The 143,561-nt window shown below is 44.1% G+C and overlaps 2 protein-coding genes across 6 annotated transcripts; one reads left to right on the plus strand and one right to left on the minus strand.

Moving 5' to 3' along the window:
- The first annotated feature begins 2,196 nt into the window (after positions 1–2,196).
- Positions 2,197–74,696, plus strand: ABCB4 (ATP binding cassette subfamily B member 4). Of its 3 annotated transcripts, XM_062179163.1 has the most exons (28): positions 2,214–2,346; positions 2,468–2,553; positions 4,938–4,992; positions 7,988–8,138; positions 14,762–14,819; positions 15,748–15,939; positions 17,275–17,446; positions 18,484–18,608; positions 21,007–21,178; positions 23,160–23,273; positions 24,394–24,504; positions 24,697–24,822; positions 27,175–27,378; positions 27,719–27,889; positions 36,199–36,360; positions 41,976–42,152; positions 46,789–46,935; positions 48,401–48,505; positions 51,229–51,306; positions 52,832–52,915; positions 53,570–53,773; positions 57,853–57,953; positions 60,112–60,252; positions 63,253–63,409; positions 64,435–64,632; positions 65,945–66,151; positions 73,412–73,558; positions 74,049–74,696. In XM_062179163.1, exons 2-28 carry the CDS (start codon positions 2,474–2,476, stop codon positions 74,250–74,252), a joined length of 3,843 nt encoding a protein of 1,280 aa, XP_062035147.1. In that variant the 5' UTR covers positions 2,214–2,346; positions 2,468–2,473; the 3' UTR covers positions 74,253–74,696. The 3 variants fall into 3 exon arrangements, 2 of the variants coding, with proteins under 2 accessions (XP_062035147.1, XP_062035148.1); XM_062179164.1 differs by lacking the exons at positions 2,214–2,346; positions 2,468–2,553; positions 4,938–4,992; positions 7,988–8,138; positions 14,762–14,819 and having other exon boundaries at positions 15,850–15,939; positions 17,352–17,446; positions 74,049–74,693; XR_009864619.1 differs by lacking the exons at positions 60,112–60,252; positions 63,253–63,409; positions 64,435–64,632; ... (1 more) ...; positions 73,412–73,558; positions 74,049–74,696 and having other exon boundaries at positions 2,197–2,346; positions 52,832–52,919; positions 57,853–57,942.
- A 1,520-nt stretch (positions 74,697–76,216) lies between these two features.
- CROT (carnitine O-octanoyltransferase) lies at positions 76,217–118,044 on the minus strand. Of its 3 annotated transcripts, none has more exons than XM_062179166.1 (18): positions 117,963–118,044; positions 117,328–117,421; positions 115,011–115,141; positions 111,730–111,854; positions 108,439–108,620; positions 108,157–108,281; positions 100,191–100,299; positions 93,146–93,239; positions 92,906–93,031; positions 90,542–90,643; positions 87,630–87,713; positions 87,444–87,551; positions 87,091–87,221; positions 81,185–81,308; positions 80,361–80,439; positions 80,180–80,273; positions 79,941–80,060; positions 76,219–77,155 (listed from the first exon to the last, which is right to left on the minus strand). In XM_062179166.1, the coding sequence occupies exons 3-18, from the start codon at positions 115,123–115,125 to the stop codon at positions 77,035–77,037; spliced, it is 1,839 nt and encodes a 612-aa protein (XP_062035150.1). In that variant the 5' UTR covers positions 115,126–115,141; positions 117,328–117,421; positions 117,963–118,044; the 3' UTR covers positions 76,219–77,034. The 3 variants fall into 3 exon arrangements, with proteins under 3 accessions (XP_062035152.1, XP_062035150.1, XP_062035151.1); XM_062179167.1 differs by having other exon boundaries at positions 117,328–117,420; positions 117,871–117,999; XM_062179168.1 differs by lacking the exons at positions 108,439–108,620; positions 117,328–117,421; positions 117,963–118,044 and having other exon boundaries at positions 76,217–77,155; positions 115,011–115,101.
- Between the last annotated feature and the right edge of the window lie 25,517 nt (positions 118,045–143,561).

A 143,561-nucleotide genomic window follows, 5' to 3' on the forward strand; every position in this document is an offset into this window, starting at 1 on the left:
TGTAAGACCTGAAATTATGAGACTATTAGAGGAAAACACAGGGGAAACACAACAGGACATTGGAATGGGCAAAGACTTTTTGGGTAAGGCTCCCCAAAAAGCACAGGAAACAAGAACAAAAATAGACAAATGGGATCACATCAAGCTCAAGAGCTTCTGAACAACCAAGAAACATCAATAGAAGAGGCAACTTACAGAATGGGGGAAAATACTTGCAAACTAACTGTCTGGCAAGGTGTTAATGGCCAAAATAACAGCATCATAATAATAATAGCATTTAGCATTAGCAAAATAATAGCATTAATAGCATAAAACATTCCAATTTTTAAAAGCCAATAGATGCAGACATTTTTTGAAGGAAAACATAAAAATGGCCAAAAGGCACATGAAAAAATGCTCAATACTACCAGTCATCAGAGACATTCAAATCAAAAACCACAATGATATTATTCAGATTAGATTGACTACTATCAAAAAGGCAAAAGATAACAGGTGCTGGTGAGGATGTGGAGCAAAAGAAACTCTTGCACACTGTCGGTGGGAACGTAATTTAGTACAGCCATTGTGGAAATCAGTTCGCAGGTTCTTCAGAAAATTAAAAATAGAACCATCATATAATCCAGCTCCTCCCCACCTCCCCGCCACTAGGTATAAGAATAGACTTCAAAAAGTTCATGGCAAATGGAATTTTCTTTCTTTCTTTCTTTTTTTAAGATTTATTTATTTATTTGAAAGTCAGAGTTACACAGAGAGAGAAGGAGAGGCAGAAAGAGAGAGGTCTTCTATCACTGGTTCATTCCCCAGTTGGCCACATTGGCCGGAGCTGCACTGATCCAAAGCCAGGAGCTTCTTCCGAGTCTCCCACGCAGGTGCAGGGGCCCAAGGACTTGGGTCATCTTCTACTGCTTTCCCAGGCAGTAGCAGAGAGCAGGATCAGAATTGGCGCAGCCAGGACTCGAACTCGAGGCTTTACCCACTACGCCACAGTGCCAGCCCCTGGAATTTTCAAAAGGCAAGTTTGTTTCACTGCAAAAAAGAAGTGACATCTATGATGGCACTTTCATAATACACATTTTACATCATCTTTTTGAAGACCCCAAATATACCCAAAGGAAATGGAGTCTGCCAAAGACGCTTCTGCCTTAAGATTCTCTAGGAACCCGAGAAAACTCCGAGCAGCCCTTGCGTTAACAAGACACAGAAGCAGCGGGGACGGCAGGTGATCCCGCTACCTGATTAGCAAGAGGGAGAGCAGTGCTTGTTGACTGTGCCGTATTTGACGCTCTGTACTAGGTACTTTTACCTAGGGGAGTCCTCCCTTGATATTCCAGGGGGATTAACTGGCACCTTTACTTCCAGGACTCCCCAAAAGATAGCAACAATCTGCGGGTGCTCAAATCCCTTATATAACACTGGTGCCGTATTTGCATGAAGTCTGCTGAATACTTAATTCTCCCCTAGATGACTTATACTATTTACTACATTGTACTTCGTTGTTGAGCTATACTGTTTAGCGAATAATGACAAGGGAAAAAAAATAAAGTCTGCACATATTCGGTGCAGGGGTCTCCTTTAAGAAAAAATACTTTCCATGTGTGGGCGGTTGGCTGAATGCAAGGATCCGGTTCATTTACGCCTCGCTATCACCTGGGAAGCGAAATGCTTGCATGCACATTTCATCTGTGAGCAAAGTGAGGCCTAGAACCCAAAGCCACACAGTGGGCGAGGGGCGACGGCCTGAGGTTGAGGCCTGGCCGCTCCTGTTAGGAACCTGGAGGTGCCAGGGCGTGGACAAGTGCGGGGTGGGAGCAGGGCGCCCCGCTGGGTTGTTAACGACGCTGTCACCAAAGTCTCTCGCAACCCCAGCTTTCTGCTCCTCTGACTACCACAGGGCACCGCCAAGGAGCCTGATGCGGTGGCGCCGGCCCTGGACGAGGCCTTCGGATGCCACGCACAAGAGGGAGGCCAGCGGGGTGCGGGTGCTGGGCGTCCGGAAACTGGCGCGGCGTGGGGTTACAAAAAGACCAAATGAGCGCCCAGGAGCCGCTGCGCGCGAGGCCCGGGCCCCGCGGGCTTATCGGCAGCAGCTGGCGCGGCCCGGCCGGGGCTGGCGGCTCGCCCGGGTGGGCGGCAGCGAGCGCGGGCGCCGGGGCCCTAGCGCGGCGGCGGGCGGCGGGAGCTGCTCCTGGGGGCCCGGGCCCTCGCCCCCGCAGCGGCGGGAGGTGTCGCTGGGGCCGGACGCGTGCGGGGAGCGGGGCGGGGACGGAGCCGCGGCGGGCAAAGTCCAGAGCCCACGGCCGCCGCAGCCGTGCGCCCGGCGGCTCGCAGAGACGCTCGAGGTCCGAGGTGAGGGAGGCGGCGCGCGGGTCCCCGGGGCGCGGGCGCGGGGTGCAGGGGGGCTGCTTGCCCCGCGGGGCCTGGCGGGGGTCGGGGGCGGTCCTGGGACTGAGGCGTGGTCTCTCCCCAGGCCGAGATGGAGCTGGAGGCTGTGCGGAACGGCAGCGCCCGGCGCCCCTGGACAGCCGAGGGCGACTTCGGAGTGGGCGGCAGCAGGTAACGTCGCCGGCTGCCTTTGCCTTACTGGCGGATTGGCCAGGACAAGTTCTGCCCCGAAAAGCGGTCGAGGCGTTTGGCCTTCTTCGGAGGGTCTTGTGTGAGGCGCGAACCTTGGAGTGCTGGCAGCGGGGGAGACCCCGGGGTGCTGAGGGGCGCGCCCCCAGGACCTAACTCCACGCGGCCACCAGCAGCCTTCCTCCCCGCCGTCCCCCGTTTTCAGCTTAAGGGGGGGCCTTCGCCTCTAGAGTGGTGCGCCCTGGGCCACGGCGGTGGAGCCCTGTCCGCTCGCGTCCCCTCCTCCTCCTCCTCCTTCTCGCCCTTCCCCGCCTCCCACGGCCAGCCTGGGTTCCCCATTTCTTCTCTGGGGTTTCGGGCACCGGAGCCTTGGGGAGCCTGTCTTCCCAAGCCGTGCTTGCAAACCACCTCTTGTTCAAGAGCCAGGGGGCGGTCCCTTGGCTTGGGACCCCTCTCCCAGGCCTGGGCCTAGGCCTGGATCTGGGTCCCCCTGGCCCCAGGAGGCACCCTTGACGGGGAGGGGGGGTGGGGGCAGATTCCTCCAGTCGGTGTGTATTTCTGCTCCTCTCTCACTGTGGGAGTAGTGAATCATTTTCGCCCTTAGCCTCAAATAGTTTATGAGGCTATTATGGTCTGGGAGTTCACTCTAGGCCACTGAGAACCAATGGTCCTGTGTCATCCAGAGATCACCCAGGGGGACACGTTTATCAGGCTCTGAGCTGGACCTCCAGCTGCAAGGGGCCTGATTAGCTAACTGAAAACGTGCCTATCGGATGCGTAAACGGTAGCATCTTGGAGTCTGTTAACTAGCGTGCACAGAGACACTGCCTCACTGCTTCTTAGAACCTTGGTATTAATTCATAGAAACTGTAATTTTGCCAGGTAGAATTGGAAAACTGATGGTTTCATTTCTGGAAGAAAAATGGGGTTCTCATCAGCTGGCGAGTTAGGCTGGCACTGACTGGGCAGCCTATTAATAGCTGGTGTTTTCCTGAAGAAGGCTGCTTGTGCATTGCACTGGCTGGACATCTGATGATGTCCCTGCAAAAGATGTAGTGACACTGAAGTCCCCGACCTGAGACTCACAGAGTTGAGACTGTATGATTATGACGTTAATATAATAAGGCTGACTTTTGTAATTGCAACCCCAAGAGGCTGCTGCCAAGGAGGCCACGCCCACACCAGTTACTGGGGCTTACTGAGTTAGCTGTGTGCGTGACCTGGTCTTGCTGCTGTGGCCAGTGGCACATTGTTTTGAGTAGAGATAGTGGTAGATGTTTTCCCAGTGATTTTCCTAAATCCATAAGGGTCAAGTGCTATGAAGACAACTTTATCACCTACATGGATAACTGCATCTTAGGTAAGAAAGAGAAATCTCCGTCCCCATGGAGTTTGCTACTGTGTGGGAGACAGACGTAAGTAGTTTACATCCTAAGTCAGCTGAGCTACCGTTAGGGAAAGCATTTGTCAAAGTTAAGGGAAACGGTGCAAGGGGGAAGAACTTGGCCATTGTAATCGGAGTGCTGAGGGCAGCTTTTATTCTGGAAGCGATGTTTGGACAAAGACCTGGAAGCAGGGAGAGGAGAGTTGTCTGTGAGTATCTAAGCAGGGGTGGCTGACCATGCTGAAGCACCGAGGGAGAACAAGTCTGTGTGTTCACAAAGCAGCAGGGAGGCCTGGGTGGCTAGAGAAGAGGAAGCAGGGGCAAGGAATTAATGATACAGATCACATGGGACTTTGGGGCCAACCTAAGGACTTTGGCTTTTATTCTGTGGAAAAATGGGAGCCACGGTAGGTGTGTGAGCAGAGACGTAACACGACATGATTTGCTATACAAACGATTGCTCTGGTGCTGGTTGAGGATGGACTGGAGTGGGGGGAGGGAGAGAGGGAGGGGGAGGGGGAGAGGCCAGGCAGTAGGCTGATCTGCTGTAGGGACTGGCCAAAACCCTGAGACTTGGAGTTGAATTCCAGATGTATTCTGAATGTAGAACTAACAGGATTCTTGACACCACTCTGCACAGAGTGGCCTGTACTAATTTTAGCTCAACATGCATTTTTTTAAGCAAAAGAATTTAATTGACTTGGCAGACATTTTGTTAACATATTCATCTTGCCTCCATGCGTGAGTTCTGTAGTGCAGGTGGCCATTCTTGCTTACCCAGATGTCCTTGCAGGACCTTGGACAGTTACCTCTGTTCTTGGTGGCTGTCTTGCCTTGGTAAGCCCGATAGTCTGACCGTTGGTGGACATCACTCAATATTTGAAAATATTGCAGTAGTTGAATATCCCATCTACTAACATTTATGTTCAGTGACTGTGAAACATTTAGTAATCATTTTAAATGCAAGCAATTTTATTTACAGCAACCAAGACAGGAAGAAAATGAAGAAAGTGAATTTGATTGGACCGTTAACGTTGGTAAGTCATGAGACACTAAATGACATTAATCTTATGCTTCATTCAAGTTTGGGACCTTGAATTGAGTCATAGACTAAGATTGTGTGACGTTAGTCCTCCTGTGCTATCTTAGGGTTGGCTTTTCAGAGTCCAGGGCCCACGCTGTCAACATAAAAGAGGTAGGCAGGATGGCCCTAGTCCTTCAGCCCTGCTTGCGTGGGAGACCAGGAGAAGCACCTGGCTCCTGGCTTCGGATCAGTGCGGTGCGCCGGCCGCAGTGGCCATTGGAGGGTGAACCAACAGTAAAGGAGGACCTTTCTCTCTCTCTCTCTCTCTCTCACTGTCCACTCTGCCTGTCAAAAAAAAAAAAAAAGTAGGCACAGGCTAGCTGTGACACGTGGCAGAGCTAACTGGTGTATAGGGAAATTGAAAACAGGAGATGTGTTAGAGTCACTTGAAACCTACCAATTTCAAGAAAATACATCTCTGCATTTGCTTTATGAAAAGTCACCCAAGTTAGCTTTAAAAAGCTTGCATGTGAAGAAGGTTATTGTTAACTGAAAACATTAAAGCAATTAAGAAGTCTGTTCACCTTTAGCTTCTAGGAATATTGGTTAACATGAGGCAGCTGGTAGGAATTCTGATTATGCATAAGCGAGTTTTTAGTGCTTTTCTATTGGTACAAGGTAAGCTCAGTATTTTTGGAAGAAGTCTAGTCTGTTTTTCAATTTTAGCCTGTCTCCGAGAAGCAGCCCAAAAAAGTGTGTGCCCAGTTTTGGTAAATGCGATGTGTTTCAAAGTCTGATAGCCACTATTGATAGCAAAGAAATTAGAATTAAGTTGTGTGTCAGCTTAGTAAATAATTGGATGAAAAGGCATCAAAACACCCACCCTCTCCACTCTGGCTACACAGTTCTCACTCACCACAAAGCCCATATTCATTCTCCCCTTCCTTGTCCTCTTTGTTCATTCGTTTAAAAAATCTGAGTAAGAGTTTTAAAATGTGTTAATTTAGTGCTTGGGGAAGATTGTTTAATGCATACGCTTTGACTCTGTCCCCTATAATTGATAAAAATAGAACAAACCTTATTGTAAAGCATAAAATTTCATTTCAACGTTGAAGTTTTACTTTAAATTTTCTTTACATTTAGTCTTTATTCTGCCTCTGAATAGATTTTTATTTATTTTTGTTCTGAAAGAGGTCGGGACAAAAGTTTGCTCTAACAGGAATTAAAAACAGGTTTTTTTGTTGTTGAAAATCATTGAAAACAAATTTACTTGGTTTACTTGAGCTATTGCTGTTAAATTCTCTTAATTTTAAATTAAGCTTGGAGTCTATAAAAGTATATCCAGTTAATATGAGGAGCATTGCAAGGTTCCCGAGTGTCATGTAAACATTTAAACAAACTGAAGGGATCCCTGCATGACCGCCTCTCCCTGTGCTCTTGTCTGTGGTTGATAGATGCAAATTCTCTGTCTTCCTAAGGCTTCTAAAAATGAATGCTGGGGACATTGGTCCCATCTGTGCTATTTTAGGAGCCTTTCCCCATGTACTCTTGGCTTTCCCTGCTCCTTTGTTTCACTCCACACTGCTTAGCTTTGGGCCTTCGTCTCTTGCTGTAAGTTTGCTTTCCTAGTGTGTTTGATGGTTGGATTTGTCCCCTACCACGGGACCCCAGCTAAACTTCTAGAACTCGTTGAGAATGGTTTGTGTGCACTTACACGTGCATGCGCACACACACACACCCACACACCCCTGTCCATACCATGTGCTCCAACCTCAGACTCACATGGGTACTGACCCATTCTGCACTTGATCTGACCCACTCTGACTCAGCCTTGGCTTTCAAAGGCCACACCTGACTCATCAGCCAATCCCCCATAACTGTTTCTTATCCCCAGAAGAGGGTGGTGCGGGGGGAAGTGGGCAGAGGGCAAAGTTTAAAGAGAGGAGTCGCTGTCGAGATGGAAGCATGAGAGGAGGAAGTTGTCTGGAAGGCAGAAGAGGAAGGAATAAACAGTGAGCCAAGGAAGGGTCAGTTGGAAACAGGGAGCAAAAGAGCAAGCAGAGCCACAAAGCTGGCTGAAGTTTGCAGGCTTATCTGCAAGTTAGTCCCTAGGGCTGCGACTCCTGGTGGCGCCCCTTCTCTCCGTAGGTGGTGAAGGTCCTTGGTGCAGCCCACCAGGCATTCGGTGCCTCCCTTTACATCCTCTCCCACGCTTAGTAATGTGACCCTCAAAGGGTTCTTAGCGCTTCTGCAGCTCCTGGTTGCTTTGCTAACTGAACTTCAGCATCCCCTACTTCCTCTGTACTCCTTGCTTGCTCTCCGGGTAACTGCCCTGATCTTCAGGATTCTGCATGAGTGCCATCTCCATGAACGAGACTTCCCTCAAATACACACTTAGACACTCAGTGTTATTTGTTACACTTCCCAACAGGGCTGCCTTTTAAATGCTAGCTATTTTCACTTGGTTTCTTGCACACTGTGTTTCTGTACTGAACCATAATACTATCCCCCACTGAAATGTGCAAAATTAAAACTAGAAATATTTTTAAAGCTTACTTGAATAGTGGGCTCTTATCCTCAAAACTCGGAGGATCTGTTTCTCTGTGGTTTTGAGTCTCCCTCTGACTGTTCTGGATGCTGTGTGGGAGGGTATGACATGTGTGCACATGTGTGTGCACTTCATGTCTGCCTTGCTGTCCTTAACTCACTACCTCGGGGATCCTGGAGGAGCCAACAACGTTTCTTAATGGAACCAAACCTTTGTCTCTTCTGATTGTGTTGTACTCATTCACCCAAATCAGATACCAAGGAAATAGAATTAGATTAATTTCCTTTAGGAATGCAAAACAAATAGAATCACAAATCAGTCATGTTAGTGATTTGGCCTGGAATTATCCCTTTTCTTCTCTGCACTTATTTGCAACTATTAAGCAGCATTGACTGTTAGCAGAAATCCACACAGCACCTCACTGTTAGAAACAAGCTAAGTATTTCCCTTTTCTCCCCAGTTTCGATACTCTGATTGGCAGGATAAATTGTTTATGTTGCTGGGCACCATCATGGCCATAGCTCATGGATCAGGTCTTCCCCTCATGATGATCGTGTTTGGCGAAATGACTGATAAATTTGTTAACACTGCAGAAAACTTCTCCTTTCCAGGTAAGCATTTCTCAACTTTTTTTTTTCCAATCTGTAGTGTTCCTTTAGCTGGGTAAAAATGTGGAAATGTGTGTTTCTGTTCATCATGTTGTCTAATAATTGGAGCATTGTATCTCTCCAGACATCATAGAAGGAGCTGTGAAGTTCTTAGAAAATTCCTCAGATATTCATTTTAATGTCAAGATATACAAGTATGGTGAATGACTTATAATTCAGGCTAAGGAAAGAGTAAGCTTTGCATCTAAATAAAGTGGAGACATACCTCTGCTTGACTACTGTGTAGCCATAGAGTCTGTCTATGTAGTGTCATCCTACTGGGATTACTGGTGGGGTTCTGAATGTAGCAGACAGCATGGGAGTTCTTGTGGTTATGCTCAGCTTGTGGCTCCGCTTCAGGGTTTTATGTTTCTCTCCTATTCCCCTTTTTAAAAAAGTATACCCAGTTTGTGAGTCTAATTTTGGTGGTGCTGGTAGGGGGAAGTCAACCAGGTAGAGTACTTCATGAAAATGTGAATGGATTCAGTATGAGCGTGATATGCCTCGGAACTCACTTGAAGCCTTGTAATTATTGCCACGCCAAAGGAATCCCATGAGTTAGTGTCTTCCAGAGGAGGGGCCCTGGCAGGAGCACTGGGGTGGACTTCCCATGGACATAGTCCTTTTCTTATTATCAGAATTCCACGTGGAAAGGGAGATTTCCATGCTTGTGACCAAGCCCAAAGACTCTAGTCCTGCAAGGGCCTTGTGGGCACCAAACTGGAGAAGGGTGGGTGAAGTTTTATTGGTACACAGATGGCATAATAATAAAAACTGAGCATGTAAAGGTAGCTTTCATAGCAAAGATAGCAGAAAAAGAGTATGTCATATCAGTAGCATTCAGCAAGAGTTTTCTGTGTTCATGGATCAAGAACTGCATATTTAGTGGGGACTTGAGTGTGATTACCCAAGAGAATATGATTGCTTAATGAATACAATAAGATGCTTACATGGATGTTGATAAATGTTAGTGCCATTTAGGAATCTACTGAAAGTGTTCTTTGAATGGTCAAAGCAAGCTCCTACAGAAACAGTTTACTTATTCTCAAGTGCTTTTGTCTCTGCAAAAACCTCTGTGTAAAATGAACCCAACAGTAATAGTGATTACTCATTATATTTATCACTGCACTTATGCTGTCTCACAAAAGAACAGTCCTACAGAGTAAGGTTAACATTATTCTCCATGATAGATGAAGAATCAATGTCTTGGAGAGAGTAAGTAACTTGTCCATAGTTTTACTAATGATGAGTGTGAGGACAAAATTCAAACCCAGGTCTTTCTGCCATCAAAACTGTAATCATGACCATATATGTATATTTCTCCAAACCATAGGGAAAAATAAATGTTTGGATTGTATATGTCTGGCCAGTGGCAAAAAACTTAATGTAAACACCAGTTAGAGTAGGACAGGATAATTTAAAAAGTCTTTAAGGAAGTTGGGGAGGTAGGAATTTTTTATTTGTTTCCCTTCTTGGAATACATCAATCAAAAATAGATTCCTATTCAGAATTTTTAAAAATTCGATCGGGTGAGTGTTTGGCCTAGCACCTGTTAGGGTATCCACACTCCCTGTTGGATTGCTTGCGGATGAATACCTGGTCCAACTCCTGATTACAGCTTCCTGTAACCCTGGGAGGCAGCAGGTAGTGGCTCAAGTAGTTGAGTCCCTGCCATTCACATGAGCCATTTGGATGGAGTTCCTGACTCCCAGCTTAATACCCTCTCTCACCTGCCCCCTCTATTGCAGGCATTTGGAGAGTTAAGCAGTGGGTGGAAGCTCTTTCTCTGTCTTGCATTCTCTCTCAAGTAAATTTTTAAAAATTAGAATAACAGATGAATGAATAATCAAAATGTGGTTTATATATATAATGGAATATTATTTAGCCCTCAAATGAGAGGAACTTCTGACACATTCTACAGTATTGGTGAACTGTGAAAACATAATTCTAAATGAAATAAGCCAATCAAAAAGACAAATATTGTATATGTCCTCTTACATGAGATTTCTGGAGTGGACAAATTCCTAGAAGTAGAAAATAGAATGGTGGTTACAAGGCTGGGGAGAGGGAAATGGGGACATAGGATTTCAGTTGTACAAGATGAAAGTGTCAAGAGATCATTGTACAACAATGCAAATATACTTAACACTACTCAACACTTAGAAATAGTTCATATGGTTTCATTTGTATGTATTTTTCATAATTTTTTTAAACTCTAGCAAAATAGTGCAGCTCACTAACATTTGACAAAATTTTTTTAAGATTTATTTGAAAGTCAGAATTACACAGAGAAGAAAAGGCAGAGAGAGAGAGGTCTTCCATCCGCTGGTTCACCCCCCAACTGGCCACAACAGCTGGAGCTGTGCCCATTTGAAGCCAGAAGCCAGGAGCTTCTTCTGGGTCTCCCACATGGGTGCAGGGGCCCAAGGACCTGGGCCATCTTCCATTGCTTTCCCAGGCCATAACAGAGAGCTGGATAGGAAGTGGAGCAGCCGGGACCAGAACTGGCGCCCACATGGGATGCCAGCACTGCAGGTGGCGGCTTCACCTGATACGCCACAGTGCCAGCCCCTGGACCAAATTTTTTAGTGTTGTTTTTACTGACACCAGAATAATTCTACACCGTTCTTATCTGCAGCGCTTTGCTTGTTTTTTCACTTGTTACTAATTGTGCAACTGAATGGCTTTGAAACTGGATGTGCCTGACAGTTGCTGTGTCCTGTGCCCAGGGTCCAGTTCAGGATCTGGGGAACGGCACAAGCGATTGACTTACAGATCTGTGACTGCTGAAGTGTTAAACTCGGGGGAGCTGCCAACCCTGCCTCAGTAGTCTCCAAGTTATAAGCACTCCTCTTTATGACCCTTGGCCCTCTGTAGCCACGTTTGTTATTAGTGCTATTAGCTGTTTGGAGGATTTGGAAGGGGAAGTTCCTCAGATGTTAGGACTCTCCATTGCCTGCCCTTGATAGTTGGTAAAAATAATATTTTCGTACCTTTGGAGAAAAGGAACTCTTTAAAGGATACTGGGTGTCAGGGATATGTTTAGAGTTGTAGAGTCTAGCAGAATCATGGGAGTTGGGAGCAGACAGGCAGGCACTTAGCTGAGGTCCTGGGTCATCTCATAGAGATGTTGCTTGTTTAGAGTCTATTCTTTAGAATTGTTGGGTTTTTGGACAACTAGATTTCATGGGAGCCAAATGAGAAGAGAACATTAGTAGGATAAAAGGTCTCAATTACAAGAGGATCTGACAATGACTGACTGTGAACAGAGCTCCATCCTGTCAACACAATGAAGCTACTTCTTTCAGGGTGATTCCCTAACAATGATTCCGTTGTACAGAAACTACGCACTGAACATTTCACATGCAAAACCTTAAGGACAGTTTTTCTGCAGTATATTAAGAACTTAATATCTTTGATGCCTACCCTATGTGATTACAATAATCTAGGAAATGCAAACCCTTGCATTTCCTTGGGGTTGAGGGGAAAAGGCATTTTTGAGTCCTGAGTAAGCGTAGTTGACTGCCCTTTTTGCCTGAGCTGTGTGGGAAAACCCCAACTCTTTGTTCTGCACTGAATAGTTCTGTATGGTGAAAGAAGTACCCGGAAGAATCAAGAAAGGCGGACATTGAGTTGCGATACAGAAGTGACATTTCCCCATCATCCTCCATGTATACCTTATTACTCAGATCCTTCACTCACTAGCTCATTGACCACTGGCAAGTCACTTAGTCTCTGCACTCCTTATCTTCTCATCTTTGATAGAAGATAATCATAGATTTGCTGATAGAATTAAGAGAATTTAAGTAAAGTGTCTGGATCATAGTCAGTGATCAGTAAATACTGGGGAAAACTGAGAACTTGGAAGTTAAACCACCCTTCCATGATTGTTTCTCCATCCATAGGATGGATGGGTTATATGGGAGGTTTCTGAAACAGGCAGCTTCGAGAGTTACCCATTTCCTTGTTGTGGGAGGCGTTCTGGGGTCTGGAGTGGGAGTTGCCAGCTTGGTATGTTAGAAGCGACTGCGGTGTTTTCTCAAGGTCCCCATGTGATTATAACAGAGTGTAGGTGTTGAGAACTGCCAACATTGGACAAGGCCAGATCCCCAGGTCTCTTCTGAGGGTGCACCAGCCACATTGACCTCCCCGTTGTCTCCACATTGCAGGAACTTGATCTCCTGGGGGACTTTTGGTTACCAACCCAGAATTAGATGGCTATTCTTGGCCTGGGACCCTGAGAGGAAGCAGGTCAAATCTGGGATGCTGTTTCCTAGGAGGGAGAGAGTTTGAGTTACGGATTCTTAGCAAGAGAAGCTTGAGGGAAGAGCTCAAGAAGAGGAAGACTTAGGTGAGATTTCACCTGATTTCCAAGTTCAAGGGGAGAAACAGTCCACAGTGGTTTCTCCAGATAGCACAGGTTTAGAATTCTTGTCTGCCTGTGGTTCCAACACAGTTCCAGTTTCCTGGACCTGGGACTCCCTGCAATTGTTTAGGCAACCTGAGCTTCTCTGTGTGTTCAGCAGAGTTTCTGCTTTCTTAGAAAGAAGGAAGTGAGCGTACAGGACTGAACCAATGAGAAGCAGAACAGGGTATGATTGCTCCAGGGCCCCAGAGCTGAGGAAGAGCTGGATTCAGAACCAGAAAACCACCACCATGAGCATCCCTGGGAGTTACGATCCTGACGGCCAAATTAAGTCACAGTCTGGGTCATTACCGCTAATGGTAGTTCAAGTTTGGAAGAAATGGGAACCTTATCTCCCTTTGGAAAAAGATAAGGAGGATACACAAGGCCCAGAGAACATGACCCCTGCGCTGTTTACACATGATAAAGGAACAAAGAGATGGGCTTGTGTCCTGGCCCAATGCAGCAACTGCTGTGCTGCTGTTTTCCGCTGTTATTTTGTGAATGCAGTAGATACAGGTTGTTTCCTTTTTATTTTGTCACTTTTTTTTTTTAAATAAAGTGAAACCAAATAATTTCCCCACTGGTCATTCTGTAGAGGATGGCCAGAACACCGGGGCTGACTTTTCCCTCTGCCACTGCTGGCTGTGTGCCTTTGTGCCTCATTTTCCTCTTCTGTATAATGGCGGTGCATACAAACCAGTCCAGGGGCAGGTGTCTGGTGCAGCGGCTGAAGTTGCCATCGCAACGTCCACCTCCCATGTCAGAGTGCCTGGCGCGGGTCCTGGCTACTCTATTGCCAGTCCAGCTTCCTGCTGATGTGTATCCTGGGCAGCAGCAAGTACGTGATGGCTCAGCTCCCTGGGTCCCTGCCACCCATGTGGGAGACTTGGATGAGGTCCCTGCTCCATTCTCTGTCTGCCTTTCAAATAAAAAAATTTAAACCTTTAAAAAAATAGACCTACTTCATAATGTTAGGAAAAGCAAATGAATTGATACGCACAGAGTGCTCAGAGCAGTGCCTGACATGTGGACTGTGCTTTGAGAATACCCGTCAGCAGCGTGTGCAGTAATTGCCGGTGCCCACCGACCCGTCTTCCCTCTCTCTGGTTTTCCTCCTTCACGGCGGATGTAATTCAGCTTTTGCCCTTATTACGTCCTTAGGACACAGGTAAGACAAAAACAGATGCAAAAACTGTTTACAGAAGCAAGTGGCTGTAAAGTTCTTTGAGCCACCCAAAAAACAGAGTGCCCCCAAAGCCCTGTGTTGCCATGTGAATCATTGTTTTTGTCTCTTCTGCCTCCTGTGTGCTTTGTGCCCCTGGCCTGGCTCTGTACATCTGTGTGTCCTCGGAACCTGCCCCGCTGAAGGACCTGAGACTGCCAGGTGGGGAAGAGCCTGGGAGGGCTCATCTGCACCATCTGGGGCTGTGGGGTCCCATACCTAAGCCCCTGAGCTACCTAAGTAGAGAGTCCATGAGAGTATGAAGAGTGATTCTTAGCTACAGCACCTTTGATAGGCATTTATTTTTACATTTCTTTGATTTGAGAGGCAGAGATATAGAGAGACACAAAGCTTCTATCCACAAGTTTAGTCCCCAAATGCTGAAACCAGGGACTGGGAAATATAATCCAAGTCTCCTTTGTGGGTGGCAAGAGCCCAGGTACGTGAGCCATCACGACTACCTTCCAAGGTCTGCATGAACGGGAAATTACATTCAGGAGCCAGAGCCTGGAAAGCAACTCGGACGCTCTGATAGGAGGTGCAGGCATTTTTACGAAAAGATTTATGTGTGTACATGTGTGTGTATTGAAAGGAAGAGTTATAGGGAAAGAGAAGAGCAGGGAAGAGGTATCTTTTGTCCACTGATTGACTCCCTAAGTGCCTGCCAAGCTGAAACCAGGAGGCTGAAACTCCGTCCAGGCCTCCCATGTGGGAGACAGGTGCCCAAGTACTCGGGCCATCAATCACTGCTCTCCCAGGCACAACTGGGAGCCGAATCTGAAGCGGAGCAGGTAGTACTGGAACCAGCACTCTGATGTGGGGCATCTTAACCACTAGGCTAGACATCTGCCTTTCTGTGTGTTTCATGTGCTTACATTCTTGTTAGATTTTAAGCATCTGGCAATGCCTATTAATAGTACACCCTTTAAAAATACTTTTTGTTTTGTTTTTATTTAGTGAATTTTTCATTGTCGCTGCTAAATCCAGGCAGAATTCTGGAAGAAGAAATGACTAGGTAATTTATGTATGCATTTGTGGTGTACTTTTTTAATGTTTCATTTGAAAATGCTTTCAGACTGCAGAGTTGTAAAAATGCACAGAGACTCCTGGGCTCCTCTCCCAGGTGCTCTGCTGTCATTTCTGCACCACCCCGCAGTTTGAAGTCAGTTGCATAAAACATAGCCCTTTTTTTCAGCATAGTTCCTAAGGATAAGAGTATTTCCTTATGTGTCTGTATTACAGTTACCAATTTCTATAAATTTAATATTGATAAGACGTTTACCTGATGTACCATCTACATAATGATTGTGTGGTACATATCGGTTAATGTTGCTGACTAAAGTGATTGCCATCTGTATGCGGAAGGTTTCTGTCTAGACATAGCTTGTGAAATTAGATAAAAAATCCATTTGGAAGTGTTGAAACTGCCTTTGTTATTTTAAAGTATATCCTTACTGATTTAGCTAAGTTTTCCCTCCAAATTAGAATTCATGACATTTTATCACTTAAAATATTTTCAACTTCTGTCAAATAGAAGATGTTTTTGGTTCTTTGTATAAACAATATGGATAAACTCTAAGAGCCATGTCACATACTCAGTCTGTTTGTTCCTGTATTTGCAATATGCATGTAGAAGTGAGTTTTTCCAGTACAGCAGAATATGCATGCGTATAACACCGTGAGGAAAGACAAGTTAAGTTGTGTCTATAAATTGTCAGTATCAGTGAAAGATGAATCATTAACAAGCTTGTTTTTACAGCTAAGTGTAAACACCTGTTTTCTTTGGCCAATAGTTCACGCAGGTAGACTTGCCATCATGGAGTTCATGATCATCTCATAATTTGAGACAAAACTTTACTGTGTGTTTGTTGTAATATCCTTTATAGTCTTTCCTGAAAGAACTGAATACAATACTTAAAAGAGCCTTTCTGATTATTTTCCAGATATGCGTACTACTACTCAGGATTAGGTGCCGGAGTTCTCCTCGCTGCCTATATACAAGTTTCGTTTTGGACTTTGGCAGCTGGCCGACAGATTAAAAAAATTAGGCAAAAATTTTTTCATGCTATTCTACGACAGGAAATAGGCTGGTTTGACATCAATGACACCGCTGAACTCAACACACGGCTAACAGAGTAAGTGTGTCTGTGATGTCACACTTTCATAAAGGATTTTCCACTGACTGTGAAAGTTTGTCAGGAAGGTTTGTTAATGATAAAATATGTCTAGGTGAGCATTTGCCCTGTGCTGAGACCGGCCCTTGTGATGGCTGTGTCCTGCTGTATATATAGCCTGTGAAGCATACTTTGCATAACTTTTAGCACCTCCTCCCCCATGGTGTAGTTGGTGCACTCGAGGACAGAGCACACTTCTCGTCTCGTTCTTGCTTACATCTCCTAGAGCTTTCTGTAAGCCTGACAAGGGCTACGCCCTCAGTAAAGGCAGTTGAATGAGTGAATAAATGACAAATTAGTTAATTCACAGAGAGACTTGCTTTACCAAGTGTTGAGTCTCCACTCATTCAACAAATATTTGAGGACCTATGGGTTGCCAAGCACCATTCTAGGTGTTTGTGATGTGTCCATGAACAAAGCAAAGGTCTTTGTCCCTTTGGTGCTGATGTCCCAGGAGGGGGTTAGGAGGTCAGTCTTTCATGATGGCAGCACTGGCAAGAGCTCAGTGAGCAGATGAGGTCAGGAGAGGAGGGAAGATCAAGGCGTTCTTAGCTAAGAGCGTCAGAGTTCACCCTTGGTGAAGCAGCAACCGTTGGAAGGGTTTGAACTGACAAGCAGCATGGCCAGACTTCGATTTTCAAAGAACTGCCTGCTCTGGGTTGAGAATAGGGGCAAGGGTGGAAGCAAGCACTTTATGTAGTTTGAGTATCCCTTGTTGGAAATGTTGGGACCAGAAGGGTTTCAGATTTTGGAGTGTGTGTGGGTTTTTTTTTTTTTTTTTTTTTTTTTTGGAATATTTTCATGGATTTTACTGGTTGAGCATCCTTAGTCTGAAAATCTAAATTCCAAAATGCCCGAAAAGCTGAATGCTTTTGAGCATCCTATCCACACTCAAAAAGTTTCTGACTTTGGAGCTCTTGAGTTTGGATTTTCAGATAAGGGACGCTGAAATAATACTTTGTGTAACTGTCCCCTCATACTATTGAACAGCCTTCCTAACTCCTGCTTTTGAACAGATAGACCCCTGTGTTCAAAATGTGAAGACTTCTCTAAAAGAATTGACTCATTGCGTAGTGTCAGCTTTAACACTACTAACTTCTCAGAAGCCTGAACTAATCCTGAATTTCTTCCTCTGTACAGTATTCAGAGGGGGCAAATGTTGTTGAAGAGGCTAAGACCCTGAGAGAGGCTTGCAGTAGTGTGGAAATGTTTGACCTGTGTGTTTGTGAAATGTCTGCATCACCTTCCTAACTGAAGACCTCCTGCCTGTAACCACCTAGGTGTGATCTTTTTTAGTGACATCTCCAGAATCAGTGAAGGAATTGGTGACAAGGTTGGAATGTTCTTTCAAGCAGTAGCCACGTTTTTTGCAGGATTCATAGTGGGGTTCATCAGAGGCTGGAAGCTCACCCTTGTGATAATGGCCATCAGCCCCATCCTGGGGCTCTCTGCAGCTGTTTGGGCAAAGGTGTGTGAGTGGTGGGCATTGTCATATGTGTTAACCCACGATGGTAGGGTTGATTTTTAATATCTGGGGTTCTGGTACTTGCAGTTGTGCAAATTTGTGCTAAATGTCAGTTGAAACCACATCCAGAAAAAGATTGTTACTATGGAGTTTTAATTAGATTAATTTCTAATGTGACTCAGAATTTCACAGTTCTGACTTAAGTTACAGTTTTTTTACACTGTTACATCATTTCTTTGAGTAAATCTTCTGACATAATAGTTTAAGTGTCCTATACTGACACGATTATGTCCTTGTTTAGGAAACACTTTTAAAATAAAACATTGCTCCAAGCTATTACATGCATATAAAAATTTCAAATGTCGTTTGGATTGTTTTATTTATTATTACTTGTCAGTTGTGACAGTTAAGGGGTATTCTGCCAGTTTTGCCTTGCAATGAAATACACATAATCTGCTCTACTTTAGTCAACATTTCAGAGTTGAGAAATTTTACTGGCATTGTTTTTTTCTCATTCTGGGGTTGATGATTTACTTCCTGAACTGCTTGCGTCTCTTTGGTTTGGATTCTTCTTTTACTGCTCTCCTGAAACATCTTGTTTAGCCTTCCTGTTACTCAGTTGGATGCCCATGAATAGGTCTGAGAGTGTTATTTTCTTGGTTTTTATAAATCATGACACAGTAAAGGGCAAGATGGTGAAGTCTTTCACAGCAGTAAGGTTTTGTTGTATTTTACCTTACAATTAACAGAGAAGAACGTAGGTATGAAACTTGACACTGTTCCCCAAAACCCCAGTCAGAGAACTATGTATGGATTTCCTCTTCCTGACTGCTCTGGGGAGCCTGTTACTGGGTGGACCAGATCCGACCCTTGTAGCAGGTGGAAGCAGCCCTTGTCCGGTTCCAGGCCATTTGCTGCATGATGTTGACGTTTTGATAAAGGGTGGGCTCTGGGAAGAAAAATGCAGGTTAAAGAACGGACCAGAGTGCTGTTTGACCTTCTCCCCACACGGACGTCACAGCTGTTTGTCTCCTTTGCAGATACTGTCGGCCTTCAGTGACAAAGAACTAGCTGCCTATGCAAAAGCAGGTGCCGTGGCAGAGGAGGCTCTGGGCGCCATCAGGACCGTGATAGCTTTCGGGGGCCAAAACAAAGAGCTGGAAAGGTCAGGAAGGTTCTTTGTGTACAGCTTTTGCGTCTCATAGCTCATTCTTTGGAGTCTCTGCTTAGTCCCATCCCTTCCCTTGTACTAACTACTCCATAGACTCTTAGCACCTTCCGGGGATTGATGGCTGGAGTGCGACGGCCGGCTTTCCCCCACTTAACTGTGTTCTGGGACCTCCTTGGCAGGCTGATGGGGCTAGGAGCTCCCTTCTTGGAGGACTGTTTTTAAATGCATAAGACAAAACCTGCGGGGTTATCAGGAAAACCAATGATGTAGAGCTACGATTCTCAAAATATTTTTATTTTACTGCCGTTTTATCTCCCGTAATGACCCTGAAGAGGGATGTAGAAGACAAACCTGAGCAGATTGGGCCTCCCGGTCACAGGCTGGGATTCTCCATAGGATGGGGCTTCCTGCCCTGGCCCTGGCTTTCAGCTGTCACAGTCAAGTCAGGCTACCACACTTGCTGGCTCTGCTGTGTGGCCCTGGGCTTGAGAGCCTGAACAGTTGCCTTAAAGACAAGCAAACGTGCTCCTGAGTACGACTGACATACACAAGTTGTCTCAGTGTGACCGTCACAGAGAGTTTGTGTACCTCTAACTTGAATATAAATGATTTAATATTTTCTTTAGTTTATTTCCCCAAAATAGTTGACGTATGATTCCAGGTGAACTATTTTCTTATACCATTCTGTGGGACCTCTGATACCCACGACTCCTTGAAATAAAAATTCTCCCAGAATCTCCAGTGTTAAAAGTAGTTTCCTGAATCCCCTCTGTTTCATTTTCTCCTCTTCGCTTCCTTAATCCTTTCTCAAAACCGCGTGTCTGGTTTTCTAACCTCTTCGTTTTTTCCCTCTCTTGCGCTGCTTCCTGTGTACAGTAATCCCCACAGGGCCCACTAACCCTCAGTTGGACCCCAGGATGTCAGTGTTATCAGTGCCGCTCTGTTAGCTGCGGTGAGGGAGCCACCCAGGAGAAGGTAATTACGGCATGTCCACTGCTGTCACCGGAGCCATGGGTCACGGCGGGGCAGACAGAAATCTTGCATGCACCAGGAGGCACCCGTACTGGGCGTGGTGTGCTGGCTGTCTCCCCAGGGTCACAGCCCTGCTGACGGAACGTTGCACCCAGGAGCAGGAAAGTTCTCTTAAGAGTTGGGTGCTTTAAGTAATTGGAAAGACTTTTTGGTCACAACATACATTTTTCTAAAAACTAGTAAATTCTCGCATCTCATTTGGCTGAACTAAAACAGTGGGGTTTTGTTGTTAAAAAGAGAAGCACCCTCATTTGTGGTATTTTTCTCCAGAGCTTCATTATATACCCAATGGAGTATTTTCCCCCTGGTTTCAGGAAGCCAAAATGAAACTTTCCACACTCTATGGAACTAGAATGGAGAAGCAGGTTACTTTAATTTGATGTAAAACACTATAATTTTACAGAGCCATTCTAGACATTTGTACCTTTATATCAAATCTTAGATGCCAGTGGTATGAATTTGAATTACTATTAAAAATAAGATAGCCATAAAATGAGCAAAATTCAGGAAGATATGAAATCTCAACACAATTATAAATAGTAATAATCAGAATTGGGATTTTCATGTTTTCCACCCTGGAAGTAACCTATCAGCTTCGTAGTTATCTTACAGAATGAATGCTATTAACTTCATGTTGGAGATCATGAAAACAATCTAGAAAACTTGAGTAAGAACCCATATTCCATACACTGACCACTTTATCACTTTGTACCTAGCTTGACAGTTGAAGGTCAGCCTAATTAATATATATATGTTATGAAAATATTTAATATTGTAAAATGTATACTAAGGATAAAATATATATTGTATATATTATATATGTATATATCTCAGAATATATATGTGTATATATATATTTCAAATAGAGAAGCCCAGATTTATTACAAGAGCAAGAAACATCTCTTTCCCTTGCCCAGTGGGGCAATAGAGGGAGGATTCTCTTTGCTTTAGAGAAGAGAAATGGACCTCATTGAGAATCTGCTTAAGAGCCTGGAGTAGTGTTTACATCTTGGTGGGTTTAGGTTCTCTCTTCCACTTTAACCCTGACTTGTGATGCTGGCTAGGAAGGTGACAAAAAAGTTCGTTCATGTCCCAGAGGTGAGACAGTTCTGAAACAGCCACAGGGATATTGGTGGGCTTGGTGGGGATGAGGGGAAATGGGTCCAGGCCAAGAAGCAAGGCTCAGATCTGTTCTTGTCCTGGTTGATCCTGAATTGGGTCAGTTCCTGGGAAGCTGGGTCTCCCCAGGATGTCATCTTGATGACTCTGTTCCTTCAACCTCCAGCTGTATGGGCGGTGACTGTGGCTCAGATTGGGGATTGTCACTCACTATGACATAACCCCCCTCTTTTTCTGGTAGGTATCAGAAACATTTGGAAAATGCCAAAAAGATTGGAATTAAGAAAGCCATTTCAGCAAACATTTCCATGGGCATTGCCTTCCTGTTGATCTATGCCTCGTACGCACTAGCCTTCTGGTATGGATCTACTCTAGTTATATCCAAAGAATACACCATTGGAAATGCAATGACAGTGAGTATCTTTCCTACTGTTTATGAAGAATCTGAAAATAGGATGTCTTCATCTACCTTCTGGTTTTTTTATATCCCTCCTTTTCAAAGCTCAAGCCTTGGTTACAGGTTTTTGTCTTTTGGCCAAGCTTTGCTGTCCTGCGGGCAGAGTTGGCTTTCTAGAATATAGAAGTCACAGTCATGAGTTGGATCAGGAGAATAGCATGCGGCTAGGCCATTTGAGAAACAACGTATAAAAGGGGATAAAAATGGAATAGATTTGAGAATATGAAAATAGGGAATGGAAGCAAACGACTTCAAAAACATCAGCTGGGGCTGTCACTGTGAGAAAGATCCTCCATCCACTGGTTCACTTCCCAGATGGCCACAATGGCTGGAGTTGCACTGATCCGAAGCCAGGAGCCTCCTCCGGGTCTTCCACATGGGTGCAGGGGCCCAAGCATCTGGGCCATCCTCCACTGCTTTCCCTGGCCACAGCAGTGAGCTGGATCAGAAGTGGAGCCTTTGGGACTCAAACTGAGGCCCATACGGGATGCTGGCACTGCAGGCAACGGCTCTACCTGCTACACCAGAGCGTGGGCCCCTAAAGATTTATTTTATTTATCTGGAAATTACAATGAGAGGTAGAGCCAGAAAGAGAGAGGGGTCTTCCATATGCTGGTTCACTCCGTAAATGGATGCAAAGGCCAGGGCTGAGCTGATCAGGAGCCAGGAGCTGCTTCTGGGTCTCCCACATGGGTGTAGGGACCCAAGGACTTGGACCATCTTCTACTGCTTTCCCAGGTCATATCAGAGAGCTGGATCAGAAGTGGATTAGCCGGGACTGGAACTGGCAGCCATAGGGGATTCCGGTGCTTAAGGCCAGGGCTTTCACCTGCTGTGTCACAGTGCCGGCCCAGTAGAAACCTTTTAAAACCTGCATTGTCCTGTCTTCCTGCGTGGAGGATCCTCGACATGATTTTGCTCTTTGATGATATAATTTTCATATTTAGGAAAATCAGTGTTTTCAAGGTGCTTGACATAGTAGTGTCTTCAGACTTCATTGAGGGCTTGAAGCGGACTTGGCCAGCTGAGCTTTCTGGTTTTTCTCATTTCCATCTCCTCTCTGGCTGTCTGGAAGTTTGCTGTCTTTCTGTACTTCCTCCTTTACTGAAATGGTGTGAGGAAGGGAGGTTGAGTACTGGTGTAGCCGTTAGCCTTTTGGGATGAGTTTGCCCTCTTGGTTCCTCATTGATAGGATGTGGGCAATGACGCCTAACCCATAGGCCCAGAGTGGTGTCCACAGAGAAGGGAGCCCAAGCAGAGCCCTGTGCATGGAGACTGGGGACTTGGTTGTGTTGACTTTATAACTTCTACTTCGGTGGAGATATTTTTCTTTCTTACTGATTGTTATCTCTGTTATGAATAATGGGTAGATATTTGATATGTGGATTTTAAGTACAAAAGTGTAACTATCTACAAATTTACCACACAGAAGGCAGTGTTTGTCGTCTTGTGTATTTTTCCCACTTATGTTACGCTTTTGAGCTGTAACATGTTATGTGTGTGAACATGTAAAGCACAGCTATTCCAAGGACTGTTCTGTAGAGCCCGTTGAATGCTGTGTGAATTCACTTTGAGCATTCTGTACAATTCCATGCGTGGTTAGAGTAAGTCACATGCGAATGATTAACACTGATGGCAAGTGTTTCTATCTGGTGACATCAGCTTCAGAGTCAACCAAATACTCTCCAAAGTTTTCTGACTTTATATGTTCAGGAGAAGGACAGCAGATGGTTGGCAAATGAGACAAAAACCTTATTTTTGAGTTTGGAAAAACTCATTCAGGCAATGAAATGTTATATTAACTTTTGTAAAATTTGGTTTACTAAATTTTTTAAAAGGATAAGCATTTGTGTAGTGTATTTTACACAAATCATATTTTAGATAACAATGAATGCCAGAAAATAACCCACAACTTGTTCTCATGTTGTTTTGCTCAGGTCTTTTTTTCGATCCTAATTGGAGCTTTTAGTGTTGGTCAGGCTGCCCCGTGTATCGATGCTTTTGCCAATGCGAGAGGAGCAGCATATGCGATCTTCAATGTTATTGACAGCGTGAGTCACTTCTGGTTTACATGCTGGAAAGGTCTTTGAGACTTGGGTAGTTAAACCTGGCTTTAGATGACAGTTTTGAGTCAACTATATTCAATAAAATATATTGAATATTATATATTACATATAATATATAGTCAATAAAATATATTGAATACCATGAAATTTAATTGTGAAATAAATGACCTCTTGGTAATGAGTGAAACAAAATACATCTTCTTAATTTTCTGGAAGTTTATCTTTAGATAATATAATAACATTGATCTGATCGCACTTTTTAGATTGACAACTGGTCTGTATTTTTTATTATTCTGGTATATTATTTTTATTATTATTCAGAGAAAAGATGTTTCTTTTCCTAGGTTTTCTCTTTCATGTTGCAGCTAAGCTGAGAATATTATGGTTCCTATATAGCATGGGTGGGAGGTCCATTACACTATTGGTGGAACCCAATTGGCAGTGTGTTTGCTGTAGTTTGTCCCCTCCCAAAGTTATCCCTGTATGTTTGATGTGATAAATTGAACTGGCTACAGGGAAAAAGAAAATAGTTTAGACATACTAAAGCATTTTACAGTGACTATGCTGATGAAATGAAAGATAACTGAATAATTTTCAATTTAATGTTCCTGTTTCATTGACCAAGTCATGAAAAAATTGTTCAGCTTCCCAGTATGTTGAAAGTTCACATTATTTCTAAATAATTTGCTGTAACTAGTCATTTAGTCAGTCTTCTCCAGGCAATCTCTTATATCTGTTGTTTAGGATATTCAGTAAATGCTGAACTACTTGGCTGTATCAATTAGAGTATATTTCTATAATTATTGCAGTTGTATAAATATGTGTACTTGACTGTTTGGAAAGCTTATGAGGTTATACAAAGGCTTACAATGAAATATTCTATGAAATTAAATGAATATTCCCTATGTACTTTCCAGGAAAAGACTGTTTTCTGAAAAGTAATGTTTTCTTAATGCACACATGCACATACAGTCTTGGGTTCAGTCTTCTGTGAGGGAGATTGTGCTATTCCAAATCCTGTTTTTGGAATTTGATGAATCATATTCCTTAAAAATGTGATTGTTTATCCTATGATGAAATAGTCATTGAATTTTGTTTTATTTAGAATCCTAAAATTGACAGTTTTTCAGAGAGAGGACACAAACCAGACAGCATCAAAGGGAATTTGGAGTTCAATGATGTTCATTTTTCTTATCCATCTCGAGCTAATGTCAAGGTACTGTGATATTTATAGGAATTCCTAATTCTGGTTGATCGATTAATCACCTTATAGAATAAAGTTGCTATTATTTTGATATTTATGTGCTTTTTCCAGTGGGGATTATGTTCTCTTACTTGATTTTAAAAATTTCAATTTGAGTAGATTTGCTCTCCCTTTTTATAGGAGTGCTTTTCTCCTTCCTTGCAGATCTTGAAGGGCCTCAACCTGAAGGTGCAGAGCGGGCAGACGGTGGCCCTGGTGGGGAGCAGCGGCTGTGGGAAGAGCACGACCGTCCAGCTGATGCAGAGGCTCTACGACCCCACAGAGGGTACGGTAAGTGGGGAGAACGCAGGCCTCCACAGTGAGAAGTGGGTTCAGATTGGTTTTTTGAAATAGGTTTCTCATATGAATCCAGTTTTGGCAAAGGGGCTACAGAATTGCCACGCCTCCGGGTGATGCCTGTTCCCCTGGGCTGGTTTCACAAATATGCCAGTAAAATCCCCAGGAGGTAGCCACTGTTCTGTTACAACCAAAGTTTTCATCACTCACTAAACTCCTGGAAAACAGTCATCCAGACCACCAAGGGGACTGCTTCCCATGAGTTACTGGGTTTGGTCAAACATCGTGTGTAGCAATGGCTGACATCCTGATAATCAGGGTCATCAGATATCTTAGAACAGCAATTATATGCATCAAAGACAAAGTGGGATGGTCTCAGGAAACTTCTGGAGACCTGGGGAACAGTCCTGATAGCTTCAGGTATATTTTGTGTTTTGGCTTTTTAAAAATTTCCTTGTAAATTTGGACTTTCAGAAAATGGCAGGCAGGGAACACACATTTACCTTCACTTGAATTTGCTGTTGGTTTACATTTTGACCCCTTGCTTTATTACCCTGTTTCTTAACGACCTACACACCTTGACCCCAGCATTATTTTCTGAGAACGCCACTTACTACACCACAAAACAGTGATCAAAATCAGTACATTTGACATTAATGCAGCACTAGTCCATCAGTCTGTATTCAGAATTTCTTCAGTTGTCCTGACTTCAGTGTACTGAGTTATCCTGATGTGAAAATGTATTGTAACCCAACAGTTGGGAAAAGAGATTATAAAGAAAAGAAAGCCAAAAACATAAAAAAAAAAAAGGTATTGGGATATAACAAATTATTCCAAAAGCGTGAACGAATACAAAGTTTTCTAGGATATATTAAATGATTTGTTTAGCTAGTTTGATAAAATAAAAATAAGTAACCTTGGGAAAATCTGATGTTACTTTTGTTACCCTCCTTTCAGGGGACTCCAAAGTTGGGTCCTTTGTTCACTATCGAGAAGTCAGTTACAAAACCTAAGCTGATCATCAATAGCACAGACCAAAAACTGGAGAAGCTGCAACTTTGCAGAAGGTTTCCAGAGAGTAGGGCTTCACTTATTAACATATGCAAATGAAAGCAGATAGAAACTGTCACTTCACACTTACTACAGATGGATAATATAATTAAAACAATTAAAATGATTAAATCTGGTACTAGAAAGTGGCAATGAACCAGATAACTTACATATACCTAACAGCATTTTAAATTGCTAAAAGAATTTTTTAAAAGATTTATTTATTTGTTTGGAAGTCAGAGCCACGGGGAGAGAGGGAGAGAGAGAGAACTTCAATCCATTGGTTGAGTCCCCAAATGACTGCAACAGCAGGAGGCTGTGCCAGGCCAAAGCCAGGAGCATGGAACTTGATCCAAGTCTCCCATGTGGGTGTCAGTGGCCCAAGCACTTGGGCCCACTTCATTGCTTTTACAGGTTTATTAGCTGGGAGCTGGACTGGAAATGGAGCAGCTGGGACTTGAACCAGCTCATATGGGATGCCGGCATCATAGGTAGCAGCTTAACACACTGCACCATGACACTGGCCCCAAATTACTAAAATGTTTTTAAAGAGTTGTGTATTCAATCTTTATTCAACAAGCAATAAATGGCCAGCAAACACCAGTCATTTTACAGGTAAGCAATTGGTATCAAAGGAGATAAAATAAATTACGTACTTCAGTTTGGTAATTCTCTACTTTTATAATGACTTAATGATTCAAGCCAAATATCTAAGATATGGGAAATGCCTAATTATATATTAAATATCAAAACACTGTAATGCCATCAAAATGGTAGACTAGGTAGACAAGTATAGCCTTTTATTCAAATTTAATACTGGTAATTAAAAATAATGGCCTGTTAAAAACAGGTACTTCAAAAATTTCATGGAAAATGGAGTTAAAGAATATTTATTTTGGTGCAAAAATGTTTAAAACCCAGGTATTTGAGGGCTCTTCAAAAAGTTGCAAGGTGTTCAAAAAGTTCATGGAAAATTCACATTATGAGAAAGCTGCATGGATTTCAAAATTTTTTGCACTAAAATAAATTTATCTTAATTCCATTTTCCATGCACTTTTTGAAGTATCCTTGTATCACTCAAAATAGCTTATAGAGAAAAAACTATCCATGAAAAAATTTTGCCTAGGAAAATAAACATTTGAGAAGAGAACACAAACTTTTTTTTTTATTCTTGCATGTTGCTGTTTATTTCTGATTGTTATTCCTAACTGCTGAAATACTAGCTAAGACCCTTTTTTTTATGACAAATTAGATATCAGGTGGTTTAAAGTGTTTAATGGGAAATATTTCTTTCAGATTAACATCGACGGGCAGGATATTAGGACCTTAAACGTGAGGTATCTGAGGGAAATTATTGGAGTGGTGAGTCAGGAGCCAGTGCTATTTTCTACCACAATTGCTGAAAATATTCGTTACGGCCGTGGGAATGTCACCATGGATGAGATCAAGCAAGCTGTCAAAGAAGCCAATGCCTATGAATTCATCATGAAATTGCCACAGGTAAAGGCTCTGTTAATGTGCTTGTCTTCAAAAATAGAATTCACCCTCCTGGGGCTGAATTAATTCTTCAGAGTTCTGAAGTACGAGGTCATCCAAGGTTGCCAAGCAAGTCCCTGTAAGCGTTCAGCCAGGGGTGTAGGGAGTAGTAGCCTGCTATTTGAATAATATAGAACTTTACACAGAGTATGTGTCAGTAGTTCTTTATAACTTAGTGTCCGTTTCTTTACAATTTCTAATCAGTAGTCAAAATGAAGATGCCTTGTCTTCACTCATTTCTACATGCTCCCTAGTCTTGTTTTCATAAACTACTTCACGTGCTCTTTCGTGTTTTGTGTTGTAGAAATTCGACACGCTGGTTGGAGAGAGAGGGGCCCAGCTGAGCGGTGGGCAGAAACAGAGGATCGCCATTGCCCGTGCCCTGGTTCGCAACCCCAAGATCCTCCTGCTGGACGAGGCCACCTCAGCCTTGGACACAGAAAGTGAAGCAGAGGTTCAGGCGGCTCTGGATAAGGTGTGTGCCCTCTACACCTGAGGGGCTGGCAGCTGGACACTTGATTGGAAATGCTTGCCAGTGCTTCGAGAGTTGGGATTGAGAATCAGAAACACAAGGGCGCATGAAGCTCTCTCGTCCATCTCTTCGGATTTCTTCTTCCTCTCAGGCTGGGTTGTCTGCAGAGATGGGTAGATGGCTTGCTTTGACCATGGTGCAGTGAGCCTGGATCCAGGCCTGTGCAGCAGCCAGTTAGGGTTTTTTTTCTTGCATGTGAACAGTTGCTTTGGTCAAAAGTGGTTGTGTTGAAATATACAAAGAAAGCTCTGGATATGTAGATACTGGTTCAACTGAAAAGCAGTTTGGGAAACTTTTTTTTTTTTTTTTTTTCCACGAAAGTGAATGCTCTTTGGGGAATAGGGCTCAACTTGTGTGTTTGTTTAAGCATACAAACAATTCATTTTTTTTCCTCATTTGAGAAATAGGTGGGGAGACTGCAAGCGAGTGAGTGAGCTAGCTCTGCCATCTGCTAGTTCATTCCCCAAATGCTTACAGCAGTAGGGCAGGGGCCAGAGCCGGGAGCTGGAAGCAAGGCAGGTCTTCCAAATGGATGACAGGGACCCAGCTGCTTGAGCCATTGTCTCTGCCCTTCAGGGTCGGCATTAGCAGGAAGCAGGAGTCAGGAGTCAGAGTTGGGAAGCAAACCCAGGCCCTCCAAGTGTTGGACATGGGCACACTAACTTCTAGGCTAAAAGCTCATTCAACAACACACTTGAAGGACACTGAGCTCATGTGCCTGCCCCAGATATTTCTAAATTTCTCACTAGCATCTCTACTAAGTGGAAGCTTCATAAGGCGAACCTACCTTAGTATACTTTTAGACTTAATACTAACCCTAACCCTGGTGCAGCTACGAGCTACAGTGTGCTGCCTCCCAGGGTGCAAATTAGCTAGAAGCTGGACTTGGATGTGGAGCTAGGACACAAACCCAGCACTCCATTGAGGGATATGGCATCCCAACTGGCCAGACACATGCCCCTCATTTTAGACCTTTTAGAGTAAAATCAGGTAGGATAAGAGAGATGTTTACCAAACAAGTAAGTCGATGAAAAGTCTCATGGTTCTCTTTGGTCAAGGTCTCCCCTCTTTTGGCTTTTACCTTTCCTCAGAGGTCTTTCCTTTTCTGGAAGACTTGGCCGTGTTGCCACTGAGTAACTCAGCAGGCGTTGTGCCTGTAGAAATACAGGGCCCTTTTCATTTTGAATTTTTTCAGTGTCGTTAGCGCAAGCTGAGCGACTCCCTTGAAGACTGAGTTTGTTTCTGGGGCCTAAGAGCTACACCCTTAGTGTTCTTCAGGCCAGGCCTCTCTACTTGGGGCTCCAGTGGAAGCTACCTTCTCTCTCTAGCCAGTGTTGTAGCTGGGCCTGCCTGCGAGGCTCTGCCAGGAATCTCTCAGGGATTTTAGCTAAAAATCTTAGTCCAGCTGAGGTCCCCCAGTTCTGTGGTGACAGTAATTTAAGGAGGCCACACTCACAGCTCTATGAGACCTTCTGCCCCCATGTTAGGGGAAGGTGGGCATCCTCATTGGCATCCCAGCCAGTGAGCTGGCATTTATTTCCCCAGCAGTAGCTGGGCCAGACACTCCTCACCCCAGGTGAGGTTTGGGGACCTTTCCTGTGCTCTGTGCCACCATCCCTGAGGAGAGCCAGGTGTGGGATGGGGGCTGTTGAGGGCTTTGCTAGCCCTGGGTTTTCAGTTCTCTGTGGGGAATGGTTGGGGTTATTCACCCAGTTGTTCCCAGGATGAACCTGGGCTCTCTAATTGGACCTGGCAGCTGGTGGGAGGAGCCTGACAGCCTGTGTGGGCTAAGAAAGGTGTGGCTACCTCAGTACCACCTCCCCATTCGGCCATCTTGTTGTCCTTTGAGGCTGGGAGTTGCAAGAGGGTCAGGAGAATTCCTGGACCTCGATTCTGTCTTGGCTGCGTCACTTGGGGGAGGGAGGCCTTCGTTGTTCGTTATGTGGGGGTCCTAGGTGCTGGGCTGCACCCCTACAAGCAGGTGGTGGCTTCCACAGTCTTAATCTTGAATGTCTTTTGGGAGGTGTCTCTTGGCCCTGTGTCCAGGCCCTGTAGCAGCACAGTCATCCTTGGAAGAGGCACTTTATGTTCTGGACATAGTCTTTCCCCTCAGAACCGACCCAGCACTGTTCAAAACTGGCTGCTTCCCGGCTGCACTCTGCCTACCAAGATGCCATCGGGGCCTTGCCCTCTGCTGTACCCCGGGCCTCCCTGTCTCAGGAGTGGTGGCTGCATGTCTCTCAGCCCTCTGAGGCCCAGGTCGCCGCTGTGCCTGCCTTTGCTCAGCTTGCCCAGGGCTCCAGGCAGGATGGGGGCTGCCTCTCCTGCAGGTGGGACTTCAGAGGTTTTATCCAAGCTGGATGGGGAAGAGGACGGTGGTCTGGGCCGTGAGGACTGTGGCATAGACATGGTTCTGAGGGACTTGGCAGCAAGTGGATGTGTGTGGACTGTGTGTTTCTAGAATCTTCCTGTGAGCTGTACGTGGCTTCTAGAACCTTCCTATGACTTCTAAGGTGCTTCTAGAACATTCCTGTGACCTGTACATGGCCTACAGCATCTTCTTGTGACTCAGTGTCTGGATCCTTGTGACTGTAAACTGCTTATAGAACCTTCCTGTGGCTTGTAAGTGGTTTCTACAGTCTGGGCACAGAGCTCCAAGGCTGTTTCTGTCAGGGACCAGTGTTTGAGAAGGTTCAGAGAGTGTGCTGGAGGCAGCTGGGTTTTGAGAGTTGTGTGTTTGTACATTTTCTTTGATCATTGTATCTTATTTCATTCCATCTTATTTCATTCCTTTTATTTTTCCAGTTTCACTCTTGCATTTTTTTTTTCTTGGCAAACACATCCTTTTATTCTTGGCATGTAAAATTCTGGTTTCTCAGGGGTTTGTCAGAAGCATGGGGCACCACACCTAAACTCAAGTAAAACAAACAAAAAATTAAAACTTAAAAAAAGGTTTAAACTATTCTCTATCTTTGGCTGGGTCCAGCCTGTCACACCTGGATGTGGCAGTGTGGCTTGTAAGTTTCAGGTTTGGACTTTTATACTTTTTAAAATTTCTTTCCATTTTATTTCAGAGGCGAGAATCTTCTGTCTGCTGCTTGACTCCCCAGATGCCCTCAGGGGCTGGGCCAAGGGGAAACCAGGAGCCAGAAACTACCCAGGTCTCCATGTGGGTGACAGGAACCCAAGTCCTTGAGCCATCTGTCACCCCTACCTCCCAGGGTGCACATTAGCAGGAAGCTAGAATTGGAGTGGGAGCCAGGACTCACACTCAGGCAGTCTAACGTGGGATACAGCTATCCCAAGAGTGTCAGAACTGCTACGCCAAATGCCTTCCCCACAATTTCAGGTTTTGTAGCACACCAGGTATTAAAGGGGAAAAGGGAAAAAACAAAAAAAAATAGTATGAGTTTGAAAATCAATAACCCTGGAAGTCTATATGTATGGTATCATCCTTATGCAGCTTATATTTAACTTTCTGACGTATTTAAGGTGATTGTGTCCTTGTTGGGCTAATAAGGCATTAAAACACTTCTGAGTGCTGATGTCTGGGGTCGCCTCTACCATTGCACGCGTTCTTCAGATAACACCCATTTCCCCAAGGTTACACAATGCAGCTCACCTGTGCTAGAAGCCGCTGGTAGAAAGTTCCTGACTCTCCTTCCAGTTTCCACTCAGAATGTCCTCACCTCCTTTCCAGCCGTAGCCGACAGCCATTGCCTACAGCAGTGTCACACATTTTAGGTTTTTGTTAAAATGGCAGCACAGTCTGATGACTGATTTGCATTTCAGTTGTTCTAAGATGAAAGTGATTCAAAACGCAATGTGTATTTCTCATAAACCTGTGGGTTGTCAGGGTAGTCCACCTATTGGTTTTGCTTGGCTTCTCTTCAGCTTATGGGCAGCCTGTCTGAAAAGTTGAAGGTGGCTTCCTACTGTGGCTGGAGTTGCTTATGGCTGCTTTCTCTTTTCTAGAAAGAGTAAACCCACTAAGAGGCAAAATTAATAATGGTTCATACTTGTATCTCTGTAACACTTAGTGCCTTGCACATAGTAAAGGCTAAATAAATACTCACTGAATTGAATACGATGTCTTACTCATTGAGAAAATAGGAGTGCATGTATGTTTTAAAAATTTAAGGGACTGACTCTGTGGCATAGTGGGTAAAGCTACCACCTGCAGTGCTGACATGCCATATGGGTGCCATTTCAAGTCCAGGCTTCTCTACTTCTGATCCAGCTCCCTGCTAATGTGCCTGGGAAAGCAGTAGAAGACGGCCCAAGTCCTTGGGCCCCTCTACCCATGTGGGAGACCCAGAGGAAGCTCCTAGCTTCAGATCAGCACAGCTCCAGCCATTGCAGCCATTTGGGGAGTGAACCAAAGGATGGAAGATCTCTCTCTCTCTCTCTCTCTGCCTCTCTGTAACTCTCCCTTTCAAATAAATAAATAAATAAATCTTTTAAAAAATGTTAATTACTGCATTAGCTTTTGATGAATAGATAGCAGCTGCTTGTCTCAAAATGAGTCGTGAGTAAGTTGTTTCATGTAAGATCTTACAGAAGAATCAGTAGTAGATTTGGTATTTTGATCTTTTTTTAAAAAGATTTTTTAAAAATTTGAGAGGTAGAGTTACAGACAGTGAGAGGGAGAGACAGAGAGAAAGGTCTTCCATCCGCTGGTTCACTCCCCAAATGGCTGCAATGACTAGAGCTGCGCCAATCCGGAGCCAGGAGCTTCTTCCAGGTCTCCCATGTGAGTGCAAGGGCCCAAGGACTTGGGCCATCTTCTACTGGTTTCCTAGGCCATAGCAGAGAGCTGGATGGGAAGAGGATCAGCCAGGACTAGAACTGGCACCCATATGGGATGCTGGCGCCACAGGCGGAGGATTAACCTGCGCCACAGTGCCGGCCCTGGTATTTTGATCTTTTTAGAGAAAGCCATTAATTTCAAAGATTGATACCAACATACACATATGTTCACAGTGTTACCATTCTACAGGGATAAGAAAAGAAGCAAGGGGTAGGTATTGTTTCTCAGTGGGTTAAGCCGCTTGGGATACCTGCATCCATATGGGTGCCAGGACTCACTACTCCGCTTCTGATCTAGCTTCCTGCTAACGCATTTGAGAAGGCAGTGGATAATGGCTTAAGTAGTTAGGATTCTGCCACTCAAGTAGGAGAACTAGATGGAGTTCTCACTCCTGACTGCTGCTTGGTCCAGACCAGGCTGTTATGGGCATCTGGGGAGTGATAGACGTTTTTGTTCCTCTTTCTGTCTTTCACTTTCAAAAAAAAAGTTTTAACAAACTACAGGATAGCTTCCATGGTTATTTACACAAAGACACAGAAGGTTTCATTTTTCTGCTGTCTCACCAAAGTTCTAGAAAGGCTAATGGGTTCATACTCCCTTTGTGTAAGTCTGCCTTTCATCCTTGGGTATGGAAAACACACAGAAGATTCTTAACAGTTGTTGTCCTTGAGTCTAGGATATTTGTTGGCCAATATCTTGTCATCATTGCGGTATCCGAGAGCGCTGAAAAAAAAAATAGCTCTTTGTATCCAGGCTCTGTTTTGGCTAACTTTACTTGGTCATGGATGGCAGTTGCTAATTTTTAAGTTCAAAAGCATATTTTATTTCTCTGAATACCAGTCATTCACTCACGAGTCTGATTTCTGTTGTTGTTTTTTAAGATTTATTAATTTGAAAGTCACAGAGAGATAGTGAGAAATAGAGGGTGAGAGGTCTTCTATCCACTGACTACTTCACTGCCCAAGTGGCTGCAATGGCCATAGCTAAGGCAAGAGAAGCCAGGAGCTTCGTCCAGGTCTCCTATGTGGGTGGCAGGCACCCGAGCACTTGGGCCATCTGCTGCTACTTTTCCCAGACCATTAGGAGGGAGCTGGATTGAAAAAGGAGCAGCCAGGACACAAACCTGTGCCCACAGGGAGGTGACATTGCAGGTGGCAGCTTTACCTACTGTGCCACAGTGCTGGCCCCAACAAGTCTGGTTTCAGTCCTTCTGCTTTGATCTGTTGTCATAGCATCAACCTATATTAGAATGGTAGCAGTCACTGTTAGCAACTAATTAGTGTCATGAATATAATTGACCAAATTATTTCCTATAGGCCTTATCATATGTGGACTAAGCTGTGCATTTTCCATATTAATAAATACTTCTGATTATTTCTTTTGGGCTAATATATTAGATTTTTAAAAGCAAATAATAATCTTAAGTGTTGTCCAAGAAAAAAATGTTCTACTCTTTCTTTTGTTAGGATTTTACTTATTGATTTACTTAAATATTATTTATATATCTGGATTTATTTTAGTGTAAGGGGTGAAGTGGAAATAACACTTTTATTTAGTGGTTTCACATTGTCTTAGTATAATTTATTATATAATCTGTCTTTTCCTTACTGATCAACAATACTGTATCATGGACTAAATTCTGAAATGTTTTATTGTCTGTAGGTTCTCTTTTTCTCATTGAGCAAATTGCCCCTTCATATACTACCTTATTAATTGTATTAATTGTTGCAGGTTTTATGTTTTGCTCGCTGAGATATTGCTCTGCCATTAATTTCTTTCTCAGATAATTGAGATATAAATCACATACCATAAGATTCATCCTTTAAAATGCACAATTTAATAATTTTCAGTGTAGTCACAAGATTGTTCTACCATCTCTAATTTCAGAATATTTTCACCACCCTATAAGGAAGCAGTCACCCCTCATTCCACCCTCACTCCAATCCTTGGAAACCTCTAATTTGCTCTGTCTCTATAGATGTGCTTATTGTAGACATTTCCTGTAAATGGGAGCATGGAATGTGTGGTCCTTTGTGACCGTGTTTTCAGGCTCATGCGTGTGGTAAGATGCTTCACACCCATTGATTTTTATGGCCCAGCAGTGTTCCACTGTATGGTTACGCCACATTGTGGTTTTTCTACTCATCAATTGATGAACATTTGGATTGTTTTCTCTTTGACCTATTATGAATCTAGCCTTTCATTTTTAATGAGGATTTAACTACTAAAGTGAATAACCATCCCATGACTTGATTTGATTGCCTCAGAGTAGAACTATTAAAACATTGGCCTAATAGGGTAAATGAGTATCAGAAATAGTACCTTCTATCAATGACATAGTACTCAAAATTTGATCGGCATTATTCAGAGTTAAATGCTCATTCATAAATCCATCCATCCACCATGAGACCACCAGATTCCTCAGAGGGGAGATTTGCAGCTTTGGAATCCATGAAAATCACCAGTGGCGCTGCCTTTTTTTTTTTTTTTTTTTTTAGAGTTATTTATTGGAAAGAGTTACGCAGAAAGAGAAGGATAGGCAGAGAGATAGAGAGGTCTTCCACCTGCTGGTTCACTCTCGAGTTGGCCGCAGTGGCTGGAGCTGTGCCGATCTGAAGCCAGGAGCTTCCTCCGTCTCCCACAGGGATGCAGGGGCCCAAGGACTTGGGCCATCTTCCACTGCTTTCCCAGGCCATAGCAGAGAACTGGATTGGAAGTGGAGCAGCCGGCACACGAACTGGTGCCCATATGGAATGCCGCCCTAGAAGTGCTTCTTAAAGAGCAAAGTTTCCAGCCCCACTCCACTCCAGAGATGCTGATTCAGGGAGGTTTGAGCCGTAGTTTGAAAGCTGCTCATCTGGAGGTGTGTTTTCACCCTGACTGCCTGCATGCAGTCCATCAGAACGGCAGCCAGGGGGAGGCTCTTCCAGAGGAGCCCCATTTAGGCTCCGGAGAAGGCTGTCACTTGGCAGTGACTTCCCTGAAATGTTTCTGCCAGCCTGTAACATACCATGTGGCTCAGAGCTCCTCAGACACGTGTGTGAACACTCTACAAAGGTTAAACCTTTGCTTGTTTTTCTTGAATAAACGCTGACATTGCTGTCATGTGAGCTTTTGGCCTAATAAGACTAGTGGATGTCAGAAAGAATAGTGCCTGCTGATGACATAATAATAATAATGAAACCTTGGTTTTCTTAGCATTGACCATATACTTCCAGAATATTCTGTCCTCACACCAAAAGGCCTTGGTTCTGTCTGGTCCAGAACTCAAGTTTGCCTTTCATCCTTCACAAAGAGTGACGCCTTTGCTCCAGACCCAGAGATAGCTGGAGTGTAAACAGCCGCACACCACCTGCATGCAAGTGCTTCCTGTGTGTGTGAAGTGGTAGTGTGTCAGTTCTGCAACCCTGACACCCCTTGGTTGTGTCCCTCCCCGCTCTAGGCCAGGGAAGGCCGCACCACCATTGTGATAGCGCACCGGCTGTCTACCGTCCGAAACGCCGATGTCATTGCCGGGTTGGAAGATGGCGTTGTCGTGGAACAAGGAAGCCACAGCGAGCTGATGAAGAAGGAAGGAGTGTACTTCAAACTCGTCACCATGCAGGTATCTGCTTCTGTCTTCTCCTGATACAGCATTCTTTAAATGATGAAAATAAAGGCCGCCAGGGCCAGGCTGAGAAACAAAGACATCTCAGGAAGATGCCTGAGAGTCGAAATTGGAGACTTTAATTCAGAATCCGTGGAAGAGGGAAGGGGGCAGAAAATCAGGTGCCAAAGACGGCATGAATGCATTCCTTAGGACAGAGCTGCTTCTTTTTTTTTTTTTTTCCTTTCTTTTTTTTTCTTTGACAGAAGGACAGAGCTTCTTAATTGCCTGTGGAATATGTTCAAAGTAACAGGTCCTTCCACCCTGAGGTTGGGGATGATGCTAGGATGGCTAGTGGTAGCAGAGGGCCCGTGTGCCTTAAATTTTCTCTCGTAATGATCCTAATCATGTTGTATCTGAGCAAGTGCAAACAAAGGAGCACCACATATTGAACAACTTGATGGTCCTTTATTGCTGGCAGTGGAGAGTGGGTTCATGCCCTAAAGAACTCTTGACCCCGAAACCCAAGGCAACAGGGCTTATAAAGGCAAAAACCACAAAAAACAAGAGGAAGAATACATGGTTGCTAGGACCAGGGGGAGTACAGGGTTACTAGGGTCAAGCTGACCTAAAGCCTATATGAAACTATTATTAATTATAATCTTAACAATACCAATTAATATCTTGACATGAATCCAGGTATTGGCCTAAATCATATGTGAGATGTAGACAAATTACAATTTTATCATTAACCCGGGTGCAGCCTTTCTGTCTTTCAGCTTGAGTGATCATGCTGGGGGTTTCTATGCTTTGCCAAGTTGTGTTGCAGTGGACTGCTGTTGTCTGAGCGTTTTAGGTCCTAGTTTCAGACCAGAGACTCACGGGGTGGGGGATGGGGGTGCTTTCTCAAGATGGAGTCTCAAGTGCTCCAAAATGGAGTCCCTGCTGTCAAGGTGTTACTTCAATAAGAACAAAGGCAAGATTCGTGGCCCTAGGAAGTGAGTAGCTGGGTTGTCTTAAAAATCATTCATTCTAGTTCCTAAACCATGTTACATTGATAATAATTAATCTTATTAATACATAAGATATTTTACTGTTTCTTATAGAATAATCTAAAAATACTATATTTTCTTAATATATATATATTTTCTGAACAGGATTCTTAAAGATTTGTAAAAGCATATTTGCTTTGATATAATTATGTGCATACTTATTTTTGTTCTTAACATTTCAGATACACATCATTAAAATATTCACAGCTTTGCAGTCTCTTTTACTAGTGTGTGACATCAGTCATTTCTCTGAAGTTGGCTACTTGGTTTATTTCCAGTATTTCTCCTACACTGCCACTGTGGCTGGTGTGGTCAAAAGAGTTTAAGTCAAAAATGATCTTGTGTTCTGACAAGGAGTCTAGCTCCTGTGAGCCTCAGTGTCCACCTTGCATTATTAAGCCCACCAGGAGAGTTAGGAGCAGACACTGGGATGCACTAAAAAAAGTCACTGAAATATGTGACACAGTCCATGTTGTTGTTGTAGGTTGATTATATTTTTAAGTTACATTTTATTATGATATCAGTCCAGTGCCACAATGGCAATATTTAGGATACATAATTAGAATACTGGCAATATTTAGAATCCATCATATAAATTGATATGTATCAGTAAAGTGGTTATTTTTTTTAAAAAGGACTTGATGCAAAATAAATGCATGACAGACAGTAGTTACTAATATGTGCAAACTCCCCGAAGTCAGAATGCCAGATGAAGGAAGTTGTGTGACTCAGGCTTGTCTTTGCCGGAGCATTCTCCAGTAGGAGGGGTCATCATGCTGTCTGTGCCAGCTGTTTCCCCTGGCCTAGTCACTCTTGGGGGTCTTTATCATCTCATCAGCTCAAATATCTAGAGAGCTACTTTAAATCCCTTTCAGTTTCCCATCATGAGAGGTTACCAAGGCTCTGTGCTTTTGCCTGTGTTGCCATGTTGGATCCCCACGTGAGGTTCCTGCTTTCTCCCTTGGCGGTCCTGTTGCTGTGTCCCATGTGAGCAAGCAGATGTGGGCAGCACTGACCTTTCAAACTCATTCCCTGAGCCTTATTTCCTAGGAAAAATTTTATGTTTGAAGATGGAATAGTGGTCTGATGTGATAGAAAGGCCTATAACCAACCAGGCAATAACTTTGGGAAGGTTTCTAAGCAGATTGGGGTTTGTTGTCCTCCCTTGTTCACGTGATCTCTGATGTTTCTACCAGCTGTGGCATTCATGAAGCTTGGGCTTTGGGTTAGTTTTAAAATATTTATTTTTAAAGATATATTTATGGCCGGCGCTGTGGCTCAACAGGGTAATCCTCTGCCTTGCGGCGCCAGCACACCAGGTTCTAGTCCCTGTTGGGGCGCCGGATTCTATCCCGGTTGCCCCTCTTCCAGGCCAGCTCTCTGCTATGACCTGGGAAGGCAGTGGAGGATGGCCCAAGTCCTTGGGCCCTGCACCTGCATGGGAGACCAAGAGAAGCACCTGGCTCCTGGCTTCGGATCAGCGCGATGCGCTGGCCGCAGTGCGCCGGCTGCGGTGGCCATTGGAGGGTGAACCAACGGCAAAGGAAGACCTTTCTCTCTGTCTCTCTCTCTCTCACTGTCCACTCTGCCTGTCAAAAAAAAATATTTATTTGAAAGGCAGAGTTAGAGAGAGTGAGAGAGAGGGGTCATCTACCCCCTGGTTCACTCCCCATATGGCCACAATGGCTGGAGCTCTGCCGATCCGAAGCCAGAAACCAGGAGCTTACTCCAGGCTTCCCGTGCAGGTGCAGGGGCCCAAGGACTTGGGCCATCTTCTACTGCTTTCCCAGGCCATAGCAGAGAGCTGGATCAGAAGTGGAGTACCCAGGACTCAAACCAGCACCCACATGGGATGCCGGCTATGCAGGCAGCAGCCTTACCTGCTATGCCACAGCGCTGGCCCCTAAAAATACATATATTTATATGTTTTCATATATATATGTGTGTGTGTGTGTGTGTGTGTGTGTGAGTGAGAGAGAGAGACAAACAGAAAGACAGAGATTGATTTCCCATCTGCTAGTTACCCCCCAGATAGCTGCGGCTGGGCTGGGCTGAAGCCAGGAGCCCAGAACTTAATCCAGGTCTCCCATGAGAGTGGCAGGGATCCAAGTATGTATGCCATCACCTGCTACCTCCCAGGGTGCACCTTTTCAGGAAGCTAGAATTGGAAATAAAGCCATGACTTGAATTCACGCACTCGATACGTGTTGCTGATGTCTCAAGTGTCATCTTACCCACTGTACCAAAAGCCTACCCCTCTAGTCTAGGTTTTAATTCTATCTTAGTTTGGTTTCTTAAAAATACTTACCAGAGTTTTTCTGTTACATGAGCTCTTGGCTTTTAATTGTTTCTTTAATGTATTTTAATTTTTCTGTTTATTAAATGTAATTATTTTATTTTTAAAAATCTAAGCATCTTTCTTTTAAAGTCAGAGTTACACATACAGAGAAGGAGAGGCAAAGAGCGAGCGAGTGAGGTCTTTCATCTGCTGGTTCACTCCCCAATTGATCGTAACTGCTGGAGCCATGCCGATCCGAAGCCAGGAGCCAGGAGCTTCTTACAGGTCTCCCACATGGGTGCAGGGCCCCAAGGACTTGGGCCATTCTCTACTGCTTTCCCAGGCCATTGCAGAGAGCTGGGTCAGAAGTGGAATAGCCGGGGCATGAACCAATGCCCATATGGGATGCCGGTCCTGCAGGTAGTGGCTTTACCTGCTACACTGCATTGCCGGCCCTGGTTGTCTTAGTTTTGTTTTGTTTTTTAAGATTTTATTTATTTATTTGAGAGGTAGAGTTACAGACAGTGAGAGGGAGAGACAGAGAGACCGTTATTCCTTCTGCTGGTTCACTCCCCAGATGGCTGCAACAGCCAGAGCTGCGTCAATCCAAAGCCAGGAGCCAGGAGCTTCTTCTAGGTCTCCCATGTGGGTGCAGGGGCCCAAGGAGTTGGGCCATCTTCTTCTGCTTTCGCAGTCCGTAGCAGAGAGCTGGATCGGAAGAGGGGCAGCCGAGACTAGAACCGACGCCCATATGGGATGCCGCTACCACAAGCAGAGGATTAATCTACTGCGCCACGGCGCCGGCCCCGGTTGTTTTACTTTTTGCAATTAAACTTTTGATCCAGCTGGAATATACGTAGGTGTAGAAATAAGGGCTATTGGCTTCAAATATATCCTTTTCATTCCTGGTTTTGAGCTCACGAGCTGTTCAGCTAAAGCCTCTTTTACCAACTAAATGAGTGCCTTGAGTCAGGTACAGAAAAATATGAGAGAAACAGGTCATGTTCCTTTGGCAATAGAAGGGAGTTAAAATCTGAACTGCTTATTGGAAGAACTGTCCATTGAGATGAATCTCCTGATAGCACGGAGGTGAGAAAAGGAGGAAAAGTGAAGAGGAGGCCTCATGAGCGGTGGCCCAGTTTGACTTCTCTAAGTCAGATTTTGAGGGCTCCAGGCTTCAGCAGCTGGGTGGTCTTTGAGCTGCTCTTGGGATCTGTTAGCAGAGTGGGCATAGATGGAAGTCAGACTGGAGGTCAGCAGTTACGCTGTCTTTAGCCTAGGTTGGTTTTGGTTATGAATTGCGATCAGGTAGTTTCAGAATCTGCAAGTAAGGCAGTCCGCTAAGCAGAACGAGTCCTAGCAGCGTTGTTCAAGGCAACACGTAGACTCACGGACGGCGCTCGCGTTCGGCCAAGCACTGAAAGCACAACCAGAGAGCTAAGAGCAGGCGGTAAACAGACATCACTTCAGAGTCTGTGCGTGCAGTGAGACACCAGCCACAACGCTGGATCTGGGGCAGAAGCTGACGGGGAGACCAGGAACAAGACCGTACTGCAGCGACTGAGGTCCTGGATCAGCCCTTGAGGTTTATCTAAATGTGTGGACGAGAACAAGCAGGCAGGGAACAGGGACAGACCTAATGCCCAGGGCAGCGTGGCTTGCTGTTCCCTCATCAGCTTTGAACCAGGAGTTTTTGAAACGCCACTCCTACCCTGTTTACAGAGGAAATGGACCCCACAGCAGCAGTGAGGCTGGGCCTCCGTCTCGGGACCCCACTGGTGAGGCCTGAGTCGGCGCAGGACTGCCCGGAAAGAGGATGAGTGAGCTGATGGAGGAGGAGAGCTGTTTCTTCTGGTAGTGAGCAGGCCCTCCCTCCTTCTCCCTTGTCGGTGGCTTTAATTGAGCCCTTGGCAGTGTTTTGTTCTTTCTTCTTCCCTCCTTTCCCTCTCATGTGGTCACAACTTGTTTTCTGGATTTTTCCACCTCAGAGAAACGTCTACATTACTGCTGGATTAGGCAGAGCTTATCTTTAAACGTTTAGAGAGTACTTTTTATATTTCAATTTTCTTGTCCAAATTAAATTTAACCTTCTTGTCATTTTTTAACCTTTTTGCTTCTGTGTATTGATGAACATTTTTATCATTTTCCCACTGATTTTGGTTGAAAAGCTGCTAGAGATTATAAACATCTTGACCCACGTAGTATTCACAATTGCGTTATGGTTCTGAACTTGGGAGGTTACATCTGTCTGGACCCTGCCCTACAACACACACATGTGTTTTCGTGTTCTGCTTTTATTTCAGACATCAGGGAACCAGATTCAGTCAGAAGAATATGAAGTTGAACTAAATGGTGAAGAGGCTACCACTGCTATGGCCCCAAATGGCTGGAAATCTGGAATAGTTAGGAATTCTACCCATAAAAGCATTAGAAATTCACGAATGCATCAGAATGGCCATGATACAGAAGACAGTGAACTTGTAAGTTGTTTTCCACTTGAATTAAGTCTTGAGGGCATTTGGCCTAAGGTGCTCACATTCCACCTCCGAGTATCTGGGTTCAATTCCTGGTTCTAACTCTAGCTTCTGCTAATGCAGACCCTCAGAGGCAGCAGTAATGACTAAAGTATTTGGGTCCCTGCCACCCACACAGCAGACCTGGATTGAGTTCCTGGCTCCTGGCTGTGGCCTCAGCCTAGCCCTGGCCATCAGGAAGTGAACCAATGTTGAGAGGTATCTCTCTCTCTGCCTGCCTTTCAAATAAATAAAATTTTAAACAATTAATTATTTATTGTTTTGCTCTTGAAATTCTTAGTATTGCAAATGTTTTCAGACACAGATTATTCCCACTATGAGACACACTGTTTTTTAAAAAAGGAATTTGAAATGCATGTGATAGTGAATTAAAATCAATTCTAATTTAAAATGGACTTACAGTGGGAAAAGCATGGATCCAAAAGGGTAATCTATGCATTGGGATGCTTAATATTGACATTAAAGATTCCATTCATCTTTGAGGTCCAGAGGTAATAGGGCTAATGCAAAATTCAAAGGCTTGATATTTGCATTTGCTGTTACATAGAATCACGTTTGACTAACTATAAAGAAAACCTAGAATAACATCAATCTTAGCAAATTTAAGAGTTTGTATTTCTCTCTCACATAAGAAAAAAATTGTAGATAAAAAACCAAGGGCTCCAGAGTCCCTATGGATTCAGGCTCCTCTGATCGTTGTCTTCATTATCCTGGGTGTGGAGTCTGCCTCAGGTGAACCTAAGATGACCCCTGAAGGTTAAGCTGTCACACCTGTGTTCCAGGCAGTAGGAAGAAAGGTTTCCAACAGTCAGTCCTGTGCAGTACTTATACATCGTTGGCCATAACTGAATCACATGGCTATACCCAGCTGCAAGGCAGTGTGGGAAACTGAATCTTATTGCTATATATAGGTGCTCTGAATAAGAGTGGAATTCTCTAGGAAAAAGGAAGGAATGGCCAGAAATAACAAAAATTTATTTAACATTCCTCACCTGAACACTCAGGATGTTAATTCAAATTAGGTAATTTTAAAATAGAGAGGGAATCCATTCTAACAAAAGGCATTTTATTTCAAGGTATGGTTTTGATACAGTTGGGTATTATTTGTTGATACAAGCCAAGTTTCCTTTTACTCTTGTGTTGGCCTGAGGAATCTAATCCAGCCAATAGTTGATAGCGTTATTATGTATTGCAGAGGTTACAAAGGCTCTTTTAGGGTCTTAGTATATTGTGTGGGAGAGGGAGGGCGATGTTGTGTGCAGCAGGTTAAGCTGCTACCTGCAATGCCAATGCCCCATATGAGTGCTGGTTCGAGTCCTGGATGCTCGGCTTCCAATCCAACTCCCTGCCAATGGGCTGGGAAGGCAGTGGAAAGTGGCCCAAGTGTTTGGGCCCCTGTGTCCACATGGGAGACCCAGAGGGAGTTCCTGGCTCCTGGTTTAAGGCTGGTGCAGCCCTAGCTGTTGAAGGCATTTGGCAAATGAACCAGCAGATGGAAGACGTCTCTTTATTTTTTTTTTCCTCTGTAACTCTGCCTTTATAATAAATAAATCTCTTTCTTTTTTCTCTAAAGAAAGTATAGTTATGGGAAGAGTAACAGTTGTGCTATTGTGGAGGTTCATTATCCTAAGTAAGATAAATAATTTTCCCCTTTTTAGCTGTGGAATTACCTACTTTTCATTTTTTTTTTCATTTGAGAGTTCTTTTAATAAATCTTTAGAGACTGATATTTTATTTGTTAAAAATTCATTCATTCATTCATTCACTCAGAAAGAGAGATACAGGAGAGAGAATAAGCTCCCAACCACTACTTTACTCCCCAAATACCTGCAACAGCTAAGGCTGGGCCAGGCCTGGAGCCAGCAACTAGGGACACAGTCCAAGTGCTCAAGTGGGTGACAAGGACCCAATTACTTGAGCCGTCACAGCTGCCTCCTGCAGTCTGCATGAGTAGGAAGCTGGAGTCAAGAGCTGGAGCTGGGAATCAAGCCCATGCCCTCTGATGTGGGTCACGGGCAACTTAACCATTAGGCCAGACTCCTGCCTCTAGAGTTGACTTAACCGTTAGGCCAGACTCCTGCCTCTAGAGTTGACTTAACCGTTAGGCCAGACTCCTGCCTCTAGAGTCGACTTAACCGTTAGGCCAGACTCCTGCCTCTAGAGTCTAGCTAGAGGAGCATTTCTCTTGAAGACAGAGAAGTGGGAGGCAAAAGTGCCATCACCAACAAGATTGTCCTAAGTGCCATCACAAAGGGATTTAAAAAATTGTACAAAAAGAAATGATGTTTGCCTAGAGGGGCCTGGGGAAACCTGTTGTGTGTGTGTGTTGAAGAGCAGCAACCTGAGGAGAGGCTCATTTTTTTTAAAGATTATTTATTTGAAAGAGTTACACAGAGAAGGAGAGGCAGAGAGAGAGTAGGCGAGAGCAAGAGAGAGGTCTTCCATCCACTGGTTCATTTCCCAGCTGGACACAGTGGCTGGAGTTGTGCCAATCCAAAGACAGGAGCCAGGAGCCTCTCCAGGTCTCCCACATGGGTGCAGGGGCCCAAGTACTTGGGCCATCTTCTACTTCCCCAGGCCATAGCAGAGAGCTGGATCGGAAGTGGAGCAGCCAGGACTTGAACTGGCACCCATATGGGATGCCAGCATGCAGGTGGCTACAACACAGCACTGGCCCCGAGGCTTTTTTTTTTTTTTTTTTTTTTTTTTGGACAGGCAGAGTGGATAGAGACAGAGAGAAAGGTCTTCCTTTTGCCATTGGTTCACCCTCCAATGGCCGCCATGGCTGGCGCACTGTGCAGATCTGAAGCCGGGAGCCAGGTGCTTCTCCTGGTCTCCCATGTGGGTGTAGGGCCCAAGGACTTGGGCCATCCTCCACTGCCTTCCCGGGCCATAGCAGAGAGCTGGCCTGGAAGAGGAGCAACCAGGATAGAATCCGGTGCCCCGATTGGGACTAGAATCCGGTGTGCCTGCGCCACAGGCAGAGAATTAGCCTATTGAGCTGGGCACTGGCCACCAAGGCTCATTTTTGATACTGGAGACTGGGACTAAGAGAAAGTGCCAGCTGGCTAGGATGTAATGCATTGAACACAGAAGAGACGTGCAGTTTGAAAGAAGGGCTGAGTAGACCCTACTTCTCTGCTCTCTATTTCACATTCACAGATAGAACCTGTTGAAATGACCTGAAGGCTGTAAGATGCCGTATCTACCTCTGTTTATAATTTAATGTTGACCTGCTTCTAGCGTCAAGATCTTCTTTTTGTTTTTGAGACACACACAGACACACACACACACACAGGGAGAGAGATTTCCCATTGACTGGTTCAGCCCCAAATGCATGCAACAGGTGGGTTTGGCCCAAAAAAACAAGAACCAGAAAGTCTAGATCTCCTTCTTGAGTAGCAGGAACCCAACCACCTGAGCCCGTAGCTGCTGCCTCTCAGTATCTGTACTAGCAGGAAGCTGGAGTCAGGAAGCAGAGCCAGGATCCTAACCCTAACCTGAACAGCAGCACCCACCCCAGAATGTCCTCCTTTACGATACCTGAAACATTTATGGTTGAGCATTTTGTTTAACATTTGCTGAGAATCTGGTATGTGCCAAGAATCGGGTTATTTTTTTTTTTAAGATTTATGTATTGATTTAAAAGGCAGAATTAGAGCAAGAGTCACAGAAAGATCTTCCATGCGTTGGTTCACTCCCCAAATGGCTGCAACAGCTGGGGCTGGGCACTTCTGAAGCCAGGAGCTTCTTCAGGTCTCCCACATCAATGCAGGGGCCCAAGCACTTGGGCCATCTTCTACTGCTTTCCTAGGTGCATTAGCAGAGAGCTGGATCAGAAGTGGAGCAGCACATTGGATGCCAGTGACATGGGCAGCGGTTTTACCGGCTATGCCACAGCGTGGGGCACTGAGTCCTAAGAATTTTAAGACATAGTCTGCACCTGTGAGTGTAACTGACACTGGAAATGGAGGTATATAAAGCAGACACAAGAGGCACAAAACAAGCTAAGCTCTGAAATCGGGAATGTTTGTTCAGGAAACAGTGCAGAAAGGAGCCTGAGTGGTTGCTTTTGGAGCTGGGGACATGTCACGGGAAAGGCAGCACTGGGCGGGGGTCTGTGGCAGGGAGAGCGAGGCCAGTAGTGGCATCCTGGATCTGCAGGCATTTCTCGCCCACCACACGGGCTGTGTCATCCGATCTGACGCCATTCCTGTTAGGGAAGCAGGGCTGCCCCCTCCAGGCGGGAAAGAGCCCCGTCGTGCCCAGCACACTGGTGCAGCTGTGTGAGTGCCGAGCAGAGACTTAGACTCTCGGGGGTTTTGTGCCCCCGTCCTGCTGCTTCTCGCCCTGCTGAGGCTAAGATGCAGGCTGGCTGGGCACACCACAGACTGCCTCTTGAGTGGACGGTCGTACTCAGCTTGCGTCATCTGCGGCTGCTGGTGGTGTTTTGTGTCCCCTGTGTGCTCTCCAGGAACTGGTCGGTGCCCTCTGCATCTCAGCACTCTGGCCCTTCCTGGGTCTGCCAGCTCTGGGCACTGCTGGGTCGTGACCCCTGTGTCCTGATCTTTCTGTCTTCTAGGATGCCACTGTGCCACCGGTGTCATTCCTGAAGATCTTGAAACTGAACAAGACCGAATGGCCCTACTTCGTGGTGGGAACAGTGTGTGCCGTCGCCAACGGGGCTCTCCAGCCGGCCTTTTCAGTCATATTCTCTGAGATGATCGCGGTGGGTGTGAGACCAGGGCGGACGCAGACTGAAATTAAACCAGGCCAACGTCCGCAACTCCTCTATGAGGAACAAAGAACAGAAAAGCAGCCTTTGAGCCATTCTGAGAGGATATTAATGAAATTATAAAATGTAAAATCCATGAAGAATGGCATTGCGTTCTCTACACCTTGGGGAAACTGGGTTCAGGCAGTGATGGCCCCTGGCTAGTGGAGAGGAGCTAGCCCACATCTCCCAGGGCGTTGGGGAGCAGGTGGAGGAAGTCCTAGGTCTCATGGGAGTCCAGGCTCCGTGTCCCCCTGCCTGGCCAGACTGGGCAAGATGCCTTCCTCTCTCCACCTCAGTATCTGCACCTGTAAAGTCAGCTGCTCAGAGGATGGCTGAGGATTAAGAGGCAATCGTCTGGAAAGCACTTAAGGGTGTCTGCCTCGTAGTAAATGCTCAGAAGTGACAGCCACTCCGTCACTGTTTCTGCCGTCCTTCCAAGACTTCGGGAATCTGAGACGGGGGACGAAAGCTCCCGCTGACCCATTCAGTTCAGTTCACTGGGGATCTTCATTGGCAGTTACCTCCAGAAACCCAGAACATATGTTGTGTAATCCCCTTAGCCAACCTCTAACATTATGGTGAGACCTCTTGATTAAGCATGAATTATCTCCATCAGGTTAAGTGCTTTTTATACCTATGACATTGAACATTGGTCTATAGTTAAGAACATAAACAAAAACAAGACTCCAAGGCTTTTAAAATGTCAAAATAAGGCAGTCCCCAGCTCTCTTGCAATTCAAGAGCTGGGGCCTACAGTTTATTTTGGGCCTCTCCCTTGTGCCAAGTACTATCCCTGGCCCTGGAGATTCACGGTACACAGGAAAAACAACATACTACCTACTGTGGCAGACACAGCACCCCAGCAGAACCAAGTTTGTAGGGTGTCGAGGGATAATGAGAGTCTTGAAAGCAGGATAGGGCGGTAGGAGAGTAGACGGTAGACAGTGCTCCTTGAGGTGCGATGATCGGGGGGGCCCCTAGCTGAGGCCCCGAGGAGAGGGTGAAGGCTGGGGCCAGGGTCAGGGAGGAGATAGGAAGAGGGGTAAACACTGTAATGTGCAGCCACTTCAAGTCCGCACGCAGTGCTTCCACCCATGCTAACACCCAGGCTGTCCTCAAACCCCTAGAGCTGGAATGCAGAACAGAGGGTTCCCGGGGGCTGAGAGGGGATGCAGCTTCAGTCTGGGGAGACGAGGAAATCCTAGAGACGGAGGGTGGTGCGGCTTGCACCATAGCAGGGATGTTTTTGGTGCCACTGCATCACACACTCAAAATGCCAAAAGGCTAAATTGTATGTTCTGTATATTTTATCACAAACTGTAGTTTTAAAACTGGGATGTCCAGGCTGGGGCTCCTGGAGGAATCAGTGAGGATTGGTGGCGCAACCCAAGCGGCTGTTTCCCGTGTTCCTCTGCAGGTTTTTGGCCCCGGGGACGATGCGGTGAAGCAGCAGAAGTGCAACATGTTCTCGTTGCTGTTCCTGGGGCTGGGGATCCTCTCCTTCTTTACTTTCTTCCTTCAGGTAGGCACCCACGCTTGCCCTTCCTGATCTAGGCTGTGGTTCAGTGGAAGCAACGACAACCTAATGGAGCTTCCAGAGCCCAAGTCTGCAGTGCGTGGCAGACAGCTGGCAAGAGGCTGTTTTGGAGGTCAGACTCGCCAAGAGGACAGGGTGAGCTGGGTGCCAGCTGGGTGCGTGCTGAGTGACCTTGAGTTCTCAGATTGTCTTCAGCAAACACTCACTGCTAGGGGAAAGACACTTGAGCTCACAGAGAGTGTGAGACCCTCTTCAACTCACCAGGTTGCAAACAGGCAAAACACAGCACAGCAGCATTTCTTCTTTGTTGTTATTTATGTGGTGCCAAGTAACTTCTCTGACCTTTTGCTACTTAATTGATAAACTCCTGGAAAGAACATATGCTTTGCAGTCCAGTACTGTAGACCTGACCAAGATGAACTACCCAAACTTGCCCTAATTGTACTTTTCTACATAGTTAGGCTTCTACCAAATTTCATTGATCTCCTTAACCTGGTGAGCATCACACAGACCTTTAAAATACAGTCATGAAGTTGGCAAATCATGTCACCCAGGCGTGCCAGGGTTGCTTCTCTTAGTGTTGTTGGACCCATGGTAACAGGAAGACAAACTTTGTGTTTCGGGATCATGACTTTGCCAGTTGCATCTGAGTGCTCTGACCCAGCTCCAGGCCCAGCGTGTGAGGGAGCGGGTGAGTTACATAAGTGTGGGGGCTGCAGGGATGGTGGCATTCACATATGAACTGGGGTGCCCGTGGCTGCCCAGAGCAGTCTGCTGCAGAGGGGGAGGTGAGGACACACCGGTCCTGGACAAGGCACACCTGGAGCAGACTCACCCCTGCATGGTTGCCCGACCTGTTAGCTCAGCGGAGTGGCTTCCCTGCACCCCGTGTGGCTAGAGGTCAGCATCAGCCAGTTGCCTCCAAATGTCTGGGCTGCTCTCCAGTTTGCACGTGGTAATTAGGAAGCAGGGAATTGTCTGTCAAGGAGCTTGGGGAGGAAGAATAGCTTAATTGTTCCCCCAGCCTGAGAGCAGAGGGACTGTGTAACGGAACTGGCAACTCTCCCAGGGTGTGATACTAAAGCAGGCCCCTCGTGAGATGGTATTATTCCATATGAGAGTGCCAGTGGGCATCCCGGCTGCTCTGCTTCTGATCCAGGTTCCTGCTAGTGCACCTAGGAAGGCAGTGGAACATGGTTCAAGTACTTGGGCCCCTGCCACCCATGTAGGAGACCTGGATGGAGTTCTAGGCTCCTGGCTTCATCCTGTCCTAGCCCTGGCCATTACTAGGTTTGGGGAGTGAACCAATGGATGAAAGATCACTCTTGGACTGGCACTGTGGAGCAGCGTTAATGCTCTGGCCTGCATCCCAGATGGGCACCGTTTCTAGTCCGGGCTGCTCCTCTTCCCATCCAGCTCTCTGCTATGCCCTGGGAAAGCAGTAGATGGCCCACGTCCTTGGGCCCCTGCACCCACGTGGGAGACTCGGAAGAAGTTCCTGGTTCCCAGCTTAGGATTGGCACAGCTCTGGCTGTTGTGGCCATTTGGGGAGTAAACCAGTGGATGGAAGACCTCTCTGTCTGTCTCTGCCTCTCTAACTTTCAAATAAATAAAATAAATCTTTAAAAAAAGAAAAGATCACTCTCACTCTCTCTGTTGCTCTGGGCTTTCAATAATTAAGTTGAAAGGTGCAACAAGAGAAAGAAATCAATCTTCGATTCACTGGTTCATTTTCCGATTGCCAGGGCTGGGCTGGGCTGAAGCCAGAAGCCCGGAACACTATCCAGGTCTCCCACATGGGTGGTAGGGGCTCAAATACTTGGGCCATCTTCTGCTGCCTTCCCAGGAGCATTAGCAGGGAGCTGGATTGGAAGTGGAGCAGCCAGAACTGGAAATAGCACTCACAGGGGATACCGGTGTGACAGGCTGTAGCATGATCCTCTGCACCACAAGACAAGCTCTAACAAATCTTTAAAAAATAAATTAAGTGCATGCTCCCTGGCACTGCATGAGCTGAAAGGTATTCTTGATTTTGTTACTAAAGATGGTTTATTGGGCCGGCGCTGTGGCTCACTAGGCTAATCCTCCGCCTTGCGGCGCCAGCACACCGGGTTCTAGTCTCGGTCGGGGCGCCGGATTCTGTCCCAGTCGCCCCTCTTCCAGGCCAGCTCTCTGCTGTGGCCCGGGAGTGCAGTGGAGGATGGCCCAAGTACTTGGGTCCTGTACCCCATGGGAGACCAGGAGAAGCACCTGGCTCCTGATCAGCGCAGTTTGCCGGCCGCAGCGCGCCAGCCGCGGCGGCCATTGGAGGGTGAACCAACAGCAAAGGAAGACCTTTCTCTGTCTCTCTCTCTCACTGTCCACTCTGCCTGTCCACAAAAAAAAAAAAAAAAAAAAAGTGGTTTATTGACAATGTGTTAAGAACATTCTGCAAATTGGAATAGAATACAGTATCTTTGTCACTGAGCTGTTGTCCTTGAAAGATTTGAAATCTAAACCCACCTAGAATGCCTTAGAAGCCTGAAGTGGACACTTTCAGGCTTATGACTCAGATACACACTCATGATTAGACTGTGCAAGTATCTTAAGTTGAGACTTTGAGTTAGTATTCAGTCTCAGATTTTTTTATTTGAATGGCTGGGTAACACATGCACCTGTCAGAATACTAGTGATGATCAAAAGGGACAACGGCCTTTGTTCCCCACCAGGGCTTCACGTTTGGGAAAGCTGGCGAGATCCTCACCACGAGGCTGCGGTCGATGGCTTTCAGAGCCATGCTGAGGCAGGTACGTGCGCGCACTGGCGATGCCTTCCGGTTTCTGGACCTCTCTCTTCTTCCTGGTTTTACGTGTGTGTTTCATGCAGAGCTCAGTCAGGCTCCTGCCTTTTTTCTGGTCCTGCAGTTTGCAAAGACTGCTCAGGGTTTTCATGGGGGTGGGTGTCGTTTCGGCAGCCTTTGGCTTGTTCTATAACCGTCTCCAGACATGTGGACACTCATTTCCCAGGACCTGTATCTGTTCTCTGGATCCTGTACCGGCCCTGGGAGTCCTTGTGCCCCTAGGATGCCCTTAAACAAAGAAGTGCATGGCAGCGTTCAAGTTCGTGTACCACAGTCACACCAAGTATAGGCTTTCCTGAGTATTTGTGACTGAATGTTGTTCCTGTCTTACTTGAGCTGTGTTTCCATACTAATTCACTGGGTAATACATTCAGACATTGTTGACTCTTGATAAGTTCTTGGTCTAGTGCAGGACATGTCTAGGTGTGCAAACACCAAGTCTGTTTTCCTAGGCAAGGCCTGAGCGAAGACTAGAATCTTAACCTTCCAGTGGGCAGGAAATCCATTCAATTCCTATTCAAAAAAGGCACACAACAGCAGAACATTTTGAGCAAGTCTGAATTTGCCACCTTGTTTCAGCATCTTTTAAACACTTGCTAGGAAAATTATTTTTCAGGAAAGTAAACAATGCTATGGATGAATAGCTTGTACCTAAAACTCAAATATACTCAGACATAAGCTTTTAACCCTTATTTTAGAAACAAACAAGAACGTGGTAAGAAGTCAGGGCTAGCCGGCGCTGCAGCTCACTAGGCTAATCCTCCGTCTTGCGGCGCCGGCACACCGGGTTCTAGTCCCGGTCGGGGCACCGGATTCTGTCCTGGTTGCCCCTCTTCCAGGCCAGCTCTCTGCTGTGGCCAGGGAGTGCAGTGGAGGATGGCCCAGGTGCTTGGGCACTGCACCCCATGGGAGACCAGGAGAAGCACCTGGCTCCTGCCATCGGATCAGCGCGGTGTGCTGGCCGCAGCGCGCCAGCTGCAGCGGCCATTGGAGGGCGAACCAACAGCAAAGGAAGACCTTTCTTTCTGTCTCTCTCTCTCACTGTCCACTCTGCCTGTCAAAAAAAAAAAAAAAAAAAAAAAAAAAAAAAGGTTGCTTTTCTCCTGCCTAGAATTTTCCAGGATGTATCCTGCATGGCTCCACCACCATCTGTGGGGGAACACCACCAAAGAGGGCAGAGGGTGTGTCTGTAAACATGGGGTGGATGGGATGCCCTCATGTAGCTGGCAGGGGGCAAGGCTGCCACCTGGGCCCTGCCCCCAATTGAGATGTTCCCCATCGCTGCAGAGTGGTCTGGGCGTGGGGGTGTTCAGGGCGCAGGACTTTCCAGTACATGTGAGGTCTCCCCCAAACCTCAGTACCCCTGTGAAGTGTGGACATTTCCTCAGCACGGCAGCTGCAGGAGGTTTTGTCTGACTTTGCACGTTTTGTTCTACTTTCAAACTAATTGCAAGATGTATTTTGTACCGTAGGACATGAGCTGGTTTGATGATCATAAAAACAGTACTGGTGCACTTTCTACAAGACTTGCCACGGATGCTGCCCAAGTCCAAGGAGTAGGTAGACTGCCTCTTCTGGTGTTTTTCTCTGCCACACACACAGCTGCAGCTGCCGGAGAGCAGAGCACCGGCCCAGCTGGCTGCGCAGACACAGGGAGGTTAGGTCCAGGCTGGCTGGCCCGCTGCCTCAGCAGTCAGGTGCCCTCCCGCGGTGTGGCTCTGAGCTCCAGCCCCAGCTCCCCTGGCGGCAGGATGGCCGCCTGCAGATGTTAGATCGGGTACAGGCCCACACGTGTGCCTCCAGCACCTCTCAGAAGCCGTGGGGCACATGGGTAACCCTGAGCCAAGCGCTGCCTCCAGGGGAAGGCTGACGCTGAGGGGCTGGGTCCCCAGCCCGACGCTGGTGGGGGCGGGGAGGCGGGGACAGCTCTAGCCCGCTGCAGTGTCCTCTGTCCTGAGAGGTACAAACGCGGATTCCTGCTGCTGGGTGTCCCGAGGCGGACGGTTGCTGGGGATGCGAGCCCTCTGGAGAAGCGGATGTTGTGTCTCAGATCTCTCACAGCATCCGCAGAGTGGCTGGGGCGCAGTGGGGCGTGCTTGACCCCGGGGTTCTGGGAGGTTGGCTGCCTGACAGGAGAGGCGCAAGCATTCGGAGGTGCGGCCGGGAAGGGCCAGGGAACTTGAGCCCGGCGCCCCGCTCTTCTCTTCCAGGCCACAGGCACCAGGTTGGCCTTGATCGCCCAGAACACGGCCAACCTTGGCACCGGCATTATCATCTCATTTATCTACGGTTGGCAGTTGACCCTTTTGCTGCTGTCGGTTGTTCCGATTATTGCTGTGTCAGGAATTGTTGAAATGAAGATGCTGGCCGGAAACGCCAAGAGAGATAAAAAAGAGCTGGAAGCGGCTGGAAAGGTGGGTCGGGCAGGGCTTCGGTCCGCGTTGGTGGCTTCTCAGACACGGGTCCTGTCACTTCCAGTCCCAGTTCTCAGCGCCACGTGTGTTCTTGCCTAGGACTTGGAAAGGGGATGATGTGTAAAGCACTTAACTGAGCACCCTACAGGACCTCTGGGTTTTCAGAGGATACACCACCTTTCACCTCATGTGCGCCGTGCCATTGTTGGGACAGATGTCACCTTGAGTCACACATTAGGGGACCCCAGGGCAGAGGCGGCCTGTGGAAGAGCAAGCGTTTGCCAGTACCAGAGAGCACCTCACCTGAGCGTCTCGGCTAGGAGTTCCGTGCCTGGGCACGGCGGCCACCAGGGGGCAGTGATGCCCCGGTTGTGGCTCTGCCTCTCGGGCCGTGGCTGACTTGAGCCTCGTACCGGGCAGTGTGTGTGCTCCCACTCGTTGCTCCCTCTCAGTACTCCTGAGACGCTGCTGTTACCTCGGGTTTGCAAACGTCCAGCCTGAGAGGCAAACAGAAGCTGAAGGTGTGTCGGGGATTCAAGTCCAGGTCTGCTTTCAAAGCTTGTGTCTCTACAGCCTTGTTGTGTTTAAATGTGTCTAAATCTACGTAAATCTCAGCTAGGTTCAAGATGTTTTCTTCCCACGCCCTTAAATGTTTACGTTCCGGCTGTGAACTCGTTTTCTCTCTGTCTTATGGAGCGGTATTCCTTCACGGACACATGGGAAGTGAAATCACCGAGATGCACTTTGTCCAGCACCACATTTCATAAACCGAAGCAAGCATCACGCAGCTGGGCTTCCCCTCCGCTAGAACAGTGGGGCAGACAGGGTCTCTCCAAGGAAGAGAGCCTCAGAGGCGGAGCAGCTCTCTCCAGATGTGTGGCATCCAGGGTGAGACGGGCGTTCCTCGTGCAGTTTCCACGTTCCCAGTTCTCTGCAGCCAGCTCCTCTCCCAGTCTCCTCACCAGTGTCTGCCCCCCCCCCCCCCCCCGTTTTGTCAGAAGGCTTCTGTCTCACCTCTACCCCGCGTCCTCCCTGGGTTGCAGCTCCTGGGACTCTGTAGTTCCCCGGCTTGTGCGTCCCTGCGTGCCCTCAGTTCTTGAAGAGCATCCCGGCACCTTGCTGTGGCTGCTGGAGAAGCACCTGTCGTTCTGTCTCCCCACCCCCACCCCCTGCCCCACTCTCCGCATATTGGAAGGGAAAATTGTCAGACTGGAAAATAAATGTTTCTTGGACAAGTTACCTGGAAGAAAACATCTTGAACCTAGCTGAGATAATGGGTTTAGCTCTTTTAAAGGTGGCTAACACGGGCAGTTGTCAGAACTTTGGCAGGAGCAGGCAGATGGAATTGAGCAATATTACAAGTTGTCGGTGACCTTGCCACTTGGGGAGCGTGATGTTGACAAAGGTCCCCAGCTTTCTTGGCCCTTGTTTTCCACCTGTGTGAAATGAGAAGTTGCACCAGGCATGTCTTTATTTTTAAGAATCAGATCATGAACAACAAATCGACTGATCTAATTTTTTTAAAAAGTTGATTTATTTGAAACACAAAGTTAGAAACAAGAGAGATCTTTCATATTTTCATCAACTTAGAAGGTTCTAGAAAAACTCCCAAATAATTGGTTCATTCCACAAATGGCCAAAGCCAGGAGCCAGCAGTTTATTCTGGGTCTCCCTCATGGGTGGCAGAGGCGCAAGCACTTGGGCCATCCTCCTCTGCTTCCCCAGGCCATAAACAAAGAGCTGGGTCTGAAGAGGAGCAGCTGGGACACGAACTGGTACCCTTTTGGGATGCTAGTGAACAGACAGAGGCTTAGCTCCCTATGCTGTACCTGCACCTAATTTTTTTGAAGTAGCTACTTTAACATAATAGTGGGTTTTTTTGTTTGTTTGTTTGTTTTTTTGACAGGCAGAGTGGACAGTGAGAGAGAGAGAAAGGTCTTCCTTTGCCGTTGGTTCGCCCTCCAATGGCTGCCGCGGCCGGCGCGCTACAGCCGGCGCACCGCACTGATCCGAAGGCAGGAGCCAGGTGCTTCTCCTGGTCTCCCGTGGGGTGCAGGGTCCAAGCACTTGGGCCATCCTCCACTGCACTCCCAGGCCATAGCAGAGAGCTGGCCTGGAAGAGGGGCAACCGGGACAGAATCCGGCGCCCCGACCGGGACTAGAACCCGGTGTGCCGGCGCCGCAAGACGGAGGATTAGCCTGTTGAGCCGTGGCGCCAGCCCCATAATAGTGTGTTAAAATAACATGATGAAAAAATGCATAGGATTTCAAAAGTTTAACATCAAAATAAGCTTAGTTTTTAATGCCATTTCCCATGAACTTTTTGCAGTACGGGTATATAATATGAGACTGGGAACTTTGGTACTTTGGTACTTATCAGCAATTCAAACAGTTCAATTTTGTTTACTCAGGCGACTTAGAAGATTCTAGAAAAACTCCCAAATAATTGAAAAGATATGCTGTCATTTACCTGGGTGCAGATTATGATCAAGGTACATTGGAATTAAGGACATTCCCATTCGGATTTTCAAGAAAAGGGCTTGATAATGAGGGTGTTGGTTACTGGGCAGTGAAGGGGAGAGGCGTGCAGTGCTGAGAAGTTTGAATAGGATCATGTTTATGACTGTAGTTGATGATCTAAAATTCTACCATCGGAGTTAATACAGCTATGCATAGCCTATTAATTACTGGCTGATCAACAGGCTGGTCAACTTAGCAAACATAGCCTAAGTTTCTCACAAGCACCACGACTCAGGCCCTGCCCACTCACTGAGATTAGGACCTTGCAGCACCAAGCTTACCCACAACGTGGCCACAGCCAGAGATCCAAGGGCTGAATGTGAAGTTGTCAGCTGTGAGTTACAGTGCAGTGGGGGAGGAACAGCGCGTGGGTCTGCAGCGTGGCCTTGGCCTCGGATGGCCGGGTGCGGAATCCTTGGTCGGCTGTTTACTGAGGACGGCACTGTAGACAAGTCACTTCATAAGTGGAAACAGAAATAATCGGCTTGGAGGATGGTGTGAGGCTGGGTAGATCGTTCATTCAAGGTGATTCATATGCTAGCTATCGTGTTCTCTAATTCCTCATTAAGGACAGAGTTACTTGGCCTCAGTTATCCCAGATCTTGCTTTCTTCTGGTCACAGAGACTGACCTGCGTCTTAAAGCTAATGAAACAAACAATCTCGAAGTAAGATTCTGTGCTCCCAGTGCTGATGGGTTAGATGACTCAACTGCAGAATTACAATGTAGACAAAATAGTTAAAGCCCTCAGCAATTAACAGTCATCAATGGTGGTTTGGCTGTAAGAACAAGGAAACGGCTGTGGCTAATTTGGGTAAAAGACTTGACACAAGGCCACGGGCAAGCACAGGTTTTTGTCCTCAGTCTCTCAGAAGCCACAGCTGTGTAGTGCCCAAGGCTCTTGGCCCACCTGTCCTGTTCCTCGCCCTGTGCGTTCTGACCACCTGCACAAGCCTGTGTGGCTCCTCAGAGGGCAACATTGGCTGCTGAACCCCCAGGGCCGCTCAGGTTGGTGCCTGCCTCGTGGTGCTGCAGACTGTGACGGACACAGATCCACTGGGTGTGTGTCACTGGTTTAATCCAATACGGAAAGCAGGCTCGTCCTGTTTGTAGCTGGTCTCTCATCGCACTGTGGGTGGACAGGTTCTCTGAGGAGGAGAGTGCGTGTGGATAAAAGATCATCACTCTCTCATCCCTCCTTCTAGAACCTCACCCTAGGAAGACAGCAGCGATTGATGACTAATGCCAGTCACGGAGCTGCGTGGGAGCAGGGCTGGGAGTCGAGCCAGGCCCTTGGAGCTCAGGGCACTGTTCCTGCTGCCCCCAGCTCCCCAGGCATGTGGAGACTTGAAGACTTATCAGCTGTGCTTGCCACAGCCAGACGTGTCTGTTCTGTCGCAGAGCTGGTCTTGAAGAACATGTTCTGCCTTTGCTTGTAATTGAACTGAAAGCCAGTCGCTGTAACCTTCAGGATCCTGTAGACGGGAGTGCTAAGTTGTGTTCTTACTGTTTCAGAAATCAAAGCTCCTGCTTGTAATGAAAGTCTGTTCTACATTACAGATTGCAGCAGAGGCGATAGAAAATATTAGGACTCTTGTGTCCTTGACCCAGGAAAGAAAATTTGAATCTATGTACGTTGAAAAACTGCGTGGGCCTTACAGGTAATGAACAAGTGTTGATACAGAGAACCTGGTTCCTTAGGCTGCATTATTGCCCCCAAAAGAAAATAAAAATACTGCTGCTGAGAACAGCGACGTGACTATAAGGGTGACCTTTTTCAGTAACTCACTCACTGAATTCCTTGATGTGACCAAACCGCAAATCTGTCTTTGTACAAACAGTAAGATCTGGTCTCCAAGAACTAGATGGGATGGAGGTTGCAGAAATATTTGGTCGTCGTGCAGGCCACATAAACCCATCTGGTGGTTCAGGACAACCATTGTTTTAAGGACCTGTTCAGACCTTTATTTTCTCTGGGGGAGTGCAGAATGAGAGGAGACACAAGAGGAGACTTTCTACACAGCATATCCCGGAGAAGAGTGGCCTGTCTGTCCTCTGACTAAGGACCAGATACAGCCCGCTGTGAGGATGAAGACACATAGCTAATTTCATGGTTTATATTTGAACAGTTCCTGAAACTCCAGGGGCGCAGTGTTTGCTTGTATCCACCAAGGCCTCATTTTATTAATGAATATATTTTCATGCTGGCAGAAGTGAACACAACTTAGAAACTTGTAGACCTGAATAATAGCTTTGAAAGCTTGGAAATTTGAGCAAGGATCCTTGAAATTCTCAATTTATTCTATCTCCTCAGTTACATATACTTAAAAAGAAATGTTTACTTATTTGACAGAGACAGAGTTCACATTCTCTGGTTCACTTCTTCAAATGCCTGCAGTGGCCAGGCTGGGGCTACCCCAGGAGCCAGGAACTCAATCTCAGTTCCCCATGAGTAGAAGGATTCCGATCACTCGAGCTGTCACCTGTTGCCTCCCGGGTCCACATTAATCAGAAACTGTAATTGACCAGAGGGAGGAATCAAATTCAGGTCCCCCAGTGTGGGATGTGGGCATCTTAACACCTGCCCCCTTACGGTGTGTTTTAAATGTCAGAGTTAAGCAAGAACAGAAAGCTAGCTACTGATTTGATCCTAATTTACAGTTCTGTAATACTGTAAAATGTTCCAGGAAGTTAAGCGTTTTAACACTGTATTCACAGCACATTAAATTAAAACATTAAAATCAACAATACTTCAAACTTCCTTTCTTGTCAAATCCTTTTTTCTTAATTTGAAAGCACATAAATTATGGTTCTTTGGGAGGGAGTGGTGGCCTAACAAAGTTTAGCGTGAGGTATAATTAGAAATAGTGTAAAACAAATTGTGTATGATGCTGGCAGGATCTAATTCAGGGAAGACTTCCGATGTGTGCCTGTAAACTTGAATGGCCAAACCTTTGTCACTCTGAAATTAGACATTTTATGTAAGAGGCCACTGGTTATAAGAGACAAAATAATAATATTAAATCATTTTCCAATCATGCAGACTTTAACATGTTGACATCCTAGGTATTTTTTAATGTAGTCCAACAAATACAGATTTTTAATTTTTTTAAATTTCTTTTCATCTTATTTGAAAATGATAGAACTTCTCCATCCTGTGATTCATTCCCCAAATACCCACATTAGTCAGGGCTGGGCCAGGCTGAAGGCAGGAGCCTTGGAGTTCCATCCAGGCCACATGGGTGGCAGGGGTTTAGTTCCTTGATCTCTCCTGATGCCTCCTAGGGTATGAATTAGCAGGCAGCTGTACTGGAAGTGGAGTAGCTGGGACTCAAGCCAGATACTCTGATATGGGATGTGGGCATTCCAAGCACCAGCCCCCTGGGTATTTTTGACAAAACCATGGCTGCATCACAGGGACTGAGCTCTGGATTGTCAGATACGAATTTGTAATGTTAATTTGTAGTATTAACATGGAATAGTAATATTAATAGCAGCTCTCATTTGAAAGCTGTGAGCTAGACATTTGGCCCGATGTTAAGTATTTGTATTGTTTTATTGTATTTACTTCTCAAAACTGTATCATAATGAATTTAGTTCTCAGTTCTGCATTATAGTGATCATCTCCATTGTACAAATGAAAAAGCTGATGCTGAAAGAGGTCGAATCCCTTACCCAAACTAATGTAGTTGGGGGCAGAAGGTAGACCCAGGTTGACCACACTTATAAGCTGAGGACTTCCTACCACATAGCTCTAAGGGATGCTGAAGACCTAGGTGGCTGTGAGTACACTGACAGACGTACGAATCTGCTTTTCAGGAACTCGGTGCGGAAGGCGCACATCTACGGGATTACCTTTAGTATCTCACAAGCGTTTATGTATTTTTCCTATGCTGGTTGTTTTCGATTTGGTGCCTACCTCATTGTGAATGGACACATGCGCTTCAGAGATGTTATTCTGTAAGTACCTTAAAAATACTAGGTTGATTCCAAGGTGGGGTTTTAATATATTCATGCAAAAGTTTGGGGTAGAAGAAAAAGACGAATTGTTACTGTAGTCTTCATCCTGGCAGCACAGAGATGTGACAGTTCAGTGCTCCAAGTGTGGTTTAGCCATCTGTGCGGACTCGGATGAAGCCCAGAGAAATGGTCATCAAGCATAATTGAAGTTGCACACATAGTCCCAGTCAGGAGACAGCAAATGCGCTCATTGTAGAATGTGGGTAGGAATAAGCCACAAGAAGAAAGTTACCGGCGACTACGGACTTAAAACAGAGGGTTATGTGTCTGTGGACCTGCGGCCGAGACGTGGGCCTGGACAACAGGATGGGGAGGCTCGACTGAGGTCTGGCAAGGCCTCTCTGCCCGCTCACCTGACCGGAGGGGGCCCTGGCACCATGAACCTCGCAGCCCCTCTCTCCTTGGCTTCCAGGGCCTCCCAAGGCCTTGGTGATCAGTGCATTCTTTCAGATCTTAGGACCGTCAGTTAGGTTAGTCTCGGCCGGGAAGAGGGAAGACACTCTTTGTAAGGTGGTTTGGCACACTTCTGCTCTTTCCAAGCGGTGGTGAATGGCCTTTTTGTAATGGGATCAGGAAAAGTGAGAAAGGTTTCAGAGCTGTTCTTGAATTTTCATAGCAAATTAAAATGAAGAAAAAATGTGTCAGCAGCCTAGCAGGAAGCCAAAGCAAAAAGTGTGTGCTTAAGGGTCATTGACAAAGGCATGGAAGTGGAGAGCAGGCCGCTGCCGCCCCCAGACTTAGATGGGGGCTGCTACCCCCGCACATCTAACAGGCAGAAGGGAAAGATGGGCAGACCCCGGGCCCAGGCCCTCGGTGGTCTTTGGTGAACAGAAGCCACGCGAGCAACCCAACAAGGCGGGATGTAAAGAAGTGAGCCCAGCCCTGCTCTCTGCAGCCCACGCCTCCCTGCCGGTGTGGTGTCAGCCGGCCCCGTCCGAAGCCGGAGGACGAGGAGATCTCGTGAGGAAGTTTGTGAGGGCGAGCCCCTCCCAGCATGGAATAGGATGCTCACGGCAGAGACTGGCAGAGCTTACAAGTGGTTTGGGAGGGACCAGTGGAAATAGCTGGGAATTACCATCTTCTTCTTATTTTTTTAAAATCTAGAGAAATATCATTAAGAAAATTGTCCCTGCTTTTTAAAAATCAGTGAAATGTTAACTTTTGGATAACCAGATGGCAGCACGTTCATCTCTTACACTACAACCAGGGAAGCCAGGCAGCCACACACGTGGGTTTTGCTATTGTACAACTTATTTGCTGGTAACTAACCCTCTCCCCAGCTATTTAAAGGGAGCCTTACTGTACTCAGCTCTGCCACCCCTCTGTAGTAAAACCACATTTTAATATTGTAGATTCAGAAGTTTGAGAGAGAAAGAACTTTAAAAAATGTATTAGTACTAGAGCTTTCCTGTGTGCCTTCTCTGGGGGACGCTGGTGTCCCAGCAGGCTGCTTCGTGGAGACGCAGATCCCAGGATCTTTGCCCTTCCTAAGAGTTCTTTAAAGGAAATTTTTTTTTTTTTTTGACAGAGTTAGAAACAGAGAGAAAGGCCTTCTTTCCATTGGTTGACCCCACAAATGGCTGCCACGGCCGGCGCTGCGCCAATCTGAAGCTAGGAGCCAGGTGCTTCCTCCTGGTCTCCCATGCGGGCGCAGAGCCCAAGCACTTGGGCCATCCTCCACTGCCTTCCGGGCCACAGCAGAGAGCTGGACTGGAAGAGGAGCAACGGGGACTAGGACCCGGTGCCCATATGGGATGCCGGCACCGCAGGCGGAGGATTAACCAAGTGAGCCACAGCACCAGCACCACAGGTTCTAGTCCTGGTCGGGGCACCGGATTCTGTCCCGATTGCTCCTCTTCCAGTCCAGCTCTTTGCTGTGGCCCGGAAGTGCAGTGGAGGATGGCCCAAGTGCTTGGGCCCTACACCTGCATGGGAGACCAGGAAGAAGCACCTGGCTCCTGGCTTCAGATCAGCACGGCGCCCCGACCGGGACTAGAACCTGTGGTGCCGGCGCCGCAGGTGGAGGATTAGCCAAGTGAGCTGCGGCACTGGCCCTAAAGGAAAGATTTTGATAACAAGTAATTAGAAAATGGACCTTAAGTTTGAGACAACTTTTTTCCTCCTAGACTAGTGCCATTGTTATTTAAAACTGTGGCTCTCTGCATAGGGGAACTGAGTAGACAGGAAGTTCTTGTTGTTGCCGCATAGGCGTGGGTACACGTCCTGCAGCCACAGCTTAGCACACCGGCTCGGGTTGTGTGTTGTGTAACGAGGCTCACGCTCCTCCTGGGGCAGAGATCTGAGCGTTGAAGTGAAGCGAAGGGTGATCCCTGGGTACTCTGTTGAGCCACCAGTGCACGGTAGGGTCTGGACCTGTCCAGAGGGCTGGTGATTGCAGAACATCAGGTGGTTTAGGATCTTTGGAAATGACAGTGAAAACTTCAGAGCTGCCCAGAACTTGAGCCGGTGACATTCTTCCTAGTTAGGCTAATTTTTCCTAGCAAAAACGACTGTAGTGATTGATAGCATTTTGTGGTAGGGTAGAAGAAGCCACAGCTGGACGTGAGAGCCACAGTTGAACAGGAAGTGCAGGTCCTTGTCTGGAACGGAGGCTCCCATGACCCACGGTGCTCGAGTTCCCTCAGCTCTGACAAAGGCTGTGGTTGCTGGCTGAGATGAGCTCCCCAGTCAGACTGAGTTATAAGCCACTTCCCTGTGGAAGGCCACGCTGGCCTGAGGAAGTCGGGGCTCCTCTAGGAAACTGGAGGGCGAGTCGGGGGAGAAGCAAACTCTCGCTCTCTGCTAGATGCTTTTTGACTGGGATTCCACGGCGGTGGCTGAGGGGGAGATGAAGGAAGTGAGATGGTAAACACGGCTAGGTAGCGACATCGTGAAGCTGACTACGTAAGCTAACATCCGAACGCCTCCACTTGCGTCCAGGGTGTTCTCAGCAATCGTGTTTGGCGCAGTGGCTCTCGGACACGCCAGCTCCTTTGCTCCGGACTACGCCAAAGCCAAGCTCTCTGCAGCCCACTTGTTCATGCTGTTTGAAAGGCAGCCTTTGATCGACAGCTACAGCGAGGAGGGGCTGAGGCCTGTGAGTTCTCTGCGGCCTGGGTGATGCCTGATGGTTGCTTTCCTAAAGCTTTGCTGTTGCTGGGTTACACTGACACGTGGTGGGGGCCTCCGAGAGGGTCGTGAAGAGGAGTAGTGCGAAACAACTGTGCATGGATTCCAAGGTTGTTTTACACCACAGCACACATCTTTTAACTCCATTGCATTTTCCCACAAGCTTTTTGAGGTAACCTCATGTTTAGCTTGGTTGATGATTTATATGACTATATTATGGCCTATATTTCTGAGATTTTAAAACTTTCTAGAAGATTCCAGAGATTTTGAAATTTACATCCAAAAAATTTTAAATAAAACCAGATGTACTAGAATTGGATACACAGAAATGTAGTCATTTCTATGTGAAGAAGTTACCTAGTCATTCTATCATGGTATTGTAATCAGCAGTTTGCTTCATTCACATTTTATAATGGCCAAGTTATTTAAGAAGGCCACCAGTTCACAATGATCTGGGAAGCTATGCAGACTCAGATCTGAGTGTTTTCTGGATCACACAAGCTGCACATTTTAATGTACAGGAAGATGTGCGAGTGGAGAGAGAGGAGGAGTTAGGCAGTCGTGCTGGGGCTTTGTTGGGGATTCAGGTTCTGAGAAAGTTTCTGTGCCCAGTGAGTGAAATAAAGAAGCTGCCAGGGGTCCAGCGAGTGCTGTCCAGTGAAACTGTAGGCGGATGCTGAATTCCCAAGCCTTGGAGCCTTTGGCTGCTGGCTTGTCTCCAGCCTCTGAATCAGCAGTTGGGAAAGATCAATGTTTGCCTTAAATGAAGCAGAAATTAGAGAACAGCTCTCTCACCTAACCTAATTAATCTGTATCTTGATGTTCCGTCTGCATTTTATGTACCAACTTGCAGCCTGTATTAACTGATACCAGCACTATACTGAACATGAACTTCATCTTTCTCTTGTTTGATGTTTGGCAAAGTTTCACTGAAATACTATTACTCCTTCCAATAATGATCAGACCAATAGCAACACTTGAAACATTTTTTAGGGTAAGTTTGAAGGCAATGTGGCATTCAATGACGTCGTGTTCAACTACCCGACACGGCCCAACGTGCCGGTGCTGCAGGGGCTGAGCGTGGAGGTGAAGAAGGGCCAGACGCTCGCGCTGGTGGGCAGCAGCGGCTGCGGGAAGAGCACCGTGGTGCAGCTGCTCGAGCGGTTCTACGACCCCATGACCGGAACAGTGGTGAGCACCCTTTGCTAGAACCGGATTTGAGGCCATTAGGCGAAAGCATTAATGACAGATGGAGGGACAGACAAGTGCGGACCTGTAATCCTATCTGACACAGTGGCTGTGTTCTGTGAGGCCCAGCCTGGCGCCCCTACCAAACAAGTGTGAATGTGTGGAGACAACAGGGCGGGACTTCTGGAAGGTAGTCTGGCTCAGAAGATGGCAAATATCAAGTCAGCCTCTGCTCGGGCAGACCCTTTGAGCCAGCTGGATCCCCCGAGCACTCGCTCAGTGGGTTATAAATGCAGGTAGAATACAAACTCCTCCCAGGGTATGCTGGGGCCTGCTGCAGGCCCCACCCACAGCCTCTGCTCCTCCTTATCTCTCAAACCTTGAACTGTAGGCTTTCTGACGTTGATCTTGAGCCTCCAGCCCTATCCTGTTTGGGTTTCATTACTGATTTTCCTCTGGCGTCTAGCCTCCTGGCTGTAACTGATAATGCCTGTTTTTTGCCATTATCTTGGACTGGCTTCCACGACCTAGCCCTGGGAGCCTCCCACTCAAGGCTGTTAAATCTCCCACTCAAAATGTCAAATCTCATTTAGTTGCTTCTGGGAAATCTCATGTTTCACTATTGCGACTACTCTGTAGAATACAAGCAGACAAGCCAGCGCAGTGGTAATTTTTTTCTGTATTGAGAGGTCAGTACTGGCTGGGTTTGTGTCCATTCCTCCAGCTGTGCCCTCTGCCTTACAGAAAGCTATATTCTCAGTCACCATCTCACAAGGTCCCCCAGGAGCACCATACAAGCCACGGAGACCACAGCCAATCCAAACAGTGCTGCCGAAGACACTGCCCCATGTGGCTTTTGCTTTTCCTTGAACTCTTGTCCCTACTGCTGTCAGAACACACAAGTAGGGGAACTTTAAGGCTGGCAGTTCTTAGGAAAAAGGGAGGCGCAGGACCTAAGTGAGCCAGCCTTCAGAACCTGTGTGCTTGAGGAGAGAGGATAAAGTCGAGTTGAAGGCCTGGGGCCCTGGGGCAGCAGATCTGAGGAGGGTGGCACAGTGCCTAGAGGAGGGCAGAAAAGAAGAAAGAGGCTGTGGAAAGACTGGATTAAATGTGCCACTGTTCTGCCACTTAGACCTCTGTGTATGACGTATATGTATATACGCCGGCATATATATGGCTACATATTGGCAGACAGATAGGGATGGCCTCACCACCCACATCAACAGGCCTTCACACGGGCAGCCTGGTAACTACTGCTTAGCTTTTCTTCTTTGCTTTTAAAGCCTTCTTATAGTTTGTGGACTTTGGTTTTCAGCTCCTAGATGGTCAAGAAGCAAAGAAACTCAATGTCCAGTGGCTCAGAGCTCAACTTGGAATTGTGTCCCAGGAGCCCATCTTGTTTGACTGCAGTATTGCTGAGAATATTGCCTATGGGGACAACAGCCGGGCAGTGTCCCAGGAAGAAGTTGTGAGTGCAGCCAAGGCCGCCAACATACACCCTTTCATCGAGACGCTACCCCATGTATGTTATCTGCTTGCTAATTCTTAGCTAAATTCAAAACAGACTGAAGACGGTTTCTATCCCCAAAATGGTTTCCAAAGTTGTACAAGCAAAGTCTTGCAACAACTTCAGCCTGCCAGGTTTCCTTGTTTGGAATGGAAGTGCATCAGGTCTGCTTCACGCAGAGTGGGAAGCCGGTGAGGTGACCCTGAGTCCCAAGCACCATACGTCGGGCTGCAGACAGGGTCGTGGGCCGCATTTAGGCTATGTCATGTTTGGTTCAGCCTTTCTGGAACTTTTAAAAAATCAGATTCTTTGTTTTGAGATAATTGTAGATTTAGACGCAGTTGTAAGGAACATGGGACTCTTACGGACCCAGTGGTAACATGTTGCACAGCTTGCACTTGATACCCGGTCACAACCAGGATATGGATGTTGAAACTGATGGGATTCAGGCTTCCCTGGTTTTGCCTGTACTCATTTGTAAACAGATTTAGTTCTGTGCAGTTAACATTGCAGGTGAAGGTTCGTGTATTCACAACAGCTGTTAAGATACAAAACGTTTCCATCACCTTGTAAAGATCCCTCACATGACCCTGTTATAGCCGTACCCCCTTCCTCCCACCTCACCCCCAGCACCTGCTGATACCCACTAAATCTGTGCCGTGCAAGTCTCAATTTTAAGAATTTATATGAACACGTGTGGTGTGTAAGCTTTTGGGATTTGCATGCATCCCTGGAGTTCTGCGTATATATAGGTCATTCCTTCTCACTGCTGCAGTGTCCCAAGGCAGGCACGTAGGACAGCTTATTTGCTAGCCGAAGGATATCTGGGCTATTTGCAGTTTTGTTCTATTATGAATAATACCGCTATACATACTAGTATACAGGTTTTTGTATGAACTTAAATTTTAATTTCACTGGAGTAAACACCAGGAGTTGTACATCCTGGGCTATGTAATAATTGCATGCATGCTTTTTTTTTTTTTTTAAGATTTATTTCATTCATTTGAAAGGTAGAGTTGCAGAGAGAGAGGGAGAGGCAGACATAAAGATCTTCCATCCACTGATTCACTCATCAAATGGACACAACTGCCAGGGCTGGGCCAGACTGCAGCCAGGAGCCAGGAGCTTCCTCGAAGTCTCTCAAGTGGGGTCAGGGGTCCAAGTGTGTGGTCCATCTTCCACTGCTCTCCTGGGCACATAAGCAGGGAGCTGGATTGGAAGTGGAACAGCTAGGACTTGAACCAGTGCCCAGGTAGGATGCTGGTGTTACAGTGGTGATTCTACCAGCTGGGCCACTGCTCCGGCCCCACATGCTTGCTTTTATAAACAGCTGGTAAACTGCTTGCCAGAGTGAGTGTGCCATCTTCCACTCCTACTAGCAGTGTAAGCGTGATGCCATCTGTTTGAGTCTTTGCCTGCATTTACTGTTGGCACTATTTTTATTTTTGTCATTCTGGTAGAGTGTTACAGTACATCACTGAGATTTTAGTTTTTGATTTCTCAATAATGGTTATGCTAATTTACATTCCCACCAACAGTGTATAAGAGTTACCCTATCTCAACATCCTCATAGCGTTTGTTTTGTTTTTTTTTTTTAAATAAATATTTATTTATTGGATAGATTCATAGAGAGGGAGAAACAGAGCGAGAGCACGCTTCTATCTGCTGGTTCACTCCCTAAATGGCCACAACAGCCAGGGCTGGGCTGGGCTGGGCTGGGCTGGAGCCAGGAGCCCAGAGCTTCTTCTGGATCTCCCACATGGGTGCAGAGGCCCAAACACTTGGGCCATCTTCTGCTTTCCCAGGCACATTAGCAGGGAGCTGGATCAGAAGTGGAGCAGCAGGGACACAAACCAGAGCCCCTGTGAGACGCTGGTACTACAAACGGCGGTTTAACCCACTATGCCACAGCACTGGCCCCCAGCATTTGTTATGTTTTGTCTTTCTGGTAATACCTGTGGCAACTGAATTAAGATGATATCTGATTGTGGTTTGATGTGCATTTCCCTGGTGCATATTGAGCATTTCTTCTTGTATTTGTTGACTATTTATTTATTTTAAAGATTCTTTTATTTATTTGAAAGTCAGAGTTACACAGAGAGAGAAGGAGAGGCAGAGAGAGAGGTCTTCTATCCACTGCTTCTCTCCCCAGTTGGCTGCAATGGGTTGGAGCTGCACGGATCTGAAGCCAGGAGCTTCCTCCGGGTCTCCTGCGTGGGTGCTTCTACTGCTTTCCCAGGCCACAGCAGAGAGCTGGATCCAAGTGGAGCAGCCAGGTCTCGAACCAGCACCCACATAGGTTGCTGGCACTACAGGTGGCGGCTTAACCCACCACGCCACAGCGCTGGCCCTTGTTGACTATTTGTATCTCTCCTTTTGAGAACTGTCTATTCATATCCTTTACCCATTTCTTTTTTTTGTCCTTAGATTTATTTGTTCCTTTGAAAGATAGAGTGACAGAATAAGAGAAAGAGAGAGAGAAGGAGCTCTTCCCTCTGTTGCTTCACTTCGGAAAATATTCCCAGCAGCTAGGGCTAGGCCGGGCCAAAGCAAGGAGCTGGAGCTCCATCCAGGTCTCCCACATGTGTGGCTGAGACTCAAGCCCTTCAGCCATCAACTGCTACCCCCCAGGCACATTAGCAGGAGGCTAGATCAGAGGCAGAGCAGCTGGGACTTGAATCCTGAACTCCAGTTGTGGCACTGGGAGTCATGAGCAGAAGCTTAACTTACTGCACCCCTGCTTCTTAAGATGGTTTTGTTGTTAATTTTTGAGTTCCATATATGTTCTGGATATTAATCCTTTGTCAAATGCAAAGCTTGCCAATATTTTCTCCCACTCTCTCGGTTGTCTCTTTGATGGTTTCCTTTTGCTGCGCATTAGCTTATTGGTTGGACATAATCTCATTTGTCTGTTTTTGCTTTAGTTACCTGTGCTTTTAGGGTCTTGTCATAAAAATCATTGCCAATATTCCATGTCTTCATCTCGTTAATTTCATAGTTTCAGTTCTTAGATTTAGATCTTTGCTTCATTTTGAGTTGATTTTTGTCTAAGGTGAGAAGGGTGGAGATGAGGGCTGTGTTCAGTCTTGTGCGTATCGATGTTCAATTCTCCTGGTGTCATTTATTGAAGAGACTGTCCTTTCTCCAGTGTGTGTTGTTGGCACCTTGTCAAAGATCAACAGGCTATAGATGTGTGGATTAATTTTTTATTCTCTCTTGTACTCTGTTACCAGTTTTCATGCCAGCTATACCTTTGTAGTATGTCTTGAAATAAAGTATTGTGGGGGCTGGCACTGTGGCATTCCAGGTTAAGCCACTCCCTGTGATGCTGGGATCCCATATGGGCACCAGTTTGAGCCCTGGCTGCTCCACTTCCGATCCAGTTCCTTGCTAATGTGTCTGAGAAGGCAGCAGAGAATGGACTAAAGTGCTTGGACACCTGCACCCCCGTGGGAGACTTGGAAGTTCCTGGATTCTGGCTTCCATCTGGCCCAACTCCAGCTGTTGTGGCCATTTGGGGAGTGAACAGTGGATGGAAACATTCTTGTTCTTCCTCTCCCTCTCCCATTCTCTTTGTGACTCTGCCTTTCAAATAAAAAATAAATCTTAAAAAAATATGGCATTATGATACCTCCAGATCTTTAGATTTTGTTTGACTCAGGATCTTTTGTGCCTCCATATTAATTTTAGAATTTTTTTTTTTTTAGTTCTGTGAAGAATGACATTGGTATTTTGATGGGGGTTGTATTAAATATGTAAATTTCTTTGCATTAAATCTGTAAAATGTAATAGGCACATTTTAATAGTAATCTTTCAATTCATGAACATGGAGGTCTTTCCATTTTTGTCTTACTCAATTTCTTTAACTTGTGTTTTGTAATTTTCATTGTAGAGGTCTTTCATATCTTTGGTTAAATTTATTCCAAGGCATTTGTTGTGACTACTATAAATTTGATTACTTACAATTTTTCTCAGTGAATGTCATTAGTGTGTAACAATGATACTGAGTTGTGGTATCTTAGAATGTGTTGGTTTTGTGTCCTGCAACTTTTCAGATTTATTAGTTCTAATGGTCTCTTGGAGGTTTCTGGTTTCTACTTGTGTAAAATCTTGTCATCAGCAAACAAGCATAATTTGACTTTCTCTTCTGTTTGTATGCATTTTATTTTTCTTGTTTAATAACTCTGCTAAAATTTACACTAATTGAATAAGAGTGGTGAGAGTGAGAATGCAATGAATAGTTCATTTTTTTTTTAGTTTTTATTTCCACTCCAATCTTTATTCATTCTTTCCTTCTAATGACTTCGGGTTTGTTTTGTTTTTGTTTTCCTAGGTCCTTGAGATGTATAGTTAGGTTGTTTGATAACTTCCCATTTTTTTTTTTTTTTAATGTAGGCACTTAACTGTCGTAAGTTTCCCCTTAAGTACTGTTTTTGCTGCATCCCACAAGTTTTGGAGTATGGTTTGCATTTTCATTTCCTTCAAGGAATTTTTGAATTTCTCTTTTGAGTTCTTCAATGACCTGTTCATTCAGGAGCATGTTCATACATTTGTATAATTTTTAGTTTTACTGTTGACTTCTAGTTTTATCTTCAGAAAAGACACATGGTAGGATTTCAGTTATTTTTTCACTTGACATTTGTTTTGTGGCCCAGTATATCCTGGGGGTCTATCCTAGGGAATGTCCTATGTGCTGATGAAAAGAATGTATGCTGGGGCTGGCATTGTGGCACAGCAGGTTAAGCCACTACTTGTGATGGGGGCGACCCACATGGGGGTGCTGGGTCAAGTCCTGACTGCTTGGCTTCTGATCCACCTTCCTGGTGCTGTGCCTGGAAAGGCAGTGGAAGATGGCTTAGTGTTGGAGACCAGGACAGAGCTCCTCTGGCCTGGCCCAGCCCTGGCTGTTGTGGGCATTTGCAGAGTAAACCTGTGGAAGGAAGAGCTTTCTTTCTCTCTCTGTTAAATTGGGTGTATTAGGTGTTTGTATATTTACAATGATCCTATCTTCTTGTTGAATTGATTCCCTGGTCCTAATGTAGTGATCTTGTCTCCTTTTAAAGGTTTTTTCTTAAAGTCTGTTTTGTCTGATATAACTACTCCTGCTTGGCCGGTGTCGCAGCTCAATAGGCTAATCCTCCGCCTTGCGGCGCCAGCACACTGGGTTCTAGTCCCGGTCGGGGTGCCGGATTCTGTCCCGGTTGCCCCTCTTCCAGGCCAGCTCTCTGCTGTGGCGTGGGAGTGCAGTGGAGGATGGCCCAAGTCCTTGGGCCCTGCACCCGTGTGGGAGACCAGAAGCACCTGCCTCCTGGCTTCAGATCAGCGCGGTGCACTGGCTGCAGTGTCCATTGGGGGGTGAACCAACAGTAAAGGAAGACCTTTCTCTCTGTCTCTCACTCTCTCACTCTGTCAAAAAAAAAAAAAAAAAAAAAAAAAACCGAAACAAAAAAACCACTACTCCTGCTTGATTTTGGTTTCCATTAACCTGGAGTATCTTTTTTCACCCCTTTACTTTCAGACTATTTTGTCTTTACTGGTGTTGTAAGCAACAGTTCATTGGGCCTTGGTTTTGTTTTCACCTATTTTAATTGGGAATTTAGATGATTTATATTCAAAGTAATGACTTAAGCCTGTCAGTTTTTAAAACATGCTGTTATTTTAAATATCTTGTTATTTTTCTCATTGGTCTTATAGTTTTATGTGTTTTCATATCGTAGATTTGTTTCTATTTGTAGGATTCCTTTGAGAATTTTTTGTAAGGCTGGTGTGGTGGTAATGAATTCCTTCCATTTTTACTTGTCTTAGAAAGTTCTTATTTTTCCTTAATTTAAAAAAGATAGCTTTGCTGGGTAAAGTATTCTTGGCTGGCATTGAGTCCATTTTCAACATGTGTTGCCTCAAGTACAGTGACTTCAGATCCTAGAAGTGATGAAAAGCCAGTTCATTTTACGGAATTCATCCAGTATTCAAGGTTTCTCTGGATTAACTGAAATACAGCTTAATTATTTTTGCTTTTATATTCTGCTATAATTAGAACTCATTGACAAATTTTAAAATCTCCCTTGATTAGCTTTGCCAGCCTTTCACACACAGGCATGATTTGAATCCAATACTGGATTTTACTGTAAATGCCAAAGACTTTGAAGGCTTTAACTTTTAATACAAATGACATTTTACTTCAGAAAAATTTGCATTGCATTGTTTTTAACCTGGAATGTTCCCTCAAAACTAAGCATCCCAAACTTCTCTATGAAGATTTTTTGCCTTCATTTGTCTCCTTTTTCTTTCTACCTTGTGCCCACAACAATTTCTGTCTACTTCTCATCTTTCTTAGAAAGTAGTATGTTCTACTAATGGTACTTTACTTGACCTTACTGAGTACTATATTTGCAGTTTCCCCCCTTATGGATTATTTTTTTAATATTTATTTATTTACTTGGAAGGCAGAGTTACAGAGAGGCAGATAGAAAGAGGCAGAGGGGGGGAGGAGGGAGAGGGGGGAGAGGGAGAGATCTTCCCTCTACTGGTTCACTATCCAAATGGCCGCAATGGCTGAAGCTGGGCCAATCCAAAGCCAGAGCCAGGAGCTTCTTCTGGGTCTCCCACACAAGTGCAGGGGCCCAACGCCTTGGGCCATCTTCTACTGCTTTCCCAGGCCATAGAAGAGAGCTAGATTGGAAGTGGAGCAGCCGAGACGTAAACTGGTACCCATATGGGATGCTGGCACTGCAGGTGACGGCTGTACCCGCTACGCCACAGTGCCAGCCCCCACTATGGACTATAAATTCCTTCAGGGCAGGAACAAAGCTGAATTCGGTTTTTTTAATTTCCCACGTTTCCAGGCATAGCAAATGTCAGTAAATATTTTAATTAATAGGTTTAAAAGAGAAAAACTATTCTGTATGTGGGTCATTGGAGTATTTCAAGTTTAAAAAACATCTTCAAAGTATTATTTAAACTTTTTAGGACTCCAGTAACATCAAATAGTGTTATGATAATGGTAGGAATTAAAGAACTAGTTGCTCAAATTTCTGTTTGTAGAACATCATTGAATACCTATGGTAGGCATTTCCTAATTTCATTTTGAAAATGAATGCTCTATTAAATTGAAAAAATATTAAGTCAACAGCGATCTTATTTTAAATAAACTATAAAATTCTAAAGGTTTTTCTTGTGAACAGAATTGTCGGATGTTAAGTAAACGTCCATTCATTGTGACACTAGTAATGTTTTCAGAATAGAGCTTTATCAACCTTACCAATGGCTGACTTGCAGAAATACGAAACCAGAGTGGGAGACAAGGGGACTCAGCTTTCGGGAGGTCAGAAACAGAGGATTGCCATTGCCCGAGCCCTCATCAGACAACCTCAGATCCTACTCCTGGATGAAGCTACATCAGCTCTGGATACTGAAAGTGAAAAGGTGTGGCTGCCCTCCCAGTTTGCTGTTATATTTATAGCCCAGGTTTTTCCCCCTGTCAACCATGAAAATGTACATGAACACAGATGGAAAAAAGTTAAGCACAAACATTTAGATAGTGGTACTTTTATGGCTAGAATGTTTTCTTTCTTCCTTACACATTTTCTAAAAGAGAACAAGTATTAAAAGGAAACTACATTAAGTCCTATTTGTAGTACATTAACTATAATAATGCAAGTTAGAAAATACTCCAGGGGACTAGTTAAGTAAATGATAAAGTTATTACTTAGAAAGCTTAAATGCTCATGAAGATGACTTAGAATAACCGTATGTGGATTATAATATCAGTTATGTAAAATACAACTTATAAGGCCAAAAATTATGAGAAATTATAACAATTGATTTACTAAGATGGACAGAATTTTTAATTCCTTTAGTGTTAAAACCCTTTTATACAATTTTTAGGATCAGCTTTTGTTTGCCTTGTCAATAGGTGGTCCAAGAAGCCCTGGACAAGGCCCGGGAGGGCCGCACCTGCATCGTGATCGCACACCGCCTGTCCACCATCCAGAACGCAGACATGATAGTGGTGTTGCACAACGGCAGAGTCAAGGAGTGCGGCACTCACCACCAGCTGCTGGCACAGAAAGGCATCTATTTTTCGATGGTCAGTATTCAGACTGGGACACAGAACTGATGGACTGTTTGTTACAATGTATCTTACAAATAAACTCATAATTCTACTCTCTGACTTAAAGAAGTTTCTGGCTTAAGTCATCATAAAATATAGGAGTGCTTTATTCCACATCAATTTAGAACATCCCATTTGGTGTTTTGATATTATACCATTTGAAATTTGAGTGTTAGAAGTGATACCTGTTTTGATGAATTATATACAGGTGTAGAATAGACAGATGCAGGGAAAATTCTTACAGTCCTGAATAGGTGAGTAGATGACAGGATAGTTTGAGAAGTTTCCCAACACAAAACCGAAATAAACTGCTCAGTAGCCTAATCGCTTCCTTTGTTAAGTTTCTAAAGTGTTCTGTTTTGGAACTGAGGTTTTTTAAATGAATGTATATCCAGATTTGTCATCTGAGAAAATTAAATTGCCCTTAGACTAGCTAACTTTGCAAGTATACACTTACTCCATAAATCAAGGAGCTCTATCAGAGGATCTTCTTAAATGTCTAGAACTGATTTAAAATGTACACATTCTCTTATAACTTGAAACACTGGAAATATCACTGATAAAATACTGAGTTTCTATAATTACAAATATCCTACTTTTCCTACAAGGAAAGGTATATTGAAATGCAAAGCAAAAAGAAATGTTGTGGACAGCCCTCGGAAGCACTATCCTGACATGTTTCTTCCCAGTTTTATGCAGCAATATCAGTTCTTACTGTTCTGAGGGTGTTTATGTCAGTAAACTGTTGAAACCAAGTAATGAATCAGATGTTACCAAAGAACTTTACATTTGAGACCCTGCATATAAGGATTGAATCTGAGAGTAAGACAAGAGTGTAGGGTAGAGCCCATCAGTGCAGAGACTGCAAGTGAGCAGTACTCAACTATTTCTGTACGAGTATTCCCAGACTTGTCAGAGAAAGACCATGTGACATCTGCTGGAAATCCTGAATCAGTAGGCCTCATAGGTTGTGGCTGAGGCACTTTTTTAGAAAGTACTTCAGGGGTTTGTTTCTTTAAACTTCAGGCAAGTTACAGAAACTGTTAAGGCACGAGTGAGAGGAGGTTTCCTACAGGAAGCGGTGCAACTTCCAGTAGTACCTGCTCGTCTGACGTCACCGGAAACCACCTAATGTCTCTGAATGCCTGGCTGGATCCGTGAAATTCTACTGGTGAGGAAAAATCTCCTCAGCTCAGATTTTGTCTTCTGCAGCACCTGGGAAGGATGTAGCAGTGCCATGGAAACCCACTCTGGATGCTTTCACAGATAATGGTACTTCTCAGGCTAGGGCCTAGCACTGTGCCAAGGATTTAAATGTTGATAGCTGTAATGATAAGCAATGGTGACAGACCAGTCTCACCAATTTCAGAATAGATGTAAATGTTAAAAGGGAGGGATATGTACAACCAGTAACTAAGTATACTGTAATTTTTCTCTTAAAATATGTAAGTTGCTAAGGCAAAAAAATGGCCCCCAATAAATCATGCCCACTGTGCCCATTATTTTAAAGGCGACTTTTCTCCCCACTCTTTGACTTTCCATCGACTTGTGACAACCAACAGAAGGCACAGAAGTGACACTGTGTGACTTCATGGCCTAGGCCCCAGAGACCGTGCCATCTCCACGTTCACGTCGTAGAACATTCCTCAGCCACGTCTGGAAACCTGGCTTTGACTACGGAGTGACCAGAGACCACCTGCGGGCAGAATCCCAGCCAGACGGTGGCTGAGGCATCCTGGGCTCTGCAGCCTCGGTGCGTTAACAGTCTCGGGCACGACAGTGAGGGCACTTCAACAAGTTCGTGGAAAATGCAATTTAAAGTTTATTCTGGTGCAAAAAATTTCTGAATACATATGAGAAGGTGGTCCTCAAAAAGTTCACAGAAATGAATATTTTAAAAACAGGCACCAAAGTAAACTTACCTTTTAACTATTTTCCAAGTGCTATGAAGCACTCTCATCATAAACTGTAAGATGCTGAGTTTGGGGTGGCTTATCACCCAGGAGCACGTATCTGAGACCAGAAATCATAAGGACGCCAACAAGAATGAATCATTTATTCAAACACTTTATGATTTTGAAGGTTTTATTTTTGAGAATAGAAACTACAAAACTGAACAAGAAAAAAGCTTAAAATCCTGAGAATCTGATTCAACACTGAACTCTTTAAAAGTCACTAACTTTAATAATTAAATTTGCTATCCAGACAAAATTAATTATAGCAGTATATCACATTGGATTTTGTTAGGGTTTTTAAATTTTTTTTCCTGTGTGTTAGAAAATGCAAGTAGCCCTTTATATTGAATAATCTCCTTTTGATCATGATTAAATCAGTGGTCTCTCCCATCCAGCCAGTGGTGAATATGGAAGCCAATGATTTCAGAGGAATTCTCACCCCATTATGTGTTTCACACACTTTGGCAATTAGAAAATGTTAAAGTGCTTGAAATATGGACATTCAGAGAGGATTTATAACCTATACAAGTACCAACAAATATTTTAAAAGAGTAAAACTTACATTGTTAAAATCTGTAATTTGCATTGCTGTGGCTTCTCTGGAACATTGCATAGTTCTCAATTCATTATATCATAATTTGCATTGCTGCTGCATCAGGAAGCTTAAAAATATTTCTACCTTCTATGGCAGAATAAATTTAGCATGATTTTTATCAATTTCTACATTTAACATTTCCTTTATCAAGTCACAATATTCCTTCCCATCTCATCACCAACCCACTCCCAGCACCTAGTTTAATGTATTTTGGCAAGTGCTTAACAAGCACTCGTCTCTAAAGATGCGCAGTGTTCATCAGCTGTATCATATCATGGAAGGCATGAAAAATCAGCTGAACTAGTTTTTCTGCATCTGTCTCGGGACATGATTTCCAGGCTGAACAGGCCACGACAAACCTGTGAAGCACCAACAATAAATAATAAATGATTACACACAGGGCTGCCAATCACAATGGTGGGCAGAGCCAGGAGCTTGATTCCACTTGGCTGTTTCTACATGAAATGTGGATTCTGGACATCAGGTAGATGTCACCTGACACAACGGAAAGCAGAGCTGCAATTATACATAATGCCGGAGAACCCAATACCCTAAATGGCGGAGCCTAAGGACAAAAGGGAACAAAAATAAGCCAGAGCAAGGTCTTAAGTTCAGAACAAAAAACCCTCCTGAAGTTTGGACTGAGTATTGGAATGAGCTGGAATAGGAAGTCACGCTACTATTTACAATGAAATTTGAACTGTTTTTAAAGAAGAGTAAATACTTTAAGATTTGAGTCCAAAAAAAAGATTAAAAAAGAAAAGTTGCCTCTGGAAGAACCAGAGAAGTTCTCCTGGGACCCAGTCATGCCTTTTAGACCTTTCTGATGATGGATCCAGGGCCTGGCCAGTGAGAAGGAAGACAAGTCTGCCCTGACAAGCTCAGCAGAAACTGGGCATCTAATTAGGCTTTTGCTAGCTCCAAGTTTTCTATGAGGTACACGGATAAAGCTACAAATCTATGGCACTCTGAAAGGACTTGATTATTCACCAAGGAGCAGGGAGGCTGCCCCTCACGTCTGTCTCTCCCAGGGCTGGCCCCCTGCTTTCCACCTGAAGAGGCACGAGGACCTCACCCAGGTGGGTGCCCAACCTGGCACTTCCCAGGCTCCAGAACCTGAGCCAGAATAAACCTCTCTGTCAGTTACCCCACCCCAGGCACTGTTACAGGAGTAGAATCAGAGATACTTTGATTTCCTCATCTCATTTTTATCCCTATAACTGTCCATCCAATTTTTACTCCACCCAGCAGCCAATGGTCCTTTTAAGAGATAAGCAAAACATAACTTCTAGGCTTAAAACTGCTAAAATGCTTCCCACTGCTCTTGGGAGTAAATCCAAACTCAATACCATGTTCAAGGTCCCACAGCAACCAAATCAGTCTCCAGTATGTTTTAAGAGCTCTCCAAGTGATTGTTTTATGCACTCAGGGCTGACAGTACTGTCCTGCATGACCCAGCTCCTAACCCTTTTCAACCTCTTCTACCACCCTCTCATAATACTCATTTTCCGTGTATTAAAAATGTTCACCAAAATTTTAAGTCTATTTTCCAGGAAATAAATTGCTAGTTTATCAGATTGCCTCTGCAGCTTCTAAGTGTCAATCTCTTTCCTATCCCAGGACCCATACCCTGAACAGTCAATAACAAAGTCATTCTGAAAACAGTTACTGGGTGCAACGTATTTTGAGACAGTGATAGAGAGCTGTGGCTGCAACAAATAAGAAGTCTGCTCTTGTGGAGTCTGTATTCAGGAAAGGGGAGACAGATACTATACACACACACATCCACATCAGATGGTGATTCGACAAAGAAAAGGCAGGAGGTGTGGGGAGGAGGCCAGTTTTCTGAGAAGGGGTCAGGGGAGGCCTCAGATAAGGTGACATTTGAGCACATGTCTGCATGCAGTAAGGGAACGAACCCTGCATATAATGCAAGGAAGAGAGGAGCAGACAGAATCCTAAATGTATATTCCTTGAGAAGGAAGTCTGCACAGTCAAGGAAAAAGATGCCCAGCGTGGCTACAGCAAGAGGTGAGTTGTAGGTGATCACGTCAGAAAGGTGCCTGGGAGCCAGATGTAAGGCCCCGGGTGTGTGTGTGTGTGTGTCAGGTTTTCTGAGTGGAACGAGAAGCCCTTGGAGAAATCTGAATAGCACTGCAGGACCAGAGTCACATTTTCAGAAGCACCAGCAGGCCTTCTTTGTATAAGAGTGGTCTGCAGGGAAGAATAGGCAATAACAAGACCACCTGTCACGTGTAACAACAGCTTAAAGGGAACAGAGGGAGCTTGCCCTGGAGCCAGTAAGCAGTGGTCCAATTTGGGGAACTGTTTTGCCTTCTATTCACGCCATACACTCCTCCTCTTTCACAGCTCGGCTTTGCTGTCACTCCTCAGAGCCTGTCCCTGACCACACTGTGTAGAGCAACACTCAGCCCCTACCAGTTAATCTCCGTACCACTCAACTTGCTTATTCCTCGCTTAGCAGTCATTGCCAGTTAAAGTCATTTTGTTTGCTTCTGTCTCAGTTCCCCAGGTAGAAAAAATCTGTAAAGAGGAGGGCTCTTCGCCGTCTTGTGTCCTGAGCACCTAAAAAAATCTTGGCAAACTGGCAGTTCCCAGCATCTCCTGAGGACGTGAGAGGCACGCATCACACTCAGCATGGACGCAAACAATACCAGTTTGAAAAATAACACGGACTGTTTACAGAAAAGGAAAAGGAGCACATTAGGCACTGAGACAGGGCCTGCCTAACACACGGCCCAGGTTTTCAAATTCCATCTGCAGTGCCTCCATGCTTGCCCTCATGAAACTGGGGATGTGGAGCCTGGCTATGTAGGGCCAACCTGATTCACACATTGTATCTGAACTTCCCATAAACACCTTGTCCAGACCAAGCAGGTTAGTGTACTACTCTGGATGATGTTACCAGAGTCAACCTGAAGCATAGAAACACCTACATGCCCAACACAAGTGTCTCAAAAGCAGCTCAGAGAAGTAAGAATATACATTAAATGCCTAGGTGGTCAAAACAGTTACTTAATGTAGCAGGTGACAGATGACATCAGAATCAGGGTAGGAAAGACATTCAAGTAAGAAAAGCCACAGCTGTGGCAGCACAGGCAGGATCAGGGCAAGCAGCCTCACCTGTCGTCTCGGATGTGGTAGAAGAATCCATACCCGTTGTGAACCATGGGCACCACCACTCCCTGGATTCGTAAATAACCAACCAGACTGGTTGAAAGGACAAAATTTCCACCACCTCCACTGTGTGGCACAAAGAAAGGATATTGTAAGTAGCCTACAGATGTGTGTATCATTCCTGAAGAGCCGCTTATGTTCAGAAAAAGTAATTGAGGACATGATAAAACACAGCACCATATTACCTTCGAGAAAAAAGTGGGTCCGTGTAGAGCTCTGGAGTAGGGAGACCTTCCTCTTTTGCTGTGAGTAAAAGACCTAGCAGGTGACGGTCAAAGCCTGTGAGAGAAACCCACATCTGAAGTGAGAACAAGTTTCCGACGTGAGAGACTTCTGTAAAAGTCAGACTAGTTCCCAGCGAAGTACCTTTTCCAGAGGAGCACTCTTTCATCATTTTATTATGCTTTGCAAACGCTTGCAACATCTTTTGCTGCCGCTCAAGGAGCTGTGTTAAAAATCAAGAGAGGTTTTGTACAGTTTGTTATGGAAGTCTAACTAAACAAAACTAAGCTCATTCTAAGTAGGACGCGGGTAACCTGGGAGAAGAAGATTTCTAGGGAGGTGTGTGGCACAAGCTTCCGCACTTTTTCCTGAGTTCTACTGTTTTTCCTCTCTGTATGCCCTGCAGCGTGGCTGTCGCTTTCCTCAAGCAGGAAAACAGGAGATGGGGAGCAGCATAGGATGGGCATTTGCAAGAGAAACCAGGACTCCAAAACTGAGACATAACCTCAATGACAATGAAGCAGCTCTAGGAAAATAACTTAAACATAATCATATGGAATCTAAAGAATCAAAACATTAAATAAAAGCAATGGGAAGGAAGGACTCTGCTGTCTGAATGCCTCAACAGTAGTAAAAAGTTGGACATCACCACTGCTCTGGTTCTAGTGACTTTAAACAGGAGGTAGCATCTGTGAAATCTGCATCTCTGTGTTCTAACAGTGAGTCAGCAGAACTAAAATAGCCCGAATAGTAAAGATATCTTATGCCACAAACGGGCTTCTTTCAGGTCTTCCCTGTTTCTTAGTCTTAGCAGATACACACTACTGGCAGATAAGCAAATGCTTTTGAAAACTTCTGAACAAGTTATCTCAACATCTTTTAATGATCCAGGGGAGTTGAAGCCCATCCAGTGGCCAGTGTTCCTTACAACACTAAATTCTGTGACCTTTTTTTTTTCTAATACTCACACTGGCAGAAGGATCCTGCATGGATTGGCACCATCTGACTGCTTCTGTTGTACACGGACGCAAAGTCTCTGTACGGCCATGATAAAAGTATCTTGTCATTGCTGTTTCATAACAGCAACCAGGGCTACAGGAAAAAAATATCAAAATCATAAGAAAAAAAAAAGTCCTAGTGTCACTGCAATACAGTTGTCTAATAAAGCTATCCTTAGTCCATGACTAAGCCCTACACTATAGGTAAGAGCTGAGATTTTCAGTAACATAGAGATTCATATTTATTTATTTATTTATTTGACAGAGTTAGACGGTGAGAGAGAAAAAGGTCTTCCTTCCATTGGTTCACCCCCAAGTGGCAGCTACAGCCACAGCTACGCCGATCTGAAGCAAGGAGCCAGGTGCTTCTTCCTGGTCTCCCATGCAGGTGCAGGGCCCAAGCACTTGGGCCATCCTCCACTGCCTTCCCGGGCCACAGCAGAGCTGCACTGGAAGAGGAGCAACCGGGACTAGGACCCGGTGCTCATATGGGATGCCAGCGCCACAGGCGGAGGATTAACCAAGTGAGCCACAGCACTGGCCCCGAGATTCATTTTAATACAAAATAGCAAAAATCTGCTCTAAGAATATGGACAGTTTCACAGGCTTAGCTGCTTGTGGGGTTTATGTGTGGCATTTACTGGATGGCTCCCAGCACCCCTGCCTCTTGCTATCTCCGCTTATGTAAACACTCATTTCAGGTGCAAGCTGGACTTAGTGATTTATAAGATGGAAGACAGCAAAAATAATGGGATGTCACAAAGGAAATTAGGTTACCAACAGGAGGGTTATGAGGAGGAGACTGTTACTGGTCTCATGAATGTGGAGGACTGAGTTCTGAGGATGAGGGGGATGGGGGATGGTCTTCATGAAGATTCTATATGTGCAGCTACATTATGTAGTAAAAGAAGTTGATTAATGGTTGTGGCCAGTTGGTCATTTGTTAGTATCTTTATTAATACTGAAATCCCCCAGGAAAATTAAAAGACTAGTAACATGGCTAAAAATATATACTAGGAAAGAGAAGAAACACAGTTTGAATAAGCCTTTCTGGCTTGCAATTATTGATGCTGTTATTTGGAAGTGGGAGATAGTTTTGGGGTTACCTTCCCAGGCAGGTTATATCTAAAAGAAATGATGCTGGGTTTTATTTTTTGGCTTGTTAAGAAATTTACATATGATAATAGGCCGTTATCTAATTGCTGGGGAAAATCCTGAGAAGTTAGAGAATTTGAATGTGCGAGAGGAAAATTTGGACTTTAAATTATATATTAGTTGGCTAAGTTCTGTTGCTATGGTGAATTCTAAAATGGTTATGGTGATGGTTGATAGTCTTGTAGGTAAAGTGATTGGTTACCTGGGGCATGGTTATTGGAGTCATATTGTTGGAGATGAGGAAATTGGTAAAAATACTAGCAACTGCATTGCATTTGCTTGAGTTAATTAGGAGTGAGTCATTTCATTAATATTAACCAGAGTTGAAAATTGGGGTTATCCTCAAAATACAATAACAGAAAAATAATTATCAGTACTGCAGACAATTGTTAGCAAGGTGGCAATAAGTGCAATTAAGAGGGCTTAGGCCTTGATATGCTACGTTTGTGAATTCAAGTAAGTCTTTAGATACCAGAAAGGAAAGAACTTGTTAGAGCAAGGCTTCCAATAATAAGTGAGGAAGTAGTAGAGTACACAGCTTTAAGTTGCTAGCTTAAATTGAAGCTCACTGTATCAAATAAGACCTCAGATTTTAAAGGCTTAGTGCAAAAAATATTTCACTAATGATTTTTATATTGTTTACATGTTAAAATATTTTGACATTTTAAGTGTACTATTAAGATAAATTTTACTTCTTTTTAAAGAGTAGCTAACAGAAGTTTAAAATACTACATATGGCTTGGATTCTCTTCTAATTAGCCAGCACTGTTCCACAATAGTGTTCAGCATTCAATCAAAGATAACAGCATTTGGAGACAGGACCAACAGGGGTGGAAAGAAGACCCTAGAAACGAACATCAGCAAGATACTGCACAGAGCATCCTTAGTCCTCGCCCTCCCCCAGAAGCCGTGCACGGAAAGCGGTGCCTCTGGGGAGCTTTGGGACCCAGGCTGTAATACTCTGGGTCAGCTAGACCAAGAAAACCACTTTGAGAAAACCGGCAGGCCTGCCAGTGTGGACTTGACTTCAAGCCTGGAAGCAGCCCTGTCCCCTTCAGAACCTGGCTCTAGCCTGCTTGTCCATGGTCCTGGAGGAAGTCCTGTCTGCTCAGGCACTTGAAAGGTACCAGGCCTGCCTGTCCCCTAGCTAACAGACTCACCCATTGCAGACCTGACTGTGGACACCGAAGCAGCCCTGTGGCTGAGCTCTAAGCCCTGGCACGAGCAGCCTCCTCTACCCAGGGACCAGGCAGGAGCCATACCTGCCCGACTTCTGAAATAAGCCTGCTGACATCAGACCCGACTGCGGACACAGGAGCAATCCCACGCTTTGGCTCCATTCCCCCACTCAACTGTGGTCCCGAAAGCAGTCGTGTCCACATCTACCCACCAAATCCAGTCTGTAAAGACCAGAAATGGCTGTTCTTTAAATACACAGACAGAACACAAGGTTATAAGGATCATGAAAAATTAGGTAAACATGGTACCACCAAAGGAAAATAATAAAGTTCAAATAACTGACCCTGAAAAAAAAATGGAGATCCCTGGGCTGCTGTTGTGGTGCAGTGGGTTAACCACTGTGTGTGACACTGGCATCCCATATGAGCGCCAGTTTCAGTCCTGGCTGCTTCATTTCTGATCCAGCTCTTTGCTAATGTGCCAGGGAAAGCACCAGAAGCTGGCCTAAGGATATGAGCCTTTGCCACTCGTGGGAGACCCAGATGGAGTTCTGGGCTTCTGCCTTCAGCCTGGGCCAGCCCTGGCCATTGTGACCATCTGCGGAGTGAACCAGCAGATACAAAATCTTTCTCCTGCTCTGCCTTGCAAATAAATAAATAAGTCATAAAAGGAGACCTATGAACTGCTTGACAAATAATTCAAATGAAAGAACGTTAGACAAGTTGAAGACAAAAGAAATAGAGAACTCTGGTAAAGGTAAAATAATAGCCAGTATTCTGCTTTTGGCTTGTAATTCCTTTTTAAAAGTTAAATGTGTAAAAAAAAGTCATTATAAATTTATAATAATGAGCATACAATGCAGATTAAACTCTCCAAAGGCAAGAATTTGCAGAACGGATCTTTAAAATGTGGTTCATGGGGCCAGCGCTGTGGCTCACTTGGCTAATCCTTTGCCTGCGGTGCTGGCATCCCATATGCGTGCCGGGTTCTAGTCCCAGCTGCTCCTCTTCCAGTCCAGCTCTCTGCTGTGGCCCGGGAGGGCAGTGGAGGATGGCCCAAGTGCTTGGGCCCCTGCACCCACATGGGAGACCAGGAGAAAGCACCTGGCTCCTGGCTTCGGATTGGCATAGTTCCGGCCATAGCAGCCATTTGGGGGGTGAACCAACGGAAAAAGGAAGACCTTTCTCTCTTTCTCTCTAACTCTATCTGTCAAATAAAAAAAAAAAAATAAATAAAATAAAATGTGGTTCATCTGTATGCTATCTACAAAAAACAGATACAAAGACATGGCAAGGTTAAAAGTAAAAGAATGGAAGAAAGACATTCTGTGAAATAGTAACTAAAGAAGTATATTATTGGACAAAATAGGTTTTAAGTCAAAATAGGTTACAAGAAAATAGAACAATACATACTGATGATACATTTAATCTATCAAGAATATTTAATAATTTTAAAAAATGTGCACTAAGGAAAAGAGCCTCAAAAATATAAAGCAGGTACTGAATTAAGCATCGACAGACTGAAGGGAGAAATAGACACATTTATAATAGTTAGAAATTTTTTTTTTTTTTTTGACAGGCAGAGTGGACAGTGAGAGAGAGAGAGACAGAGAGAAAGGTCTTCCTTTGCCGTTGGTTCACCCCCCAGTGGACACTGTGGCTGGCGCGCTGCGGCCGGCGCACCACGCTGATCCGAAGCCAGGAGCCAGGTGCTTCTCCTGGTCTCCCATGAGGGTGCAGGGCCCAAGCACTTGGGCCATCCTCCACTGCACTCCCTGGCCACAGCAGAGAGCTGGACAGAAAGAGGAGCAACCGGGACAGAATCCGGTGCCCTGACCGGGACTAGAACCCGGTGTGCCGGCGCCGCAGGCGGAGGATTAGCCTATTGAGCGCGGCGCCGGCTGATAGTTAGAAATTTAAAAATACAACTTTAAATACTGATAGAACCTCTAAATGGAAGATCACTATCAATGAAGTGTAGAATGTCTAAAGAGAAGACCAGTAAGGGATAGAAGACTTGAAGGACACTATAACTAGACCTAATACACATACACAGAACATACCACACACCAGAGAAGACAAATTCTTCTCAAGTGCATATGAAGCACTCTCCAGGATAGCTCCTGCTTTAGGCCACAAAACAAGTCAAAACATTAAAAAAGACTGAAATCATTCAAAACATCTTCTTTAATGACAATGGTATGAAGCTAGAAATCAGTAACAGAAGAAAACTGAAAGATTCACAAATATGTAAAAATTAACATACTCTGAAACAACCAACTGGCCAAGAAAAAACTCACAAGGAAAATTAGAAGTTTATTTGTGATGAATGAAAATGAGAAAACATACCCAAACTTATGAAATGCAGTGAAAGAAGTATTCAAAGGGAACATTCTAGTTGTAAATGCTACATTAAAAGAATAAAGATCTGAGAACAATAAAATAACTATCTTTAAGAACAAGAGAAAAGAAAAAACTAAGTCCAAACTAGCAGATGAAAGAAAACAATGAAGATCAGAAGGGAGATAAAATTGAGGACAGAAAAAATAGACAAAATCAACAAAACAAAAAGTTGGTGTTTTGAAAAAAATCAACAAAATTGACATGCTCTTGGCTATACTAAAAAAAATTTCAATTCCATGTTCTATCAACTTTTCAAAGTACTTTGCATGTGTGTATGTGTATCTGTAAATGTAAAACAAAATTTAAAAAAAAAGAGAACAATGAACAGACAGGATAAAGGGAAACGAACAGCAAGGAGGTAGACATAAACTCCACGGAGAATTGAACTTAAATGCAAATTATCTAAACATCACATTAAAGACAGGATAACAAAACAAAATCAAGGGGCTGCTATTTCTGCTTCAGATATAGAAAAGTTACAACATACTGTTTCTCCTGTAAATGCTGGATAATCTACAAAAATTTTGTTTTCATCAACCATCAGAAAACTGAAGTTAAAATGCCAAAGAACAGAAAAGTTTCTCTTATAAGGCAGCAGACACATCAGAACTACGAGTGAAAAATGTGATGAAGTATCAAAGAAAAACTTAGAGACAGTCACAGATTGGCACTCTAATCCTGGTTGATGAAGTACAAAGTAGGGCACAGTGACAACCGGAAAAAAGTGAAAAAATCGAGTGGGGAAATGACATATGCTGGGACTTCAAGATTCTGAAAATGGAGGCCAGTACTGTGGCACTGTGGGCGAAGCTGCCACCTGAAACCACTGGAATCCCATATGGGCACCAATTCATATCCCAGCGGCTCCACTTCTGATCCAACTCGCTGCTAATGGACCTGGGAAAGCAGTGGAGGATGGCCCAAGTGCTTGGGACCCTGCTACCATGTGGGAGACTGGATGGAGTTCTAAGCCCCTGGCTTTGGTCTGGCCCAGTCCTAGCCATTGCAGCCATCTGGAGAATGAACCAGCAAATGGAAGATTTCTCCCTCTCTCTCCTTCTAACTCTGCCTTTCAAATAAACAAATGTATCTTTGATGGGGGGAAAAAGATCCTGAAAATGGAAGATTAGTGGGCCTCACCGTCCATGAAGTCTGTAATAGGCCAGTTGAAGTGCAAGCTGAATAAATGTGTCGGGGTGAAGCTTCTTCTTCTTGGTTAGTTTTTTGCCAAAAGATGTGAAGGCATATGCTGCAAACTGTAGATCAGATGCCTAACAAAAAGAATCAGAGAGGAACAGTAAAAAATCATCTCAAGAGGATACCCCAAATAGAACCCGGTTATCAACTGAATTAACCATCAGATATACAAAATTAAGGGTACAAAGGCTTTAATGTTTTATTTTGTGATGACATGCTCAGAGGATAGCCACATTTATATATGAATAGTATATAAAAGAGAACATTACTATCTTCAGAGAAAGGTGAACATCTACCTCCTTAAGATACTGGGCTTTAGCTTGGCTGATGTCATTCAATATTTTCTCATCCACCGTGAAGACAAGCTCCTCTGGAAATGGTAAATCCCGTACTTTCTCTGAGCCCTGAAAACAAGGAAGACTTAAAAATATTTTCTCTATATAAATACTGGGGGAAAGAATGACGGATATGCTCTTACATACCTTCCATCTTCCTTCATTCTCTAAAATTTTCTCATCAACGTAATGGGCAATGTGCACCATCACCATTGCATCATACGGAGCATGCTGAAATGAAAATACCAAAGCTTCTGAGTATTTTCTGCCAGCTTAAAACCTGGTCCAATATTTTCTCTTTAACTCAATTTTTAACATAAAAAGGAATAAGAATCCTTAAACGCCTCACCTCCTAATGATAAACATATAGCTAGCTAGCTGTCCTACAGTACAGTAACTGCTGTATTTTATTTTTTGAAATGAACAGATGTTTAAAGTTGGAAGCACTTAATTAAGACTCTTGGGATCATAGGTGTACATGAGTACGAAGGAAACATGAACAATCTAGAGAAATGGCATTTGGGCTGAAAGTCAAAACAGCTGTTACATATGCAACGCTAAGATGTTCTAGAATTGCAGGAACAGTGTCGAAAAGTAGATGAGGCTGGCAGACTACCTGAAGGCATTTGGGATGAGCATGAACTCCTGTAGGCCACTATGCATGAGAAAGCATAACCATTCTGCGCACATATTTACAAGAATGTCCAGATGGGGCAGATACCATTCCTAACGGTTAAGCAATGTGGTAAAGAGGGGCTTTGTTACAGAGGTGTAGCAGGTTTGACAGCTATATTTAGAGAAAGGAAATGCAGCTGGTGAATTCTCTGGGCTCAAACTTTTTGTCCTATTTTCTCTATGTTCCTTTGATGACAGTCCCATCAGATAGTTTCTTCTGTTACTGTTACCACTTACATTAAGTAGCTATCATTCGTGAACTGGATGTGACTAGCCTTGGAGTGAAAGAAGGGGAGGCTTAAGATATGGACCTTAAAGAGGAAGTAATTCATTGTCTTCTATGTCACTGTAACATTACAACTCTGCAGCCCTGTATCAAGGCTAGAAGTACAGTTGACTGTCACCAACTAGGGGACAGCCAGAACATTAGGACAGGCTCTTGAGGGAGTCAGTGCAAGATGGACGAGCACTTTGTCACAACAAGCACACCTAGCAAGACTGACAGGTCACTCGCAAGCCCATTTTTTTAGCTACATCACATAGCTACATAGTGCTTTATAGCTTTAAAAGCAATCCTCATAGATGTTATCACATATTATTTAAATTATTTAATTACTTGAAAGGCAGAGAAAGAGAGAGAGAGAAAGAGAGATCTCCCATCTCTGGTCCACTCTCGAAGTACCTACAACAACCAGGGTTGGGCCAGGCTGAAACCAGAAACTGGGACCTCAGTTTGTGGGTGGCAGTTATCTGCACCATCACCTGCTGCATCCTAGGGTGTGCACTGGCAGGAGGCTGGAATTGGGAGCAGAGCTGCGACTCGAACCCAAGCACTCCAGTATGGGATGTGTATATCTCATGTAGCATCTAAATTGCTCGGCCAAATGCCTTCCCAAATTATTTAAGACAGTACTCTCTATTCTAAACTATTTTACTGGAACCATAAAAAAAGAGCAGAACAGAAGGATGTTAGACTCTTTGTAGCAGAAAAGGCAAAGAGAAACTGAGGGGAGAACTTCAAAGGTAATTAACTACCTTAAAAATTTAGTTTGCAGGGAGTAGTAAAGATGTAAATCAGACTGAGGAAGGCCAAGGAGAATCAAATAAGGAGCTGAAAAAAATAAATCTGAGGCAATTAACAAGAAATAATTCATCTACAGTAGACACAAAGGAAGAGTAAAATTAAACCAAAATGACTCATGATAGCCTTTCACTGTCACTCTAATGAGCTATCTAGTTTTGTACCTGCTAATCTACCAATTCACCTACTTCTTAAATAACAGCTGCCTTACTGTGTTTAGGCAACCACCACACCCCCATAGTGGTTGCAATGAAACTGATTCTGCCCACCAGGTTCCAAGGCTGGGCTTGTGAACCAGGCCAGGCTAATCAGAGCACCTGTGAGTACCAGGGATGTGGACCTGATTCACAGGCAAATCACAACCAGTGAGAATCATTCCTAATACTTTGCTGAGACTGTTGGGAAAAAAGAAGTTAGCTATTTACACTGAGGTCACCAGGCTGAGGGCTATGAAGACGTGAGGCCACAGGTGTGACCATTACACTGTGCAGTCTACCTAAAAATGAAGCCAAACAAAGGAAAGCAGAGCCAAGGAAGGGGAAGAGATTTCTCATGAAAGTATATGAACACTGTTAGCATTATCCACACTTAGGTGTGCTTTGATATCAATAAATTTCTTAAACTAATGACACTTTGATTTAGGTTTCTATCACCTAAAACTCAGTAAATACTAATACAATCACGAAAGTGCTACGTGTTTTTTTTAAATTTTATTGATTTTAGAACTTCTGAATGACTATCAGAGAGTTGTAAAATATAGCTAGCAAATAAGATTTCAAAAAGTGAATAGAAACAATAAAAGCAATTTGGATTTTTCTGAAGGTCAAAAATGGTAGTAATTGCCATATATTTTAATATTCATAGTCAAAACAGAGTCAAGATTATGTGTCATTTAAGGAAAATACTTATCTAATTACTGAGTAAATCTTGGAACTTAGAAATATATTCAGTTTCTTATACATAGAACACACATATACATAATATCGTATTGTATCTCGTAAAATAGGTTATATACCTCAACAAGCAGGTAACAGCTTTGTGAGCTGCCACTATATAAATATTACATGCAGCTTCATTTTGCAGCTACATTCCAAAATGTTGGCTTTTCTATAGTAGAAAACAATTTATCATATATTCCACTGTTACTAGGAATTCATAACTAAGGCTTTTATTATAATGTCTTAAAATGAAATAAGTGTTTACTGCTACTACACTGCAGCACAGAGCAAGCATCTGTTGCTCACTGCCATTAAATTTACCTAAAATATTAAAAGGGAGGGAAAAACTTCAAGAGTTTACTTACATCACAATTACAGCCAAATACTCCATTAGAAAAGGAAATCAAATTATAGGATTTGTCACCCCAGCGTACCGTAGGATCTCCACTAAACAGTATCGAAATTATCTACAATAAATGTAATTTTCCAAATTAAAATAGTGTTAACAATGGTAAGTATTTTCATCTTGAACACCTATATATCATCTCACTTGTTCTAAGTCCAACTAAATTTAATAACGTGGTTAAACCTAAGAGATAATTATAGCCCAATTTTAAATATTTCTCAAAATCTCAGTTTAAAAAATTCTATGAGAAGAGGATGGTGGTATAGCAATCATGGATTTTTATAGAACATTCTCTGGAACATAGAAGGCTTTTGTAATTTGAATAGTATCTGGCCTTCATAAATTGAGTTATTAAAGCTCAGGAGGAAAATATTTTAAGAAATATTTTAAGAACTCATATTCCACTAAACTTTTTTTTTTTTGGACAGGCAGAGTGGACAGAGAGAGAAAGACAGAGAGAAAGTTGGTTCACCCTCCAATGGCCACCGCGGCCGGCATGCACCGCGCTGATCCAAAGGCAGGAGCCAGGTGCTTCTCCTGGTCTCCCATGGGTTGCAGGGCCCAAGCACTTGGGCCATCCTCCACTGCACTCCCAGGCCACAGCAGAGAGCTGGCCTGGAAGAGGGGCAACCGGAACAGAATCCAGTACCCCGACCGGAACTAGAACCTGGTGTGCCGGCGCCGCAAGGCGGAGGATTAGCCTATTGAGCCACAGCGCTGGCCATAAACTTGTTTTAAACTATAGGTTTCTGAACCTTTTAGTCATAAAATCAATTTAGCTTATCACAATGAATAGTCTTACAAATACAATAAAATAGAACAGAAATATCAGAGTATATCACAGACAGTAATTTTGCAAGTTTTGTGAAACTTCTATTATAGATCCATTTGTGCACATTCATGCACATGTGTATAATATAGTGGGCTAAATCCATTTGTAAGTACAGACTACAGTCCACAAAGTCTGAAAAATACTGCATTAAAACATTAAAAAAATTTTTTTTATTTATTTATATTTTTTTGAGAGACAGTGAGAGATCTTTCATCTCCTGTTCACTCTCCAAATACCCACAACATCCAGGAGCTGGGAACTAATCTAGGTCTCCTACATAGGTAGCAGGGTCTTAAGGTCCTTGAGCCATCATCCACTGTCTACTAGGGTACTTTTGGCAAAAAGCTGAATTCAAAATGGAGGAGCCTGAGCAGACTTGAACCAGGTACTCCAATTTGCAATGTATGTGACCCAAGCAGCAACTTAATGGCTACACCCAATGCCTACTCCCTAAGACATATTCTTAAGGAGTTTCATGAATTTCTTAAAATCAAACAACAAAAAAGGCAGCTAAAGAAAAGTCCTTTTCTAGCTACAAGGTTTTTTCATCCTGGATTATTTTTTTCTATCATGTAATATTGATGAATGCATTATGAAATAATTTAAGTGTTTTCAAAAGGTTCTGAAGTTTCCACTAATAGGATTACTATATTTTATTTCCCAGGAAGAATACTGCTTGAGGGGAGAGGGGAGAGGAAAAAATCAAGGCCACATTCACCCTTAAAATCACTCAAGTCAGAGTGTTCAACAAAACCAAAGACAGGATTACTTACAGGGGTGATGTAGCTCATAGGACAGACCCTCCCAGCTAAGGTGTTAAGGCACACTGGTGTGAGTTACAGGCAAGTGCTCATGTCACCTTTGTCAAGAAAAGTTCATTTGCCCCAGTGTAATATTCTGTTTGTATGATCAACAAAAAAGTTGGGAAACACTGGCCCAAAATATACCAAAACATTCCTAGGTCTTTAAACAAAGTACCAAACACATCTAAATAGACCTAAACAATGTAGCAAGGATTTACAAAGCACTATTTATTCATATATAAGGTTCAATTTGGCACACGTATACTTTATATCTTAACAGAAGTTTTAAGAGCCTGAAGTAAAAAAAAAAAAAAAAAAAGGAAAGAAAACCTCATGTTCATTATACATGAGTCCTCCAAAAAAATCTGTGAGAAAAAACAGGGGCCAACATTGAGGCATGATGGGTAAAACCCCCACCTGTGATGCCAACATCACACATGAGCAATGGTTCTAGTCCAGGCTACTCTACTTCCTATCCAGTTCCCTGCTAATGTGCCCGGGGAAAAGCAGCAAAAGATGGCTCACGTTGAGCCTCTGTTATCTGGAGTTCCAAGCTCCTGGCTTCAGCCTGGCCCAGTGCCAGACGTTACAGCCATTTGGGAGAGTGAATCCGCAACTGGAAAATCTAACTCTTTCTTTCAAATAATTAGAAAAACAGAAGAAGCAGAAAACAGGATAAGAAAATTACCTGGGAATAATCTTCTGGTGTTACATGTGGCCTGCCATCTTCTATGGAATATACAAATAAACTGCTCTGAATTTTTTCTAACAAAGTCAAGTTCTCTGGATCAAGACTAATCAAATATTCTCGTGCCTAAAGAGACAGGAGAGAATGATTACCTGTTAAAATGTACACACAATATATCCAGAGAAATGTGAAAGCAGTTTGTGAGAGAAAAGGCCCATTAAGCAAAGAAGGAATCACTACCTTAGCCCACCGGGTCCGCTCCTCACTAGTGAGCGCGGCTATCCCAGGTCCCTCGGGTTCACTGTGGCACTTCTCGTGGATGTGCGTCAGTTGTCTTAGGGAAGATGAAGGGAAGAACATTCAGAGGAGCACAGGCAGACGGGAGCTACTTTGGCCTCTGACAGTCATAATGTTGACCAGTATTTAAATGTTTCAATATACTACCCAAAGAAACATACATATGACCTCAACAGCAATAGATTTCCTACACAACTTTTTTTAAAAAGTGATTATATGTTCCATTAATACCAAAAGTATATTTGAAAGTAACTTCATTTCTACAAAAAGGATTCAATCTGGCTGATGTGATTTATACTTTGAAAATGTGGTATACTTCCAATGTTCAAGAAAATCTCCTTTGTAATGGAGAACTTGAAAAATATTCTGATAATCACTCTTAGAAACATCACATATGTGGCCTGCACTGTGGAGTAGTGGGTATGCCACCTGCAGTGCCAGCATCCCATATGGGCACCTGTTCGAGTCCTGGATGCTCCACTTCCGATCTACTCTGCTATGGCCTGGGAAAGCAGTAGAAGATTGCCCAAGTCCTTGGGCCGCTGCACACACATGGGAGACCCAGAAGAGGCTCCTGGCTCCTTGCTTCGAATTGGCTCAGCTCTGGCTGTTGTGGCCAATAGGGGAGTGAACCAGCAGATGGAAGACTCTCTCTCTCTCTCTCCTCTCTCTCTGTGTAACTCTTTCAAATAAATAAATAAATAAATCTATTTAAAAAATCACATACATCCTATGTAGCTAAAAATCATTATGTGTATCTATTTACATATAGATACAAGTAAAACCATAGGAGTTACTGCATACACAACTAATATTTGTATTTTACCTAAAAAATAGAGGTACCAAGAAGTCACTTTTCAATGTTTTCACATGTGCCACTTTCTTACTTCTGACCATTATGGTTTAAAGCCTCTACCAGCAGAGGATAAGTCATTTTCCCCTTAGCATTCTGTGCTACCAGTCTGATGAATTTCAGGTGTCTTTAAATAGTCAGAAGGTAAAAAAGTTTTTCTATAAAGAGATAGGTTTTTTTTTTTTAAAGATGTATTTACTTATTTGAAAGGCAAAGTTACAAAGAGACAGAGGCAGAGAGAGAGAGAGAGAGAGAGAGAGAGAGAGAGAGAGAGAAAGAGAGAGTTCATCCATCCCCCGGTTCACTCCCTATATAGCCCTAAGCGAGGGAGCTGGGCTGATCCGAAGGCAGGAGCCTGGAGGTTCCTCTGGGCCTCCCATGTAGGTACACAGGCGCAATCACTTGGGACATCTTCCACTGCTTTCCCAGGCACACTAGCAGAGAGCCATGGGGGAAGCAGAGCAGCCAAGACTTGAAGCAGCACCCATATGGGATGCCAACACTGCAGGCCGTGGCTTTGCCCTCTATGCCACAGTGCCAGCCCCAAGAGATACATTTTCATCAGTTAAAGCCCTACTTTCCCATGGCACATGCTAAGAAATTACCTCAATTTAAAAGCTTCCTGGAATTCTTCAGAAAGTTAGTCAACAGAGTATAAGTCACTATAAAAATGTACCATGCATAGCCATTTCTTCTTTGTGGCTTCAGCATTCAAAATTGGAAGAAACTTACTGATTTTCCCAATTTCCTCTATTAAATTTGTGACACTGATCAATAATTCCTCCCTGCAAAATTCCTCACTCTTATTTGCACATTAATGGTGTCCTGTGGAGCAGGTGAGGTTCACACAACAAAGGGCAATCTCTGGTGGAGAAGGGCAACTTGCCTTGCCTCTCTTCCTGCTTACCTCTCTATACTGAGTCCTAATTTTGCCCAAGATAAAGATTAAGCTTCTGTGGTTTGTGGTTCCTGGCACATGAATTAGCATAAATTCTGAAAGCTAAAATAGAAAAATTCTACATCTCCTTTTCTTCACATGGTACCAAATATATTTTTTCAGAATCTGAGCAATCTATTTTATGCTTCTAATTGTGTCCTATGTTTTTAGTTAAAATTTCCTTATGCACAGATCTTGCCTGATCTCTCAATTCATACAATCACACTTGTACATTTTAATATATATATACACACACACACAAAATGAAATTCTACTGTGTAATAAGCAACAGGAAACAAAGGAGACCTCATAACTAATCTATTAGAGCTCTACCTGTCTGTGAAAACACAGAAACAAATAATTTCAATTCAACATTGAAATCAGTAAACAGAGCTAAGGACCAGTACGCAGAGAGCCTAAAGGAGTTAACTCTCTGGGGTTTGGGGAGAGGAAATGGAAAAAGAAGTTAGGAAATACCTGACCTCCTGGTGACACCTGAACAGAAACTTAAGAATTTGCCAGCTAGAGCAAGCTGGAAAGGGCATTCCAAATAGAAAATGTGAGTATGTGTAAAAACCACAGATAATCCAACATGCTACAAGGACTGCAAGCAAAGCACAGGATAGCAATACAAGACAGGAATGTAAGACACACAGGAAGGAGGGCAGCACATGGGCTACAGAGGTTGGCCAGGGTGGAATCCAGACTCCTGCTGAGTAATTTAAGGAACATTTATGAATTTTAAGCAGAGGGCCAGCGTTGTGACTTTGCAGGTTAAGCTGCTGCCTGCAGCACTGGCTGTTCCACTGATGATCCAGCTCCCTGCTGGCTGAAGAAGCAGCGGAAGATGGTCCAAGTGCTCGGGCTCCTGCACCCACTTAGGAGACCTGGATGAAGCTCCTGGCTCCTGGCTTCAGTCTGGCCCAGCCGTGGCTGTTGCAGCCATTTGGGAAATGAACCAGCAGATGAAAGATCTCTCTCTGTATCTCTCCTTCTCTGTCTGTAACTCTGCCTTTCAAATATATTAAAAAAATAATTTTAAGCAAAGGTAAGATCAAATCACATTTGACTCTTACAGCCACATTACTCAGATGACACGGAGAATATGTGGAGGCAAGAAAATCATCATGGAATTTGAGCTAATAATCTAGCAGTAACATCAAAAAAACCTGAACAAAAGCAAAGCAGAGAGGAAAGAGGAAAGAATTTAAGAAATCAGTAAGAGGGAAATGAGGAGGGTTTTGTTTCTGATTAATATGAGACACAAGGGAGATGGCGAGGGTCACTTCATCTGTTCAGATCTGAGTGACTGGGTAGGTGATGGTTCCATTGAGGCAGATAGGCATCTAAGAAATAAGATATATATGGCAAGTTAGGCCTACCATCACTATATTCATATATAAAGTTCTTGTTATCCTTTTTTTGATAGAGGTATAGGAATAGAAAACTATTTCTCTACTATTAAACAAAAAGAACAGAGCAAACCAGTGTTCAGTAAAGGAAAATGGAGGGAACATTTGGCCTTAGCGTAGGGAGTGCCCAGGGCAGTAGCAAGCTGAAACAAAGCACAGTCTGAAATGGGCACCCTTTAAACCACCCAGGTCCAGGCTACGTTGCCAGGCCAGAAAGTAGGCTAGTGTTGTCAGAACTTGTAATTTTTTTTAAAGAGAAATCAGAAATCCAGATTTTTATGTGAACTCTCTTCATTTTTAAGCAATGATTCAAATTTTCTGTTCTCAAAAAATAAACAAAAAAATAGGTCACAGGCTGAATTGATGGATCACGTGTATTCAATTTCTGGAAGACTGGCTTTGAGTAATCCAATTACTAAGCCTGACCTAATAATTACATGCCAAATTTGGGCAAGATTAAATACTATAACTGGCACATAAGCAAATATTAGCCAAATCACAAAAGCAAAAGACCTAAAAGATAAATTTGCGTACATCAAAATTAATAATGTACAATTTATTAAAAAATTTACTCCTTTAATAGTGTTCAGATCATAAAAATAACTATTAATAAAACAGTAGAAAAATAAGCAAAAACAATTCACAGAAAACAGAAATGGTCTATAAATATGCATGAAAATGCTGACCCTCACTAGTAATGAAGGAAATGCAAATTTAATGAAATGAAAATAATTGTTCACTTGCAAGTTCACCAGATTTTTTAAAAGTTTGTCTGAGAGGGGCCAGCACTGTGGTGTAGTGGGTAAAGCTGCTGCCTGCAGTGCCAGCATCCCATATGAGTGCCAGTTTGAGTCCTGGCTGCTCCACTTCTGATCCAGCTCTCTGCTATGGCCTGGGAAAGCAGTAGAAGATGGCCCAAGTCCCTGGGCCCCTGCACCCAGGTGGGAGACCTGGAAGAGGCTCCTGGCTCCTGGCTTCAGATCAGCTCAGCTCTGGCTGTTGCTGCCATTTGGAGAGTGAGCTAGTCAGCGGATGGAAGCTCTCCCTCACGCACACTCTTTTCTCTCTCTCAATCTCTGCTTCTGCCTCTCAGTAACTCTGCCTTTCAAATAGGTAAATAAAACTTTTATAAAAAAAAAAAAAGTTTATCTGAGAGGCAGGGTTTCCCTAAGAGGGAGGGGAAGCACAGTGCCTGGGAAGAGGGATGAGGGCAGGTCTGGAGGACTGGAAACCTTGGCGTTGACTTAGGTGGTGCTTATACGAATATTTAGCTGACTATTCCTGTGTGTGCTTTTGTACATATATGTATTTAATAAATACATTTAAATTTTAGACAACACAATATTCATAAAATCATCTAGGAAACGTGAATAGTTGATTATGTATTATGATAATAAAGAATTACTGTCATTAGAGGCCAGTCCTTAGGTGTGATAATGGTACTATTTTTTTTTTTTTTTTTGACAGGCAGAGTGGATAGTGAGAGAGAGAGAGACAGAGAGAAAGGTCTTCCTTTTTGCCGTTGGTTCACCCTCCAATGGCCTCTGCAGCCAGTGCATCTCGCTGATCCGAAGCCAGGAGCCAGGTGCTTCTCCTGGTCTCCCATGAGGGTGGAGGGCCCAAGGACTTGGGCCATCCTCCACTGCCTTCCCGAGCCATAGCAGAGAGCTCACCTGGAAGAGGGGCAACTGGGATAGAATCCGGTGCCCCAACCGAGACTAGAACCCGGTGTGCCGGTGCCGCAAGGCAGAGTATTAGCCTGTTGAGCCACGGCGCCGGCCTGTACTATGTTTTTTAAGAATCCTTACAGTTTATAAATATACAAGGATGCTTCCAAATGTTCATGAAAAGAGGAATTGCAAGGTAAATTTATTTTGGTGCAAATAAATTTTGAAATCCATGCACTGTTGTTTCATAATATGCATTTTCCATGAACTTTTGGAAGACCCGTTATATATACTAATATGATGCATTCTAAAATATTTTTGGTGGAAGGATATTCTGAGATTTTCTTCAAAACAATCCAATGGAGAGGGAAAAGGAGGGGCACGAGAGTTAACCAACAACAAATATGAGTTTATAACTGCTGAAGCTAGAAGTTGATAACTGCTGTAGCTAGTGGATGGATACATGGAGGTCTTCATTACATAATTCCCTCAATAGTTTCAAAATTTCCAAAACATATTTTAAAAATATATACACATGGCCGGTGCCGTGGCTTAACAGGCTAATCCTCCGCCTTGCGGCACCGGCACACTGGGTTCTAGTCCCGGTCAGGGTGCCAGATTCTATCCCGGTTGCCCCTCTTCCAGGCGAGCTCTCTGCTATGGCCCAGGAAGGCAGTGGAGGATGGCTCAAGTGCTTGGGCCCTGCACCCCATGGGAGACCAGGAGAAGCACCTGGCTCCTGGCTTCGGATCAGTGCGGTGCGCCGGCCGCAGCGGCCATTGGAGGGTGAACCAACGGCAAAAAGGAAGACCTTTCTCTCTGTCTCTCTCACTATCCACTCTGCCTGTCAAAAAAAAAAAAATATATATATATATATATATATACACACACAATACATGCCATATATACATATTATACACACACTACTATATGTATGTATGCATGTACATACATGTAATATATACTATACTCATATATATGTGTATATATATATATATGTTCTCTTTTTAAAACTATTGCACATATACATTCATTACAACAGGTCTGGAAGAATGGAACACACCCAACTATGAGGATACTTCAAAAAATTAATGGAAATGTAATCAAAAGATAAATTTATTTGGGTACCAAAATGTTGAAATCTATGCAGTTTTCTCATAAGATGCATTTCCCTGGGCCGGGGCTGTGGTGTAGTGGGCTAAGCCTCCACCTGCAGCGCTGGCTTCCCATTTAGGCACTGGTTCAAATCCCGGCTGCTCCACTTCTGATCCAGCTCTCTGCTATGGTCTGGGAAAGGAGAAATTGGCCCAAGTCCTTGGGCCCCTATACCTGCATGGGAGACCCACAAGAAGCTCCTGGCTCCTGACTTCAGATTGGCCCAGCTCCGGCCATTGCAGCCATCTGGGGAGTGAACCAGCAGATGGAAGACTTCTCTCTATCTGCCTCTGCCTCTGTAACTCTGGCTTTCAAACAAATAAATACATCTTTTTAAAAAAATGCATTGGGGCTGGCGCTGTGGCATAGTGGGTAAAGCCACTGCCTGCAGTGCCCGCATCCTATATGGATACTGGTTCGAGTCCCAGCTGCTCCACCTCTGATCTGGCTCTCTGCTGTGGCCTGGAAGAGCAGTGGAAGAGAGTCCAGGACCTTAGACACATGCACCCATGTGGGAGACCCAGAAGAAGCTCCTGGCTCCTGGCTTCGGATTGGCCCAGCTCCAGCTGTGGCAGTCATTTGGGGAGTGAACCAACGGAAGGAAGACCTTTCTCTGTCTCTCCCTCTCACTGTCTATAACTCTATTTCTCAAATATTTAAAATCTTGAAAAAAAAAAGTCTCGAGCAGGAAAAGGGACATATCTATGGTTTCCTTTTCTCCAAGTAGAACATATTCAAGTGCATATAATAAAATTAAGAACTAATCTTTTTCTAATCTCTGCATCTTCTCCCTGTGTCTCAAAAAATTAAATTAAAAAGAAAAGTTCTTTAAAAGTAAGCATGTATAAAATTTTGTTTTTCATTTTATTGACATTTCACAGAAAGGTGTTTCTGAACATTTGTTTTTTTAACTCAAGTAAAAACTTAACATGTAATGAGACTCAAGATAAAGTAGTTTGAAAACCTGAGAAACTCTGGCGGGGTGATCAGACTGCCTTCATGTATTACATCAAAGACAAAAACTCGGCCACGACACAGCACTGCAAGGTGACTTGGGGAATGCCCTTCACTCTCTGGAAAAAGAAACAGAAGACAGAAGACTCAAATCTCCCAAAGTTAAACTGGAGGAAAGTTATTTTTTTTCATCATATATTCATCAAATATATAACATGAACAACATGCAAGTTAAAAGAATTTCAGTTACTATGATGTAAATACATATCTTTAAATGTGTCCATAGACAATACCTAGAAATCCATGAGAACTTCAAATAATTATATACCCTGAGAATCATACAAATCCCAAACTGCCACAAGGTCTTCTAGTTTTATTTGGGGAAAGAAACGAGAATAGTAGAAGGGGCCCAGAGAGAGGAGAATCATTTGAATTCATGAGCTTCTCTTTGGGATTATTTTGTTAACTGTTCTTCAAATAATTTAACTGCAAAGATATCAAACTATAATTGCTCAAAGCAAAAAAAAATGTTTTAAGTAGAAATGAACACTACATGGGTAAGTGACAAGAAGAAAGAGTTTGGCCCAGTCTGTTTCTAATTAAGGCTCTGCTAACAGTAAATATCACTATGAATTCTGATCCCTTTGGCACACATTAATTCCCCAAGAACAGTTTATTTGTTGTAAATTTCAGACTACTCTTACTTAGACCAGTTTTTTTAGTTACTACTTTCTTTGCCAAGGGTCTTCCTACATGACAGCAAAAATTAAAAAGAGGAAGAGAAATATACATACATGAGGGACCTTCAAAAGGTTCATGGAAAAGCCATACAATGAATAGGTGGGCTTTTAGCACAGCAGTAAAGTTGCCACTTGGAGCATTGGCACTGTGTATCAAGAAAGCTTGTTTCAAGTCTCAGTTTTTCTGTTTTTAATCTAGCTTCCTGTTGGTGTACACCCTCAGAGGCAGCAGGTGACCGCTCAAGTCCTTGGGTCCCTGCCACCCATGGGGGAGACCGGTTTGAACTGGCGTCAGCCAGGCCCAGCCCTACCTGTTAAGGGCATGTGGAGAGTGAATCAGCAAATGGAAAATAGACAGACAGACAGACAGAGATAGAAAGACAGATAGATCTAACCCCTGCCTTTCAAATAAAAAGAAAAATAAAAATTTTAAAGAAAAGAATTTGTACCAAAATACACTGATCTTTTAATTCTATTTTCCCATGAACTCTCTGAAGTACCCTTACACACTGCCACTGGAAGGAAATGTATTGGGTGGTGCTGAGTGCTTTACCCACATTATTTCATGAAACTACAAAAAAGGACTACTGATAACACTAGTCTTGTACCTATTTTCTCAAGAACTAGGAGGTGAGTATGTATTTTCCCGGCTCCTAATGGCTACTACTTTTGTCTCTCTTCTCCTCCAGATCCTTACACATTGGCAACCACCACCTTTTATTGCTATCATCTACTGACCACATCTTCCCAAATTTTAGGGCTGGAAAATAAAGAAAATACATCAGATGCCTAATTAATCAATAAACAGTTGGAAGTGGAGCTGATGATAAGAGATGTTAACTCAGGATGAACCTAAGATGGGATGCCTGGGCAGAAAACTGCACCAAGTGAGGAAGTGTGCCATGGCAGTTCCACAGGAATGGCAAGTGAAAAGACATTAGGAAAACTGTGGCTGCTTCACTTCGAGGGAAATGAGGTCAGTGCCTCAGAGCAGGAAAAAAAAGTACAGAGCGGCGGACGCATCATACTGACCTCAGAACGGGCTTTCAATTTGAAGTACAATGGGAAAGAAGCTGAAGAGTGACAGTGATAATGTAATCCAATACTTAAGAAAGGTCATTCCAGCTGCTACATGGAAAACAGATTATGGCCAAAAGAGAAGATGCAGCAAGGTGAGTTAGGAGGCAGGCAAAAATGACCTAAGTGAGAGAAGATGGTGTCTTTGACTAGAGAGTGACATTTGAAGGAAACAAGTTATTTTTCTTTTACTTTAAGGACAGGCTGGTATTGTGGGTGAAGCCATGCCTGCAAGGCGGGATCCTGTATCAGAGGGCTGGTTTGAGCCCTACCTGCTCTGCTTCTGATCCAGGTTCCTGCTCATTCACCTGGGAAGGCAGAGGAGGATGACTCAAGTGTTTGGGCCCCTGCCACCCATGTGGGAAATCCAGATGGAATTTCTGGCTCCTGGCTTCAGCCTGGCCCAGACCTGGCTGTTGCAGCCATTTTAGGAGTGAACCAGCACATGGAAGGACTCTATCCCTCTCATTCTCTGTCACTCTTTCAAACAGATAAATCTTAAAAAAAAAAAAAAAAAAAAGGAGATAGTCCAGATTGGAACATCTAGCAAAGAGAAAAACAGATAATACAGCAGAAAAATAGCAATGCATATAACGCACATGCAAGATCCTTGATGAGACAACATGAGGTCCAGAACACGTTTGAGAGAGTTGACCTTAGGAGTCAGAACATGACATCTATTATTGAAGAAAAAGACAAAGTATACAAATGTGTGATAATGTACTGCAAGAGGATGGGAAAATACCGGATGTTCTCAAAGCCTGCACTAACAATTACCATTTACTCAGTGACTCAATCAACACAACTTCCTGCCTTATAGTCTGAAGGCCAGAAATCTGAAATGTGTCTTAGTGCGGCTAAACTGGAGGAGTCAGCAGGCTGTGGTCATTCTGGAGCTCTAGAGAGGTGGTTTCCTTCCCCCTTCCAGCTTTTGGAAGGGCCGCCCACATGACTTGGCTCAGGAACACCTTCTTCCATCTTCAAAGCCATCCAGGGGTAATCACAACATTCATATGCTTTCCCCTCTCAGTTCTCTCTCCTGTCTTCCTTTTCCTTAAGATTCTTTTGGGCCCATACAAATAATCCAAGATAATCCTCCCCATCTCCAGGACAACTGAGTAGCAACCAGAATTCTCCTTTACCATGTAACCTAATAAAGTCACAGTTCTAGGGAGTAGCATGTGCACATTTTTGGGGGACCATTATTCTGCCTACCAAAGATAGGCTGGTAAATTTGGTGATGAAAATATTGTTTTCTGTTTACTAACAATAAGAAAAGAGTTCACTAGCAGAGAATAAGGATGGAGAAAGGCATCCGTCTTCTCTGAAAGGAACAAGTTGACCAAAGAATACGGTGATGAGGCTGTGCTGTGTACCCACTTGAGATTTAGCTGACATAGTGAGGTTTTCTGGCTTTCCCTGGGCAAGTAAATTTGCTAGGGGAGGTATACTTGATACAGCTGAGTTTTAAATAGGGTCAAGCTTCTATAGGATTAATACTGGGGGTGGGGGCAGGTATAGATTTAAATTTGTATCCAAGGAGTGGTACAGTCAAGAATGGAGTAGAGCAAAGTGGAAATCTATGAGTAGTTAGGTCACTGAATTGCAAATCATGATATGGTTACAGAAATAGCTGAGGCGGGGCAGGTATTGCGGAGAGCAAGTTAATCCGCCACTTGGGATGCCTGCATCCCATCAGAATGCCTGGGATCAAGTACTGCCTCGGTCTCAGATCCACCTTCCTACTGATGTATATCCGGGACCCAGCAGATGATGGCTCAAATACTTGGGACCCTAACACCCACATGGGAGAACTGGATGGAATTCCAGCCTCCAGGTTTAGGCCTGGCCCAGCCCCAACTACTGTGGGTATTTGGGGAGTGAACCAGTGGATGGAAAATATCTATCTCGTTCTCTTAAAAAAAAATTAAAATAAATAAGTACAAATTTAAAAAAATAAGATAGTGCAGATGAAGCACAAAAGGATGTGAACTGCTTGAAATGATGACACAACAAGTGCTGGAACAGCAAGGTCTAGGACATGGCCACGGGAGGGGGCAGAGGGACAGATTCCTTCAGGTAGAAAGTGAAGGAAACAAGAGAAGGCAATCTACAATTGGAAGCCAAAGTCATCAAGAATGGGATTGAGGTAGTAACAGAAAAACAGTGAGACTGATGCTAAAGTAACCAATGAGTGAAAGGGAATGGTCAGGAGCAGTCATTATACTGATCACGAGCAGTGGTTATAAAACCTAACAGCTTTTTTTTTTTTTTTCTGCCAAAAGAGTCCAAATTGTAAAAACAGAAAATGGAAAAGGCAAAGGGAAACAAACAGGATGCCAACACCTCCCATGAAGCCTTTAGAACTAAAGAATAAACATTAAAACAAAAAAAATCTCCAACTGAGATGCTTACAAGAGAAGTAGTGGTGGAATCTTTCAGAGTAAAAGTTGAGGATGCAGTGGATTTTGCTGATCATGAACTTGAGAAAGTTTCAGAAGGGTTTGGGGAAGTGGTGGGGGTAAGTCACAGCAGTAGGAAACTTGGATCAAAGATGACAAGAGATGATATGGAAAGTATGAACTTCTGGAGCGAAATGAGGTAAACAAGGATGAAAACATGATTCATCCTGCTCTCTTAGGGGAAGGCTAAAAAGCAAACTAGTTCTGGTTACAGACTCCTTACTAGGCCAGCACCTTACACTCTGCCCTCCTTTCAACACATAAAATTTCTTGTATTTTCTCCTTATCAAGAACAGGTTCTATAGCCCTACATTGCAATTTCTCCCTTGCAAAAATCCTTACCTCTGCACTTGCCCCTGCATATTGCTTAAGAAAACACACATCATCCAGTATAATTTTAAATTCATGAACATACATCTCAAATGGGCACTAAACATTACTCAGCAACCTCACATTTCTACAGCACAATTCCTCTTCCCATATCCCACAATGACTATTTTAAATCTTCTCATTTCTCCTCAAATCTTCCAATTCAGCTAAGGAACTCAGCTTGACTAAGGAAAACACAAGCAATACAAAGGAGCTCCTCATCTTCCTGCAACAGAAGTGGCTCCTCATCTGCATCCAGATGCACTCCCTCCTGGTCCCTCCTTTCTTTGGTGGGAGATCCTTTCCTCTACCATCTTGGTCTTTACCTCCCACCCCTCCTCTTCTCAATGATTTGGCCCCTTATCTCCTCTATTATTACTAAGATGTAGTATCATCAATCGTTTAAAACACAAGTTTTTAAATCTTCCACTGTATACCAACATTTTTTCAAGTATTATTTCCAAATGTTGTCACTACTTCATCAATTTGCTTTCATCTCTTTAAATTGAGCTTTTTTCCTCCGCTTGCATTAAAACTGCTCTGGTCAAGGACAGCGTCTGTTCCCATTCTGCTGACAAACCCAGTGGTCACATTTCCACCAGCATAAATAAAACACTTCCTTCTCTTGACTTCAAGGGGACCACTGGGCTCATTTTCTTCCTACTTCTCTTGGTCTCCTTTGCTGGCTCCTCCTCCTCTATTAGGTTATGATAAGAGTTAGTACTGCTCCCCCAAGTCCAGCACCCTTACTTACATATGTGCCAAAAGTAATTTAAACTACTCTTTTTTTAAAAAAAAATTATTTATTTATTTGAAAGCCAGAGTTACACAGAGAGAGAAGGAGAGGCAGAGAGACAAAGAGAGGTCTTCTATTCACCGGTTCACTCCCTAATTGGACGCAACAGCCGGAGCTGTGCTGATTTGAAGCCAGGAGCCAAGAACTTCCTCCGGGTCTCCCACACAGGTGCAGGGGCCCAAGGACTTGGGCCATCTCCCACTGCTTTTCCAGGCCATAGCAGAGAGCTGGATCAGAAGTGGAGCAGCCGAGTCTTAAACCGGCGCCCATATAAGATGCCAGCATTTCAGGCAGTGGCTTTACTCACTATGCCATAGTGCTGGCCCCTAACCTACTCTAACAGCTCTAAAAATCATTTCTGCCTACTGGTGATGAGTCCTAAAGTCACTATCTACAGTACTTAATCTTTCCCAGAATTCTACACCTTGTCTCCAATTGCCTGCTTAGATTTCTACTACAAGGCATCTTAAATTCAACATAGTCCAAGGTACCTCTTGATTTTTCTCCCTAAAACATCTCCTCCCAATTTTCCTTACCATATGAACCTACACATTAATATATCCCATTAATTGCTGAAGTCAAATATCTTAAAGTCATCTCTGATTGCTGTTTCTGTCTTGTATCTCACAACTTAACTCTGAAAATTCTGCTGACCCCATATCCAAAATATATCTAGGATCTGGTACCTTTCCACCACCCTAGCACATGCCTTTATCAGCTCACTTGGATGATCCTAATAGCTGCCTAATTCATCTCCCTGCTTCTATGCTTACAGCAGGAAGCATGGTCTTTTGGAACATAAATCTGCATGTTACTACTTTTCTCAAAACCCGGTCGGGGCACCGATCCTGTCCCGGTTGCCCCTCTTCCAGGCCAGCTCTCTGCTGTGGCCAGGGAGTGCAGTGGAGGATGGCCCAAGTGTTTGGGCTCTGCACCCCATGGGAGACCAGGAGAAGCACCTGGCTCCTGCCATCGGAACAGTGCGGTGCGCCGGCCGCAGCGCGCTACCGCGGCGGCCATTAGAGGGTGAACCAACGGCAAAGGAAGACCTTTCTCTCTGTCTCTCTCTCTCTCACTGTCCACTCTGCCTGTCAAAAATTAAAAAAAAAAAAAAGCCAAAAACCTATTCTCTTGCTTTACTACAGGGTCTCTAGTCACCTCTTCAATCCACCCCTCTCCCTCTTGCCTGCTCTGCTCTGACCTATTGCTTTTTGAACATGCCAAGTTTATTTCTTCCCTGGGGGAGATTCTTCCCTCAACACACACACACACCACAAAAACAAAACTGACTTAAACCAAACTAAAAAAAGCCAAAACCTACACTGGTCCACCATATCATTCATATCCCCAGAGAAGCCTTCTCTACAGTGTAACTTAAAACAGTCACATATTATTCATTTAAATTTTCTACACAGTACTTACCACTCATTCTGAATTTTTCCTTGTTTACTTATTACTCCTGCTTTATCCCTATCTACTTCTTCACATAGCTCTAAGTCTAAAAATATTATGACAGTTTATACCACTGTAACAAGAAATGTTATTAATGAATCCTTGTTTTACACACTCTAACTTGAAGGAGTTACTTTATAAAGGACATACCTAAGTAACCAAGACCAAATTCAAAACCAGGACTTAGCAACATCAGTTTTCAATTTTCCTCTCTTCATTACTGCTATTCTTACATCACTTTTCTGTTGTTCTTTTCCACTTATATTTGGACACTAAATTATGCTATGAATAACCCAGTTTCCCTGAAATTTCTTTTAATTCTTTCACTTGCAACATTAAGGTAAATCACATGGGCTCAAAGACACTGAACGCCTCAATCATCTATAGGGGCTTAGTAAGAGAAGTTGAATTCTCTGTAACAGTAAACTAATATCCCTCACTGTGTGAGCTTAATTGGCTCTTAAAACCTTTACTTTATCCACTCAAAATTGTACTCTACAGTAATTGTAAACTGTCATCAGTTTCAAAAAACAAAAACATTCCCAAAGTAATAACATCAGCAGTTACAACAAATTTTTCCATTTGAGGGGGACATCAAGCAAAAATTGCCACTGAACTGTAAAAACAAATTTGATGGGTCAATCTAAACCTATTTGCCTCCAGGCTTTCAGCTCAGATAAGGAAAACATATTTGCAAAGAGAAATGAGTATGATGAACTGACAAGCAAACACCTGAATGGATAGTTCAGATAGTAGAGATGACAGTAGAAAGAAAAGCACCCAGAACATATGCTCCAGGATTTCTTCAGTATTCTGATTCAGAATTCTACTCTTCAGCTAAATTGTTTAAACTCTCAGATGCTACAACACAGCCACAAGTTTGTGCTGAACCATGTCAGAGTTTGGAAAACCTGTTCCCATACATTACATCCCAACAAAATAGAAAAACTTAGATGATTCATGGAAAGTCTTTGTCAAAGTCCAACAAGCAAACATTTTTCAAAACTGTGTTCCATGGCGACTCAGTAAAAATTACATCAAACTATGCAAATCCCAACACATTTGCATGTTTTTACTTACCAGTCCTAAAATAATTCATAATTGAATCTCTAGTAATTCCTGGAACCTTGCAGGTAGAAAACAGCATTCGGAATTGATTCATATCTAGAGGAGTGTTCCCAACTTTGTCAACAGGCACTTTTTCCCTATTAAAAACAGTATTTTGATCAAGAACTCATTATTAAACTTATAAACCAACCAGGCACATCTATAGCACTCAATCCCAAATAAATGAAGCTTCTCAACATTTTGCCACCTGAGACATCAGGTAAACCTATTACAAATTCACTTAAGTATTCTTACTTTCTTAATAGCTGCCAGTAGTTCAAGTTATGCCAAAGAATTATACTTCCTCTTTCTAAATGAGTGCCTTCTTTTGGAGGCCAGTAGTGTTCAAAATGGGGCGAAGGACCCGCGAAGTTGACATTCAGTTGTGATGGTATACGAACATCCAGGTAGGCCACATTCAGCCACCACTCCTCCAGCTAAAAGAAATTAACATCAGCCTAATATCCTTCACAATATGTGAATGCATAACTGCTGGCAAAAAAAAAAAAAAAAAAAGCAAGCAACATTGGTTCTTTACTAATCTTCAAACTTAAAAACATATTTTTCTTCCTTTTTCTAACTTTTATTTAATATAAATTTACAAAGTACAACTTTTGAATTATAGTGGCTTTTCCCCCCATAACATCCCTCCCACCTGCAACCATCCCTTCTCCCATTCCCTCTCCCATCCCATTCTTCACCACAATTCATTTTCAATTATCCTTATATACAGAAGATCAATTTAGTATATACTAAGTAAAGATTTCAACAGACTGCACCCACAAAGACACACAAAGTATAGAGTACTGTTTGGGTAGCAGTTTTACCATTAATTTGCATAGTACAACACATTAAGGACAGAGGTTCTACATAGGGAGCAGGTGCACAGTGACTCACGTTGTTGATTTAACAACTGACACTCTTATTTATGACATCAGTAATCACCCGAGGCTCTTATCGTGAGCTGTCAAGGCTATGGAAGCCTCTTGAGTTCACCAACTCCAATCTTATTTAGACAAAGCCATAGTCAAAGTGGAAGTTCACTCCTCCCTTCAGAGAAAGGTACTGCCTTATTTGATGGCCTGTTCTTTCAGCTGGGATCTCTCACAGAGATCTTCCATTTAGGTCATCCCCCCCCCCCCCCCCCCCCGCCGTGTCTTGGTTTTCCATGCCTGTGAAACTCTCATGGGCTTTTTAGCCAGATCAGAATGCCTTAAGGGCTGATTCTAAGGCCAGAGTGCTATTTAGGGCATTTGCCATTCTATGAGTCTGCTGTGTATCCTGCTTTCCATGTAAGATCATTCTCTCCTTTTTAATTCTATCAATTATTATTTGCAGACACTGGTCTTACTTATGTAATCCCTTTGACACTTAATCCTATCTTTTTGATCAATTATGAACTTAAACTGATCACTTTAACAAGATGGCATTGGTACATGCCACCTTGATGGGATTGAATTGGAATCCCCTGGCACATTTCTAGCTCTACCATTAGGGGTAACTCCGAGTGAGCATGTGCTGAACTGCACATCTCTTCCCTCTCTTATTCCCACTCTTATATTTAACAGGGATCACTTTTCAGTTAAATTTAAATGCCTAAGAATAACTGTGTGTTAGTTAAAGAGTTCAACCAATGGTATTAAGTAGAACAACAACAAAAAAAAATACTAAAGGGGATAAAATAGTAAGTTGTTCCTCGACAGTCAGGACAAGGGCTGATCAAGACATTGTTTCTCATAGTGTCCATTTCACTTCAACAGGTTTCCTTTTAGGTGCTCAGTTAGTTGTCACCAATCAGGGAGAACATACGATATTTGTCCCTTTGGGACTGGCTCATTTCACTCAGCATGATGTTTTCCATTTTGTTGCAAATGACTGGATTTCATTTTTTTTTTTTTACTGCTGTACAGTATTCTATAGAGTACAAAAAACATTTTCTTACCTGAAATCATTATAGATATTGAAAATAATTTTGTGAGAATTTTTCAAGGGATGGAACTGCAGAATTCTAAATATTATTTGGTTTAACCACACTATCAAAACCCTGAAACAATAGAGCACTGAAAAGGCACCCTCAGATCATCACACTGAAGTACCTAACAAAGCATGCATTTTCTCAAAGAACCTCTAGTATAACAGATACTCAATAAATTCTCATCTAATGATAATAGTTACTAAGGCACTTACAATTTTCTTTTTCCAACAAAAACTGAAATTCTAAGCCAGAAATATAAAAGCTTTTCAATAGGTTTAAAACTAATTTAGGCAGCTGACGCTGTTGTAAAGCAGGTTAATGCCATGGCCTACAGTGCTGGCATCCCATATGGGCACCGGCTCGAGTCCTGGCTGTTCCACTTCTGATCTAGCTCTCTGCTATGGCCTGGGAAAGCAGTAGAAGATGGTCCAAGTCCTTGGGCCCCTGCACCCGTGTGGGAAGACCTGGAAGAAGCTCCTGATTCCTGGCTTTGGATCAGCTCAGCTCTGGCCATTTCGGTCATTTGGGGGGAGTGAACCAGTGGATGGAAGACCTCCCTCCCTCCCTCTCTCTCTCTCTCTCTCTCTCTCTGGCTCTACCTCTCTCTGTAACTCTTTCAAATAAATAAATCTTCAAAAGAAACTAATTTAGATTCTTCATAGGCACTGCATGCTAAGTGTCCCTCTTTCACAATACACCATTGAATTTCATGCGTAAGTAAGCAGATCTTATCAAATTACCTGGAGTTATTTTGGAAGAAACTGATGTTGTAAATTATATTTAGTAATTCAGAAAATGACAGAAGCATAAAAAATAAAGGCAGAACAACTTCTTTACCTTTATCCCACTTCAGTTAAAATCACTCAAGCCTCAAAATTGAAAACAAAGAAATGTGGAAGTATAAATTTTATTACTCCATTATAAATCAAAATGGCTCATGACAAGATAAGCTTGCTTTTCATTTCTGAATCTAAAAGTTAGTTATAATCATTACCTATAGAGTAAGGCAATGCCTTTTAATTATGAAGACTCAGCCTCTATTTCATATGCTAGAGAAGTAAAGAAATGATTGAGCTTAAGAAGTCAGACCCCTTGTGAAAATTATCAAGACCCTCAATAATTACTGTACCAACTTCTCCAATTCATCTAACTGAAACATATAATGTTCGTAACTATGCTCCACTCCAATTTGGTAATGGGCTTTTTCTCCTATATACTATTTCAATATTTCTCTGCCACCTATGTGACATGCCTATTTTAGTGTTTGCCAGTTTTACAGGCTATACTCACATACGGTCTACAGATCACCTGTGTCAGAACCACATGTAGTCCCATTCCAGACATCCCATTCAGAATCACTACTCCTAGAAAAGCTGCATTTTAACATCTAAGAAGGGGGCCCACCCACAACACTCAAAACTTCCCAGAGTTCAGTGATTAATTTATTCTGTAGGATGAACATAAAGACTGCAAGGATTTTTACACCAATAATTTAAAAATGAAAGCCATTTACATTTTTATTTCTCATCATTTAAATATCAATTTTTCTATGGTAAGTATAACATAAATACCCAATTTCTTTTTCCTTTTGCCCTTTCAAGTAACTTCTGGTGCAATTCTGCTCCAATTCCATTTTGAAATTTTTGAACTATTTCTTCAGTTTTCTTATATTCTTCTTCATTTGCAAAAGGCTTTACTATAAAGGGAAAATATGCATTAAAGTGCTTAGACATCAAGTACCAGCAACTCACTTCAATTATTATTATACAAATCTTAAGACTCAGGTATATAAGACACAGTATTAAATATCACAGCAATTTAATAAATTTTAACACTTTACAATATGAAAATGGCTGAAAATCAACAATATATAATACACTAAAATAGTGATTATTATGTAATCTGATAACTTTCAGAAAAATTATTTTAAAAACATTCTAGATGATAGTTAAGATTATGAGGTAGGACTATTGTTTAGCTATGAGTATTTGACCAGAAGGAAAGTGAACCCCACTAAACACAACTAATAAAACATCTTCGTATTAGTGTTCGAATAAGAGCTGTGATTATCATGCACACAGATGGAGCATGTATGTAAACATAAGTGTGAATCCTATCCAGGGCAGCTTAGGGTACTTCATGGAAAACAATGATTTCCTTCCCAAAAAAATGACACAGGTCCATGTTCCACGAAAATCAAAACTTCTGAAACTTAAGATGTAAATCAGAAATTAAAGGATTCCTGGCTGGCGCCTGGCTCACTAAGCTAATCCTCCGCCTGCGGCGCCGGTACCCCAGATTCTAGTACTGGTTGGGATGCCAGATTCTGTCCCGGTTGCTCCTCTTCCAGTCCAGCTCTCTGCTGTGGCCCAGGAAGGCAGTGGAGGATGGCCCAAGTGCTTGGGCCCTGCACCCGTATGGGAGACCAGGAGGAAGCACCTGGCTCCTGGCTTTGGATCGGCACAGTGCACCGGCTGTAGCAGCCATTTGGGGGGTGAACCCACAGAAAGAAGACCTTTGTCTCTGTCTCTCTCTAACTCTGCCTGTCAAAAAAAAAAAAAAAAAATTAAAGGATTCCTCTTTTGGAAAACTGATCACAACAGAAAGGGATGCTGGTATTCTGGTATGTCCTAATGAATCAATACATCTCTAACTATCCAACAATAAGGTCCACTACTACCATGCACACAGAGTTCCCAGTCAGCTTTTTAGAGTCTCACTCATACCAGATAGCTGAGAAGAGCTTCTCACATGAGAGTCAAATAGTAAAATAAACAAAAAGGACTGGTGATATCTAACAGTAAATAGACCTTTTTAAAAAGGAAAGGCATTAACAATTAAAGAGGAAAAAAATTTTTAGGGATTTATTTATTTACTTGAAAGGCAGAGTTACAGAGAGGCAGAGGCGTAGAGAAAGAGAGAAACAGAGGGGTGGGGTGGGGAGAGAGAGAGATTTTCTATCTTCTGGTTCACTCCCCAGATGGCCGTAACGGCTGGAGCTGGGCCAGTCTTAAGCCAGGAGCCAGGAGCTTCTTCTGGGTGTCCCACATGGGTGCAGGGGCCCAACCACATGGGCCATCTTCCACTGCTTTCCCAGGCCATAGCAGAGAGTTGGATCAGAAGTGGAGCAGCTGGGACTTGAACCTGCGCCCATATGGGATGTCAGCACTACAGATGGCGGCTTTGCCTGCTACACCACAGTGCCCGATCCCCGGAAAAAAATATTTTAAGAACCATGTTTGCAATACCCACACCTCATATCAGAGTGCCTGGGTTCAAATTCTGGCTCTACCTTCTAAGGCCTAGGAAGTGGAAGGTGATGAGAAATTGGGGTAGAGTTTCTATTAATGCTCACCCTGGGAGGTAGCAGGTAGTGGCTCAAGTGGCTGGGTCCCTGACACCCTTGTGGAAGACTGAGGTTTAGTTCCACTCATGGGCCTGGCCTAGCCCCAGCTGTTCCAGGTATTTGGGGAGTGAATCACAAGACAGGAGCTCCCTTACTCCCTGACTCCAAAAACAAAACAAAAACTTCATACAAAAGAACTCAACCCCAAAAGGACAAAGAAAGGAGGAGAAAACTATTCTTTTCAGAGAAATTACATTAAAAATTCCCTGGAACTGAAAAATGTAACTTTTTAAACTAAAGAACCCAATGACTACCCAGAGAAACAAATGAAAAGGCTATCAAAGGACACATCTGAGAAAATGCATGCAGTGAGTAAAAAACAATAGGTCATATACATACATATCATATGCATACATATGATGAAAACTTAGAATAACATCACACTTTTCAAGGGGAACAAACAATGTCTTCAAAACTCTTAAAAAAAATTTATTTCTAACACAGAGTTTAAATTCAAGCAAATAATCAAGTAAATTTTAGGTCTTAGAACTTTTTCTCCCAAATATCCTTTCTTAGGTAGATACTGATGATTCCACAAAATAGGGAAGTAAACTAATAAACAGATGCCAAAACAGGAGAGACAGGTGAAGAGAATCATCACAGTCCCAAAAAAGGGAAGCCCAAGATCAGCTGTCCAGCAAGCCCAAGAAAAGTTAATGGCGATCAGAGCAGGCAGAGAGGGGGCTCCAGGAGGGATGTCTCCAAGAAAGAATGAAACTGACTGAACAGCTTAGTTTCTAAATGTATTAAGGGACTGTCAGTGTACTGAAGTGTCTAACAATTTATGAATGCAAAGCAAATAAAAAAGGAGTAAAAACAAGAAATTGCAGTGAAAAGGTAATCGAAGTAAAAGCCCTGGTCCACTTGTGAATGATAATCGCATAACAAAACCAGTGATGGTCAGGTGATATAAATCAGGTAAATACTAATTAAAATCTGTGAGATCTCAATTGGTGCCTTTGTCACCTCTATCTTGAGAGCATGAGGATACTGAGTGGGTATTGAATTGTACATACAATGGGGCAGGAAGGGACCAAGAACATAAGAGAGCTAAATCCACACCTTTTCAGGAATTTATAAGATCTACAACTAAAGTACTCAAGAAACAGTAATAAAAGAATGTCCATTTAAATATGGAGATAAACAACACAAAAAAAAACAGGTAAAAGATTTTAAAATCTTGCTGGAGAATATGATTTGCAAGCAGAGAGGGTCATGAGATGGGCAGAGGATTATACTTTTCATTATTATACTTTCTGGCTTTTCAAACTATGGGAAAGTTAACATAAATTAAAAATTAACATAAAAAGAAAGGTTTTGGATATCTTAAGGATATTTTATTCTGAGTCTAGAACAAAGAAGTAGTTAGATTTTCAACTTCTAACAGCATTACAGTTATCTAAGCTGCTAGCAAGATCACTGTATACTAAAAGATTGCAATCATACCTGATTCAAGGTATTTTTTTAGTGATTCTTCAAGTGGAGGAACGGGTAGTGATGGAAGAGAATCCTGGTACTGAAATGTTCTTTCTTCTGTTGATTTAGCCAGTTGATTTTCCATGACAATCACAAGAAAACTAAAGAAGAAAAGAGACAGCCCTCACAACTTCAAGTTCATACATACTTTTATAGATGCTAGGTCCTGTTCACTAAGCCAGTATTTAGGGACCACAGTGTATCCAGGACTTGGCCCCAGTTCTCATGGAATTTACAAACTTGTTACATAGAAAAACTTAAGAAAAAAAAAAAAGGTAGGGGATATAGACTCAGTGTGCTAGACTTGTGTGGGATCTTTTATTGAACATGTACCATTTACCAAGTACTAGAGTATATGTTACATACATTGTTAGTTCTCTGACCTTCATATTACCTCTGAAAGGTCACACTGTCATTCTATATACTAGTATAGCAAAACTCAGAGACTAACTTGTTTAAGGCCACACCCAAATTTGTTAGACTATATCTTTCCCCTAAACCAAGGCAGCAACATAGAAGTGAGGCAACCTGCAGCAGATCTTGAAGAACACGTAGAAATCTATTTGTATAAAAGGATGATGGGCTAAGACACAACTTCAAGGGTGTATGAAAAGATGTGTAAGGCTTGCCTAACTATAGTTATGGAGTATTACAGAACATGTAAGACACATGACAAACTGCTGTTAACTTAATTATGCAGAAAGCTGGTATAAGCAAAGTGATTTCATGCATCCCATAGCAACCTTGTTTCCATACATGTATTCATTTTAGAGAACTCAAATAACCTGAAATGTTTCTAAGGTGTGTATAAGGCCACTCAAAAAATTCTGCCTACCATAATATTTTTGTTTCAAGCTGGATTATTTTCTTTATATTGTCCTTTGACAGGTACTTTAAAAAACAAAAATCTGAGAACTAGGGCCGGCATTATGGCATAACCAATAAAACCACTGCCTGCAACGCTGGCATCCCATACAGTCACCGATTCGAGTCCCGGCTGCTCCAATTCTGGTCCAGCTCCCTGCTAATGGCCTGGAAAAGCAGCGGAAGATGGCCCAAATGCTTGTGCTTCTGTTACCCACATGGGAGACAGGGATGAAGCTCCTGGCATCAGCCTGGTGCAGCCCCAGCAGTTGCGACCATCTGTGGAGTCAACCAGTAGATGGAAGATCTCTCTCTCTCTCTCTCTCATGCTCTTTCTCTCTCTCTCACCTCCCCCGTGTATGTGTATATGTATGTGTTTGTGTCTCTCTCTCGCTCTGAAACTCTTTCAAATAAATAAATCTTTTAAAAAAATCAAAGGACTCTAACTCATTATATGATTATCCACTGAAAGACAAGGAAATTCAGTTAAAGTTAGTTGACTTGGGCACGTAGCTGAAAGTGGTCATGTCTGTATTTGGACTGAGATCTGCATTTCCATTGGGTCCAAGTTTACAGGTAGTTGAAATGGAACATCATTGTATAGGAAGAAGCCATGGAACTATAAGACCACTGTTATACCTCATTTTTGGACCATCTCTCCATACCAGAAGTTAAGCTCTGCTCCATAACAAAGAAAGCCCAAAATATAATGGCATGAATGACATTAACTGTTGTTTTGAATACATCTAGAAGTAGGAGCTTCTCAGGGCAGATAACTGGGGTGGAAGACATGTAAGAGATTTAAAGCAAGATAAAGATTCCTGGTGCTGACTTTGAACATGCAAGTGTGGCCTTAAAGAACTGAGGGAGGCAAGGCTGCTATAGTAAGGGAAAATGACCCTCATTCCTGCAAGTGCATGGGAACTGAATTCTACAAGCCTAGAAGTGAATTCTCCTCCTTAATAAGAGGCTCCAGCAAAGAACCCAGACCTACAGAAACCTTGATTTCAGCTCACCTCACCCAGCCGGCAGACCTACAGAAGCAGGGAGATAATAAATTCTGTTGATGTTAATTTCGTGGCTGATTTCTATGCAGCGACAGGAAAATACACACACACACTTAGATAATAAGTTCTTTTCTATTTAACTCCCTGCCACTTAACAGACTGTAGGAAACTGGGAACAAGAGGAGGAATTTCAAACCCACTACAGCGCCTAAGTCCCCAGCAGGCACATCTGAAAATGACGAATTTTCCAGAATCGTTCTGGAAGAGTTCTCATGAAGTCCCAACCACAAAGTTTAAGTAATACAATTCCAAAAGCATTCAGAAGGTGATGGCGCGGAACTCAGCGTGGAGTTCTGGGGCAGTAAGAGGTGGAAGACAACCGGGAGCAGCAAGCGCAGGAAGAGGCTGTCACATACCGGCCCACTAAGATGGGCTGTTCAGGACCACCAGGAGCCTGAAGGAGCAGATCTGCTCTGAGGAATCTCACAGGGAGCTGAATCAGGCTGGAGACTGTGGGGAGCAAGGAAAAAAAATAAAATAAAATAACAAAAGCTCGTGAAAGGTGGTGGAAGGCAGAAAACCCAGGAGCTCGGAGGCCCCAGGACTCGGACCCCTGTCAGTCACTGCCAACACAGGCCAAGGCCCACGCTGCGGGAGAACAGAGGTAAGCGGCCGCCGGGTCGCCCGGCTTTAGACGACCGCACCTTCCCCGGGCTGGTCCGCGGGGCGCAGGCGCTCCCGGCGCCCGGGCATCGGCGGCGCAGCCGAGAACAAGGGCTCCTCCCCACCCGCCCAAGGCGGCGCTGCACACTCAGGAGGCCGCCACGGGAGAAAACCCCAGCAAGACCACCACAGCCAGCCCGGCCCGGCGGCCCACCTCACGGCACCTCAGACCCCGCGGGCGAGATGTGCGCGCCAGGACGGCGCCGCCCCGCCAACCCTGCGGCCCACACGACTTAACTCTGCCCTTTGCGACTTCACTTCGCCCCGGCACCCCAAGCTGCAGGGTCAGCGGAGGGAGCGCTGCCTCCGCGGGCCCGCGGGTCCTCACCGCCTCGGACAGCCGCCGCGGCCGACTCCCTGCGGGCCGCAGCGGGGCGGAGTAGCCCAGACGCCGCGAGAGTCCCGCCCCGAGCTCGCCGAGAACCCGGATTGGACAGAAGGCGCGAAATTCCCGCCCCGCGCTCTCTGAGGAATGGGATTGGACAGGAGGCCGCGAGGGTCCCGCCCCGCGCTCGCCCGGGAACGGGGTTGGACAGGCAGCCTCGAGGGTCCCGCCCCGTGATTGAAGCTGGGGGGCCGACAGGGCCTCGTCGGGCCCGGAGCCGCCGGCTGCAGTTCGTGAGGTGCGTTGTGTGCGGGCGCCCTGAGCCCGGGCGCGGCAAGGGGCTCCGCGCCGCCCGCGCAGGTGCCCAGCCCGCTGGGATGGCGGCGGCTCGGGGGGCTCCGACCCAGTGCCCCTCAGCCTCGGCCGAACCGGTGTCCCTCAGCCTCGGCCGGACCGGTGTCCCTCGGCCGGACCGGTGCCCCTCAGCCTCGGCCGGACCGGTGCCCCTCGGCCGGACCGGTGTCCCTCGGCCGGACCGTTGTCCCTCAGCCTCGGCTGGACCGGTGCCCCTCAGCCTCGGCCGGACCGGTGTCCCTCAGCCTCGGCCGGAACAGTGCCCCTCGGACCCGGCCGGACCGGTGTCCCTCAGCCTCGGCCGGACCGGTGTCCCTCGGCCGGACCGGTGCCCCTCAGCCTCGGCTGGACCGGTGCCCCTCAGCCTCGGCCGGACCGGTGTCCCTCAGCCTCCGCCGGACGCGGCGCGCTGGCTCCCTCGTCGTCGCGGCCCGGCGCCGGCTCCCCAGGCCGCGCCGCCTCTTGCGCCCGCCCCGCGGGAACGGCTGCCCGCGCTTGTCAAGGAGTCGCGCGGTCCCCCGGTCCTGGCACAGCGGCCCGCAGAGCCCGGCTTGGCTTCGTCCTGTCCTCTCTGAGGCCCAGAGGGCCTCTGCCCGCCGGCGTCCGCCGCCCGGGGCCAGCTGGCGCTGATGGGAATTACCCCCCCCCCAAAAAAAAAGGATTTTTAATTTATATTTTTGTTTAAAATTTTTAAAAAGTAACAAATTTTCAAGGTCGAAATTGCGCTAAGTACAGATCGGCTTTACCGCCCAGGGTGTGGGTTTCTGATTTGTCCGTGTGCCTCGCGTGTCTCCCTTTTCTCTGGTTTCACTCTGCCCCGACCTCAAACCTGGCTTCTCGGGTGATGTGATGTCTCTTGCAATCGTGCGGAGAAACGGGATTTTCACGAGTGCAGCTCAGCAACTTCCAGAGGACGGTCACTGGGTTAGTTTCCCGGGTTAATACATTTTGTGATTGCCGCCCGCAGTAAGGTGTACTAAGTTTCATTCTTAACATGAAATACACTGTTTCTTTTTTTAATCTGGAAGGGGAAAACCAAAAGTTTTTCTTGGTTTTGAACTAGGTAGCAAATACTCTCTAGAGAACTGGATTTCAAATTAGCCTTATAGGCCCCAACCCCTCCGTCTTTCCTAACCCCTTTAGTACTTGTCTGACCTGAACAGAACCAAGGCTGGGTGAAACTGAATGCGCACCTGGTGTGAATATTCATGAGTTTTCTGCAGAAGTATTGATGTGTTTAATCACAGTGCAGCTTGCTGGAGATATTGCATAATATATAGTAGACACACCTTACTAAGAAAAGTTCTGATTTTTCTTTTTTTAATCTTAGCACTTGTGGGGGGATTGATCCAGCTGCAAGGTTAGGGGACTATGTATTTTAAAGGTTTATTTATTTGAAAGGCAGAATTAGAGAGAGAGAGAGAGAGAGAGAGAGAGAGAGAGAGAGACATGAATCTTCCATCTACTGGTTTATTCCCCCCAAAGACTGCCAATGGCCTGGATTGGGTCAGGCGGGAACAAGGGGCCTGAAATTCCATCTAGGTCTCCCCTGTCAGTGGCAGGGGCCCAAGCACTTAGGCACATTAGTAGGAAACTGGATAAGAAGTGGAGTAGCCAGGACTCGAACCAGTGCTCACATGGGATGCCAGGTTCTGAATTCCTAAAAGTGTCTAGCCAAAAAAGGTTTCAGATAAGGAACTGTTAATTTGAAGTAGTAATTTCTGAAGTTGTGATAAAGAATATTTTTCTCTCATAATATGTAAGTGCTACGTTCTGGATCATGTTAAAATTTGCTTACAAGGTACAATTTTTAAAAAAATATCAGAGTGGCTGTGGCTTCTGGGTTTGGCTTCCTGCTAATGTGGACCCTGGATAGCAGCAGTGTAGGCTCAAGAAGTTGGATTCCTACCACCCATGTGGGAGACCTGGACTGGGTTCCTGGCTCCTGGTTCCAGCCCTTCAAATGCCATTGAGGGTATATGAGGAGTGAACTAATGGATGGGAGTGCTCAACCTCTCATGTAAATAAATAATTTAAATGAATGAGTTAAATATTTTAAACAATTTTTTAAAAAAGATTTATTTAAAGAGTTACAGAAAGAGAGACAGAGAGAGAGGTCTTCCTTCCGTTGGTTCACTCCTCAGTTGGCTGCAATAGCTGGAGCTGCACCAATCCGAAGCCAGGAGCCAGGAGATTCCTCCAGGTCTCCCACATGGGTGCAGGGGACCAAGGACTTGGGCCATCTTCTACTGCTATCCCAGACCACAGCAGAGAGCTGGATCGGAAGAGGAGTGGCCAGGACTCAAACTGGTGCCCATAAGGGATGCTGGTGCTTCAGGCCAGGGCCTTAACCCACTGAGCCACAGCGCTGGCCCCTGAGTTAAATTTTAAAACTTAAAATTTCCAAGTATTTTTTGAAGGCCCTGTGAATAAGGATTCTGATATCAACTATGAGATAAAATGAAGTCACCTCTAAAGTTACAGAACTTTAAAAATGGGAAGCACAGGCCGGCGCCGCGGCTCACTAGGCTAATCCTCCGCCTTGCGGCGCCGGCACACCGGGTTCTAGTCCCGGTCGGGGCACCGATCCTGTCCCGGTTGCTCCTCTTCCAGGCCAGCTCTCTGCGTGGCCAGGGAGTGCAGTGGAGGATGGCCCAAGTCCTTGGGCCCTGCACCCCATGGGAGACCAGGAGAAGCACCTGGCTCCTGCCATCGGATCAGCGCGATGCACAGGTCGCAGCGCCAGCCGCGGCGGCCATTGGAGGGTGAACCAACGGCAAAAGGAAGACCTTTCTCTCTGTCTCTCTCTCTCTCTCACTGTCCACTCTGCCTGTCAAAAACTTAAAAAAAAAAAAAAAGAAAAGAAAAAGAAAAATGGGAAGCACAAATAATTGTAATTTCCTTCTATTATATGTCAAGATAATTGATATTTATAATGATCTGAAATGTGGCATGATCCTTCATATCCTCTGTTATGCCAGAGACACAAAATTACATTCTGCAGTCATATTTATTATAGTTTTTTTTTTTAAACAGATACACAGTATAGTTTTATTCTTGGCAATCACAGCATTATACAGCAGAGGCATACATCCTGGCTTGATTTTTATGCTGACATCCTCCATATCAAGGAGAATTCTCATTTTTGCTACAAAAATCATACTCATGGAATCCACTCTTCCTTCTCCTACCACATAAATTCATCTAGAAACATATTGTTCATCATATGATGTCTTCAGGATACACACCAGCTACAAATAGGTTTTCAATTTTAGTGGCACAAATCCAACTCACAAATTCTTTGCTTTGTTCCCCTTCGGGTCACTTGTAATATTTCTAACACTAACTCTTCAGGTTGCTAGACTTTTTTTGAGAAGCAGATTCATGTTTGATTAAAGCTCACATGCTCCTTCCTGTTCCTGTTGAAACTTTTCACAGCCACGAGTTTCCCCTATCCTGCTACTTTCTGCCTAGCTTTTACTTCATTTCCATACATTCAGTATCTTCAAAATGTCTCATCTCAACTAGCATGTTTGTGAGTCCCTTTAAGTTTTCTCTCTGAATTTATAAGATCTCAAACTATTATTATTTTAAGATTTATTTATTTATTTGAAAGGTAGAGTTTCAGAGAGGCAGAGAGAGAGAGAGAGAGAGAGAGAGTGAGAGGTTTTCCATCTGTTGGTTCACGCCCCAGATGGCCGCAATGGCCACAGCTGCACCAATCTGAAGCCAGGAGCTTCTTCCTGTTCTCCCAGAGTGGGTGCAGGGGTCCAAGGACTTGGGCCATCTTCTGCTGCTTTCCTAGACCACAGCAGAGAGCTGAATCAGAAGTGGAGCAGCTGAGACTCAAACTGGTGCCCACATGGGATGTGAGCCCTGCAGGTAGCAGCTTTACCCACTTTGCTGCAGCGCTGGCCCTATTATTATTATTATTACTACTACTACTACTACTACTTGTTTTGTTTACCTCTAGGAGCATCAACTTACATGAGCTGCAAGTTCGCAGGTCTTCCAAGGACAAAAGCATTATTTTAACATTGAGTGGTCACAAAGGATTCAGTGCACATTGGGGTATATAAATCCAGAACTCAAGAGAAAGTTTATAGGCTCAAAGAGAATATAGTTATCCTATTAAATTCCATGGGATATGGAGTAATGAACGCTTTGTCATGGAAGAGCCCCAGCATCCACAGCTCGCTCTCTGCATCTCCCTATTCTGTTGTCGAGATGCTTCCTACAGCAACTCATTCCTATCCAATGGAATGCTGAGTTCCCCGTTTAAACGACAGGAAGGAAAAACCCCTTGTGCTTTTAGTTCACCTGGGGAAAACTGAAATTTTCAAAAGGAATTTGTATTAGCTTTTTGTTGCTACAACAAAACGCCTATGACAAGCTACTTAGGAAAGAAGGAGGTTTACTTTGGCTCATGGTTTTGGAGGTTCACGGGCCAACATCAGGCTGAACAATTGGTTCAGCCTCTGGTGATACTGTTCTTGCTGGCAATGTCCTGAGGTGACACAAAACTTCATACAACAAGAGAGTTTGCATCTATGTGTCTCCTTGCAAATTTGTGTTTACTTATTTCTATTTATTTGAAAGGCAGAGAAATAGACAGATTTTCCACCTGCTGGTTCACTCCCCAAATGCCTGCAATAGCCAGAGCTGGACCAGGCTGAAGCTAGGAGCCAGGAACTCAACCTGGATCTCTCATGTGGGTGGCAGGGGCTCAAGTACTTGGGCCATCACTGCTGCCTCCCAGGGTGTGCATTAACAGGAAGCTGGAATCAGAAGCCACAGGCTCCACTCTAATAACCTATACCAATTGAGTCACTTTCCAAAGGCTCCACCTCTGAACACAACTGTGTTGTATTTCTGTTCTCTTAGCACCATCAGCATATATCTTCGAGGATTTAATATATAAAGGGGGACACACTAACATCCATGTCAGCAGAATTTACATAGGAATTTTAAGACAAAGTGTATAGAAATGGTGATAGAGAATGCAAAAGTCCTGATGACAAAAATCAGAACATAAATCAGCTTAACAGTTACTAACAGACACATCTCAGAATATTCTTTAAAAGTTCTCAAAAGGAGAGATTTCTACCTGCCACTATTGTCTGGGGTGGTGCTTCTGGAATTCAGTGTGTAGATAACAGGATACTGTTAAATGTCCTACACTGCACAGCCACCCTCAATCATCATCTGGCCCAAAATGTCCATATCCTAAGGTTGAGAAACGCTCATCTGAGTAGACAAGTAGGACAAATGAGGTTCAATCACACAGCCTGGTCTTTTAGCCCAAATGCTTTGGATTGGTTCTCTTACATAGTACCCATGCCAAAGCCCAGGGTCAATCTTTAAATCTGTTCTAACTCAGTGTAACAAATACCTTTTTGGCCTGACAACAAAGTGTTGTTTGTTCCCTGCTGAGATGGTTTGGATATTAGTTTGGATGCTGAATGTCCTTCAAAGGCCTGCATGTTACAGGCTTGGTCCCAGTGTGGCTCTCCTGAGAGATAATGGGACTTTAGCAGGTGGGGCCTAGTGAGAAGCTGCTAGGTCACTGGGGGGTGCGCCTTTGCAGGGCTGCTCTCTTGAGAGCATTGGCTATAAATTTAGGCTGATGAGCCCAGCTGCTCTGTGTCCTGGCTCACCACATGGTCCCTCCTCTGCACATATTTTGGGATCGTTGTCCACCACCCTCACCAGAAACTACACCAATGGAGCTGCCCAACCTTAGGCTTGAACCTCCCTAAACTGTGAACTAAACTGTAAACTAAACCCTAAACTGTGAAAGTTTTCTCTTTATAAAATTAGCTTCTCTCTGGCATATAGTAATGAAAAGCTGACAACTACCAGCAGCCTGTGGGAATCTCAACTCTGATCACTTTCAGGCCAGAGAAAATAAACCCTATACCTCATCAATAATTAAAATTGACTAGCTTAGCGGGGGTGGGTTTCTCTATTTCCCCATTCTCTTTGATTTCTCAGGTGCCCTAAGAGCACAACACTGTACATTTCTATCAGTGGTGCTACAACATCAGAAATATTGAAAGAGCCCTTAAAGATGTCATCAACAGGTATTTATTTAGCACCTACTGAATACTCTACAAAGAGCTGTAGAGGACTTTCGAGTACTATGTTCACCAGTTTTGCATCAATATTTGCCTTCAGTTTCTATTGGAGGTTCTCTGGAGGAGCAGCCACATGAAGTTTGAAATATGCTATTGCTGGGGCTCAGGAAGGCCTACCCCACATGCCACAGTCTGAGGACTGTGAACTAAAGGACCCGTCTCAAGGTTCGTCTCTTACTCTACTCCACCACCCAGCTCTGTGTGCCCATCCCAGAAGAAAAGAGATTACTGTGATGTCTCATTAACTAGAAAAGATTAACCACTGAGGTTAATCTCTAAACTAAAGGTTTCTTACCCAGGATACCCTTCTCCCTCTCCTCCTTACCCCAAGTTTTCAGCTATTCTTCTGAGCACAGAGTGATTACCTAAGAGACTCTACTTACAGAATAACGCCATTTTCAGTGCATTTCACTTCTCACTCCCACCACACTGCTTGTCCTTGCCTTCCTCCAAGATACATCAAGCCCTGTCCTGTCCAAGTCTCTTCCTCCCTCTAACTCAGGAAGCCATTTAGGCCTCAATCATCAGACTCTCCAGAAAGTCTCATACGTCATGTGACTCCAGTGATGTGAGTTTTACCATGTGCCAGAATAAATTTGTTATTTTTTTTCTTATTGACCTGCTTATTGTTGGTCAGAGATGAGAGGCTCTGGATATATATATATATATATATATATATATATATAGAGAGAGAGAGAGAGAGAGAGAGAGAGACAGAGACAGAGAGAGGCAGATATTCCTAACTGATGCTAGAGAGAAAAATACAAAAATTTAAAGTTAGAAACACAACCTCCCTTATTTAAAAAATCAGACAGGGACTTTGCCATTACTAGTAAGATCTAGAATGCATATTCCCTGCCTCTCAGCTCTTGCTGCTACACCACACTGCTTCTGAAGATTGCTCTTAGAAACTGGAAAGCCACAGCAGGATGGAGGATAAGCTGGAAGCAGACAGAACCACAGGTGATCAACATTGTCTTCATTTTCAAGAAGAAATTCATTACAGAGGCTGAAAAGAGCCTGCTGCCTGGGAAGCGCCTCATGCCCTGCAACATTGTCCTTGCAGCTCGTGCCTTGCAAAAAAAAGCAAGGTCCTGTTGACCAGGATCACAGTGTGAAGTGCTGTGAATGCTCCACCTGGCTGATGCCTCTGTCCTTTGAGCTTTGTCTCAGCTGACTTGGAAGACTGATTGCTCTGTAACTGCTTCATATTCAGAAGTCAAACTGAATATTAAAAATATGGACCTGCACCAAGGTAAACTAAATGCTTTCTCAGGAGCAATCAATCCAATATTTTTAAAAGGTGATTCTCTTGAGTGGCAATCTTTCCAATGTATGGCATATGATTTTCTCACGGCTTTTCAGGAAAATGAAAAATAATGAATGATGCCTTTTCCAATATTTTGGAGAATGAGTGCTATGGATGAGTTTAAATATTATGCATTTATTGCCTATGTTTATTACTTGGTACAAAATATGTTTGAGGAAGCATTCCATTCCAGACACTGAAAAAAGGGAAGAAAGTACAGGTTCTTCCTTAAGAGTTTTTTCTCCCATATTAATAAAAATTCAAAGAAAGGAGCTAGTGCTGTGGTTCAGCAGTTAAAGCCCCAGTCTGCAGTGCCAGCCTCCCATATAGGCACTGGTTGGAGTCCTGGCTGCTCCAGTTCAAATCCAGCTCCCTGCTAAAGTGCCTGGGAAAGCAGTGAAGGATGGCCAAAGTGCTTGGGCCCTTGCACCCATGTGGGATACAAGGAAGAAGCTCCTGGCTCTTGGCTTCAGCCTAGCCCAGCCCAGGCCATTGCAGCCATTTGGTGAGTGAACCAGCAGGTATCTCTGTTTCTCCTCCTCTCTTTCTGTAACTCTGTCTTTCAAATAAATAAATAAATCTTTAAAAGAATAAATAATAAAATAAAAAATGGAACTTTTTCTCCTAACATATAGAAACTTGACAATTTTATGAAGTTTAAAATTTTTCAAATTTATTTTCATTTTATGCAAAAGGCAGAGAGAGAGATTGAACAAGATTGTGTATCTGCTGGTTTATTCCCCAAATTGCCACAACAGCCAGGGCTGGGCTGGGCTAGGCTGATAAAGCACGGAGCCTGGAACTCAGTCTAGCTCTTCCACTCGGGTGGCAGGGACCCACGGGCTTGAGTCGTCTGCTGCTGCCTAATGCACCGAGTGCACCAGGGGTGCATTAGCAGGAGGCTGGCTCAGAAGTCGAGTAGCTGGGACTTGAATTAGGCGCTCCTATATGGGTTGCAGGCATCCCAGGTGGTGGCTTCAGCATTGCATGTTTATGAAGTTTTCATAGCGAAACTTCAAGTGACTGACTTTTAAGTCAATAAAAATAAAATGGTCTTGAAGCATTATGAAACTTAAAAATATCACATTAGTGTTTATGTTATGGGAAACAGCTAAGAGGAGATTCTTGTCCTTGAACAAGAAAGAATTCAGAAGTGAAACAGAGTAGCGGTAAGCGAGGGAGCAAAGTCTAAGGAAGACAATACAGCTGACAGACCAAGTGGGCATCTCAGGAAAGAACCGACTGCACAGTCTGTATTCAGACTGGAGGCTTTTTTTTTTTTTTTTAAAGGATTTAAGTATTTGAAAGGCAGTTACAAAGAGGCATAGGCAGAGAGAGAGAGAGAGAGAGAGAGAGATCAAGGTCTTCCATCCGCTGATTTACTCCCCAGATGGCCACAACAGCCAGAGCTGGGCCAATCTGAAGCCAGGAGTCAGGAGCTTCTACTGGGTCTCCCACTCGGGTGCAGAGGCCCAAGGACTTGGGCCATCTTCTACTGATTTCCCAGACCATAGCAAAGAGCTGGATCAGAAAAGGAGCAGCCGGGACTCAAACAGGTGCCCATATGTGATGCCGGCACTGCAGGCAGCGGCTTTACCTGCTATGCCACAACACTGGTCCCCAGACTGGAGTTTTTATGGATATGAGTATGGGTTCCTCCCATACACACACACATACCCCATTTCTCCTCCCCTTCTCCCTATTCTGGGAAATGGCTGGGTAGAGGCTCTCTGGGTGTGAGAGTCCTGAAATTCCTCCCAGGACTTTATCAGCACAGTTTATTGGAACTAACAGCCTAGACCTCTGTGTGCAGGTTGAACAGGAGTCCTGTTAAGTTGTCCCAAGGAGAAGCCTGGATCCTACCTAACAAGGCTACTAAACAACAGTAATAGTTTAGATATGCAATTGCTGGTCTGTTTTCTAGGTTTGTTGCCTCATTCCATCACATAAAAATTCCCATTTTCTCTAAAAATTCCTAGTTTCTTCCCCCAAATTCCCATTTTCCTGCAGCCTCTATACCCACATAGACTAATGCCTACCTAGCTACCTGACATTTACACGCCAGTCTATAACTTTTACTCTACATTATAGCTTTATTGAGGCAAATCTATTTCATAAAAGGTATTGAATGAGAACCCTGGCAGTGTTCCCTTTGTCTTTTCCAGGTTCACAAAATCACTTAGACTTTAGGCCCATCATTTTTTTTCCTGATAGAATTTTACCAATAAGGCTAAAACATTTTTGAATGAACAATGAGCCATGGCTAACAGATTTCAGAACTACCTGGGAGAGCTTCATGATTGCACAGCAGGCCCCTGTCCCTCAGCCATGCCCCGGGTCTGGAATGCAGCTCTGCCACTGACTGACCTGTGCTTTTGAGCTGATTGTTCAAAGCCTCCTCCAAAGTCCCTACGTGTGTTATGGCTGTGAGAAAATCCTGATGAGCTTTACACATGGTCCCAACACAGGGCTCACTCTGGCAGTGCCTGCGACTGCATAAAAATCTCTTAGGAAGCAAAGAGGCCGTGGCAAGTGAACCTTGCAGGGTTCCTTAGAAATCTAAGTAGGTTCCCTCCATCTCTTGGGGCTGGTCTTCCCTCTTCCTATACACAAACTCCTCCATGAAACCTTCCCGATTACTCCCTGTCTTTCTCTCCTCTCAGCTCCTCACCAGCGACCCATAACCTGCTCCTTCACACGTCCTTCCTGTCTGTCCTTTTTGTAATCGTTGTGACCCGTGCCCAGTTTTCACCATGAATCTGTGCTGCTGAAGTTGGCTAACAGGAAGTTACTGCCCTGGGGCAACGTGCTACACACATCAACACTGCCTACCTCCTTCATCTTTTCCTGTTAGGTGGCCAAGGTCTTTGGACTCCACTTTGGCGTGTGCAAAGTCCGCTTCCTTCTCTTTTTGACATCACGGGAGTGTTTGTGTAATTAGCTAATGGGGGGAAAGGTCATATAAGTAAGTATTGAGCACTACTCATTGCCCAGTGCCCTATTAAATACATAACCAGTCACTTCTGGATTCTGCAGTTCTCTGTCTCTGTGGATACGACAGTGTGTGGAAAGCTGGGAGTCCTGAGGCACTCTTAGCTGTACTTCACGTTGAAAATTATCACAGACTCCCTCAGTGTGCAATTTCCACACTCCATGCAGCTGACACTTTGCTTATGTAAGTGCTTCATTACTCACACAATTCTTCTAAATGCTATCCCTATCTCAACATAGGCCACATATCATTTTATTAGATGCATACTGTATGTCTCTAAGACAATGACAAATCAAAGTAGGTTTGGCTTGAATTTTTATGTGTGAACAAAAAAATACTCTATACGAGCAGGCATTTGGGCCCAGTATTATGGTGTAGTGGGTAAAACACTGTCTGCAATACCAGTATCCCATAAAGGCACCGGTTTGAGCCCTGGGTGCTCTACTTCCAGTTTGGCTCCCTGATAATGTGCTGGGAAAGCAGAAGAAGACAGCCCAAGTACTTGGGCTCCTATACCCACTTGGGAGACCCAGATGAAGCCCTTGGTTCCTGGCTTTGGCCTGGCTCAGTCCTGGCCATTGCGGCCATTTGGGAAATGAACTAGTGAATGGAAGATCTCTGTCTCTTGCTCTCTCTCTAGCTGCCTCTCCTCTCTGTAACTCTGCCTTTCAAATAAATAAACAAATCTTTTTAAAAATATACAAGAAAACATTAATGATGGTTACTTTGGGGCTATGAGGTAATTTTTTTCCTTCTATTTTATAGTTTTCTGTGACTTTTGTTGTTTCCCTTAAGTATACTATTATTTTTAATTGACACATATTCATTGCACATGTTTATGAGGTACTGTGTGACTTTTTCTAAGAATTTATTTGAGAGGTAGAGTTACAGACAGAGGGAGAGACAAAGCCTTCCATCTGCTGATTCATAGAGACACAAAATGTTGGAAACATTTTCTAGAGCTTCATGAGCCCCTGAAGCTTACTAAAACCCCCAGTAAGAGGCAAGCATTATGGATGCAGTGAGTAAAGCCACTGCCTGCAACGTCAGCATCCCATATGGCACAGTTCGTGTCTCAGCTGCTCTACTTCCCACCCAGCTCCCTGCGAGTAGCCTGGTAAAGTAGCAGAAGATGGCCCAAGTGTTTGGGCCTCTGTCCTCCATGTGGAAGACCCAGGTGAAGCTTTCTAAGGAGTGAACTGGTGGATGGAAGATTTCTTCCTCTTTCTCCCTCTATGCCTGTAATTCTAACTTTCAAAATAAATAAGTAAATCTTAAAACAACAATAACTATTTCTCAAAGCAGCGACTGCCATTTTCATCAGAACACCTGTGATGCTTGCATTAACTACAGATTTTCAACCTCAGCCCAGGCTTTCTGTATCAGAGGGAGGAGTGGCGCCCAGGACTCCACTTTTCACCAAGTCAGTCCTTCCCCACCATCCAAGTAAATTGAATGCAAAGACAGAGAGGAAACCTCAGGACCTAGGGGTCTGCTGAGCTCATACTAAAGAATCCTAAGTAAGAACAGAGAAAGCTGAATCGATAGAGACTCCCCAGTGCCCAGCCTTGATGGGAGGGTTCTGAGCAGCAGTTTGTCAGGTAGAGAGAGGCGGAAGCTTGGGCACAGTGGAAGCATGGTGGCAGTACTAACAAGTCTGGCTGGGAAGGAGGAACAATGAAATAAAGGCGGCTTGCAGGACTCGTGGGCTCAATCACCAGCGGGGCTACAGGAGCCGCACACGCAAGTCCTGAGGCCCCAAACCAGAGATGCCAGGTGCAAGCCTGGGCATTCTTGGGACAATCGCTGATATTTAAAGTGACATGTGGCTATGTTATGTGTCTCATCTGACAGTGAAATGGGATACCTTGAACAAGCTGGGGAGCAGCTTGCATCTAAAGAAAAGTGAGGGGCTCACAAGAACTGCAGGTGCTATCTATAAAATGTTAGCAAAATAGAAAACCTTATTGACTATCTCTTCCAATTTCCTAATTAAAAGATACTTTGGAAATTATCAAGTATCAGTTGAGGTAATACTTCTATGAAATAACAGGTTACTGTGGTATATATTTCCTCATTTTATTGGTGCAGTGACAAACAACTATGAGATTTGCTGCTAGGTCACCCACTAGCAGGGCTGACTTTGGAAGCAGTCCTCTTCCCTAACTGCTTCTTAAGTTATAAAATACTCAACCCAGATAAGCAATAATTTTATGTTTGTGCTTTGTACTACGCATCTGTTAGCAGCCTTGCCCAAGCAACAGGCTCTGCTCACGGTAAACAGTGAGAATGGGTATTGGGACAGCCATGACTACAGCCTGAAGCCTGCTCCTGGCACCACGCACCAGGTGCACACACGAGAGCCCTTGGGAACACTGAAACATGAGTAGCTTGTATAAAAGGAGACGCCTACGGGAGCTGGAGCGTTTTCCGAGAATGTGAAATCAATGGGCTGGATCTGGATTGTGTGGATGGCAGATGAAGCCCAGGTTTTGGATATGATAGTCAACCACTAGGAATGTTAATAATCCTTGATAAAGGCTCACATATGCAAGTTAAAGCCTGTGTCCTCGTTAAAGACGTGATTTGTCACATTTCCGCTTCCTCCTTTTTTGTCCCTCCCACTCTTCCACAGCGTGTGTTGTGGACAGTTGTGAGCCTGGACACAGGGCTGGGAGTCAGCGGGTGTGTGTGAGACCAATAGGCTTCCAGTCTCATGGAGCTCAGAGGGGAGACAGTTGTCAAGTAAATATGAATGCAGATGTGCGTTGAACTCCATTAAGTGAAATAAAATACTGCGTTCTCCTCATTTAAGTTACATTGCTGGTAAAGATAGACTCTCCACAGGGAACATGATGCTGAAATAGGAAGCAGGAACAAGTATTGCCAGGTGGAGGGGAGACCTTGCTCAAATGCTTTGAGAGAACTTGCAGATTTCTCTGTGACAGGGGGCTGGTGTTGTGGTGCAGTCGCTTAAGCCACTGCATCTCAAATGGGCACCAGTTTGGGTCCCGGCTGCTCTATTTCTAACCCAGCTCCCTGCTAATGTGCCCAGGACAGCAGCAGGGGCCCCTGGCCCCCACATAGCAGACCCAGATGAAGCTCCTGGCCTAGTCCTGGGTGGTGCGGCCACGTGGGAGAATTAATCAGCAGATGGGAGATCTCTTTCTTTGTAACTATGCCTTTCAAATAAATAAATCTTTTTTTAAAAAAAGAATTTTCATATGGCTAGGGGTCCAAGAAACAAAGGAAGTATGTCATGAGAAGACACAAGAGAGGAACAAGTTCAGGCAGGAGAATCCTTAAGCTCGCCCAAATCAGCACGAGGAATCTCTCATAACCCACGCTGCTGCTTTAAGTGACTATTATGACCCGAGTGTGTGTCTGGGGGCGAGGGAGGCTGGGCTGTGAAAGTGCTGTTTTCCAGGTCAGGCTTTGCCAACAACCTGATTAGAAGATTTTGAGTCAAGAATTCACAAAAAAGAAATTTATCTTGGATAGGTAACTTCATTCTGTTCTTTCCAGCATTCAATATGTTTTAGATAGTAAGAAAAAGTGTAAGATGCTACTTAGATCTATACAGTTCAGTCATACCTTAAACAATATTGCCCAAGGCTGGTGCAGGTTTCGGATGGGAGTACGGTACTTCCAATGGCAGAAGGGACTTTGCAGTTGTAATCAAGTGAGGGATCTTGAGATGGGGAGATTCTCCAGGAGTCTCCAGGGGGCCTAGTGCAGTCACAAGCGCCCTCATCAGAGAGAGGTGAGCAGGTGGGAGGAGAGGATGTAGAGGTGCAAACGGAGGTCAGAGAGGTGCAAGAGCTGACTGAAGACAGAAGGGGACCGGCACCGCAGCGCACTAGGCTAATCCTCCACCTGCAGCACCGGCACCCCAAGTTCTAGTCCTGGCTGGGGTGCCGGTTCTGTCCTGGTTGCTCCTCTTCCAGTCCAGCTCTCTGCTGTGGCCCGGGAAGGCAGTGGAGGATGGCCCAAGTGCTTGGGCCCTGCACCCCATGGGAGACCCGGAGAAGCACCTGGCTCCTGCCAGCCGCAGCAGCCATTGGAGGGTGAACCAATGGCAAAAAGGAAGACCTTTCTCTCTGTCTCTCTCTCTCACTGTCCACTCTGCCTGTCAAAAAACAAAAACAAACAAACAAAGACAGAAGGGGTCAGTGAGCCACGCAATGGAGGCCCCTCCAGAAGCTGGAAAAGGCATGAAACAAATCCCCCTGGAGCTTCCTGAAGGGCCCAGCCCTGCTGACACCTTAGCTTTACTCCCACTGAGCCCCACTTTTGAACTTCTGATCTATAAAACAAAGAAAAACAAATCCATGCTGTTTTAAGCTTCTAAGTTTTTGGCATTTAGCAGCAATAGGAAATCAATACAAATAGATCAAGGCCACATCATTAGTAAGTGAGTCAGCCTGGATCTGTCCAACTCCCAAATTCATGGTCAAATCACGATAGTAGCAGTATGATTTACACACCAATAGGGGAGGGACGGTCTACACTGAGTTGTAATTGAGAGAGACGTAGCCTCTGAGATATATTTGAGAAGAGAATATGCTGCAGCAGTAGAGTATTTTGGTATCAAATCAGCTTTACAAATGTCATAATTCCCCCATGTCAATGCTGTGTGAGACCAATTGAAACAGAGCAGATGCAATTCCTCCAAATCCTCTCCCTTCCCCTCCTACACCTGCAACTATTGCCGTAACCTTCTTAAATTCAATTCCTAAGTCTCCATTTGTCACAGTATATGATGCACTTTACACACATGAGGTTCACAATCTTTTGCATACATTAACATTTTAACAAAGATCTATGGTAGGGAGCTGGCGCTTTGTGGCGTAGTAGGCTAAGCCTCCGCCTGTGGTGCTGGTGTCCCATATGGGTGCTGGTTCGTGTCCTCACTGCTTCTCTTCTAATTCAGCTACCTACTAATGTACCTGAGAAAGTATCAGAGAATGGCCCTGCACCCGTAAGGGTGACCCAGAAGAAGCTCCTGGCTCCTGGCTTTGGATCAGCTCAGCTGTGGCTGTTGCAGCCACCTGGAGAGTGAACCAATAGATAAAAGACCTTTCTTTCTGTCTCTCCCTCTCTCTGTAACTCAACCTCTCAAATAAATAAATCTTAAAAAAAAAAACAAAAAAACAGGATGCATGATAAGCCACATGGCCAATTCAGGATCGATGGCATGCAGCCAGAGTGAATGGAAAGAATAAAGAGAAGACAAAAGAACAGCAGCATCCCACATATGAGAGTCTGTGGACAGCCACCTTCTGTTAACTGGGTGCCAAGATTCAGGCCAAGGACTTGGGCCATCTTCCACTGCTTTCCCAGGCCATAGCAGAGAGCTGGATTGGAAGTGGAACAGATGGGGCTTGAACCGGAGCCCATATGGGATGCCAACACAGGAGGCAGCGGCTTTACCTGCTGCGCCACAGCACTGGCCCCTGAAGTATATCTTTGACTACTCTCTCCATACCTTGAAGACCTGTCTCCTTCCTCAGAGTAGCCATAAAGTCAAGTTGACAGGAGTGGGCCATGTGAACACTCCCATGGGATTCACAGAACGCAAGACAATTTGTCAAATTCGTTTTATATACTTACTGTAGATTATTTTAGCAAATCGAAGTTATTTACTTGGATGGAGTTTGTTCCAACTCATACGGTGCACATCCACGTCAGAAGCTTCCAAATTTCAAAAAATATCCAAAGTCCGGAGGGAAAATTTTGAAATGGAAGAAAAATTTTGGTCACTTTCCAAATCCCTGGCCAAAAAAAAACAAGAAGCAAATTGACACAAAGGGTCATTAGCACCGAAAAGAGAAGAGTAAATGTGTACTTTGATAGTCCCAAGAGTGTTTTTTATTTAAAGGAATTTATTAATACATTAGGGTCTCAGGGTCAGAGCAAATGCATGATAATTATGATGATGGAATTCTCATCAATTTTCATTATTGTGATATTAATACAAAGAACAGATTTGATGTAGTTCTTAGATAGAATTAGATATTCCCACTATTGTAACGCTGTCTGAGTGACTAGGATACACATTCTACTCAGGTGTGTTGGTTTTCTTAGGCCACCTTAGCAAAGTGGCTTAGACAATAAAACCTATTCACAGGTCTGGAGGCTGAGTTTAAGATGAAGTTGTCTGTAGGCTTTCCCTGAGGAAAAGGGAAAAGGGCTCTGTGTCTTGTGGGTGTCCCTTTCCTGTGTGTGCATCCCTGCTGTCGTTGGGTCCCAATCACCTCTTTCTGTAAGGATACAGTTAGATTGGATTAGGACCCTTCTTAAAGTCTCATTTGAACTGAATTGCCACTCTAAAGGCCCTGAAGCTATACACAAATGTCTATCACAGCACTACTCACAGTGTGTAAAAGGTAAGAACACTCAAATGTCCATCAGTGGACAAGTCAATCATTAAAAGGAACACAGTCTTCACATATGCTGTAAGATGACAAACCTTGAAAACAGTATGCCAAGTAGAAAAGCCAAACACAGAAATCATATATTGTAACACTCCATTTCTGTGAAAAGCCCACAAGAGACAGACCCGGAGGGACAACAGGAGGAGGGAGTGTAAAGCAGTGACTGCTAATGGGCACACAGTTTCTATCTGGAATGAAGAAAACATTGTAGCCGGCACCGCGGCTCACTAGGCTAATCCTCCGCCTGCATGCCGGCACTCCGGGTTCTAGTCCTGGTTGGGGCGCCAGATTCTGTCCCGGTTGCTCCTCTTCCAGTCCAGCTCTCTGCTGTGGCCCGGGAGTGCAGTGGAGGATGGCCCAAGTGCTTGGGTCCCTGCACCCGCATGGGAGACCAGAAAGAAGCATCTGGATCCTGGCTTCAGAGCGGCACAGCGCACCAGCCATAGTGGCCATTTGTGGGGTGAACCAGCGGAAGGAAGACTTTTCTCTCTGTCTGTCTCTCTCTCACCGTATAACTCTGCCTGTCAAAAAAAAAAAAAAAAAAAAAAAAAAGAAAAAAAGAAAGAAAGAAAGAAAACATTCTGGAATCAGTAGTGGTTGTTGTACAACCTTGTGATTCTCTTCTTGAAACTCTAAAGTGTGGGGCAGGTGTTTGGCATGGCGGTAAGATGCTGCCGGGGACACCCTCATCCCTAGGTTTGCATGCTGACTCCACTCCTGATTCCACCTTCCTGCAAATGAACATCCCTGGAGGCAGGCACCCATGTGGGAGACCCAGGTTGAATTCTTGCCTCCTTGGTTTGGTCTGGCGCAGCCCCAGCTATTTGGGTATTTGGGAAGTGATTCAGTGAATGGGAGATCTCTTTCTCTGCCTGCCTGTCTCTCTCTGTTTTTCAAATAATAAAATTAAAAATAAAAATTTACAAACTAATAAACTATGTGATTAAGAGGGCAAATTCTGTGATATATGAATTCTACATAAAATTTTAATGAAAAAGAATCTATTAAATGTAATCATCTGCAAGATTTATTTCTTTTCCTTAGGACATTTTTTCCCCAAAAAGATTTATTTATTTGACATTCAGAGTTACAGAGAGGGAGAAAAATCTTCCATATGCTGGTTTGCTCCCCAGATGACTGCAACAGCCAGGACTGGACCAGGCAAAAGCCAGGAGCAGGAAGTGGAACAGCCAGGACGTGAACTGGAGCCCTTATGGGATGCCGGCACAGGAAGTGGAGCAGTGGGTCTCCCGTGTGGGTAGCAGTGGCCCAAGCTGCTTTTTCCAGGCCATAAGCAATGAGCTGGATTGGAAGTGGAGCAGCCAGGACATGAACTGGCACCCATATGGGATGTGGGTGTCACAGATGGTAGCTTAACCCACTATGCCACAATGCTGGCCTCTCTTGTTTTTCTTAAAAATTAGCATTTGTTTATTTACCTTATTTATTTGAAAAGTAAAGAGAGACAGACAGACTCTCCATCCGCTAGTTCACTCCTGAAATGCTCACAACACTTGGGGCTGGTCCAAGGCAAAGCCAGGGGCTTGGAATTCAATCCAGGTTTTCGACATGGATGGCAGGGACCCAAGTATATGAGCCATCACCTGCTGCCTCCCAGGGTGTTCATCAGTAGGAAGCTGGATTGGATATGAAGCGGGGACTGGGACCTAGGAAATCTTATATGGGATGTCAGCATCCCAAGCACATCTTCAACTGCTCTGCCAAACACCTGCCACTGTTCTTGTTTTTGAGTCTTAAAAATACAGGATAAGGCCGGTGCTGCGGCTCACTAGGCTAATCCTCCGCCTAGCGGCGCCGGCACACCGGGTTCTAGTCCCGGTCGGGGCACTGGATTCTGTCCCGGTTGCCCCTCTTCCAGGCCAGCTCTCTGCTGTGGTCCCGGAGTGCAGTGGAGGATGGCCCAAGTGTTTGGGCCCTGCACCCCATGGGAGACCAGGATAAACACCTGGCTCCTGGCTTCGGATCAGCGTGGTGCGCCGGCCGCAGCGACAATTGGAGGGTGAACCAACGGCAAAGGAAGACCTTTCTCTCTGTCTCTCTCTCTCACTGTCCACTCTGCCTGTCAAAAAGAAAAAAAAAAATACAGGATAAAAATTGAAAATTTAAACTGGTTAATTTTCAAACACTTATTTATAAACAATCTTTATAGGAGCATGCAATCAACAGAAAATTCTCCTTTGGTGGACAAGAGAAAACTTTAGGATAATAAAATAAAAGGAGATTCATAAAAATTAGGAAAAAATGGCCAGCACTGTGGCTCACTAGGCTAATCCTCCGCCTGCAGCACTGGCACACTGGGTTCTAGTCCCAGTTGGGGCGCCAGATTCTGTCCCGGTTGCTCCTCTTCCAGTCCAGCTCTCTGCTGTGGCCCGGGAGTGCAGTGGAGGATGGCCCAAGTCCTTGGGCCCTGCACCTGCATGGGAGACCAAGAGAAGCACCTGGCTCCTGACTTCAGATCGGTGTGGTGCGCTGGCCGCAGCGCACTGGCTGCCATTGGGAGGTGAACCAATGGAAAAGGGAGACCTTTCTCTCTGTCTCTCTCTCTCACTGTCCACTGTCAAAAAAAAAATTAGGAAAAACTAGCTATGTTGTTTTTTAAAAGATAATTTTTACATTTAAATACAATTTTTTAATATTCTAGGAGCAGAGATAGCCATTCAATTAATAGAAATTTCTAAAACATAAAAGGATGTTTCTAAATCCAATTATTCAAGAACAGTTTTGCTGAACACTTAGAATCTTGTTGGAACAAATTTTCATCTCTAAAGGAGACTTCAAGACAAAGGCAGTCAGGCCATTTTCCCAAAACACACTTCTGGAAGTGTCTAGAAATCCTACTTCAATGGAAACAGAGTGCTGAAACTAAATCACCATTTATGTTCCAAAGGGCAGTCATAATTTAATGATTTTCCCTCAATGATTAACAAGAACACTTTATTTTAAATTGAATCAGTTCACAATGAAACCTTGAAATATTTTCCATTCTGAAAGAACAGAGAGAAATATTCACATAAATACAAATCTAGACTGCCATCATGGTCTAGTTACAGGACAGCATTCAAAGCAACCATCATCAGTGGCCTGCTGAATTACGTGAGAGAAAGTTCCATTCTACAGCTCCAGAGGCAAACGTAACCTCATTCAACATCAGACACTGGATGGAGAAAGGCTAAGGAGGAGACTGGTAGCATTAATCCTGTGTATGACGCTAATAGAAAATATTGGGGTTGATGGCTGGCTACTTGAAATAGTCTATTTCTGCCTGCTTCTAGGTGCTGAGTCTGATTTTGCAAATCTGTTTTACCAGGGTGATTTCTGATAGCATGATGACATCTGTGTCTGGGTCCTCAGATGTGAGCGGACCTAAATCACATTTCAAATTTGTTGGTGTCACCTACAGATAGAGTCAGGAAAAAAGCAGCCAGAGAAGAGGGGGAGGAAAGAAATGCAATTTTGAGAGAAAATAATAAGAAAGAGATGGAAAATTAAAAATGATGGATGGGAATGCCAGCAGCTCCTGTCTACCTGCTGCTGAGGGGAAATGCCAAGTATCCCCCTCCACATCTAAAGCACTTTATGGAAAGATCTGGAAAAAGATATTCCACAGAATTAACAATGGCTGGTACTTGTTGGTAAACTGTGACTTTTTTCTTTTTATATTTTCTCTATGCTTGCTATAATAAACTATAAGATAAAAGTATTAAGTGATATTTAATATATTGAATATATTGATATATATTGAATAACATGAAAAGAAGCACAAACCAATAAACAGTACTAAAAACCTTGCATCCCACTGACATAGGTATTGATAAAGTAAATAAACATTGGGGCCGGTGCTGTGGCACAGCGGGTTAAAGTCCTGGCCTGAAGTACCAGCATCCCATATGGGCACCGGTTCTAGTCCTGGCTGCTCCTCTTCCCATCCAGCTCTCTGCTATGGCCTGGGAAAGCAGTAGATTGCCTGGTACTCAGATTGCCTTTCTCTTCTAGCATATCTCACACTGCACACTGCAGATGGAAAAGGATAGGCCAGTCAGGCCAACAGCAAAATGTACAGTAGCCTTACAGTCTTCTTTTTTTTTTTTAATTAAACTTTTATTTAATGAATATAAATTTCCAAAGTATAGCTTATGGGTTACAATGGCTTCTCCCCTCCCATAACTTCCCTCCCACCCGCAACCCTCCCCTTTCCCGCTCCCTTTCCCCTTCCATTCATGTAAAGATTCATTTTCAATTCTCTTTGTATACAGAAGATCAGTTTAGTGTATATTAGGTAAAGATTTCAACATTTTGCCCATATAGCAACATCAAGTGAAAAAACTACCATTGGATTACTAATTATAGCATTAAATAGCAATGTACAGCACATTAAAGACAGAGATCCTACATAATTTTTTTTCAAATTAATTAATTTTCTATGCCATTTCCATTTTAACACCAGGTTGTTTTTTTTTTTTCATTTCCAATTCTCTTTCTATACAAAAGATCACTTCAGTATATAATTAGCAAAGACCTCATCAGTCTGCGCCCACACAGAAACGCAAAGTATAAAAATACTGTTTCAGTACCAGTCATAGCATCACTTGGCTTTAGACGACACATTAGGGACAAATCCCACATGGGGTGTAAGTACACAGTGACTCCTGTTGCTAACTTAACAATTTGACACTCCTGTTCATGGCGTCAGTAATCTCCCTAGGCTCTAGTCATGAGTTGCCAGGGCTATGGAAGCCTTTAGAGTTCGCTGGCTTTGATCTTATTCCGATAGGGTCATAGTCAAAGTGGAGGTTCTCTCCCCCCTTCGGAGAAGGGTACCTCCTTCTTTGATGGCCCCGTTCTTTCCACTGGGATCTCACTCACAGAGATCATTCATTTAGGTCTTTTTTTTTTTTTTCCATGATATCTTGGCTTTCCATGCCTGCTATACTCTCATGGGCTCTTCAGCCAGATCCGAATGCCTTGAGGGCTGATTCTGAGGCCAGAGTGTTGTTTAGGACATCTGCCATCCTATGAGTCTGCTGTGTATCCCACTTCCCATGTTGGATCCTTCTCTCCCTTTTTGATTCTATCAGTTAGTATTAGCAGATACTTGTCTTGTTTGTGTGATCTCTTTGACTCTTAGACCTATCAGAGCTATCAATTGTGAGCTGAAATTGATCACTTGGACTAGTGCGATGGAATTGGTACATGCCATCTTGATGGAATTGTGTTGGAATCCCCTGGCACATTTCTAACTCCACCATTTGCGGCCAGACCGATTGAGCATGTTCCAAATTGTTCATCTCCTCCCTCTCTTTTTCCACTCTTAGATTTAACAGGGATCACTTTTCAGTTAAAATTTAAACACCTAAGAATAATTGTGTGTTAATTACTGAGTTCAACCAATAGTACTAGAACCACAACAACAACAACAAATACTAAAAAGGATAAAGTATTACATTGTACATCTAAAGTCAGGACAGGAGCTGATCAGTTCATTGTTGCTTATAGTGTCCATTTCACTTAACAGGTTTCCCCTTTGGCGCTCAGTTGTCACCGATCAGGGAAAACAAATGATATTTTTCTCTTTGGGACTGGCTTAATTCACTCAGCATGATGTTTTCCAGATTGCTCCATCTTGTTGCAAATGACTGGGTTTCGTTGTTTCTTACTGCTGTATAGTATTCTATGGAGTACATGTCCCATAATTTCTTTATCCAGTCTACTGTTGATGGGCATTTGGGTTGGTTCCAGGTCTTAGCTATTGTGAATTGAGCTGCAATAAACATTAATGTGCAGATGGCTTTTTTATTTGCCAAATTAATTTCCTTTGGGTAAATTCCAAGGAGTGGGATAGCTGGGTTGTATGGTAGGGTTATGTTCAGGTTTCTGAGGAATCTCCAGACAGACTTCCATAGTGGCTTGACCAGCTTGCATTCCCACCAACAGTGGGTTACTGTCCCTTTTTCCCCACATCCTCTCCAGCATCTGTTGTTGGTAGATTTCTGAATGTGAGCCATTCTCACCGGGGTGAGATGGAACCTCATTGTGGTTTTAATTTGCATTTCTCTGATTGCTAGTGATCTTGAACATTTTTTCATGTGTCTGTTGGCCATTTGGATTTCCTCTTTCGAAAAATGTCTATTGAGGTCCTTGGCCCATCTCTTAAGTGGGTTGTTTGTTTTGTTGTTGTGGATTTTCTTGATTTCTTTGTAGATTCTGGTTATCAATCCTTTATCTGTAGTATAGTTTGTGAATATTTTTTCCCATTCTGTTGGTTGCCTCTTCACTTTCCTGACTGTTTCTTTTGAAGTACAGAAACTTCTCAATTTGATGCAATCCCAAATGTTAATTTTGGTTTTGACTGCCTTTGCTGTTGGAGTATTTTCCAGGAAGTCTTTGCCTGTGCCTATATCTTGCAGGGTTTCTCCAATGCTCTCTAATAATTTGATGGTTTCGGGTCATAGATTTAAGTCTTTAATCCATGTTGAGTGAATTTTTGTGTAAGGTGATAGGTATGGGTCTTGCTTCAAGCTTCTGCATGTGGAAATCCAATTTTCCCAGCACCATTTATTGAATAGACTGTCCTTATTCCAGGGATTAGATTTGGATCTTTGGTCAAATATAAGTTGGCTGTAGGTGTTTGGATTGATTTCTGGTGTTTCTATTCTGTTCCATTGGTCTATCCATCTGTTTCTGTACCAGTACCATGCTGTTTTGATAACAACTGCCCTGTAGTATGTCCTAAAATCAGGTATTGTGATGCCTCCGGCTTTGTTTTTGTTGTACAGGATTGCTTTAGCTATTCGAGGTCTTCTGTGTCTCCATATGAATTTCAGCATCATTTTTTCTAGATCTGAGAAGAAGGTCTTCGGGATCTTAATGGGTATTGCATTGAATGTATAAATTGCTTTTGGGAGAATAGACATTTTGATGATATTGATTCTTCCAATCCATGAGCATGGAAGATTTCTCCATTTTTTGGTATCCTCTTCTATTTCTTTCTGTAAGGTTTTGTAGTTTTCATCGTAGAGATCTTTAACGTCTTTGGTTAAGTTTATTCCAAGGTATTTGATTGTTTTTGTAGCTATTGTGAATGGGATTGATTTTAGAAGTTCTTCCTCAGCCGTGGCATTGCCTGTGTATACAAAGGCTGTTGATTTTTGTGCATTGATTTTATATCCTGCTACTTTGCCAAACTCTTCGATGAGTTCCAGCAGTCTCTTAGTAGAGTTCTTTGGGTCCCCTAAATAAAGAATCATATCATCTGCAAAGAGGGATAGTTTGAGTTCGTCCTTCCCAATTTGTATCCCTTTAATTTCTTTTTCTTGCCTAATACCTCTGGCCAAAACTTCCAGAACTATATTGAATAGCAGTGGTGAGAGAGGGCATCCCTGTCTGGTACCAGATTTCAGTGGAAATGCTTCCAACTTTTCCCCATTCAATAGGATGTTGGCCGTGGGTTTTTCATATATTGCTTTGATTGTATTAAGGAATGTTCCTTCCATACCCAGTTTGCTTAGAGTTTTCATCATGAAAGGGTGTTGTATTTTATCAAATGCTTTCTCTGCGTCTATTGAGAGAATCATATGGTTTTTCTTCTGCAGTCTGTTAATGTAGTGTATTACGTTGATTGTTTTGCGAATGTTGAACCATCCCTGCATACCGGGGATGAATCCCACTTGGTCTGGGTGGATGATCTTTCTGATGTGTTGTTGCATTCTATTGGCCAGAATTTTATTGAGGATTTTTGCATCTATGTTCATCAGGGATATTGGTCTGTAATTCTCTTTCAGTGTTGCGTCTCTTTCTGGCTTAGGAATTAAGGTGATGGTGGCTTCATAGAAAGAATTTGGGAGGATTCCCTCTTTTTCGATTGCTCTGAATAGTTTGAGAAGAATTGGAGTTAGTTCTTCTCTAAATATCTGGTAGAACTCAGCAGTGAATCCATCTGGCCCTGGGCTTTTCTTTGTTGGGAGGGCCTTTATTACTGTTTCAATTTCTGTGTCAGTTATGGGTCTGTTTAGGTTTTCTATGTCTTCCTGGCTCAATTTAGGGAGGTTGTATGTGTCCAAGAATCTGTCCATTTCTGATATATTTCCCTGTTTGCTGGCATACAAGTCCTTGTAGTAATTTCTGATGATTCTTTTTATTTCTGTGGCGTCTGTTGTTACGTTTCCCATTTCATCTCTGATCCTATTGATTTGGGTCTTTTCTCTTCTTTTTTTAGTTAGTTGGGCCAATGGGGTGTCAATTTTGTTTATTTTTTCAAAAAACCAGCTCCTCGTTTGGCTGATTTTTTGTAATGTTTTTTTGGATTCAATCCTGTTGATTTCTTCTCTGATTTTAATTATTTCTCTTCTCCTACTG

The sequence above is a fragment of the Lepus europaeus genome, chromosome 20, assembly GCF_033115175.1.
Source record: "Lepus europaeus isolate LE1 chromosome 20, mLepTim1.pri, whole genome shotgun sequence".
Taxonomy (NCBI): domain Eukaryota; kingdom Metazoa; phylum Chordata; class Mammalia; order Lagomorpha; family Leporidae; genus Lepus; species Lepus europaeus.

Excerpts from the sequence above, each read along its gene's own strand:
- CROT (XM_062179166.1), bottom strand. The coding sequence starts at position 115,125 with ATGGAAAATCAACTGGCTAAATCAACAGAAGAAAGAACATTTCAGTAC. Across the intron at positions 111,855-115,010 it reads AAAAAAATACCTTGAATCAG|TAAAGCCTTTTGCAAATGAA; the intron begins GTATGATTGCAA and ends TTCCCTTTATAG. Across the intron at positions 87,222-87,443 it reads AAGCCCAGTATCTTAAGGAG|GCATCTGATCTACAGTTTGC; the intron begins GTAGATGTTCAC and ends TCTTTTTGTTAG.
- ABCB4 (XM_062179163.1), top strand. The coding sequence starts at position 2,474 with ATGGAGCTGGAGGCTGTGCGGAACGGCAGCGCCCGGCGCCCCTGGACA. Across the intron at positions 52,916-53,569 it reads ATGCTGCCCAAGTCCAAGGA|GCCACAGGCACCAGGTTGGC; the intron begins GTAGGTAGACTG and ends CTTCTCTTCCAG. Across the intron at positions 53,774-57,852 it reads AGCTGGAAGCGGCTGGAAAG|ATTGCAGCAGAGGCGATAGA; the intron begins GTGGGTCGGGCA and ends TCTACATTACAG.